The sequence below is a fragment of the Macrobrachium rosenbergii genome, chromosome 1 (assembly GCF_040412425.1).
Source record: "Macrobrachium rosenbergii isolate ZJJX-2024 chromosome 1, ASM4041242v1, whole genome shotgun sequence".
Taxonomy (NCBI): domain Eukaryota; kingdom Metazoa; phylum Arthropoda; class Malacostraca; order Decapoda; family Palaemonidae; genus Macrobrachium; species Macrobrachium rosenbergii.
The window spans coordinates 59,230,964-59,370,963 of record NC_089741.1 but is presented as its reverse complement, the minus strand read 5'-3'; the positions used below and the strand labels follow the sequence as shown (position 1 = coordinate 59,370,963).

The 140,000-nt window shown below is 40.5% G+C and overlaps 3 protein-coding genes and 2 long non-coding RNA genes across 11 annotated transcripts in view; 3 read left to right on the top strand and 2 right to left on the bottom strand.

The window, feature by feature from the left end:
• Positions 1 to 6,721, top strand: part of LOC136838890 (dipeptidase 1-like) — a 176,749-nt gene extending 170,028 nt beyond the window's left edge. Inside the window, exons 10-12 of the mRNA XM_067104584.1 lie at positions 2,460 to 2,535; positions 5,250 to 5,388; positions 6,403 to 6,721. Coding sequence (XP_066960685.1) covers positions 2,460 to 2,535; positions 5,250 to 5,388; positions 6,403 to 6,585 — 398 coding nt within the window. The 3' untranslated portion in view covers positions 6,586 to 6,721. The remainder of the gene's footprint in view (positions 1 to 2,459; positions 2,536 to 5,249; positions 5,389 to 6,402) is intronic.
• Positions 6,722 to 27,498: 20,777 nt separating this feature from the next.
• LOC136838897 (uncharacterized) lies at positions 27,499 to 65,438 on the bottom strand. Its single transcript, XR_010853162.1, has 2 exons — positions 65,072 to 65,438; positions 27,499 to 29,303 (listed from the first exon to the last, which is right to left on the bottom strand). It is a non-coding gene; the product is annotated as an uncharacterized lncRNA (long non-coding RNA).
• Positions 64,568 to 100,510, top strand: LOC136838866 (18S rRNA aminocarboxypropyltransferase). 6 transcript variants are annotated; one of them, XM_067104574.1, is made up of 7 exons: positions 64,568 to 64,714; positions 67,109 to 67,293; positions 78,204 to 78,325; positions 85,913 to 86,080; positions 86,330 to 86,543; positions 86,901 to 87,074; positions 99,416 to 100,510. In XM_067104574.1, the coding sequence occupies exons 2-7, from the start codon at positions 67,113 to 67,115 to the stop codon at positions 99,466 to 99,468; spliced, it is 912 nt and encodes a 303-aa protein (XP_066960675.1). In that variant the 5' UTR covers positions 64,568 to 64,714; positions 67,109 to 67,112; the 3' UTR covers positions 99,469 to 100,510. The 6 variants fall into 6 exon arrangements, with proteins under 6 accessions (XP_066960675.1, XP_066960647.1, XP_066960632.1 ...); XM_067104546.1 differs by lacking the exon at positions 64,568 to 64,714 and adding an exon at positions 65,361 to 65,492; XM_067104531.1 differs by lacking the exon at positions 64,568 to 64,714 and adding an exon at positions 65,476 to 65,579.
• Positions 100,511 to 107,670: 7,160 nt separating this feature from the next.
• The window catches only part of LOC136838858 (uncharacterized), a 64,769-nt gene continuing 32,439 nt past the window's right edge, over positions 107,671 to 140,000 (bottom strand). Inside the window, exon 3 of one of the 2 annotated variants that reach the window (XR_010853145.1) lies at positions 107,671 to 107,823. This is a non-coding gene — a long non-coding RNA (uncharacterized lncRNA). Of the gene's footprint in view, positions 107,824 to 131,620; positions 131,888 to 140,000 lie in introns of those variants that run through there. The other variant, XR_010853146.1, reaches the window with a different exon arrangement.
• The window catches only part of LOC136838855 (uncharacterized), a 78,976-nt gene continuing 67,989 nt past the window's right edge, over positions 129,014 to 140,000 (top strand). The window contains exon 1 of the mRNA XM_067104507.1: positions 129,014 to 129,374. The gene's annotated coding sequence lies outside the window, so the exon portion shown is untranslated. The remainder of the gene's footprint in view (positions 129,375 to 140,000) is intronic.

Below are 140,000 nucleotides of genomic sequence, written 5' to 3'. Positions count from 1 at the left end.
CCAATAAAATTTCAAACTTTAGCTCGATAAGTTATTTGGTAGAATGACTATTATAACGATTTGTATGTTCAAACATGCAAATTTTATTCTTAAAAAAAATCCGCAATACAATTGCCATGCATTTCAGTCAGTGTTGCAGCAGTTGTTCATTTCACCTACCCCCGACAGCCTCGTAGACAACATTTCATGCTGTTTCGAATATTACCCTACTCAATGTAATTTACATGCAAGAAATTGTAAATTTAACTTTTGTGACAGGATCGTCATATGGAATTATTTATGGACTGCCCAAAATACATAAAGAAGGAATTCCCCTAAGACCTGTCCTCTCCTCCATCAACACCTCTAGCTATAAACTCGCTAAATTCCTTGTTCCCATACTCCAACCTTTGACCAATAATAGGTACACACTAACTACCTCAGCCACCTTCAAAGACCAAGTTATCAGATAGGACCCAGATCTGTTCATGGCAGGTTTTGACGTAGAGTCCCTAGTTACGAACGTCCCAGTAGCAGAGACCATAGATATAATTTTAAACACGTTATTCCCCTCCACTCCCTCTTTAATCATTTTAACAAAACTCAATTCAAATTTGTTAGAATTGGCTGTACTGGACACTGCCTTTATATTTGACGTACCCTGTTCAGACAGATAGAGGATGGCGATGATGAGGTCCTCTGGGGGCCGACATTCCAACATCTTCATGAACTCACTGAGGAGCAAGCCATCGATAGTTGTCCCTCTGATTCTCCCCGCCTTCTTTACGAACGCTAGATTGACGTCACTTTCGCCTTTCTTCAAACATGGTCACCAAGTTGACGCTTTTTTAGAACACTTGAATAGCCAACACCAGAACATTAAATTTACTGTTGAGAAAGAAACCCAAAACTCGCTTCCCTTCCTGGACGTAAAAGTTACTAAAGACGAGATAAGTTTCCACACTGGCATTTATAGGAAGAATACTTTTACTGGCCAAGGTACTAATTTTTACAGCTCCTACTTTTTTAGTTTTAAGATGAATTCCGTGTCCACTCTCCTCCATAGAGCTTTTAATTTGACCTCCAGTTGGCCTGCTTTTCATGATGAGATTGTTTTCCTCACTAACAATTTTAAGAACAATTACTTCACACCATCCATCTTCCATAGATCCCTTAACAAACTGCTTAATTTGAAACTAAACCCCCCACCCATAGTTCTCAGTGCTCCTAAATTACGTCTATATGCTAGATTCCCTTATTTACCAGACAACAGATTCAGGAAAAAATGTATTAGTTTATTCAATAGACATTTACCTGCACTCAACCTAAAGCTAATCCCGAAGAACACTCGAGACATCCGGTCCCTCTTTCATTTCAAGGATAGAATCAGCCCCCTGTTTACCTCCGGTGTAATCTACAAATATACCTGTCCCAGATGTAATCTAGGCACATACATCGGATGTACCAGGAGGCTGCTAAAGATCCAAATCTCCCCTCACCAGGGGATTAGCTATAGAACAGGTAGTCGACTATCTAATCCCTAATCAGTCAGATGTGAGAAACCATAGCAAGCTTGCAAAACACACACAATGCCAAGAACTTTTATTGTGGGAAGAATTAATGAAGTATGGAAGAACTGGCCACCCTTGGATCTATAAGGATCAAAATTGACTGTCCCTACCCTCAATCAACAATCAGCATCACCAACCCTTAAACTGTTCATTTGCATAGTTTGCTCTTGTTGTTTTTAGCCTAAAGCCTGTGCTCCCTTCCCCTCCTGTTCTGCATTTCTTGTTAGTTTGCTTTACCTATCATTGTGAGTAGGTGTTTTGCGCTTCTTGCCCTGCTTTTGGTTTTTCCCCGTGTTCTGTTTTTTAACGGCCAATATGGTGTAAACAAGTATATAATGTGTATATACCTTTTATACGCAAATACTGTTTATTTTAATCGCTATTTCAGCCTGGAACATGCATCAAGCGATACGAAACGTCAGCATCTTAATAAATAAATAGAGAAAACGGAATGCCTTTCCATACTCCATTATGTCTACTGTCTGAGTGTCAAGTTCTCAGTTTTAGGTATATATATATATATATATATTATATTTGTATATATATATATATATATATATATATATATATATGTATATGTATATATATGTATATGTATATATATATATATATATATATATATATGTATATGTATATATATGTATATATATATATATATATATATATATATATATATATATATATATATATATATGCTTAAAATTTTAAATATGCTTAAAATTTTAACATGGCAGTAAATAAAAGTATCAAGCTGGACAGTAAAGACGTAATGATCCAGTAAGGAACGAGTTAGAGACAGGGAGAGGAGAGGACTCGTACAATATACTATATCAGATATCTAAAGTAAGACAAATCCAAAAGATATATCCAATATGTATTTATATATTCATTCTTTCATTTATTTTACAGATCATATCAACCATGTACGGACAATGGCAGGTGTCGACCATGTTGGTCTCGGAGCTGGGTATGATGGCATAAACAGGTAGGATATGAAAATAATAAAAGTGCTGAGGAATATAAGTGATAACAAATGTTAGCCCAGAAATAAAGACATAGCACAGAGGGGTGAACAAACTTATCAATCCAACGGGGTTTCATAGATTAAAGGGCTCCATCTTCATTTCATCACTGCTTTTTTTGGCAATTTTTCCATTGCTAGGTTTGGTGAGAAATGATTTCTGTTCAGTCTTGCACCGAGGGTTTAGTATTAAAGGAGTGACAGAGATAAAATTCACTTAGATGAATATTACGCTAGCAGTATTTAAGCAGACACAGTCTAACCTGAGTTAGGGTGCACCATCCTTACTGCTTTCAAATGATACCGGTAGTACTTAGGGGATACATCGTAACATGGCCTACCTGACCATATTCTGTAGGCGTTGCCCCTCCCACTAACCTTGCATACACTTAGCATACTGCTCAGCTAGATTGTAGTATGTTAGAATTATGTTTTTACTACAATTTTTATACCCTTTTAATGGGTTACTTTTGTAATTGTAATTTCACTCTTGAAAACATATGGTCTTAGTCTTTTCTTTGTGCTTTTTAAAAGGCTTTCAAGGTCTTCACACTGATGCTCTTGCTACTTCCTCTGCACCCCTTCCCATCACATCTGATAAATGTTTTTGAGATCTCTCCACTTTTCAGCTCCTGGACACTATATCTCTGCATTTTCTCCGTCTGTGACTCGATATAGCAATGCATCTGCAGCTACGATTCATATAATTTTTTATGATACATGTGTAACTAACTGTTCGTTGATTATTGGAGTCTAACAGATATCTTAAGTTTCTTTTGAAATTTACTCTTTCTTGGTTTCATTTTCCTCTTATAATCAGGGCTTAAACTAAAACAAATTGCCACATAACTATCTGGTACTTATCAAGGTGCTGTTATAGATGGGGATTAATGCTTAAACCAAGATAGGTATACATTTGTGATTTAACATCACTCCATATGTAAAGGCAAGTTACAGTATTCTGCGAAGGCAAAAAGACTGTTGGTGTTATTTTTATTGTGACTTACAGCTGCTTGTTAAGTTGAATCTTTCATACGAAAGTACAAAAAGTCAATGAGCTTCATTCATTCCCATATAAAGTACAGCGGGCTCAAGAAAGGAAATAATGTACATCATTATTCTTTTGAGATGGTTATCTTTGTTTATGATGACAAGTCCAAGTTATCTGATGGGTAGGCTTCCCTCTGGCTTGACTAATGACTTCATTTTCTTAAGTCTAAATCAGCGAATAAATAGCAGGTTTTGTTAATTTGTCTAAAGAAAATAACAAAAATATTGATGAGAATCCATTTTTACTGTGCCCAAGCATAATCTGGGCAGCCATCCCCACCTGGGCCTCTTCACGCAACGAGTATTCAGATTGTGTTTAGGAACAGGTTTAATAGGGGAAGTATATGGCAGTGTAAATTTAGGTGAAGAACAGGGTGTCACCATGAACAATTGTGTGACTGCGTAATATCACACCTCGACCTGGGTAAGTTTCCCGTGCAATGATTTGGATACTGTGTTCAAAGTTTAAGAGGTCATATTAATTTAGGTCTCTACAGTCTTTTGTGTATGCTTTCTTTTGCTGTTCTTTCTATTTGCTTTATGCAAAAGTATTTCACTGTAAATCTGTTTCCTCTCTTTCACAACTGAGCATTCTATTCCGTTGACGCTTTTTTGCCAAGTTATTACTAGCGTGCAGTGTATGAACATGTATACACTGAGAATTGAAAAAAAAGGCTTTGGAAAACATTGAAAACATAGCCCTAGTTTCATTTATTAGATAAACCAAGAAGAAATGTCATTGGCGTAAATGTGGGTGACTGCTACTGTCTGTATGCGAGTGCGGCTTGCACTTTTGCATTGCTTGATGATCAGTGTTGCCATAAAGCCAGCCTACAGCAGTTTCAATTTGTGCCTTCTTGCAAAAATGGACAGAATGAATATTGGCAGTTTGCTCTTTTGTTTAGTAAATTAAGATGACACATCACGTTCATAATTACATACGTCAGGGAATGGGTATAGAGGTATAGAGCCACTACTGAAGGCATGCCTTCCTTTTGGTGCTTTCTTATCAAACCAATTCCTTGTGGTTAAAATAACAGTGATAAAAATTTTGTGGCCAGGCTGATGAAAAGCACACTGTTAGGCAGCTAGCTTTCCAAACACTTGCCAAGACATCACTTCTCATATTCATTTTGTTGAAATCAACAATTGCCTGATTGTTTGGTTCAGCTTTAATTTCCTCAAGTCTACCACTTTCTTAGTATGACCACTTTAAAAACTCCTGCCCTCTTCTTCGTTTCTTTAAGCTTAGGACTACAACAGAACATTTGTTTGTTTATCTCATTTTGAACATTAGTTACTGATCCTAATGTTCTTCTTGCATTAAAAATTGAATTTTACTCTATATTTCGAAGCCATACTTGATGCTAGAGAGAGAGAGAGAGAGAGAATTTTCCATGGAAACTTGACTCTTGCATCTTTATGCTCTGGAGATAGAGGCTTGGCACAATAATTTGATTCAACTGGCAAGTTTTTAATATCAGTCTACTACTAGAGATATCTTTCTTGTCTTCATGCCATTTCTCTTAGTGATTCCTCCCTTAAATTGCCAAGTTCTGGAGAAATTACGAAAGTATTTAAATAAATTCTTTTTCCCTTGATATCACTACTTTTTCTGTTCCATCCAGCACTCCTAAAGGATTAGAGGACACGTCCCGTTATCCAGAACTCTTCGCTGAACTTTTAAAGGATCCTTCGTGGTCCATCCAGGACCTAAAGAAACTAGCAGGTCTGAATATCCTGAGGGCAATGGAAAAAGTTGAAGAGGTAAGATCAAAACAGTAGGTTTTTCATCTGGTGGACACACAAGACCTTGTGACTTCAGCCCTGAAAAGCTAGTCCCTCACTTGCTGACAGGTTAGATTCCAGCAACCAGATTGCAAGATGATTTTGCCAAAAGTTTAATTTAGTGTGGGATAATTTTTGCACCATATTCTACCATCAATTGATCCCATTTGTAAATTATATTTATACCTGTATAACCTTACCATATACTGTATAGGACAATACAGTTTACTTTAATCAATTACTTTAAACTTTACTTTCATCAAACAAGTACATACATCTCATTTTCTAGAAGCAATATATTTGAAACACTTTATAGCAGCTCACTTAAGAGATTTCTCTTGCCCACAGAATTTTATAATCTAATAATTAAGTGCTGATTCAGGAATTTAAATGCTTTCTTTCCACTGTACACTAGTATTGTTAAATACAATATGTACATATCATTTATCATGGTTTACATATCTTTTCTACAGAATTTTACAATTGCAGTGCCATTTCAGCTATCATTACAGCAAAACAAGTAAAAGAAAGGTTTAAAAACTGTCATGAACACTTCATTCATCATCATTGCTGGCAGCTGTGAGATTGTGTGAGAAATGAATCAGTGTATGAGTTGGCTGAGCTTTCATTCTTTATAGCACTAAACTTGTCCTGTATTTTTTTTTTTTTTTCGTCCTGTGTGCTGATAGTTAAAGTATGGGAGGAGCTATGTTGTTTTCAGCAGTAATTGTAAGTTCTGAGTAGCATTCATTCTGCCCATACTTCCTCCTTGGACTTTAGCTCTTTTAATTCTTGTCCTGCTCAAATTGTCTGTTGTCAAGCAAACGAAATCCTTCACACATGCCCAGAATGTCATTAATGCAACATGATAATCTAGTCAAATTACTCCAGTAATAATTTAAAATTCTCTACATGTGAGGAAAAGTTAGAACACAAAGCAGCAACAGTGCACAGTAGTGATAATAAGACCCTTCTAATACAAGCATTCTGCAGGTACGGGACAGCTTGCTCTTAGAACCACCAGCAGAGGACATCATCCCCATTCATGACATCGAAACTTTGTGGCCTTGTAGGTATAAGTTTGCAAATCTCAACAACAATGAAAACAAAGCTAGTTCATTCATTGATACTCCAACTTCTCACTCCTTCCAAGGAAACGAGGCCTTAAACTCTTAACATTAGAAATGGTTATCCTATTGTTTGTATACAAGATAATTACAGTTTTTATTTCCTGTCCTACTATATCTTTGTTATTAGCTAGATGATCAGTAAATTTTTCCTGACTTTTAAAGGTGTAAGGGCATAACTCATGGGAGTACGATGTTTTGTTCAAATTCCATATTTTTATGATTACAGTAATATGTGATTTTTTAATCTTGTAGACATATCTGACAGAAATAACGTTTTTATAACATAACCGATTTTTTATGCGAGCCTATTATAATTATTTTTATCCACAGCTCTGAATTCCTTGGACATATATCTTATATCTTGAAGACGAAACAGAAAAGCTAAAGGTGAGAATGCAAACCCTAGCTTTTATATGGATACACTTTAGCTGAAAGCTGGTTCAGCATTGAAGCTTGATAACAGTGCACTGTAGTTAACTTGTGGCAGGTACTGTAGTCAACTTTGTGGCAGGTGGGTCAACCACCCACTCACTTTTTCTCACCTGCATTTGCTTACACTTGTCTGCACTAAGCTCTTATGCTGAATATGGCTGTTATGGAAGCTGAATCTCCAAGTATTTTCTGGTTTGAATGGTTGCTGACTTGGCCTGTTTATTGACTCTCTTAACGACTGCTGAGAATGGAGATGTTTGAAACTTCTAGTGGTGAGAATGATCAGCACTAAGTGTCCAGGTCATGAATGTTTGTGTGTGAGGTTGTCCTCATTCTTACTGTGCTTTATGCAGAGGTCAGGAATGCATGCCATCTCTGAACTGCATAGTACCTCCTCACTTTTTTTTTTTTTTACATAGAACAAGGTTGAGGTAGCAGTGCAGAAACATAGGAATGATGCTAAGGACAATAATCTACTATTTAGTCTCCTTTAAAGTTCCATTAGGATCTATGAAGGAAACTGTAGCCAAGGCTTCAGGGACAGCTGTGACATCAACTAGGGTTTAAGAAAAGATCCAAGCTGTTCCAAATCCCTATCAGGTTCCCAGCATTCTCCTTCCTCAGGAAAGGGTCATTGTCTTCATGGCACTATCAGTTTTCCAATTAGGTACTGGTCTACAAGGGAGACAGGGAAGATGGGAGGACATTGAAATTGGCAGCTCTCCTCTTTCTATGCCACAAGTAGGGGGATGCCTGTCATGCCACTGGGCAATATGGCATTGACAGGGGCCAGAGCCCTGGGTCCTGTGTATCTTTCATCACAGATACAGGGTGTCCTTCAAGGACTCAATCCCTCCCCTTTCTCACAGACCAATCCTCTTTCCCTACCACTTTCCAAAATTTTCCAAGTCTCTTGCTGTCAGAAGAAGTGCAAACATTGCTGGGGAACCATTTTGGAAGTTGAAGATGACTATTTGCCAGGCTTTTATACAGTTCTCTTCCTGTGGAAAAGAACCTGCAAGTTGGAGACCAGTCTTTGACCTCTTGAAAGAGGTTTTATATCAAACTGTTTAAGATTGAAACCCTATTTTCTGTGCTGGCTTTTAATAGAGCAGGCAGCGATATGCACTGCTAGATTTGAATGATGTATGTTTCCATATACTCATCCATCATTACTCTTGGAAGTACCTGCACTTCATCTATGACAAGACAGCCAACCAGTTCAAGGCCCTGTGCTTCAGGCTGTTGATTGCTCCACAAGAGTTCATGTTAGTGTTAACTAAAGTGTGTATGGGACCTATTTGCACAGGATCTGTTAATGACATCTTGGTGAATGGCTGATCCTGGCATCTGAGAAACATTTGCCCTCTGGGTGGAGATCAGCTTCTCTCTCTTTGTTGTGATCTGGGGATTGTAATAAACTGTTCTTCTGCCCAAAGAGTAAAGTACTTGGGCATGATGATAGACACGGTCGGGGACAAGGGTCTAATCCCCACACTCTTGGATTATGAAGTTCATGGAGAAATCAGCAGTTTCAGAAACTACCACCTTGAATTTGGCAGATCCTTCTAAGTCGCCCGTTGTCACTGAAGAAACAAGTACCCCATTGGAAGGATCCAGCTGTACTTGCTTCACTGTTGCCTAAAGGAGCACTAGTTACCTGCCCTTGTTCCTACAATACTTTCTGTACTCTATAACTAGTGGTTGGATATCTGCTGAACTCTCCTCCCGACACACCCCCAACAAGGAGATACTTCTGCTCACTAATGCATTGAAGGAGGGATGGGGCACACACCACCTGAAGTTTCAAGTGTTTGTCTTGGGTGTGTAAACTATAGAGGATTCTCACCTGCATATCAACATTTTCAGAACAGGACACATCTGGCTCTGCAAGTATTTTAGGATAAGTTTGGTTACTTGGAGATTAATGAATGAATGACTAAATTTAAGCTGTAAAGCCAGGCTCTGGGGCACTTGTAGCCATTAAGCTTTTAAGACAGGAAACAGGAGTTAAGGAAGCAGGAGTTGGAGTGTTGGGTAGCGAGATAGACACGTCCAGAAATTAAATGAGATTAAAAACAACAATCTGAGGGTGAAACTGGTAGAAAACCACAGTTGCAAAAACAAGTAATAAGTGAGAGGTTGGACAGCAAGATGGAAGAAAGGAAGTGGGAATAGATATAGAGTAAAAGTTGGGTGCAGCTACAGGTTGAAGAGATGCTGCAAACACCTTTTAAGGACATTTCATACCGGATGTGATGCTAAGCGTGCTACCCTATGCTAAAGAACCATGCTGGCTATACCTGCTATGTGTGTGTTCACAGCGAAGGCTATGAACGTCTGCGAACAATTCATGCAAGTGTGTAAGTATCTATTGCTAACCTGTTCATGTTTACTGCTATATTTAAAGTTAATTTATATATTAATCTATATCATTTATATTCTTTGGAAATTTGCTTCTCCCATTTGAAAGTGCTCCTGTTTAAAAATAATAACAATGTGTGTAATAAAAATCCAGAATTATATAGTAAATATATTACTATATACAAAATAAACAAGATTTTTTGAACATTTTGGATGAGTGTTCTTATCAGTGCTAACATTAGCACTGATGAGGAACAGTTAGTGTATATAATTTAGATTTTTATTACACAGACTGTTTTTCACGAAACAGAATCTCTTTGCAATAATAATAATAATAATAATAACAATAATAATAATAATAATAATAATAATAATAATAATAAAACTAGACCATGCACTACTTGGAAATAAAATTTTACTTTTGAGTAAGTTTGCTGAGGTATACTTTATACCCCCATGTTAATATATTACTTACAGGATATTTAGATTTAAGCCATCAGGCAGGAACATGGGCTGTGAGACCCAAGTGCACATGTGCGAGACGAGCTACGTCCACAAAAATCGTGCACCCGGCAATCTTGGAAGCTATAAATGCTATGTACTTGAACATCGGCAGCATAGCTTCGTACGGTGCGAACGGACTCGGCTTAAAACAATGCCAGCAATTGGTGCCGCGCGCAGCATGGCTACCATAGCGTGGTACATTTAGCATCACATCCAGTGTGAAACAGCCTTTAGTAATACCCACAATTAGATGCACTGACAACACTACTCTCCTATGGGGACCACATGACTACAATGGCATACAGCAACAAACACGGGGACAGTCTCCCTCTTCATCTACAGGTTGGCATGGCAAGTGCACAAGTGGGCAGTTCACCATGCCATCAAGCTCTCACCCAGGTACATCATGAGTCACTGGAATGTACTGGTAGACAAGCTCAGTTGCAAAAGGCAGGTCATGGAGATGGAATGGTTCCTAACACCTGATAGCAGAAGGCTGTCTGAGGTTTGGGGAATCCTGTGATTGACCTATTCACCATGCAGCTATACAGGAAGCTCCTGGTGTGTTGCTCTCCATTGCCAGACCCCTGTACTGTGTTGGAATATGCCTTCCACCATCCCAGGGACAACCTCAACTGTGTGCTTGTCACTTCCAGTCTCAGGACGACTGGTGGGTCCTTGCTACTCACAGCTGGGGTGGTATCTCAATCTACAGGGTCCTCCCATCAAGGTGCTGTAAAAGCTTCCTTTGTGGGATACATTGCCTCATTAGTCATCTGTTGGGTGCAATTTGCAGCTGGGGACAATCTGGCAACTTGTGTGAGAGGCTTTCCCATAGCATTGTGCAGGAAATGTAAGGTACCATCAGGGAATCCACAGCAGATCTCTTACCAGGTAAAGTGGGCCATCTTCTGTTGTTAGCATCTTCAGTTAGAGCCACTCTTCTGCAGATTGCAGCTGCAAAGCAACTTTTGCAGAAACAAACCCATCTCTGTTTCTGCGGTAAAGGATTGCCGCTCAGCCCTTTCCCATGGTTTGTGGCTTACAGGCTTGGACCACTCTGCCTTGGTTGAGGTTCCCAAGTTCTTTGAGAAGCTTTGAAAAATCTCCTACATTGCAAACTCAGGCCTCTGAAGTGGGATGTGAATTGTACTACATAGCCTCACCCAGACACCATAGGATTCTCTGAGGGAGTCTGTGGTCAGGGTCATCACACTCAAGACTGTCTTTCTTACCTAATGCAGTACTTGGAGGGATGGGGACCCTTCTTATTCTCGTTTGTTCTTAAATTTATGGGTAACACTGTTAAGAGAGTCAAGACTTGTAGATTCCCTCCATTCAAAACTTTGTACTTGTGGTGCTGGAGCGTTCAGTGCAAATTTTGTGGTACTATCTGCGCATGAGCTAACCAAACATCAGGGTATATCCACAGCCTACTGCTGGGATGGTATAACTAGACTGCTGCTGGGGCTAAAGTCTGGCTGAAGATCTGCAGAATGGTTGCTAGGCTGAAACGCAGGGCAGAGAACTGGAATACCTTCCTTCTTAGATGAAGTGAAAGTATCTCTGGTGTGGTATGTACTGTATAAAATGTGAATGAAAGCAAACTATATTTCCACAGATACTAGAGACACCTTGTACATGGACTGCCTCAAACACTCCTGTTTCCATACTGAAGGAACCTGTTCAGCAGGCTGAAGTCAGCGATCAAGTGAATGATTGCTACACCACCTTGAACCTAGAACTGGAGTTCTGGATGAGGACTGATGTCCCTTTGTCTGTCAAAAGGGTGAACACTATCTTTAACAAATAATCCCCCTGTAACCAATCTTGTCATATGACTGGATGACAATGTAGCTGCTTATAAAACTAGAGCATCTTGAAATTGCCTTTGTTTAAAAGAACTTGCATGGTCCATAATCCAGCAAGGTAAAGGCATTAGGAATGGCCAGTGGATGATCACAACCTCTAGAAGTTCCCCCATCTATTGGTAAAGATGGCTTCAATTGCTGTTGTGGAGGGAGCCCAAAAGTTCTGGTGTTAAAGTTACAAGACTTTTCTGGCCCTTTCTCTGTTGCTAACACTTCTTGTTGGGGTTAAAGTCACTGAAGGATGAACAATTTGCAGACCAAGTCCATACTTTTGCAAAGGAAATTTCATCCTGCATCACTGAGCTACTTGCTCAAATGATGCAGGAAACTCAGAGAAGCACACAAAGTTCCAGGAATGATTTACACAAACTTTCTTTGGGGCGACTGGAAGAGCAGAAGACAAGGGCATCACAATTGTAAATGACTTCCTAGAGGATGTAACGAGCTACATAGTAGATGAGCTTAAAAAGGTCTTGGTTTTTTCTAAGGCATAGGCTCTCCCTTGGCGTGGGATGCTACTGTTCCTCTCCAGAACTGACGCTGACAAAGAGACAGCTCATGATTATCAAAGAAGACAACAGTCACAATTCCTGGAAAAAATATTCTTGCAATACTTTGTCTCTGGAGGGCCTGAATCTCTGCCTGCACTACCACATCATGTGGGAAGCCACTAAAGGACTGTCCAAAGTTACCAGAGCTGAATAGATGGATGTGTTTCAGTCTGTGGGGATGCAGCAGCATAAACAATTGGAACAGCAACTGGAAGAGGCTGTCCATCTGAACTGTATGTGTATATCAGGCAAAGTGACCACTGCTAAAACAGCTGGGAGTTCAGGAGCTGCACTGTTCAAGAACAGGAGAAACAGCAGCTGCAGTAAAGAAACTGAATGTCCAGGAACAGAGGAGTAGCTGTCTCCAGGGCTACAGGCACAAGAAATATGAGCTGACTATACAGAAGCAAGTGAAGCAGCTTCCTTTACAACAAGTGCAGCAGCAGTGAGAGGAATGGAATTAATCAACAAAGTATCAGAAAAGCAAATGGCCTTGCTGTAGCACCAGTCACTTGAAGAGAGATCAGGCTGACCAAAACAGCTGCTGTAGAATGACTAAGAATAGAAGGAATATTCAGCAATAGAAGCAATAAGCATCAATAGCAGGGCAGTCAAGAACAATTAGCAAATGGACATCCGAGACATCGCGAAAACAGGTCAGCAGCCAGTGTAACAACCAAAGGTAATCACACATGATGAGCAGTCTTTAGAGGGATAAAGGGCACCAACAGCACAGCAGGCAGTGATGGAGTAAGGTGACAAGCTCAGTAACTGCCAGATACCATCAGAACAGTGGACACAGGAAACAGCAGGCAATGCAGGAACAGATCTAGCAGCCACTGCTAGAACAAACACAGTTGGAACACTGTGTGTGTATCAGGCAAAGTGACCACTGCCAAAACAACCGGGGAGTTCAGGAGCTGCACTGTTCAAGAACAGGAGAAATAGCAGCTGCAGCAGTAAAGAAACGATGTCCTGGAACATATGAGTAGCTGTCTCCAGTGCTGCAGGCACAGTAAATATGAGCCGACTATACAGAAGCACGAGATGCAGCTTCCTTCAGAGCATCAGGAGGACAGGAACTGTATGTGTAAGAACAGTAGCAAAGTGACCACTGCCAGAACAACAATCAGGCTAGGAGCTGTATATGCAGGAACTGCCACTTCCAGTACAGCAGGAAATCCAGGAAGTGTAGATGCATGAACAGCATTAGGTGGAGGCTTGGTAAGAACAGCAGAAAGGGGAGGAATAGCAGACATCAATGCAGCAGCAACAGGAACAGTAGTATGAGTTAACTGATGCAATGGTAGCAGCAAGATAAGTCAGTCATCCTGCTGCTGAAATAGCAAGAGCAGCTTTATGCTGCTGAAATAGCAAGAGCAGCAGAAAAGCACAATCAACAAGGCTGGTCATCGGTGCAGCAATAACATTTGAAGTTGTTATACCAGTTATTAATGCTGTGGCAGGACTGCTCGCAGAAGGAGCAGGAGCAGCAGTTTCAGCGGATAAGGACATCAATTCACCAAGCACAGCAGTCAGAACAGGCACAGCCAGAGCTACCAATGGTAAGGCAATAGTTGAAGCAACAGGCAAGAATGAAAACAAAAGCAACAGGCAAGAATGAAAACAATCACAATACAGCAGGTGGCTGAAGAACAACAATAGATGAAGCAATTATTTGAGGATATCTTTAACACCAGACAATGCTTAAAATTTCTCCTTACGAGGAGCAACAATTATGCTTCTCTTTGGTACCCCTAAGATCCAGAAACTGGTAAACTGGAAGCAGCACTAACAACAGCAGCTGTTGAGCAGCAGGCAACAAAGTAGCAATACAGTCATTAATCATTAAGTATAGCAACTGAGTGGCCAGTACAAAGCAGGAATCCAGTCACAATGTAGAGCCGGTAGCATAGGTATGCAGAAAAGCAGAAGGGAGCTGTCCAACTACTTAGCAGGCAGGAAGGTGGATAGCTGAGCTGCTATATGGAGATGGTGGCAATTTTGAAAGGGCAGACAAATTGCTGGGCAGAGCAGCCGAGTGGCCATGGTTGAGATACATTGCTGGAAAACTGCTACCCCTTATCCTTTTTGGTTAACATTAGTTGCAGCACACCACCTCCTTGTCCAGTATGCACCTAATAAAAGACTTATAATTGGCCATCCATTCTTGGCAGCTGTCATAGGTAAAACTTTGAGAGTAGTGTTGCCTGTAGCATATACTGCTTAACAGGTGAGGGTCCATTTCCAATGATGCATAACAATACAGGAGGTACTTGGAAAGCCCTGTCAAGTTTATTTATATAAACTTCCAATAATCAAAGTGTAACACACAATTTTATATCAATATAAATAAAGTAAATAACTGAATTTGCACTAGCACAGTGAAAAAGCAGAGATCAGTAATACAGTACAGTGGAAATTAAACTAGTAAGGTGGAATACTCATAGAAGGTGACAAGTCAGCAACTGCTGTTTATTAATAGGTGTTTGGGGGTATGCAAAACAAAGATGCTAAAATCTCTTTTTCAAACCAGCATGGATATTTAGTTAATTACAGAATTATGCATTAACTCCAAAAGGCTAAATTCAGTGATTAATGCAATCTAATATGAAAGAATACTTACAAGAAGACAAAGATAAATTCTGTGAATGTGATTGTTAATATGTACATTATAATACACCTGTCAGGTAATATAACAAAGTTTGAATAAGGACAAGTCCTGAGAGTAATCTGATTGTTAATACACATCAATTACACCTTGCAGGTAATGTAATGAAGTTTGATTAGAGAAAGAAAATGATTAACTATTAAAATAAAAAAAATGTTAATACACATCAACTACACCTTTCAGGTAATGTAATGAAGTTTGATTAGAGAAAGAAAATTATTAACTATTAAAATAAAAAAAAAATTAAAAAGAGGACCATTCAAACTGATGAGGTAAGCTGGGGGAAATTTTGCCGTATCAACACAAGGTGTCAGTGCATGATCACTTGCCCTTAGCTATTCTGCTGCTTCTGTCTTCAAGACCTCTGAAGATACTTGTTTTGGGGAATTCAGTACTACAAATAAGGCTAATTATGATTGATGGGTTTGCCATATGATAAATTTGCATTACCTGTACATAAACAGCATTGTATAAATTCATTTTGTTCATCTTTGTGGATGTGCCTAATGTGCAAAATAACTATTTCAAATAAATTAAAAGAAATATTAGTGTCCTGTCAATTTTTATTACAATGACCCTTTCATAATAAGTAGAAATTAGCCCAACTTTCCCAAAGGTACAAAAAACAATGAAATATACTATCAACCACAGATGTGAAAGTCTAGATGGAAATTTTTTAATATTTTTTATTTTTTCCTACTTATACAAACCAGAGCCTTTTAATTATTCCCAGCAAAGCTGGAAATGGTTATTAAAGCATAGCAATATGATGGTTGATTGGTGGGACGTGTGGAGTGGCAGGATAACATCCAATCACCTTATGAAATGCAGCACATTTCCTTCAGCATAAGATACTATGCATGAAGTGTTGAGGTGAAATTATGATAAAAGGCTCAGGTTTCTATCTATGAAAAACAAATTATCTTGATAATCTGGCATTTCTTCATACCAGAACATGATCATCATTAATACGGGAGACTTACTCTCAAGATGGGAGGATTATCTCTTGGAACTGATTTCCACTGTTACATCTCCATCCAGAGACATTATTTTCCCTAGTCATAAGTAATGAACAGAGGAAAATATTCCTCCTGTAACATTTCATATAGCCTGGCACAGATAGCTCCTCAGCCAGAGTGAGTTTTATATGGAAAACTCACTCTAGGAAATTTCAGAAGGCTACTGTCCTTACCATACTAGATGGGAAGTACAAGTCAGTAAGCAGTTTTATCATCTGAGGAGGCCAACGTAAATATATAGGTCCAGAAGGCTCTGCTCAGTTCCCTTGATAGAGGGAGAGTGGAGGGACTCACTTTTTGAGCCAAAGCTCTTTGGATAGGAAGTAAGTTACATCACCCTTGTACCTTAAGATGTCCAAGGAATTGTGTGTGATATACCCTGCATAGAATGAGACGTAGGTAGTCATTTAATCCTTAAATCAATCAAATGTCTGTTAACAGCAGATTTTTCCGTGGACAAAATGTTCTTTAACTGTATTTCCTTAAGTGAGACATCCATTAACTAAAGTATGACTGTACTCAGAAGTAACATGCAAAGGAAACCTGGCAAACATGAATCCTCAATCCAATAAACAGGTTTTGGAAAATGTGAAGGCGAAGACCAGAAGGTAAAATTGACTTTCCCTACTAAGACCACAGCAATTGGAGAGCCTGGGGAAGTCTAACAAAGCAGGAAGATGAGGTATCATAAGCAATCTCAAGGGCCTCAGAGTCAACCCTACCTATGACAGATGTCCCATACACATGCGAGTGAGCACCACTCTCCTCCTTCAGAGAAGGGAGTAGGAAGATCAGCTGTGGAACCCATAGCCAAGGGTAAGTGATACAAGATTGCAGAGAACAAGGGTCACTCAGGATATAAATGGTAGGCAACACTGACTTGAGGTACTCCAGCCTCTCAAGTCATCATGCCCTAAGCAAAGTAGGAGCGGGAGGTGATGGACTAGCAGCATGTATAGGGGTCTTCCAGAGAATAAAACTGCAAATGCCCCTTATTTATCACTGTCAAAGGGTGTGTGCTGGGCTACTATCTCCACATGTAAACCTCTTGCAACGATGAAGGAAAAACAAGCAGAAGGAGACAAGAAAGTACGGCAGAAAGGAACTGGAGAGTTTTTGTGGTATAAAAGGGCGAGTATCCCCCCCCCCACAACAAAGGAAACTGGCAAAAACTTCTTGGCCTTCCAACGCTTCTTGTTGCATCACTTATACTGTAAAGGATACTCCCAGCTCTCTTTGCATGGAGAATCAGGGCTGAAAACCCTATCCCTGCTAAAAGAGCAAAAATGTTGAGGCTCCATAGTACAGTATAAGAATACACACCCTCACTCATGTCTTACACACTTTGTCCTTATGAGTAACTTGGTAGCACATTTATCCAATCATAGTCTAAATTAAAATACTAGAGAAAAAAACTTCACTGGCAATCAGATGCCTCACAGTATGTTTTAAGTTGAAAAGTTGTTAATCAGAGGAAACAAAATTAACTAGAAAAACATGGAAGCCTAGGCAAGGGGCCCTTTACTACCAAAAAACTCTTTTACCTTTATGTTCATGTTACCAGAATACCTCAAGAACTTGGGAAAATCTTAAAAATCCATCGGTCCAATGAGTGTGACCCATTCAAAGATGAGATGAAATTATTTCAATTGGCACTTTTGCTATAAAAACTCAATCGTCCAACAACAGGTGTAATCTGCTTTAATTTATTGCCCAAATTATTCTATAGTCTGCCATTTATTAAACATTATAAGTTTTAGAGATGTCCTCATTTTTCTTAATGGCTACACAATTATGGATCAAACAATTACAATATTTACACATGCTTCATGTAATTTGTTGATCAAAAAGTTTTGGAGGGTTTTTATAGAACTTCTTATTCTGAAAATTACAAATTTCTGTAGAGGCATGTTTTTAATAATCTAACCACTGACATTCCACAATTCTGTTGTGAAAATATAACAACCTGAACAGTAAATTTACAGTAATTTTATATTTTTCCTATGTATACAATCCAGAGCCATAAAGACAAATATCTCTTGGCATGAACTGGAATCGGTCATTGAACTTGGTAAAAAGGTAGTTAATTGGTGGTAGGTGGACAAGTGGAGGAAACTCCACTCACCTGCAGTCACAAGTTCCTTCAGCATCAAGGACTAAATGGAATGCTTGATGTGGGATTACGATAAAATGCTCTGCTTTGTATATCCAGGAAACATACAAATTACTTTGTAAAATTTATCTGTTCTTGCAGAAATACAAACCATTGTCTTATTTGTTCTTACAGAAATACAAACCATTGTCTTTGTGTCTTTAATGTAGGAGATTCACTCTTTAGGTGGCAGGCGCTCTCCCAGTTGACCGGCAAGTTGAATCTACCCCTGCAATAGTCATGTTTCTAGCCACAATAGTAAGCAGGGGAGTGTTGACACCTGTCACCACCTATTCAGTCTGGCATCAGGATAACAGAATGACGGCCCTGAGCCTGAGTGATATGTGTCCGAGATATTGTTCACGTAGGAAAACCTTGGAGGACCACGTGTGACCCTTTTGAGTGGTGGCACAAGCTAAGCAGCAGCTAAAATCTGACAAAACTGATGAGTGTTGAAAAGTGTCTCCCAGAGCTGCCCAAGGATCAGATAAAGATTAGTCAGACACAGGAACTAACCATTTTTATCTTGCCATCTGGAAATTGGGTTGATCATCAGTTTTCCCCATAGCAAAATAGCCTGTCTGTTACTCAAGGGTGTTGAGACCATTCTGTTCCTACCACCTCACCTGGCAGCTGCCTGGTCTGCCACTACGTTCCTCCTGCCTGTAATGTACCTGGCTGATGGCTCGATGGTATGGTGAATTGCCCACTTACGCATCTACCTTGCTAACTGAGAGGTGAAAAAATACTGTCCCTAACCCTCTCCTCACTGACATATACCAATAAGACCATGTTGTCACTCACAAACACTACTGAGTGACCTGTCACATGCTTTTTGAATGCTTACTGGGCTAGCAACATCTCTTGTATTTCTAAAATGATAGGCAAATACGGTTTGTCTTCTGATCACAGACCTGAAACATACATGCTGCTCAGGTATACACCCCCAACCCTTCTTTGAAGCATCCATGGATATATGCATCTCTGGAAGAGGCAGGTTCAAAGGAACTCCTGCAAAGGAAGGTCCTTTTGTACATCTACCAAACAAGTTCCTCTCTGATCTCCCCACTCAAGGGGGGAGGGAGGAGTGTCTGAGGGTGCCTACTGCCAAAATGCCTTACTGACAGTTTCTCTGAGGGAATGGTCATTTGTCAGTCCACTTACTTTATGAGTGCAACTGCAGAGAAGTAATCTCTGCATTCCATGGCACATAAAATTTCCTTGTATGTCGATGGCAAATGAAGGAGCTTACAGGCAGTCCTCGCTTATCGACAGCATAGGTTAATGGCGTTTTGGTTTTACAGCACTTGGCTAACGATGCCGTTGACCAGATTTTCAGTGATGGTATGCGATTTTCAGCATCGGTAAGTGGCAATGGGTTTACTGGCGTCGGTAAGTGGTTTATCAGCATTGATAAGCAGTTTATTGGCGCTTATGACATCGTAAGCCCCATTTATTACCATAATTATCGGCGATTTTTGGTTATCAGCGCTCTGCTGGGAATGGAACCCCCGAAGGGAACCTTATGGGCTGGCGATCAGACTATCCACCTGATCCAAAATACCACAAGCTAGCTGTGACCATGGCAATCTGATTAACAGCAAGATCAGGTTCTGATGGAGTTGCTTCCTCAAGATCACTACACTTACGAATGAGCACAAAGGTTGCTTGTTCCAACTGCGCCTGCAGGAGTTTTGAAGGAGAAGGACCCTCTGGTCCTATAAGATCACAAAATCGCAAGAAGAATTCTCTCCTAGGAGAGAAGATGACACATCAACCTGCCCCAGTAATCTGTCACGGGAATGTGGTGCATCTATTTCCAATCAATGAGCAATGGGCTGAGGATGAACAATACATGACATGGGGTTCCAACCTACTGCTAGAGGCTCAAGACCATGGACCTCCTTAGCAGATGCAGCAAAAATAGATGGTGATCCTACCAACTTAGCCATGGTTAAATGGTAAAAAAAACACAGCAAAAGACTGGCTTCTCATCTTTTGCTGAAAGAAGGCCATATCTTTCATAAGAAGGGTTAGAAAGTTGCAAAGCTTGTGCAAGTGTAGGAGTCTCACCTGAAGAGAGTTCAGCATGCGCACCTGATTCACTACTAGATGAGAGCATCTGGAAGTCACTCATCTTCTGGAACGTACACAGTAAGTAGTGTATACACGCAAGGAGCAGGGGAATGAAGGACCCAAAAAGATTTGTGGTGTTAAGGGGGGAAAATGCTTTTTAACCCCCCTCCTTTCGTTCCCCAAAACTTTTCCACACCAAAGAAGACCAACTTGCATATTCCTCACAGGGAAACTACAGGTCCTGCCTCTACAAAAGAGCAGTAATGGTGGGGATCTACATCAAAGGGAATGAAGTGCAACACTCTGGTCACATCCCTCACACCTCCATTGTTCACGCCTCTTAGGTAGATCCGTACCATCAGAAAAGTTCCCAAACATCCAAACTACAAAAATAAAAAGTTTCAATTACTCAATCACCAGGAGCACTGGAAAAGGCCCTAACTTAATGGCAGCCAGAGAAAAAGTGCTTGGAGACATGAGGGAAGTAGAGGTTTTCCCCAGTTAGCCCCCTACCACCAATTAACTACCTTGTTACCAAGTTCCCATGCCCATTCCCAGTTTGCAACTGCATAAAAAACAATTATTCATATTTCTGTAAGAACACACAAGCATCATTGGTTACATGTGGTGCTATTCTAATTCAGCCAAGGCAAAATATGAGAGAGTGAATATACGACTGAGGGGTACTCTTAATACCTGGAAGGACAAGATTTTGTTGCTAAATTCTAAACTGTTTAAAAATTTTTATGATAATAATGACTACAGTACCACTATACCAAAATATGCCCCACAAAGGCAATTGTTCATACTCTGAATATGAGCCAGATAAAGAATTTTGGAATGCCTTCAAAATAAAGTGGTTAGAATGTGCCTCTGAGTCCTTAACTTACATTATTAGTAAAATGTATTGGGGACATACACAAACACATGCAAAAAACAGTTTACATAATTTCTCATACCGAATCTTGCTCTGCTACCGTAAGAAACAAAAAACATTAAGCAATTATTGTCCATCCATTTACAAGTAAACAACTAAAAGCCTTCAACTGCAAATTCAGGATAATTTAAACTTCTCCTAGCTGTACAAACCTGAAGTTGTTTTTTATGAATATACTTTCTGCAAAAGCTGGTCCAATTGTGAAGCTTTGCTTAGGGGTAGGATTATGAAAAAAAATTTATACCTAGAAAAAATTAAAAATTATCCTTTATTTGCAATTGTTCCTAAAAGGATACATACAATCCTTTAGAAGGAGATTCACTCCTCAGGTGGGAGGCACTGTGTAAAGAACATGAATGGTAATGGTCTCACCAAATGGCAACATCATCTTCCCAGTTACAAATGTGAGCATGGGAGGGATGACTCCTCTAACCTCTTGTGCTGCACAGTATATGTGATGTTGAGGCTGATAGGACAGCCTTGCTCTAAGAAAAGAACAATCCATTTTTGACTGGAATACCAGCTCAGAAGGTAGCAATATTATTGCAATTAGACCCAGAGATAATTGTACTTTACTGCCCTCCCTCTTGTCAAAAGATAGATGGATGGGCCAGTGCATAAATGACTGGGGAGAGAGGCCAGTTGTTATTCAGATATCCAATCTTATGGCATATATGAACCTTGGGCAAGATGCTTTATGTTCAGAGGAGCTTGGGTTGCTACACATGTTACATGTTGAGCAGTCACCACAGATCTTGAGAAGGTGGCCAAGGACTTGTGGGCAACATCCCTGAGATAGGAGTTAAAGGTGATTGGCAATACCAAACACCAGCCCTCAGTACAGGTACCACTGACTAGTTCTTCTGGAACAACAGGGACAGGGTCATGGAAGGAAAGGAATACTGTATAGAGTTTAGGCCAAATGCCAAGCACTGGGACCTATGAGGTCATTCAGCACTGTAAAGGAAATTGAGAGTAGGTTGGTTTGAAAGGTGTAACAGGAGGAAAAACCTCACAGTTGCACTATGAAATAACAGTTATGAGAGAGTGGATAGTAAGAGGGAAGGAAGATAATATGAATGGAGGTACAGTAAAAGGTATGAAAGGGGTTGTAGCTTTACTAAAACCAAAATGAAATGAGCTTTCAGGTGGGGCTGTTTGGTCCTCTCCATGTGTGTTTAATCTCTACATACCTGCCAAATCTATAACAACAATGAGATAACACCATTTCTCCCATTACAGATATCAAATACAGTATCATCTTTTTCATTACGCAGAATTCTAAGTCAATTACATAGGTTCACGATTGATAAAGTTTTTTTTATGCAATAACAAGAAATGGATCAGATTTTCTATCAGTATGACATCTCATTTTGGTGCTGTTGCCAATATTTCAAACAGCTCCACATGTGTTTAAATCTGTGGATAAGCAGCTCAAGACTGTCGCCAGGGGCCACTTTCAGTGGTCACGGTATGTTTGGAGGCATTTCCCCTTTCTACAAATATCTTGATTTCTTAATATCATAGGTAAAGAATAAATTTGTAATTTGAGAAATGAACAACAAATATATCTCCTATTTCTATAGCATTAATTAACTACTTTTAATATCTAATTTTGTAATAATGATAAATGTACATCTACAAGTACTGACAAAATAGTTAAAATTAAGGTGGCCTTGTGCCAGCATGGGATCTTAGAGTGCCAATTCATTATACAAACAGCTTACCCCTGCAGTTACTTAGGTGTAAATACTGTATGATGTTTCTTGTCTAGACAAAAATGTTAAATATTTATAAATGGGCTGTACATAGAATGGTAAATCTTTGTAAAAAATACGAAAAATATGTTATCATGCATAGAATGTGGAGAAGAAACGGACTGAAGACAAATCCTAAGCAGGGCGGAATAGGAAGGAGATTAAAATACCTGGAAATGAAAAACAATAATCTTATAATTATAGCCTAAAGGTTTGTCTCAAAGACATTCCAAGGTCTGTCAAGTTGTTATTTTGTAAAATTAGCAACAGGGCAGATTTTTAAACGCCATGCCAGAGAGGTCTCTTCGTCGTGGCTCGGGTATAGGGGCCGAAGGGACGCTGCAAAGAACCTTTAGTAATGCCTAAAGTGCACCCGTGAGGTGCACTAACGGCAATACCCCCCTACGGAGAGAGAGAGAGACAGGGTAATGCTCTGACTTCATAGGCCCTTGCTCAGGAAAAGTTATCACCCTTACCCAGTGACTTGTATGACCGCTTGATGACCTCATAAAGTCAAAATGAAAGTGTCCTTGGAAACCTCTCTATTTGGCTCCTGGTACTGATGAACAGTTTTTGACCCTCAGGCCTCTAAGATGTAGAGCACTCTCCAAGTTAAGTTGTACCAAAAAACTCTCAAGGGGGCACAATAACATCGTCTTAGTCCTCACAAATGAATTAACTGAGAGAGAGAACTGAAAAGCTCTCAAATCTCATCAAGGACTGTTGAACCATTTTGCCACACATACTCAGGACACCTACTCACTCACAGCTTTAAGAATGACACTCCTGCCAGGAACTTTTGTAAGCGGATCATACAGTACCTGGATTAGACTATGGAGCATAAGAGTTACACCCCACTCTAGCGGGCTGATTTCGCAGGGTGGGCAAGGCTACTCAAAACTCCTCGAGAGCATGGAAACCTCAACTAAGGCAGAGAAGTTCATGCCCTTCAACAGGATCTCATGGAAACAGTCTGAGCGATAGAGCTCTTTCCCACAGAGACGTAGAAAAGCTTGTCTTGGAAGAGGTAGACTGAGCTACGCAATCTCCTGAAACCTGGGTTCAATAAGAAATACCTCTCATGGCACTGATAGATGAACTACTTAACCTGAAACATATCTGCTGTGTACTTACAGACAGTACTGTACCTGATACCTTGGGCACAGCCCTCTAAGATAAGCATCCCATTTAGAAGCTGCTGGATCACAGTCCTATGAGAAAACCCTCTCTCTTATAAAAGCTGCTGGATAAGTCTCCAATTGCGAAATGCATGCAACTCCAGTGAGGTGGTACATGATGAAGCAACTGGAGCAGTACTGACCAGGGGGTCTCTCTCTTGGCACCTCAATGAGAAGGGCAGGATCATCCTAAGACCTGATGGGACTAACAGTCAGGCTGAATGGGCAAAAGTGTAGGCACTGAGACTGCCCCAAAGGTGCTGAAGACATTTTCCAGCACAACCCATGAGCCCAGGATGCAAGAACAGAACACCAAGTTTCCTATTCAGCTTCAAGGCAAGCAGGCCAACCACCAGTGCTCTCTAACCTTGAAGAACCTCTCTGTCTCATGTGAGTATAAGGACCATTCTACTCACCCCCTGGCAGTGAGCTGGTCTGCCACTACATTTTGGTGGCCTAGGATGGATCTGTCTGACAGCTTGATAGCCCCCTTGCTTTTTTGACCTATCCCAACACAGCTACCTTGTTGCTCATCACTGCTACTGTGTGGCCCATCAACTGCTCCAGAATGCTTTTTAGTGCCAGGAATGTCATACCAATTTCCTGAACACCAATGTGCAGGCAAGAGTCAACTCTCATTCACCTACCTGCTATGAGTGAGCAGTTCAGACATGCGCCTCACCTCTCCTCTGACATACAAGAATAGAAGCATCTTCAGAGAAGAAGTGGGGGAGTTCAGAGGAACTCCCACAAGGAGGTTCATGTTGTCCAACCACCATGCAAGATCATCCTGCACCTTCTCACTGAGAGGCACAGATTGTTGGAAGATTCAAAGTAAGTGACCAGTACCACTCCCCACACCGCTGAAGCAACCTTAGATGGAAAACCCAGGAAGGATGATCTCCAAGGATCAAAGGTGTCTGAGAACAACCTCTCAGCTCTGCCCACCTCCCCACAAACAAGTGGTGTTTCATGTCACAACTGTAATTGTAATGAAACCTCCCAGAACTAATTGAGTAGAGTATCTGTAGGAAAGACCCCAGCCAGTAGTATGTTGAAAAGCATGCCCAGATACTTCACCAATCTTGATGTGAAGTTGTTTTACTTATCCAAATTTATCACAGTCCTAAGATCATGATGAAATGAGCAGTTGGCTCCAGTCCTGGAGCAACTGGGCCACAGAGGGCACCAAGATCAGCCAATCACTGAGGTACCATAAACAGATGCATCCCAAGCATATGGGCCCAAGTTAACACCAGGGTGACACATGAACATCAGTGGGGCTGCCGACAGCCCAAGCACAGAAACTTGAGATTGCCTTATTGTAGATGAAGTGGCGTTACGAGAGTCATGATGGAAGGGATTCTAGAACTACACATCCTTCAGATCTATCAGAAGCATGACAGTGCCCTCTCTGATAAAACATGGAACATGCAGTTTCCATCTAGAACAATCTGAATGACAACCTTGTTCACAGGAGCAATCACTGACTGGGCTCGAGCTGCCTACTAAATTTTACACTAGTAAAAGCCAACTGTAGAAGCTTTCAGAACAGTCATTTATGACCTCCAGTGCATCTCTCTCTAGCACTGTCCTCTACCAACAAGGAGATGCAAAACAAGATGGGAAGAATCAAGGTCAGTGCTCCTCTCCCAAGAAGACCAAGTTAGCAACAGGTCACAGGTAAGATAGCACATCAGGGATCGATCACAGTAAGCTCATGATCTGTCCACTCTACTCATTGTCAGCTATTCCTACTAATAGTCACACTGTTCCCACTAATAGTCAGAGGCTGCTGGCATTTCTCAAAGAGAGCAATGCCCATGAAAGGATTTTTTATCCTACTGCTGAGGGATGCCTTACAGGCCTTCTTCCTGTACTTATTCTGATCCAGGAAAGGATAAAGCACAGGTGTGCATGAGGAGGATGATGACAAGGAAGAGGACAATGATGTATGCTTGCACTTCTCTGACATCAACCTCTCACAAGCCTGCCGAGAATGAAGTTAAGATAGGCTTCCCTCAAGGTTCGGGAGTTTTCAAAGCAGCAACAGCAAAACAGCAGCAGTGTCTGTTGTGGCCAGGGCAGGTATAGAGCTATTTGCCATGGCTAAGTGCTTCAAAAAGGCAACAAGAGATGGATCACCTAATAACCTGAGAGAAGGCCAAAGTGTCTTTAAAATTCTTCCATCTCATCAGGATACCTCAGAGTAGTCAGCATGGCAGGAGCAAAAGTGAGATCAGAACAAGGGTTGATGGTCATAGCAGACACTGCTACCATACTGTCCACAACACTGTCTCTGGAGTGAGCAGGCTGGTCACAGTACAACCCAGCTGTACCCTCCATGGATTGAGCAATGGTGGGTTGTCTGGGTATCATCCCATGGGCAGAAGTAGGGGAAAAAGCAGAGAGGGGATCCTTGAAGGTGGGCTGGCAAGCCAAGATATGTGCTGCCCTTAGAGATGCTGACCAGGTCCTCTTGGAGTGCTTCGTCTTTGACCCACTTATTCCATTGTGCAGATGATCTAGAAACATGCTCAATGCAGTTCAGAGGTACAGTACACTCCTGATCCCTGAAATATGAACAAATAGAATGTGGATCAACGCTCATGAGTGAAAACGCCCCAAGGTAAGGAGAATAATGGCACAGCTTCCTGGATGTAACCCAAGGTGTGCTCAAGAGGACACAGTGCCAAGGAGGACCCCAGGTTGCTTCCCAAAGGACATTGCACTCTCAAATGAGTCCTATAACCTTGTGAAAGTGCCTTTCCAATTCTACCTGATGTAGTTCCATTGGCAAGGGACCCTCAAGCCCTACAAAATCCACAACAAGTTGAGGACCCTTCATCAAAGTCATGCCCTGAAAACCTAGAAAACCTAAACTGATCATATTTCCTTCCAAGAGAATCGGACACCATCATTCATGTCACTAGTGTAACAAATGTTGAAAAGAAGGCCAAATTCATTAACAACAGGAAGTCAGAAAAACTATTAAAAAAACATCATCTTAAACAAGTCCCATAGCTATGTACATCTTAACAGTAGGTTGGTAGAACAAAAATAAATCCCAACAATAGAGAAGCCAGTCAGTGGGTCCCACACCACCTCACTTATTTGCTGCTAGTTAACTAAAGCTTCAATGATCAGACTGCTTTTTCTGGACAAAGGTTTATATTCTTGTCAGAACAACCTACTAATCAAGTCTCTTAACTAAGAATCAAAATGTAGAAAATCATTACTTACACTTTTTGTCAATATTCTGTACTCTTAACGCATCACCAGTCCACCTTCACTAGCCACTGCCAACAAGGTTTTGGATAAGCTTGCTGTACTCAGTGAGCACAGCTACCAGCATGCCAATACTCATTCTCTTCATGCAGTAAACTAGAAGCACAATACAAAAATCATACTACAAAATCTTAAGGGTTATATCTATTAAAAAGGATGATCAGCATATTTTTATATTCATTTATACTATTCCCACACTCATGTCTGATCTTTGCATGAATTGTCATATTACAATTAGTCTGTAAAATTAAATACAGTTTTGGTAACAAAATGCAACAATTAAATGACAAAAGGTAAAAGCAAAAAAAAAATAATAAATAATAATAATAAAGTAATAATAATAATTGTAGCCACAGTGCCCTTCCAATCATGCAAAACCATTCATTCACAGGTTCTCAGACTGAAAGCTAAGTGTCACCATGCAACCATTACACATTATGGACAATTCTTTGTTTATTACAATACACTTTTCAAAGATACAATAAAACATATTACACCATTCCGAAGTATAAAATATCTTTCAGGCTTGCTAATGGGTTCAAAGAAGAGGTGAATCACATAAAGACAACAAACATTCTCTATTGAGCACAATGAAATTTGAGTTCAGTTTAATAATTCTTAACAAAACCGGACACTGGAAGACTAACAAGGAGCACATAGCTACTTTATGTATGGAGTAACTTCATCTACAGAGGGCAGTTGGAAAGGTTATTTTTGACATGTTTACGACCAATACATAGCTACTAATCTTCTAAAAAAAAATTGGGGCATGTTAATTAATTATTACTTTAGAGTTTGTATGATCTTGGAAATGAACTTCATTAATACAATACGGTACTACTCTTTTAAAGAACATGATCTCTACTAAATTTATAAAATATGCTGGAGTTCTACCTTCATGAGATAAATGCAACCAATCCACTTCTTTTACACACCAGCATGCATTGAAAAAATATTCCTCACAAAAACTACATAGCCTATATCAGTCACATAACTTCAATACAAAATTTATTTAAGTGACTTTATTGAGCACTGCAACCAGAGTACAAACATTCACTTTACACTGAAGTCTAACATATTTTACACAAATCTTCACTGCTATAACTTGTCTTTAATGACTAGCATGAACATAAAATTTACAAACTCTTTCAAAATACAAAGCAATTACACTTACATAAATCTAAATAACTGTACAAAGACTAACGCAAGATTATCAGGAGTGAGTGAGTTTCCACTACTGTACTCCTGTATTTGATACACAAAATGAATCTGGTCAAGTAATCATCATGAGAAGCAATGGTTAATTAATAGCACCAATTATGAAGAGTTATGTCATCCTTCTTTTCAAATGGTAAATCACTGTTCTCATCCAAATCAACCAATTCTATGATCTTGAATGACATCTGACCTTCAAAGTCTCCCAAGGGTAATGGTGTCTGCTGAACAAGTTTAGCATGTGATGCACTGAGATCAGTTGTCAAGGCTTTTACAGACATGTCACCACACATGATGGATGTTCCAGGCCAAGGGATGTAATCTAACTTAATGTCTGTTAGTGTAGGCATTTTCTCCTTGATTGTTTCAGTTACCTTTGGTAACTGACTTGATGAGTAAAAGTGAGGTACTCCTGTCAGGATTCCCTCTACACGAGCTTTGATGGGTTGTATTGAATGAACATTGTAGTATAAGGCATGCTGTTGTGAAGAGTTGGATGGCTTATACTGTATGGTTTTCAAACTTCCTAATGAACAGACAGATTCATTTACAAATGTAACCAATATCAACTTCTGAGTAATAAAATCTAAGCACTCAACATTTTCTTTACCAAAGACAGAAAGGATATCTGATGCCATGTTTACACGGCTCCGGAGACTGCGCATATATTCTACAGACAGTATCACACTTCTGTTAGCTATATCCTCATTCTCACTCACAATTTCTCTCAACTTTTCAACATTCATGTTCTGAAAAAGAAAAATTACAGTGTAAAAAGACTGAAATATACAAAATACCCATACGTTATGGAATGTATGAATAATTAATATTGTTAATCAATTGAAAAAAGTTTGAGATAGACAGAACTAATGTTAATAACAATTGTTAAAAAAAATTAACTATCTGAAGTTAATAAACCAGTACTGTACTGGAGTATAAAGTTTTCACAATAAAACTAATACTGCATCGCATTTTCGTTTGAACACCTGACACTGGAATTAGTCACCGACCAGCCCCGAACTATATCCCCTTTTACCCACAAAAGCGGGTAATAAACCATTAGCTACCAACACTGGTATCGCTGACAGTTAATTACCTACTTTGTGGGTAAAATTATGGGATATAGTTCGGGCTGGTCAGTGACCAGGGCTAATTCAGGTGTTCAGGGAGTGTACTGCAGTACAAGTTTTTTGTGAATAATGTATTACAAAATTATAAGCTTATGACAAATTAAAAAAAAATGGAAAATCTTAAAAGTGAAATATGTGTACAGACCACACTGCACATAATTTTCCATCTATTAACTTGATGGTTTAGTAATGATAATCTATTCATGAAAAGCAAATACTAGTATCAATGCCAATACAATGAAAGCTATTAACTCAATTGCAATACATTTTAGAAATGGAAAAATGCCTTTAATACTGGAAACAATTTATACTCTAAGGGTCTAATACCTTGGCTTGAAATTACAACTGTACAGTATCCACAAACCTCTTCATGTTTAGTACCTTTTCACTTCCATTTCATTATTATGAATCAATACTGCATTTAGCATATTAATTGAATATAAAGTACAAATTTTTTATAAATTTAACTGGTAATGAACATATAACATGTGGTTTTCTATGTTGTTTAATATAAACAGTTAGTCACCTGTAGACCGTTTGTACTTATCAATAAAGCTGTCAATTAGGGTAAAACAGTAATTACTATGACATTTTTATGATAAAATAGCTTTATATATACTTACCAAGTAATTACATAGCTTTGAGCTTTCAATCTACGGTAGTCTAAAAAATTATATTTCTGGATCGGGGTCCCGTGTCACCCGGTGAAATAGTCCATTCAGCACTTATTTCTAGGTAATTCCACGATAAAAAGCGAATGGGCCCGAGGGGGTAGCTCGTGAGGCTCCAACGCTAAACATCACTCGTGAATGAAGCCATGGATAAAAGGCGAATGGGCCTGAGTGGGTAGCTCAGAGGCCTAAACGCTAAACATCACTCCCGTAACAAAAATCACTCCGTAATGAAGCCATGATAAAAAGCGATGGGGCCTGAGGGGGAAGCTCAGAGCCTAAATGCTAAACAGCACTTCGTAGTAAAGGGTAAACAGAACAAACATAAAATTAATCAAACCCACTAAAGTTAGGGATCATTAATGGTAAAATATCCCAAATAAAAAGGGATACAAATAAAAAACACAAAACAAACATGCTGACCAAGACCAAGAGAGAGGTCTGGTGAGATGACGGAGAGGAGATCGAGATCGGGTTATAAATCCCTTTTAATTATTAAACTAAAGGAAAATATGAGCCTCAATTGCCTAAAAACAATAAAAACACTGGTACTCAAGTAACTGAAGAAGAACTTACAGGATGCCATAAAAATCCAAATAGAGCACAAATAAGGATCACAACGAAATTACGTGTGAACGAAAAACGTGCTAAAAATGGAATGCAGCTAGTGTTGCCTTGTATACAGTCCGCGAGTAGTGCATGAAGCTTGTATCGCACCTCTCTCTGGGACTTTTGACATTGGGAATCTCTATAGGATAAGGTTGTTTTTTGTAGTTCACCCTTTTCCATACACGACTCCATCTAGTGAGCTCAGCTTCTGGGGTGCAACTCCAGCATTTCATTTAGCTCTCTGGTATCTAGCAAACGGAATTACTGAAATAAGTATGAATGGACTATTTCACCGGGTGACACGGGCCTCTTCAGAAATAGATTTTTCCTTTGTCAAAAATCCTTTTTTAATGATAAAATAAAGTTTGTTCATACTTACCTGGCAGATATATATATAGCTGTTTTTCTGATAGTCCGACAGAATTTCAAACTTACGACACGTGCAGTGGGGAGATCATCAGGTGGTTAGTACCCATTCCCGCCGCTGGGAGGCGGGTATCAGGAACCATTCCCATTTTCTATTCAAGATTTTCTAGTGCCACTGTCTCCAGAGGGAGTGTGGGCGGGCACTATGAATATATATATATCTGCCAGGTAGTATGAACAAACTTTATTTTATCATTAAAAATCATTTTGTTCATGAGACTTACCTGTCAGATATATATAGTTGAATACTACCATTGGAGGTGGCACAAGACAGAATAGGATTTAGAAACACAATACATGTAGGTGATTGACACTTTGGTTCCTTTACCTGTTAGCATAGCTGACTTCTGTGGATTACTGTCACCCAAGTCCGCTTCTGCTTTACTAGAGTCTCCAGCAAGGTAGTGACCTATATAGCTGGTGAGTTCTAGATGATCTGTCAACGGGGGCGTGACCACTATGTGACTAGACCATATTGACCATACAATGAGGGTAAAACGAAGTAAAAACAACCACCTGACCAAGCCTAACTAAGTTAGGATAGCAAAAACTAAAGCCAAAGAGTGAAGTCGCCTCTGGCGGCCGACCCAACAATCATAAAAACACTTCCTAACCATTTTCTATAGGATAGGATGTGTGTCACCCCCTGCCCCAAGATTGAATCTGCGGAAACGTATGGTCCTAGCGAGCAGCAGTTCTCGTATGTTCTTCACATCTCTCAGGTAGTGTGAAGCGAACACAGAGTTACTTTCGCCAAAATGTGGCACCCAGAATCGTTACTGAGTGTCATATTCTTCTGAAAAGCCACTGAATTGCAACCGCCCTCACCTCGTGAGCATTGACTTTCAGAAGTTTAAAATCAGTGTCTTGACAGCATAAATGGGTTTCTCTAATAAATTGTTTCAGGAAGAACGCCAGTGCATTCTCTCGACTATAGGTAAGTCCGGTCTCTTCACTGAACACCATAGATTGTCCGAGGGGCCTCGACTTTCCCTTCGATTTTGTCCAAGTAGACCTTGAGAGCCTGACAGGGCACAGGACTCTCTCTGGCTCTTGACCCAGAATCTCAGCCATACCCTTAATTTCGAAGCTCCTGGGCCAAGGGTTAGACGGGTTCTTGTTTTTTGCTAAAAATGTAGGACTTAAAGTACAAACGGCGTTATGCCCTTTAAAGCCTATATGCTTACTGAAGGCTTGAAGTTTGCTAACCCTCTTCGCTGTCACTAGAGTGGTTAGGAAAATAGCCTTTCTGGTAATGTTCCTCAATGTCGCAGAATGGAGAGGCTCGAAAGGACTGACATCAGGAACCGTGAACACCACATCTATGTTCCAAGAAGGAGTCCTTGCTGAGGCACCTTCGTAGTTTGAAATGACTTTAATAGATCGTGAAGGTCTTTTGTTAGTCAGGTCCAGGTTTTCTATGCCTAAAACGGCTGATAGCATACTCCTATATCCCTTGATAGTCGGGACCACTATAGTGACTTCCCTCCTCCAGAAACAAGAGGAAGTCACTATCTGACTCACAGAGGTCGTGGGTGTAGAGGAAATGCCCTTTTCCTACACCATCTCCTGAACACGGTCCACTTCGGATTGGTACAATTGCTGGAAGAGAATCTTCTGGCTAAAGCAATAGCTCTGGCCAGTCGATCTTGAAAAAACTCCGCTCTGGCCAGCTTCTCGATAGTCTGAATGCAGTCAGACTCAGAGCGGGAGGTTTTGTGGTACCTCTCAAGTGAGGCTGTCTGAGAGATCGACTCTCATGGGCAGTGTTCTCGGAAGTCCACTAAGAAGGTCATGACTTCTGTGAACCACTCTCTCGAAGGCCAAAAGGGCGATCAAAGTCATAAACATCCATCCTCATCCAATCCCAGAGAAGAGCATCTACTGAAATAGGGCTCCTGGATCGAGTACAAGAGAGCAGTAAGAGGAAGCCTCTTCGCCTTGAAGTTTAAGAGATCCACCAAGGGACGCCCCTATAGCTCACAGTCCCTGACAAACCTCTTTGGCAGGTCCACTGGCCAGCAGTTGTAGTTGCCGACTTAGAAGATCCGCATGGACGTTTCTTCACACCTGCAACGAACTCGTGGAGGATCGTAATATTCCCATGCCTGGGCCTATAGCAGGATGTCTCACAAAGCGAACAGGACCGAGAGTGAGTTCCTCCCTGTTTCTTTAGAAATGCCAGGCTGGCGGTGTTGTCCGAGTTGATCTGGACTACTCGGTTTGTGACTGTCAAGCTAGAAGAAAAGTAGGCCAACTGAATCGCCCCCACCCTTTGAGATTTATGCCAGGGACACCTGTTCCTCTCCAGGTGCCCACACTTTTCCCCGCTAGTGCTGCTCCCCATCCTGATGGACGTTTGAAAACAACACAGGTCGGGCCCTGAAGGTTGAGAGAAACGCCTTCTGCCAACTTGAGGGGATTCTGCCACCACCTTAGATGATCCTTCACCTTTGGCGCAGATCTTCAGAGAAATCTCTTCCAGATCCTCCTTGTCCTGGCCAGTTCTCTGCAAGGAAGAACTGGGAGAGGTCTGAGATGCAGCCCCCAAGGAAACAAACTTCTCCAGCGATGAAATGGTCCCCAGCAGACTCATCCATTCCCTCACCGAGCATGTTTCTTTCCTAGAAAGGCTGAAACTTTGTCTACACTGCTGCTGTCTTTCCGTGATGGGAAAAGCTCGAAAGCCACTGAATCCATCTGAATCCCCAGATAAACGATGGACTGAGTCCGGCCAGATGGGACTTTTCGAAATTGCCAAGAAGTTCCAGGGACTTCAAACCCAGTCGTGAAAGTGAAGGTCCTCCAGACACCTTTGATTTGAAGAGGCTCGAAAATGAGCCAGTCGTCCAAATAAATGAGACCCTATCCTGCAAGGTGAAGCCACTGCCACAACCCTTTTTCATTAACACCGTGAAGACCATAGGGGAGTGTGCTTAGGCCCGGAAGCAGAGCCCTGAATTGGATATACCTGTCCCTGCAGGACAAACCAGGTACTTCCTTTGATAGAGGATGAATAGGGACATGGAAAGTAGGCGTCTTGGAGATTCAGAGAAACCATCCAGTCGTCTGGTCTTAAGGCTCCTATAACCGATTGGGACGCCTCCATTTTGAACTTCTTTGTGAACGAAATGGTTCAACCGCTGACGTCCAGGACTGGTCTCCATCCTCCTGACTGCTTCGGGACTAGGAACAACCTGTTGTAGAAGCTCGGAGATTGACAAATCTGAGACCTGTTCACAGCTCTTTTTTTCTAGCATTTGCTCCAGGAGGTCCAAAAGAATCTGTTGCTTCCTCCTGCTGGTAGGAGGGCGACAGATCCCTTGGGCTTCGGCACAACGGAGGTAAACATGAGGAAGGGGATCTTGTATCCATTTTCGATGACTCCCCGAGGGACCAGCTGTCCGTCCTTCGTCTCTCCAGGCTCTTGCAAAGGAAAGAAGCCTGGCCTCCTACAGGTGTCTGAGGTGAAAGAGTCACTTTCCCTAGGTTTGGAAGCGGCTCTAACTCTGGAGAGACCTCTTCTCGAGAGGACGATCTAGAAGAAGCTCCTCCACGAAAGGGCTTCTTCATCCTGGTGGCAAACTGAAGGGAAGAAGAAGAAGGAGCTTTTGACGCCTAGAAGAATCATTAGAGGTCTCGGAGTAGCCTTCTTAAAGTGGCGGCAGTATCCTTGAATCAAGGACTGGGGAAAAAGATGGTTGGACAAGGGGTGAACAGCAACTCTGCCTCTCTTGTGAAGGAGAGACAGACTTTAGCAGTGAAGTTGAAAACAAGGCCCTTCTTTAAAAAGCCCTGCACAGAAGTGGGCAGCCAGCTCTTTCGGAACCATCCCTAACTGCCTTGTCCATACAGTTAGACGATGAATAAGTCTCCCAGAGTAATGGAGTCCGAGCTCTCGGCCTGCAAGATCCAGGGACTCCCATGGGCACCAGTCCAAGAAATTGAAAACCTCCATTGTTCTGAAGAGACCTTTGAGATGGTGATCAGTTTCAGACAAGGTCCAGGAAACTAGCAGAGGCAGATGAGACCTCCTAGAGCGCCCACAAGGCTGGCGTAAGTCTCCTGGGAAGAGGAAGGAACTCTCTAACCAACATCCTCTCCCGTCTCATACCACATCCCAGCCTTCCCACTCAATCTTGACGGAAGCAGGGCTAAAGAGGTCTTGTACTGGGCCTTCCTGAGTCCATCCACATGTTGAACTTTCTCTTGAAAGGCCCCTCTTAGAGAGAGACGATGCGGTCATCTTCAAAACCTGAAGTCTTCTGTGATTTGATGAGGTTAACTGAGAAGGAGGAGGGAGAGGAGCAGAGGGTTGAAACTTGTCCCCAAACAAGTCCTTCAGCAGACAAGCTGGTTAAAAAACCTGGTAGTCGGAAGAAGCTGATGAAGTCAGAGGACTGACTCCTCAACTGCAGGTTCCGATGCACTTGACAGGTCTCCTTCTTCAACGGGAGCAACCGAAGAGTTTGGAGAAACTTTAGGGAGGTCTAAGCCCTTGCAGTCCAACAGCAGAAGGATGTGGACTTCTCAGAAGAAACAGAAGTCCGAGAGGCCCTGAAGAAAATCTCGGCAAGAACGTTTTGACGGAGCGCCCGACGAGCGCCCTGACGAGGCCGAGCAGCGGGCGGGAGCGCTTTGCCTAAAAGCATGAGGAGCGCCCCGCCGAGCAGCCCTGAGAAGCATCATGGTGAGAAAATGCAGAGCCAGAAGAGGGGCGCTGGCCAGCAGCATGGAGAGGCCAGAGAGGGAATTGGCGATCCCCGCTGAGACCAGTAAAGCGCAGGAGCCGACAAGCAGAGGACGGGTGAAGCATGAGAAGAAGACGACTTAAGGAGAAGGAGAAGGAGACGGCTTGATCTCTTTGATCAGGCAGTCAAGTCCTTCCGACGCCGACACATCAGCCCCCTTCTGGGCAATAAACGAAGACAACTGCCGCTGCATGTTCCAACAGAAGCTTCTTAGAAGGTGAAGTCTCCTTCTCAGGAGAAGAGACAATCCTTGTGAGAAGATTTAGGGGCTTAGGGGACGCTTCTTCCTTCCTCACAGGAAGAACAGCTCTCTCCCTGGAGCCACCAGGGCGCTTAAAACATCTCATCAGATGACGTCCTGGGTCTCTTCTGGTGGAAAGGCGTCAAAACTCTCCGAGAAGAGCGAAGAGCGCCACGAAAAGGACTGAAGCGCCCCCTTCTCTGAAGCTCCTTCTTGAGAGGACGAGAGTCCTTTCCGAGAGCCACCCCTGACGCGGGGAGTGAAGTCAGGACAAGAAGCAGTCCTGAGAATTCGTGGGCCGAGCACCCATCTCTTGCAGCCTGGGAAGCGTCAACAGGTCCCGCCGTAGGGACGCCAGATCGTGGGGGGGTCCGTAACTCCTCTTATGCTTTCGACTTTGCCCACTCCTGAGTCCTGGGAGTCCGACAGAGGTCCAGGCCTAGAGGCATTATGTGGTCCATCTGACGCCTCCACAACACTAGGGGCACAAACACTATCACTGCACTTCACAGCATTTTAAGAGAGATGTCATTTTAGCTTCTAGTTAACTAATGGAACTCATAATTACAGACAGGGCAACCCTTCCACAGACACAACTCGGGGGGCCCTGAGGGCAAAACCACAGGTTAGGAATAACAATGTCTACGGAGGTTATCAGGTGAAAAATACTACCTGACTCCTACCACTGATACATTCCTGAGGAAGACAGATCCTGTCACGCCTAACTTCCGCACATAGGAATCATAAGTCTTCCATCCAGCATCAGGCAAGTCTCACACTCCTTGCATCGATCATTAAACAAACAAACATGCCCCCTACACCTCAACAACAGAGTGAGGATCTACCAAACTGCAGCCTCACCTACAGTCCACACAACAAACACGGATAACTAGCAGAACTAGATTCAGACATCTTAATCCAAGTAAAACAAAGCAAAATCCACAACAGTCCAGAAAGCTATGCTCAGCCACAAGTCCAAGAATCAAAACCAAAGTCAAGACAATACTAAGTGATAAGCAAGTTTACGAAACTAAAGACGGGAGGTACTGTAAAACATGTTACAGTACCGGCGACAGAGAAAATCTGAATAGAAAATGGAATGGTTCCTGATACCCGCCTCCCAGCAGCGGAATGAGTACTAACCACCTGATCTCCCCATCGTGTGTCGTAAGTTTTGAAATTCTGTCGGACTATCGTAGAGAAATACAGCTATATATATCTGGCAGGTAAGCGTTAGCGAACAAATTCAAAATGTTGTAGACATAAACACCCCTAGTATTTGATTTGGTGTAAAATGTCAAATACTATCGGGACCGGAGGAACAACTTAGCAGTCCAAAGTTTCAATTTGTTTTACTGCAGTCCATATGAGGGGAGATTTAGGAGGGTTTGTGAGGTTGACAGTTCTTCTGGTTCTAATATAAAACTTATTTTATCATAAAAATGTCATTTTCATATAAGTATCCTTACCTGTGATTGCATGAGTAGAATGTTACTGTAACACATGGGTCTATGAACAGACTCTACACCAAACATTAAACATGTTAATGACTTTTTTTTAGAAATTTCTAGCATTGGAGACAACTTGTCACTCCTTACCTGCCATTCTGGATGTTGTAGTGGGGATGAGCAGCTATAGCACAAGTTCCTATATAAACGTGGTTGCAAAACAGCCTGGGAAACAAAACATGGAATTGTTGGTAGATGCTCTGCTAAGAGTCAAAGATCAGCATTAAACAGCAATGCTGTCACATGACACTCAATAAGAGATTTACCACCCAAATGCAGTTAGGTAAGTTCCTCATAGGACGGTGGGTAGTTTTCAGATTTTAGCACTTGTGGCCCCACGTTTTTTAATTAATAAATGAAGAATTAGAGGAATTTATTTTGTTGAAATTATTTTCGCTATCATGATTGCTTGATTGGGCAATATGCTGTCAGTACATTGAAAAACCACATTCTGAGAATTTTAGCCACGTAAAATAAACCCAATCCTTCGGGCCACCCTAGAGAGCTGTTAATCAGCTCAGTGGTCTGGTTAAACTAAGGTATACTTAATTTTCCTGGTGTTAACTACCTAAAAAATTTTAGAGGGCATAGGTACTGAGTAAACCATTTTACACACTCAACACCTTAATTCAAAATGTTTTGAGAATAGTAGAGGGACAGATTTGTTTGAAAGAGCTGCCGCGATATTGGCATGGACTGCAACTGTTCTTCCGTGAACCAGAGCTGAAAAGGACTGGAGGCCCAGGTGAACGGCCTTCAGCTCTTTTACGTTAATATGGAAGTTCTTCAGATCATCTGACCACATGCCCAACACTTCGTGAGATCCTAGAAGAGCCCACAACCCAGATCTGAGGCGTCGGAGTAGAAGTCTAGGTAGGGGCTCAATGGAAGAAGAGACTTTCCCTCCAGAAGCCTTTCTTTTTAAATTAGTTACCATTTTAGATCCTACTTCTTCTCCGATGTTTGGGGAAGATGAAGGAGTTCAGCCGAGTCTTCCTGCTCCAGTTTGTTTGAAAGAATTGCAGCGGCCTGCAAATGCCAACCTTTCCATATTTCTGAGACCTGTTCCACTGAGGCAAGAGTCTCCTTCAACACGTTGTCATCCATTGCACTCTGAGCAGGATTGCTAGAAACATCAACTTCCTCACTTGCTTGCAGACAGAGTAAGTCATTGGGGAAAGAGAAGCCCGAAAAGTCTGGGAGTCCAGAATCATTCCCAAATACAGAATCTTCTGAGTAAGGATCATTTGTGATATCTAGTCATTGATCAAAATTCAACTTTTTGCTCAGTTTTGAAGAGTTCTCGATTGGTCTTTTCGCGCAACTCTTTCCACCACCTGAGAAGCCAGGTGCCCAAGTACCTAACAGATTTATGCTCAGGGAGATGCAGCCATTTGCCCAAAGGAGTTAGAATCTGGCTAAAATTTAGATGGTTAACAATTTTTAAACTGGAGGACCCTTTGCATCTGGAAAGACAAATCGAAGAAACTCTAAAAACTGTTGATATGGGGACTGAAAGCCAGCTTATTTATGTCCAAGGCTGACCATCCAGTCCCCTTGTTGGATGGACGGCATGACCGAAAGTGATTTGTCTCCAAATGAAATTTCGTTTTTCAACAATCCTTTATCTAACACTCTTGTCTCCACCTTGGGCCTCCAGCCATCAATGTTTCTGGGAACCAATGAAGAGACAGCATAAAAACACTCCAAAGGTGATCCTTGACCATCCTGACAGCTCCTTTGCTTAGAAGAAAGTCGACCTTCTAGGGAAAGGGGCCCCAAACTTTCCCTGAATCTGTCACAGGTTACCTTGCCACAGAGTATGCTTGAGTGTTAAAGGGGCATCTTTGAAAGGCTTGACTGCACCCAAGGTTCCGCACCCCTGCAGCTCTTATTCTTAACCAAAAATGAAGAGAATCCTTTGATTCAACAAAGCTAAATACTAAAATAGGTCACTGCCTGGTTGTTGGTTTGAAGGAAGACTATAGACTGACTGTCGAGGAGGAAGTAAATTGGCAATGGTCTTAACATCCAACTGGTTTTTGCGGAGAAATCCTTCCAGGCACAGAAGCAGTAATGAATATGGGCCGCTTGACAGACTGGATATTAAAAGGTCGCTGGGGAAGACTTTTTTTAAAAGGCTGACAACATTTTATTGACATCTTTATTCCAAAAGTTATGGGGATTTGTCCATCAGGAGAGAGTTATGAGTGTTGACTTTGGGTCAAATTAACTGATTTTTATTTTGAAAGAGCACCACAACTTTCTTTTCTTGTAAGGGATGCATAACGAAAGATAGTGGATTCAGTTCAGTGAGCCATCTTCTCTCGCAGTTTTATTATGTTGACAAAAATGCCCAACCAATCTGCTGCAAATCTTCTGTGTTTGACAATCCTCAATCTTCCTGATAGTACATCAATGGTCCAGTTGAGGTTGTCTCAGAACATCTAAAACTTTAAAAATATTCCTGGTCATGGTAAACATAAGGCTTGAGATATTTTCAGCTGAGGAAAAATACCCATCCAACTACAAGGTTGCATTTTTTACCAGGCCAGAGATTTTTGCTCTGGGAGGAGGCAGAAACTCCCAGAGATGCAGCTTCACTGTGGCATAAAAGGGTAACCCTCTTCATGAAAGATTTGACAGGAAGTGCAAAGTTAGCCTTACCCTGTTCCAAACAAAGAGGCTAGGCCAGTTTCCACATCGGAGTGCCAACTAAAGAGATGAAAGAACCAACTTCATGGGAGTGATGTGGTCTGCCTGGAGTTTTTTTGACTTGAAAGTTGGAACAGGAGAAACTGGGGCAGCAGGAGGAAAACGGAAAATTATCCATTTTTTACTTGCTTTAGGATAGATTTACAAGAATAGTGGAGTCTTGTCCTGCATCCCTCCTGACATCTGTGCAGAAACAGGAAATGTAAATGTCAATCAGTATAAATTGATCAGACTATCATTTAGCCAACACCTGTTGGGGATGAGCTGAGTGAAGGAAAAGAAACTGCAAGAAGGCTGGGGCCAAGACTGGCCTTCTTGGACTTTGGTAGGCGGGGGAGCTGTCGTTTATCAGCATTATGTTTCGGAGAGGGTGTGAGGTATGAGGCAGCGCCTTTACACTCTTTCTAGGGCTGGAATCTTCCGAGTCTGATGACAGACAATGCGCACTTATAGAGATTCCTTTCCAGCGGTGCTTGGTCGCAGCCTGGGAACGTGCAACAGGACCTGAATGGTGGGATAGACTAATGGGCAAACCCCACTGGTCTCCCCTTTGACCTCCGGTATGTTTTATTAATGATGCAGGAACGGGAATCTTGACCTGTCATCTGGTTCAAGAAAACCGTGGACAGGCAGCAACCTCCTCATCACACTCACTCTGCACTGCACTAACACTCTTCGCATTGCACTTTTCAACAAAGGTCTTAAAGGAGGACCCCAACTCCATCACAGTGTTGGCCAAAAATTTGAACTTTTGGTTGAACCTAGATTTGAGAATGGCAATGTTGTCAAGATTGGAAGCATGGGAACCTGGAAAAGGAGTGCCTAGAATAGAGGTAGGAGGGATAAGGATAGGGGAGGCAACAGGAATTAAAGGTGAGAAAATGGCACTACCCTCTACAGTTTCTGCCATAAGAACTGGTTCTACGCTAGCCCTATTCTCGACTCTAGTGGCCACCTTCCTTTTCCTGTCGTTATCTAATTTGTCCAGATGGGACCACAAAACTTTCCATTTTTTATCATCCCAATCATGACATTCAATGCAAGTGTTGTCCTTATTACAATCTTGCCCCTGTTACACTTAATGTGTTTTTGGTATGGGGAATCATAAGTAAGATTTAGTGTTAGTCATACATCCCTTAGAGCAAAATCTATTACCTGAAGAGCAAGAATCAGACATATTTAAAAACCCCCTAAATTGACGTTAACGAAAGTTAACACAATAGCTATGGCTTGATGGTTACAACGAATACAGAGTACTTCACTAAGAAAACTTGGAAACATCCAAAAACCATGAAAAAGACTTCAGAAGGGACACCAATGTTGATCAGATAAAGAAAATGAAAACAGTTTCAGGGTTAAGCTGTTTCTCCCGGTCCCCGATAGTAGGCAGGGCATGTATCTACACCAAAATAAATGCTAACGCTACTGCGAATTTTGAATATTTAGTTTAATCATAGGTCACAAGAAAGCATGCAGCTATGTCAATATTAATGAAGTAAGTTGCTTATAAAAAATTTATATTATTTGTTTTGTTTACCAATATGTATGGAAATGCAACAATCAAAATTGTGTTGAAGTAAAACACCAAAACAAATGCTAAGAAAAAATGCTCTGTATTTGTAAATAAATTCATTGTGTGCCTGATTAATTTCACTATTAAACCTAATACAAGTATAGTAATAGAATTGGATATGTGCATTTCAATAAAAAAAATATTTCACCACAAGCACAATACATTTTATATTCAGTAGCAACAAACTAACCACTGTAAGGCCATAAAATAAAAAATAAGTTACAATACTCATTAACTATGACTATTTTTAGAAATCAAAATAAATGGAGCATTGCCCACTTCTCCCTTATTTTGGGCCCAGCTTATTAGATAATGAGTTTCAAAAACCATGTTTGGCACACAGCCACTGGCTGTTTGGTTATGGAAATACAGGAGGAAAATTCTTGATGAGTAAGGTAATTTACTGCTTAATGTACAGGGGATCAGGAATATTTGTAAATCCTAACTCAATCTTCATAGATTCCAACAGCAGCTCTGCTCATTTTCCTACTTAGATACTGTGCCCGCACTTGGGTTTCGGCATTTTTCACTGCTCTTGTAATGATGAATTATTATAGCCAATTAGTAAAAGTTACATGAGAAATTCATCTTTATTTTGGTTTCTGCCAAATCATACTGTTCCAAAAACTGTTTCCCCCTGCAATTCCTTATAAAATTTTGGTGTAGGGGTTACTAAACTATGGAAAACAAAAACAAAAATGGGAAATAAAGCGACAAATTTACTTCTCACTAAAAATATAAACCATTTGTTTTTCTGACTGCTCATCTTGTTTGACCATAACTCTTTGGACAAACGATTTGTTCAGGTTTTGTGTTTGCCATACCCGCAAATTCAATAGTTATGGGGGACCACAGTGGAAATGAGCAGTTTTGCTTGAGGAAAAACAAACGAGTTACGAGAATAACAAGCAATGGTGAAATATGCTCAATACACAAGGGTAACATGTTAAAATGCAAAATGATACACCATGATCTATCCTTACCTATTGCAACTCATCCTAGCTAACGGGGAGCAGGTAATCCCTTTTAGACCTGCCTCAGAACTGCCTGAACTTATAATTGTATTACATAAAAGGTATAGATCCTAACGGCATCCTACCTAACGGAGGGGCTTCACATGCCTGGAACACCCAAATGTACTTTACACTCATTATCCACCATAAGTTTTGACTACACTATATATTTTATCTGCAGTGTTTGAATGAATAAATAAGTGGTTCTTTCCATCAGAATATGAGAGTACAAGAGCCTTACACCATCCCCTTTCCATAAATTATAGTTGCTCAGTCTATGACACTTCCCAATTCAAGTACTTTTTACTTATTAAGAAATGATAAGACAAGTTGTTTGTATGTATAGGAGGTTATATTTCAAGCAAATTATCCATTTCAAAGCAGATATAAAAAATTGTAGACTTATGACAGTTAATTTTCAGGCTAACTTTCCATTACTACCTATCAGTTTTCATAACTGTTAGTTGGTAAAACTTAATAAAGTCAATGATATCCCTAAAATTCTTGAAGTATTTTTCATTTATTTTTGTATCATTATAACCAAGGAGTGGTCCAGAGGAGGATATATGGGGTGCAAAATAAATTTTTTTTAGTGTAATTTGTATATCTCCTAGGTCTACAAACCAGAGCCTTTTATATAGGAGTATTTCCTCAGCATGAGCTGGAGCAGTCACTGAATTGGCTCCTCTGGACACAAAACACACCTTAGTTATAATGATTAAAAAATAAGTGAAAAATGCTTCAAGACTTTAGGGGTATCATTGACTACAAAAAATGCTTCAAGAACTTTAGGGGTATCATTGACTACTAACTTTTACCAGTTATCATTCATGAAAACTGACAGGTAGTTACAAAGACCTAGCCTGAAAATGAAGAATGGTTAATAAGTCTTCAATTTTTTATAGGGGTCTCTGGGGGAATAACCCTCACTTGCTTTACATCACCATTCACTTTTCTTTGGGCTGCAGGGTCAAAGTGTGGTAGATGAGATGAGTTTAAGTTATAAAAGGTTCTGGTTTGTACTACAGTATAACTAGGAATAATGAAAATTGTTTTGATGGAAACAAGCGTTATAAAGATTTATATCATTGCAGTGATAGTGCTAATTTTGATACAGACGGGGGCTTTTATTATAAAATTCAACAGAGAATGCCCAAAGCCTCTCTTTAAATTCTGGGTGTCATAATTGGTATTACTCATACTTTGATGATATCTCCAGATTTATATACTGTAAACTGAACTTAGGTTGAAGGTGATTGTTTATCTATACTGTGGAGTTTTCTGACAACAGAATACACATCATTGAGAGTGTTTTTCTTAATGATTTGCTGTGACAGAAACGTTACTACATTTTTTTTTAATAAGTGCTGAAAAGAGAATATAACTGAAAAGGCAAGGAAATTATTACATACTAGATTAAAGAAAAATTTACTACTTTTTTTATTACTGTATTAGGTAAAGACATTTTGGCTAAGGAGAAAAATTGATTGTACTGTACTTCATTGTATTACTTACATTAAGATACTTAGGTTAAGAAAGATATGATTGTACTTTATTGGATTTTCCTTGATGGCCATAAAATTTACATAAAAGAGAAGGAAATGGTAATATAATTTTTGCTATAAATATATTTAGACTTAAGCTAGCTGATTGGTTATGTAGGTTGGTAGTCACAAAAGTTTACTGTGCATGAGTTTTTAAATAAAGTAGTTGTAAAAGGCTTGTGTTTTTATTGTTATCCTTTCACATCCTACTGTTTGCAAAAACAATCCTATTAATTACATGTGCCTCACTGGCAGTAACAGCTCCGCTAATCTACAATGCAGTCCCACTGCTGAAAAAGGTGGGGAACTTCCAAGAATCCCGGATGGATACTTGAAAGGATGTATCCTTCATATCTATCAAAAACATAAAGTTGCCCCAACTGATGAACTTAGGCACCAATCATGCTATTTCCATCTTGGAATGACTCAGCAGCACAAAGTCATTCAACAAGGAGAGATCGATCACCATCCTCCAACCCCCAGTTGCCTTCTTCATCGGGGAAGAAGTAACAAAAAACTGAAAACTGGTGTGCCTTGACTTTTATGGCATCCTCCACTGACAGAACCAGAGACTTTGGTGAACCCTGAGGATATGGCTGGAACACAATTGGTGCCTGAGATGGAACACAACTGGTGTCTGTGAGAGGTCCTTAAATGCAACCCTGTATCCACCCCAAATAAATGATACCACCCAGGGCTCCATAACCTCACTCTGTCAGATTACCCAATATTGAGACAAGCAACCTCCAGTAATGGCAGTGGAAGAAGGGGACTGCCATCCTCAGTGATCCCCTCCCTTCCTCCCCTTTCCTCTCTTCCTAACAGCACCGGGGGGGGGGAGAATGAAAGGGCTGAAAAGACTTTTCTCCTTTCTCTGAGGAAGAAGATTGGTCTCCTCATCTTGGTTTGGGAGGAGTAGGCTTCCTAACAACTCCAGATGTCAAAAGCTTAACTACACCTCTGATTCAGCTACTGGCGCCTTCGCCCCCAAACCAAGTTTGAAAGACTGCAAGGCTGATAAGAGAATCTCAAAAATCTGACCCCAGTTAATCCACAGCCCCTGCACTACTCTGTTCCTTAGTGAGAGGTTACTATCATGAGAAACTTGACAAGAAGGGAGATGCAACCATATTTTTTCTTCTCAAAACCAGGTTTGCCAGATGTTGGGACTTTACTGCACAAGGGAAAGTTAACACTTCATCTCCTGACACCAACAACCTCCTAAAGATTCCTCTCTTGTCAGGAGATGAGACACTTTTCATCAAAAAAGTCTGCCAACACACTGAACCAATGGAAACATACTCCACTGCAGTCACCTTTGCAGAAGAGGAGGAGGCACCTTTCTGACAAAGCCTCTCTGCGGGAGATTGTTCGATAGTCTACAGACTGACAAGTCCAGGATCAAAGCAGTAGCTTCTGCACCTTCTGGTGCATAAGTACTTCCTGTGATGTATGAGCAGTGAGGGGAGGAGCTTGCTCAATCCGATGGTTGCAAGAGAGCTCCCTTAACCCACAAGCAAACTGACTGATGGTCCAACTTCATGAGTGCATCCTAAGGTGTTTTTTTGAAAACCCATGAGATTGCTGTGCTTCACAAAAAGAGTAACATTTTCAAAAAATACTGTATCAGATGCAACATACAGTTGGCCCTCAACTTATGTACGACTAAGTTCCATGAACTTTAAAACCTGCATCTGATAAATATTCAAAGCTACAGTAAATTTCAGAACATAAAATTTCAATTTGCCATGTGTGTCACACACACCAAGAATGCTAAGAGTGTGTAAAAAAATTTCAACTAAAAACAAAAACTACGACTTAAAACTGGAAGTATAACAATTCTTACAACTCTTGTACAAATGCCCCATTTACAATGTTCTGAAACTGTAACTATGAATATCATTATCAAATATTACTTTAAATAAAATTATTATCATTACTTTGGATACAGTCATTGTTATACTGTAGTACAGGCAGCCCCTCGTTATTGGCGGGGGTTCTGTTCCAATGGCTTGACAATAAAAAATTAGTGATTTTAGACATTTTCTCATCTAACCAAATAACCGAGTGTCGGCGCCTCTGTTAGGTATGTATTGGCACCAATACCAGATTGTCGGTGCCAATAAGTGGAAATCAGTGCATATTGGCGTCAAAAATCATTGATTTTCATCGCTAGACAAGCACTGAAAAACTGGATCACCAATAACTGGGGACTGCCTGTATATCATAAATTAAGCCATCTATATAAGAGAACTAAATCTACACACATTTTGATATGGGGGTCCTGGAACCAGTATTCCATATCAATACCGAGGGGACTGTATTCTTCCAAGATTTTGGGAAGAAGTTCAGAGAGATAGGTCTAACAGGGAAGATGTCAGGCTCTAGAAAAATGAAGTTTTCATAATATTAAAACTAATATTGTAATACTTACCTGAACACCTGAATTAGCCCTGGTCACCTACCAGCCCGAACTACATCCCCATAGCTTACCCACCAAGTGGGTAATAAACTGTCAGCGTACTAACGCCACAGCAAAATCTAGTCAAATGAGTTACCTGGAAGTAATGCGAAGCGAACACTGAATTACTTCGCCAGAAGGTGGTACCCAGAAGATCGTTAAGGGACATGTTCTTCTGAAAGCCACCGGTCGCAATGCGCCACTTCATGATCCTTGACTTTCTGAAGTCTCATGTCGCTGTCTTGGCAGGTAGAATGAGCCTCAGATTGTGCTTTAAAAAGAATGCTAGAGCATTCCTGGACATTGTAAGTCAGGTCTTCTAACCCAACACTACAGATTGTCCGATGGACTGACTTCTTTCGCCCTGGCTATAGAATTTGAGAGCCCTGACAGGGCACAGGACTTCTGACTCTGCCTAAGAATCTCTGTCAAACCCTTGATCTCAAAAGTCTTGGGCTGGTGGGTTTGAAGGATTTTCATTTCTTGGTGAGGAACATAGACTTAGGAGCATACGGCATTGGGCCCTCAAAGCCACGTGTTTGCTGATGGCTTGAACTTCACTAACTTCCTCTTCGCCATTCCCCAGAGTAGTTAGGAAAATAGCCTTTGTCACGTGTTCTTGAGGGATGTCAAGACAGAGGCTCAAAAGTATTTGACATTAGAAACTTCAGGACTACATCCAGGTTCCAGGAGGCGCCCTGGGTTGAGGAACCTGATAGTCTCAAAGGATCTCAAGAGATCGTGAAGATCCTTGTTGTCGGCCAAATCTACGCTCTATGTCTGAAGACTGACAGCATACTTCTATAGCCTTTAATTGTTGAGACTGCCAGCTTTTCCTTTCAGAGATGAAGCAGGAAGTCTGCTATTTATGGCACAGAGGTCGTGGTCGAGAAATCTTGTTGTTCCTGCACCATTTCCGAAATTGGCCCACTTAGATTGATAGACTACATTTGATGAGGGTCTCCTGGCACTGGCGATAGCCTTTACATTGCCACTCTCTGAAAACCCTCGGCCTTGCCAACTCGTGATAGTCTGAATGCAGTTAGATTCAGAGCGGGAGGTTTTTGTGGTATCTTCGAAATGGGGCTGCCTGAGAGATCTACCTCAGGGAAGCGCCCTGAAGTTCACCAGGAAGGCCATGACCCTGTGAACCAATCCGCTGCTGGCCAAAAAGGGAGCACAGTGTCATCCCCGTTCCTTCCGACGCTGAGAACTTCCTGATTACCTCTCCCAGAATCTTGAAGGGAGGAAAGGCGAGAGATCTAGACCTTTCCAGTCCCAGAGGAGGGCATCTACTGCTACTGCTCCTGGATCTAGAACAGGAGAGCAGTATAGAGGGAGCCTCTTTGTTCTGGATGTCGAGAGAGGTCCACTAAGGACGCCCCCATAACCTCCACAGCTCCTGACACACCTCCTCGTGAAGGGTCCACTGGTCGGTAGAAGTTGACGCTGCCGATTGAGAAGGTCCGCATGATATTCTCCACGCCTGCAAAACGAACTCGTAAGGATCGTGGATTCCCCGCATGGGTCCAAAGCAGGATTTCCTTCGCCAGGTGAATAGGAACGGGAGCGAGTTCCTCCGTTTCTTGAGTAAGCCAGGCTGTGGTGTTGTCGGGAATTTACTTGAACCACTCGCCTGACACTCGCGGCTCGAAGAATTGAAGGCCAGCAGGATCGCCCCAATTCCTTGAGATTGATGTGCCAGGACACCTGTTCCCCTCTCCAGGTGCCTGACACTTCTTCCTCCTAGTGTTGCCCTCATCCTCCCTGACGCGCCGGAAAACAACACTAGGTCGGGGCTGAAGGCGAGAGAAACCCTTCTGCCAACCTCGAGGGGTCGAGCCACCACCTCAGGTGATTCTTGACAATGGAGAGATCTTCAAGGTCCTCCAGATCCTCCTGTCCATCCAGTTTTCCGCCAGGAAAACTGAGCGGCCTGAGATGAAGTCCTCCCAGGGAAACAAACTTCTCCAGCAAGGAAATGGTCCCCAGCAAACTCATCCATTCCCTCACTGAGCATGTTTCCCCCAGAAAGGACGAGACTTTTCTGGCTAATGCTGCTGGCGTTCCTGGGATGGAAAAGCTTTAAAAGCCACTGAAACCATCTGAATCCCCAGATAGACGATGGACCGCGCCGGATCAGATGGGACTTTTTCTTCGCTCACTAGAAGTCCCAGGGACTTCGTCAATTCCAAAGTCAAATTCAGGTCCTCCAGACACTTTGACTGAGAAGAGGCTCGGATGAGCCAATCGTCCAGGTAAAGCGACACGCGAATACACGCCAAGTGAAGCCATCTCGCCACATTTCATGATAACCGTGAAGATCATGGGGAGCTGTGCTTAGTTGAAGCAAAGAGCTCTGAATTGAAAGACTCGTCCCCCCAGTACAAAACCCCAGTACTTTCCTTGACTGTGGATGTATGGGAACGTGAAAGTGCGTTCTGGTAAGTCCAGAGACCATCCAATCTCCTGGTCTTAACGCCTCCGAGAACAGACTGGGACGTTTCCATCTTGAACTTTTCCTTCACTATGAAGCAGTTCAGTCTGCTTACGCCTAGGACTGGTCTTCCATCCTCCCACTGTTTCTGGAACTAAGAACAGTCGGTTGTAGAATCCCAGGGAGTCCAGCTCCAGGACTTGCTCCACGGCTCTTTTTCGAGCATTTGCTCCAAAAAGGTCAAACAGGATCTGCTGCTTCTCTGATGGCAGGAGGGCTACAGATCCCTGGGCGACATGCACAGGGGGTGCAGCGAGTCGAGAAAGGGGATCTTGTATCCTTTCTCGAGAACTCCTAGGGACTCAGGTGTCCGCCCCTTCGCCTCCAGGCTCCGCAAATGAAAGAAGCCTGGCTCCACAGGTGTCTGGAGGCTCTGAAAGTCACTTTTTGCCCCTAGGTTTTGATGGGGCTGTGCCTCTGGAAAACTCTTCCTTGTGGAGACGATCTCGAGGAAGAAGCTCCTCCACGAAAGGGCTTCTTCTTCTTGGAGGTCGGACCACGACGATGAGAAGGGACTGCAATGCCTAGACGAGGGCCAAGAGGGTCTTGCGTGGCCTTCTCCTTTAGGGGACTAGCGGCGAGGTCCTTGATTAAAGACTGGGGAAGAGATGGCTCACAAAGGGGCTAACACACCCTGCCCTCTGCGACGGAGAAACTGACTTAGACGAAATTAGCAGTACAAGGCCCTTCTTCAAGAGGCCCGCAGATAAAAGTGGGAAGCCAGTTCCTTCTGAGCCATCCCTGACGGCCTTGTCCATGCAGTTCAAAACGCTGGACAGCTCCCCAGGCTGATCGTAGGTCGGGGCTTCTAAGCTTGAGGTCCAAAGCTCCCAAACACCAGTCCAAGAAATTAAAAACTCCATGGTGCGGAGGAGTCCTTCAGATGATGGTCTGTCTCCCGACATCGCCCAAGACACCTTAGCTGCAGACAGAGGGACCTTCTGGGAGCGTCGACTAGGCTAGCGAAATCTCCCTGAGACGAAGAAGGAACCTTGAGCCGACGTCCTCTCTCCTGTCTCATACCACATACCTGCCTTGCCGCTAAGCTTGACGGAGGCAGGCAAAAGAAGTCTTGCCTTGGTCTTCCTTTCCTCCATCCAGGTGTTAACCTTCTTGAAGGCCTTCGAGCAAGAGATGAAGTCATTTTAACAAACCCCGGCGCCTCTCGCCTTGGACGGCTAACTGCGAAGGAGGAGAGAGAGGAGCCGAGGGTTTGAACTTGTCCCCAACAAGTCCTTAAGAAGACCAGTCAACACCTGGTAGTCGGAAGACGAGGAAGCAGAAGGTTGCTCAATGTCTGCAGGCTCCGACTTGCCAGAGACTTCTCCTCTTCAATGGGGAGAAACCAGAGAGTCACCCAAAACCTTAGGAGAATCAAGGCCTTGGGGTCCAATACGGAGGAGGGATCTTCTTCCCGGCAGGCTCTGATTGCTCTGGAGCGTCCCGACAAGCAACCAAAGAGGCGCCCTGGCGAGCGCCCTGACGAGGCCCATCCTGGCATCCAGCCGAGCGCCCGCCGAAAGGCCCTGCATGGAAGCGAGAGGAGCGCCCTGGACGAGCAGCCACCGAGGCGCCCTGGATAGCTGGCGGCGTCACGTTGCAGACGAACGTTACGATGGTGAACCAGCAGCCATGGAGGACGTTGGCGAGGGAAGCAGGTGATTTGAGACGTAAGAAAAGGGCGCAGGAGAGGGGGACTTTCTGACTCTCTTGATAGGCAGCTTCAATCCTTGCATCGACGACGCGGTTCTGCTTCTTTCCTCTGCAAGAAGAGCAGCCAACTGACGCTGCATATCCAGCAAAATCTTCTGGAGGGAGAGGTCCCTTGTCGGGGGAAGAGCTGATCCTGTGAGAAGACGAGGCGAGGGGACGCCTTCTTCCTCCTCACGGGAGCTAAAACAGCCTCTCCCTGGAGCGACTGGGGCGCTACAAACGCCCTCCTCTGACGACGTCCTGGTTCTCTGTGGTGGGAAAGCGCCAAAACACTCAAGACGGGGTGCTCCACCCCTTTACGAGGGGAGTGACGCCGAGGACGAAGCAGTCCTTAAGGATACATGCTGGAGCACGATCCTGGCAGCCTGGGAAGCGACAACAGGTCCCGCCGAAGGGACGCCAGATCGGTGGGAAGCCCCCGTAACCCTCTTACGGCTTTCGACATGCCTTCTCCCTGAGTCCTGGGAGTCTGACAGTGGTCCAGGCCTAGAAGCATTATGGGGCTGACTCAGACGCCTCCACAACACTAGGGAACACTACACTTCACTGCACTTTGAAGGACGCCACTTTAGATTCCAGAGCACGGATGGTGTCTCATAATCTCCGCCAGGGCCAAACCTTCCGCAGACACAACCTCAGGCCCGAAGGCAAAACCACAGGGGGATAGGTGAAACTATGTCTACATTTGGGTTATCAGGAGAGGAATTAGTACCCTGACTCATAAACACTCCTGGAGGAAGACCTCCTGAGCCTGTCACGCTCCAACTTACGAACATAGGAATCATACATCTTCCAGCTCGCATCAGACAAAGACTCACACCTTGCAGCGATCATTGATCAAGCATACATGCCCCCTACACCTCATGCAAACAGAGTGAGGGTCTACCAAGTTTCGGGTAGCCCCACCCACACTCACTCACACAACATACCCCTAAAGCTAGCAGAACTAGTTCCAGACATATTCAAAGAGCAATCAATAGCAAAATCAAAACAGTCCACAAAAGCATATGCCAATCCACAATCCAAAGTCCAAAACCAAAAAGTCAAAGAGAATACTTCTAATGGGAAAAACAATGAGTTAACGAAATCCAGAGACGGAGGTACTGAAAACAAATGTTGACAGTACAAATGTTGACAGACAAAGACTCACACTCCTTGCAGCGATCATTGATCAAGCATACATGCCCCCTACACCTCATGCAAACAGAGTGAGGGTCACTGAAGCTTTGCAGCCCCACCTTACACTCACTCACACAACATACCCTAAAGCTAGCAGAACTAGTTCCAGACATATTCAAAGAGCAATCAATAGCAAAATCAAAAACAGTCCACAAAAGCATATGCCAATCCACAATCCAAAGTCCAAAACCAAAAGTCAAAGAGAATACTTAAGTGGAAACAATGAGTTAACGAAACTAGAGACGGAGGTACTGAAAATAAATGTTGACAGTACCGCGACAGAGAAAAATTGAATAGAAAATGGAATGGTTCCTGATACCGCCTCCCAGCGGCGGAATGGGCATTAACTACCTGGCCACACTGCGTGGTGCCTCGAGTTTTTGAAATTCTGTCGGATTCGGAGAATACAGCTATATATATATGACAGGTAAGTCTCATGAACAAAACTTAATTTACCCTGGATAAACTGGGTGACCAGAGTCGCTTGATTTTGATCCGCCCACAGGAGAAGATCTCTTGCTGCCTGGCAGAGAGAGAAGGAATGAGTGCTGCCTTGTTTCTGGATATATGCTAAGGCCGTGGTATTGTATGCATAAACTACCACTATCTTGTTGCGGACCCTGGTCGAGAAACACTGAAGGCCTAGATGAACCGCTTTCAGTTCTCTGACATTTATATGTAGAATTTGTTGCTCTGGGGTCCACGTGCCGGATACTTCTTGATACCCAAGTAGAGCTTCCCAGCCTAAGTCCGAAGTACCTGAGTAAAAGTCTAGGTCGGGGCTCAGAGGTTGAAGAGACTTCCCTTCTGATAGTCTTTCTTCGGACAGCCACCATTGCAGATCTGCTTTGATCTCCGGGGTGATCATAAACACATAAGTGTCCGGCTGTGTTTTCCTGTTCCAGTTGGCCTTTAGAAAGAATTGGAGAACTCTCATATGCAGTCTGCTAGTATGACAAACATCTCTATGGATGCCAACATCCTCAGCAGGATCATCCATTGTTGAGCTGAGCAAGACAAAAGGGCTAGAAACCTGTGGACTGTCTGCAGGCAGCTGGAAATCCTCTTGGGATACAGAAAAGCCCAAAAAAGTAAGAGTTGAGAGTCATTCCCAAATAGAGGATCTCTTGGGATGGGGTCAACTGAGACTTCTGTAAATTGTTAAGAAGGCCCAGTTCTTTGGAAAGAAGCAAAACCTTGTGCAAGTCTTTCATGCACTTTTCCTTGTATGGGGATCAAAGTAACCAGTTGTCCAGATACTATCAAGTGGAGCCTTCCGAGAGGAGAGAGGAGCGAAGACTTGAGTGAACACTTGAGGGGCCGTTGAAAGGCCGAAGCAAAGGGCCCAAAACTTATAAACTTTGTCCTGAAAGACGAACCTTAGATACTTCCTGGAGTCTGGACGGATTGGGATGTGAAAGTATGCGTCCTGCATGTTTAATGTTATCATCCAGTCACCTTGGTGAATGGATGAAAGGACCTGAATGGTTCGTCTCCATCTTGAATTTTGTCTTCTGGACAAAATGACTGAGGGCACTTACATCTAGGACTGGTCTCCAGCCCCCCGACATTTTCAGAACCACAAAGAGATGGTTGTAAAAACCCCGTGTTGGTGTTCTTGACTTCCTCTATGGCCTTCTTTTGGGAAGAGAGGAAACTTCCTCCAAAAGGGCTGAATGTCTCCCTGAGCCTCTCAAGTAAGCCGACAATGCAATGGGAGAAGTGACTAATGGTGGGCTCTCCAGGAATGGGGTGGTGTAGCCCTCCTACAGAACCTTGGTGATCCATGGCTCTGCTCCTCTGATCAGCCACTTTTCCCAAAACTGCAGGAGTCTGGCTCCTACCAGTGCATAAAGGACTTCGTTTTCACTTTTTGGGGACTGTCTTGGCTGAGCCCTTCTTAATGGACCTGGCTGTGAAATCCACATTGGAACAAGTCCTAAACTGAGATTTGGGTCTACCTCCACGAAAAGGCTGCTGCTGGAGGCCACTTGGAGGATTGAGCCAACAGATCTTGTGTGGACTTCTTCTGAAGTCGACACAATTTCCTTAACGGTGTCCTGCGGAAAGAGGTGATATTTGTCCAGAGGTGAAAATAACAGGTCCTATTTCTGTGTCTGTGTGACTCCCTTAGTAGTACAGGAGTGCCAGAGCCCTCTCTTCTTAAGCACTCCCAAGGTGAAGAGAGTGGAAAGCTCTAAAGAGCCATCCCTAATGGCCTTGTCTGCACAGGACAAGGCTCCCAGCCAGTCCAAGGCAGTCTCCTGAAAAATCCTGGAAGTCCTCAGTCTTCTTAGCCAGTGCTCCCACTGTCTAGCTGACAAAGTTAAAACTTCAAAAACTTTGACAAGATCCTTAACAAGGTGATCTACAGTAGTTCTGCTGACAAAAACATTATCTTCGTCGACGAGAACGCAAAATGTCGTGAAGAGTTGATGAGGCCAGACAAGTCTCCATGGGAGGAGGCGGCGACTCCCAAAGAGGGAGCTTCGCCGGTGATGTACATTAAATACCTCCTATGAATTATGCAAGAGGGAGGGAAGGTGAACAATGCTTTCCCTTACTCCCTTTTAGCTAAAAGCCAATCTCCCATCTCCTTGACGGACTTCTTGGGGAGTACAGTAGTCCTGTCGTCCAGCTAACTCCTCATCAAAAAGTCAAGGTGGGCGAGACCAGTGCAGCTGGGGCAAAAAAGGAAGGGAAGTTCACTAACAGATACTGCAGCAGAGCTGCATAGGAAGGAGGAGGAGCAGGTTCTTGATCGACTTCTTCCTATTCTGAGAAAACCGGGGACAGGACAGCATCATGGGAAGTCTTGGCAACAAGGGGAAGCTTTCTTCAACAAGCTCATGATTTCAGCTGACTGTCACTTAATCGGAGCCAATGACGGTTCATCTTGATCTGATGGTGATAGAGACTGTGGTCTCTGAGCAGACTGAAGAGAAACACATCTGGGAGCAGGTACTAGGTGCTCAGAGGCAGGTGCTGGTAGTTGGCTCCGGGCACTCGGGAGCTGGCGCCGGGCACTCGGAAGCTGGCGCCAGGCACTTGGAAGTTGGTGCCAGGAGCTTGGAAAGTGGCGCTGTGCACTCAGGAAGATGAATCAAACGTCTGGTCGCTGATTTTGGGCGCCTATGAGTGGGCACTTGGAAGCTAGGAGAGGGCACTCAGGAGAGAAGGCCTCTGAACTGTACCATAAAGACAAATGCTGAACAGGGGTAGGGACAGAAGTGTCCATCACATAACTGGAAGAAGGCTGTGGACTAGTGCTGGCCTTCCTATACTGCTTAACTGGAAGAGGATCTGAACAGCGACCTACATCGTCTGAAGGGCGCTTAAATGGTCTTGAAGAATCTAGGTACTATATTGCTTCCGGCTCCTCCTGTCCGTGCCAGAATCATCGGAACTGGAAGACAACTGATGCACCTCCAAAGAGACACCTTTCCAACAGCTGTCTGTTGACACCTGGGATCGTACAACAGGCTTAACTGAAGGGGCGACTACCTGTGGGCAAACCCCCTCAGCCTCCCTTGGACTTCCGGTATGTCTTCTCTCAGGTTCAGGGGAGTATGACAGGGACCTTCGCCTAGGGGACCCGGCGGGATGGGTGGCCACCTCCTCCACTTGCACTACACTGTCACTCATTACTTTTTTAGCGAACACTTTATCCATAATCACTTTCAGTGACTCTCCCAATTCTGCCACTGTACTAACTACAAGACCTATCTTCTAATCAATCCTAGACTCGAGACTGACAAGTGGTATTAGGGTAGGAAGCAAGGGAGCCAGGCACGGGAGTAGGTGGATGAATAGTAGGAGGGCCAATAGTAGGAAAAAAAGCAAGAATAGGAGTAGAAGGACAAGCAGGACTAGCTACTAAACTAGGTTTAGGAGTAGTTTCTAGGCTAAGTGACCATCTCTCGGCTCTAGAAGCCGCTTTCCTCTTCCTATCCCTCTCTAATCTTTCTAAGTTTGATTTAAGCACTTTTCACTGCTTCTCTTCCCAAGAAGAACATTCATCACAAGTTTACTGCATACTGAATGAGGAGGATCATAACAAGATTTTGTTAACCCAGTTTTACACCCTTCACTGCAATAGTGAAAACTAGAAGTGCTAGAATCAGACATAATTCTGTAAAAAACTAGGTAACTATCCAAAAAAAGCTAATAAGCTAACAAAAACTTGTTGGCTACTGAAAGAAAGCAATTGTACATCACCAAACGACAACTGAAAACCAAGAAAAAGCTGCTGCAACAGCGCCGATGTGTACGACGAGCCGGCAGAAACAAAATTGAGCTCACAAGCCAGGTTGTTTCCAAGGGTGCTCCGATAGTGGGTGAGGCTTGTCACACAAAAACAATAGAAGCCCTACCGCAAATTTTTAAAAGGCTGCCACACAAGTAGAAACATTAGCTATGTAATTACTTGGTAAGTTACCTATATGAAATGACAAATTTTAAATAAATTTGTATTTTTCATAACTAACAAACCTGAGGACTCAATGTAACGGGGATTTCTCTAATGCCTTGCTGGAGTCTGGTTATTAATAACACAAGGTTTTGGTGGCAACGGGAGATAGCCAATGGGAAGGAGGTGACATACCAGTTTTCTTCCAGCCCAAGTAACTGTATAAGGGGTGGCTTCAGGAATGTTTAGGTTTGTTAGTTATGAAAAATTAAAATTGATTTAAAATTGTCATTTGTTTATATACAGAACAAACCTTTGGTCTTAACATAAGGGGAGACTTACTTTTGGGGGAAGGATAAGTAAGATTCAGAACCAACTGGTGGTTCAGTTCACCAGGGCTCACTTCCTGTCCAGTTGTTAGGGCATAGGAAGGAGTCGCCTACTACCTCTGATCTGTTAAATGAAAGGTTACCAAACAGCCAGACATCCAAGCTAAGAGACAATAGGAACTCCGTCTACATTGTGTCTTGGAAAAGGGAAAAGAGCCTCTAATTGTTAGAGACAACAAAACTCACATTAGCTACCAACCTTGTTCTGTTGCCAGTTCCTCTCTCCTCTCAAAGAGAGGAAGGGACTTGCTACTACTAAGGAATTTGTATTGTGTAGGAACAATCAAATATGCTATATAGAATGGATGCTTACTCACCTGCATCTAACCAGTTCCAGCAAATGATGGTTCACTTTTCTCCGCTGCCTGCCAGCAGAGGAGAAAAAGAAAGAGAAAGGCAGAGGACCAGTCATCCCATTCACTCTCACTTTCATAACCAACATCTTAGAGGTAAGATACAAACTCTCCTGCTAGGGGTACTGGATGATTTACACAACTTGTTGAGAAGCCACCACCGGACCCAAAGAAAAAGTGTCCAAGGACCCATGGGCAACGTCCCGCAGACAGAAATATGTGAAGGTAGTTTGGCGAAGCCAAGTACCAGCCTTCAATACCCTATGAACTGACAAGTCCTTTTTGAAGGCGATGGAGGGGCCAAGGCCTCTAACATCATGGGCTTTTGTATGTATTGTACTGGCCTCCATAACTGAAGAGATACTGTATGCTTGTCTAATCACCTACTTCTTTCTTGTTCCAGCTTGTGCTGACAAAAAGCCTTCGGAACTCAGATCTGAGATGTCAAGTTCTTTTTAGACAGCTACGCAGTACCCTTACAGGACACAAATGTAATATGTCTGGGTTGTTACCAACAAAATCTCCAAGGGAGGGGGTCAAGAAACACTTGAAACTTGTCATCGTGAACTGAGGGATTTTGAGTTTTAGCTATAAATTCCATGGCAAGTTCGAAGGCCACTGACCCCCAACCCCTCGTGAGTCTAACATTAAAAGTCTGTGAAGTTCACCTACTCTCTTTGATGAAGCCAAGGCCAGTAGGAAGACTGTTTTGAGGGTTAAATTTCTATCTGATGAACCCCGTAAGGGTTCATATGGAGCACAAGTGAGACTGCTAAGTACCAGGGTCAAATTCCAATTAGGAGACTTAAGATCTCTCTGGGAACAAGACTGTTCAAAACTTTTGAGAATAAGAGAGATTTCCCATGATGAGGAAAGGCCTACACCTCTCATATGAAAAACTAATCTAAGAGTGGCTCTATAGCCTTTGATGGCTGACACAGAAAGTAACTTCTCCCTATGTAAAAATATGAGCAAGTCCACTGCTGTACTTGAACAGAAGTTCCAACTGGAGAGACATCCCGCTGACGACACCAATCACAGTAGATGGCCCTTTTTCCCTGGTACACAGCTGTAGATGGTCTTCTGAGATAACCAGACATCTCTGTAGCTGCTCTGCGAGAAACGCCTCTTGCTTGCAGGAGATACTGGAGTCTCCAGCTGTGAAGAGATAGGTACCCTACCGACTGGTGGAACCTCTTGATGTGTGGTTGGCAAAGGAGGCTGTGCCAGGGGGTCATCTCCCTCGGCGCCTTGGTCAGCAAAGCTAGAAGATCTGGGGTACCATTCTGCGTGTGGCCATAAGGAAGCCACTAGAGTCATCGTGAGATTCTGAGAAGTCATTACTGTACTCTGTTGATGACTTGGTGGATCAGGCAAAAGGGGGGAAAGGTGTAAACATCCAGGTTGTCCTATGGGTGTTGCAAGGTGTCTTCTGCTGCGGCCCATGGAACTGGGATGACCAAACAAGACACCTTTAGTTTTTTGTTGTATTTGGTCGCAAAGAGATCTAACGTTGGCTTTCCCCACAGATGGCATAGCCTTTCCGCTACTTCCCGATGGAGAGACCACTCTGTCCCCAGCAATTGACAACGGCGACTCACTCAGCTTGTCTGCCACAAAGTTCCTCTTGCCTGGAATGTATCTGGCTGAGAGATCCACTGAGTGAGTCACTGCCCACTAGTGTAACTGTACTGTCAATTCATGAAGATGACGGAACACTAGCCCCCGTTTCTTGACACGCCACCACCGTGGTGTTGTTGGACATGAGGACCACGGGAGTGCCCCATCACCCTTTCCTGAAGGGCTAGGAAGGCTGCTTTTAGCTCCAGGATGTTGACATGAAGCTTTCTGTCTTAGTGATCCCACACTCCTGAAGTTAGTAGATCTTCCAAGTGTGCTCTCCAACCCTTGTTCGAGGCATCTGAAAACAGAAGAAACTCTCAAGGGGGAGAGAGAAGGGGCATTCCTATGGCCAGGTTCCTGTCGTCCAACCACATGCTGGTTCCTGTTTCGCTTCCTTCGAAAGAGAACTGGGAAAAGGGGAGAACCCTTGGAAGAGGATCTAAACTCTTTGTAGATCGAAGGTGGACACGTCAGCGAGGGACCAGCTTTTCCAGGAACAACAGGTTACCGAGAATGATCTGCCACTGACATGGTTGTTTTTGCCTAGAGAGAAAGGACTGCACGACAGTCCTGAACTTGTCGATGTGCTGGTCTGATGGGAAGACCCTCGCTGTTGTCGTGTCTATAGGCATACCCAGGAAAAGCATCTTTTGGCTGGGCGTGAGATTTGACTGCCAAATTTATCACTATGCCTAAGCTATGACAAAATTGGAGAAGATGGTCCCTGTCTCTGATTAACTTTACCCAAGAACTTCCTAGAACCAGCCAGCTGTTGAAGTATCTCAGGATTTGTATCCCTTGAGAATGAGCCCAGGTTGAGATAAGGGTGAACACTCTTTTGAATACCTGTGGGGCAGTTGAAAGGCCGATACATAGCACCTTGAATTGGTAAACTACACTACCTATCCTAGCCTGAAGCGAAAGAACTTCTGAGACGATTGATGGATTGGAATCTGGAAGTGTGCACCCTTCAGGTTTATCGTAAGCATGAAGTCGTTCTTCTTGATGGCTGCTAAACCTGTGTGAGGAGTTTCCCTCTTGGACTGAGTCTTTCTCATGAAAAGATTGAGAGTACACAGGTCTATGACCAGTCTCCAATAGTCCAAAGCTCTCGGGACCAGAAAGACATGACTGTAGAAGCCTGGGGATTGATCCTTCTCAACCTACACGACTCCTTTCTCCATTTTCTTCACTTCCTCTTAGAGAGCTAGACACTTTGGGCCTTGCGCATATGCCATTTGGTCAAGTGGACACTCGGAACTTGAAGGGGAGTAGATATACCACCCATAGAATATCTACTACCCAGGTTTCCGCTCTGTATTGCTGCCAAGTTGCCCAATGGCCCGCCAGGCACCACCCCTGCCTCTTCCTCCTCTCCCGGGTCTGGAAGAACGGGGCTGAAAGGGCCCCTACTGTGGAGTTTTCTTAATGGGAGACAGCGAAGGTTGGCTGCCCCTACGAGGGCCTATTGTGCTTTGGGGTCTTTTAGGTGAAGTGTACGAAGTAGTTTGAGTCTGGGTCTAGGTATGTTAGCCTGAGAATATCCAGATGTTTTAGAGATAGCTTGGTGCACAAGACGGTCATTGTTGTCCGCTCTCTGTCTGTCGACTGCCACATCCACTTTGTCTTTGGAGAGGGCAGAATCTCTCTTTTTCTTAGTAACCAATTGGCCCCCGTATTAGCTGTTAAATGACCCAAGTAAGAAATAGTCTTTCCGCCAAACTGCAACAGTTTAATGAATGTGGCACCCTCCTTACTTTTGCTTACAGATGTGGAAGAGATTTTGCCCACTGCTGTTGACCACAAGTCAAGCCATGAAAATGTCTGAAACGCTGTAGAAGCGGTATTCTCCAAAGTAGCCAACTCTTGGTGTGTGAAGGAGGTGCCCTCCACCTTAAACTGCTCTATAGATAGGTCTAGATCTGGATGAACCAAGTCCAGATCCACCTGTTTAGGTTGTAGGCCTATTGCAGCCTTAGAGGTAACGTACAAATGTTTATGCTGTGGGAGTGATGGACGGAGCAACTTAGAAGACCACTAGACCTAAGTGAATTGTCCTGTCTGGAGACAACAGAATTCACCTGGCAGAGAATGAAGTCAGCATGATTTGAGCATGGCAACCCCAAAGATGCCTTTGTTTCTTTCTTTAGCCCAAGCAGGGCTTCTAGACCCGAAGTAGAATCTGAAGTGGTAGCCACAGTCTCTTCAGCTAAGTCATTATACCCATGGATGAGTTCAACGACTTCTGCACAGGTTGTCACAAATTCTTGATTATCTGCATCGAGGCGGAGAGGACCTTCTACTTCTGTGCCATGGGGTTCACAATCCAGCCTGTTACCCGAATTGGAGGCAACAGGAATGTCTTTATCAATTACTGGAGCATGAGCTTGTTCAGGGCCTAAGACCTTCTTGGGGGTGAAATGTTCTTCAGAATGTGAAGGAATCCTGTCTTGATCACAATCCCATCCATGAGAACAGAAGCAAGCACTATGATGAGGAGCTAGAAGCCATGATCGGATACGTGGTTGTGCAGGAGTCCCGTTACGTGAAGAACGGTCAAGGCCGTGTATTTAAAACGCAGATTGCAGTCCCATCCAGGAGAACAGAAACAAGATATACACAACAAGGAGATGACGGTTGTGGAAAAATGCCTGACCGTGTAGGGCTCCCATTATGTGTATAACAGTCATGGCTTCGTGATTGAGAGTGAGGACTAGATCATCTATGAGAACGGTCCCGATGCTGAGGACATTCCCTCAATATAGACTTCTTAATGGGAGCCTTATCATCCTTCTTCATGGCCTTGGGCAGAATGGGTAGAAGACGATGTGATCACTGAGACCTCTTGCACAGAAGTCTGATATATAGATCTGTGGTTCTTAGAGGAGACTTCCCTTGATATGTGTGCTGCCGCACGGGAGTCAGGAACTGGACCTTGTTCGTCAGCTAAAGCAGAGGAAACACACTTGTGTGCCTTGATAGATGCAGACGTGTGAAACAGCAACAGGTTCAACACAGACAAGGCCTGCGAAACTTCTTGCATGGAGGAGTAATGAAGTCCCTCTTCTTCCAATGTCTGAGAGGGATGAAATGAACAGGCAACGAGGAAGAGGAGGAAGCAGAGGGGGAGGAGGAGGAGGAGGAGGAGGATGGAGATCTACGACGTCTCTTCTTCGATTTCAGCAACTCTGGTATGGCCGTATTTCTTTAGAAAATCGCCTTCGACTCTATCAAAGAGGGTATGAATGAAATGTACAAGGTCCAGAAATGGAAGTCGATGGAAGTGACACAGTGATGACAGTACGGTGTACAGTGCAGGGAGAGCAGCCGTGGTAACTCGGGATGACTTCACAGAATCTGTAGCTCTGGGAACTGTCATGATGGAAGACACAGGGGTACAGGAAGACATGAAGTGGGATAGAACGCCACCAAAGGTTGGTAGCCCTGATAGGCCTAAAGATGCCAAACACTCAGAAAGCTTCTGCACATTCATGTCTGAAAAGGCTGTACAAGGGGAAGCTACCTACTCCCTCACTGGGGGTCCCTCTCCCCTGAAATAATGGGGGCAGCGACATCAAAAATAAGATCTCCTGAACCCCTCCCTGAATCAACTAAAGGAGAAGCCATGGAAGAATGAGGAGGAGTAAAAATCTTCCTACGATGATGCAATGAGAGATTTTGGCAATGAAGAGGCAGAACAAGAAAGAATAGATCGACTGCCACCACTGCAGGAGGAAAGCCTCCCCAAGATGCAGCAACCTTTTTCCTCTTATATCTTCCCTTCTTACCAAAATTTTTCCATTGCTCAGGAGACCAATCACGATACTGTACTCGGAACAGGGATTATTTACACTAAAATCGTCAGATCTGCATCTGCTGTAAGTGGTATGTGGCTCTGTCTCCCGGGAGGCCAAAAATTGAGAGCATGGGTTCTTACCAATGCCTGGCCATCTTCTCTGAGGCCTGGATTGCTTAGATGAGTCATGGGTTTGCATTTTCTAGGAATGCAAGCAAAACACAGCTAACACAATGTTACACAGAAACACACAAACAAAAACAGAATGAAAAACCACAACACCAAAGTGTAAATTGGGCAGGAAGAGCTAAAATCAGGATTCTCGGCAAGAAAGGCAACGCTGTCTTGCTAGGAGGGCAGTTAAGAGAAAACTGATACATCACAGCAATCACTGGGGGAAGCCAGGTCGGGCTCCGCCCACCTCCTTCCCCATTGGCTATCTCCTGTTGCCACCAAAACCTTGTGCTATTAATAACCGGACTCCAGCAAGGCACTAGAGAAATCCCCCTCACATTAAGACCAAAGGTTTGTTCTGCATATGAAGAAATTTAGTTTACATTAATTTAATGAGTAAATATAGTACTTATTAACCTGTCCTTCAAACTTCATTAGGAAAAAACTCTGCAACCATTATCAATTTGTGCTGCTGTCCGAGTCAGCCTGGGTGAATAAATTTAATTGTCAAACCTTAACCAAACAAGTGGTTTGCTAAAAAATGGTCAACACACAAGCACTGAAATAAAGTAAAAAAATTAATTTGTCATACCACAGCCAACTCTTGGGGTTTGCCCAGAGTCATGGTCAGAAACATAAACCCCAAAAAGAAAAGAGGTCAGAAACTAATCTGTTATACAATAATCAAATTCCTTTTAAAAAGATACAGACAGCCTACTGCTGAAAAGCCACATGGGAAGCTATCAGCTTAGTGCAAACAAATCTGTGGGCAGGAAAGTGAGTGCAAGTTCGCTTGCCTCAAACTGCTTAATTTCTATCCAAGCAAATAGGTTTACTCTAAAAGTCAGAAATGTTTATTTTCAATTGCAAAGACAACTAGTATTTGGCATTGGCTAGCCCTGCTGAGAACATGTTTCACTCTGCCAACCAAAGCCTAGATATAACAAAATTGCAACTGATAGGCTACTAGGCTAGCTATCATTTACTAGCCTAGACCTAATGCATGAACAATTAATGTATGACATTAATTTTTTGCCAACTCCAAATTAGGCCTAAATAACATCAGTGACTAAATGATGATTTTGGCAGACTTTATGAATATGCAGGACATATTAAAAACAAAATTATGCACTAAACAAAACTAGGGTATCTCAAATAGGCCTATTTTAACTAGGCTATATTAGTACCAATATTTCAGAGGTGGTAGAACAAACAATCTGTCATAAGTTGTTTAAACAAACTTCGAGAGAAGCTGGCTTACAGCAGGTTAGTGGAGGATTCTCCCACTTCCCTGCCTGCCACCAATTAACCACCTTGCTGGGCCCTATCATTCTTCAACAACTGTTCCCAACTCGCACTGAGGAACACACCTACATAAAAGCAATGGTTTGTATTTCCACAAGAACAACTTGGTTTTGTAAGACAAAAAAAAATATTGTAATGCCCACACTAAATATTGGACCTGAAAACCACTAGGCCTTAGTTATTCGTTAAACATGGTATGAACTCTACAATTATATATTTTTCAAAACAAACCGATTTAATTTCCAACTGTCGTGTTAATGACATGAATGCTCAGTTAATGAAAATAATGACTGTAACACTAACGGGACAGAGGAAAGTGAAGTACTGTAGTCAAGTTGTTCGGTTTAATTTTGTTACACATGGAGGCTAATGCCCCATCATCCTCCATTGATCAATATCCCATTGTCATTCTCTAGGCAAATCGCTTATATAACTTACTTATGAGCAATGTAATAGTGGGCCTCCTAAATTTGCCGGTAGTAGCCGCTAACCTTCGACTTTTGTTTGTGTTTACGAATTACGATAACCTGAAATGAAACGACGCCTTGACAAGCAGTTTCCATTGAGAGTAAACACAACCAAGTTTTAACAGCGGGTTCTATTAGTAGTATGTGGACACCAATCTTCCTACCGAATCAAAATGAATGTATTACTGTTCTAAGTCCATTATTTCTAACCATTGCCACTTTAAAGAATCTACTGCCACAATAAAAGGAAAGAACTTTCTCACAAGCTAGATTGTTTCTGCTCTGTTATTTGGTCACTTTTAAACAACTTTATTCGTGATAATGTTTGACAGGTCAACATAAGATGCGTTCTTTACAAACAACCAGTTGTTTACATGGAGCGTTTATTTCATGTACGTTTAACTAGTTTACTTCGTAATCTTGTGTAATAAGACCTCATCTAATTTCTTGTTGTACTGATAAGCTGTTATTTGTAAACGGTGAATATTTATAGTCAATACCTGTTCTCTTTAAATCAGTAATTTACTAATTGGAGCACCTGAATTAAACCTAGAGAGGCAGGTCAGTTTGGCTACAGGGTCAAGCATGAGGGAACTTAGCCCCCAAAGGGAATTCTGCTGGAATTCTTTTGTCGGTTGCGGCAAATTTCTATGGGTATGAACCTAAGCTAGGCTATATTTAAGTCGAATCAGCCTTATTCAGTAACTGTAGATTTGGCCAATTTCTTACCAAACAGGCTCAGAGCCATAGAGGCTATTTTTTTGGTAACCTGATTGGTTTCGATGATTATTTTTTAGTCAAAAAATCTATGAGGAAGTATGAACCGTGATGTATTTGTACAATTTTGGGAGGGGGCAAAAAATGAGTGAACTAGATTGATAAAATTAATATTCAAATAAAAATATAGGCAGTTGAGCAAATATATAGCCCACATGTATACAGTACCTGGTTATTGATAACAACCCCCCCTCAAAATATAAAGCATGATGGGGCAAGGACATTCATAGAATTAAAAGTATATAGCCTACCTAACCTAATCTACCCTAGGATGGTGGGTCATACTTGCCCATGATGGAGATTTCATTGAGAAAACAACCAGAACAGGTATATATGTGGAGATTGTGTTGCGTTGCAGGTATGCCAAATTATCTATGGCAGATTTATGTCATAACAAAAACAGTAACAAGTTACTTAAAGAAAATTTTGTTTCCATACTACATTCTTCAGCCTGTTTTTGGACCTCTATGCTTCATTTTTTCATTACACATCGGTCAGTACTTTGATATATTCATAGAGATGTTGGATTATGCATTTGTAAGCAGGGGTGTCATTTCAGATTTTTACTGGGGAGAGGGGGGGGCGGCGAAGGTGGTTTGGCGAGCAAAGCGAGCCTAATCACTTGGGTTTTTTTTTATTTTGAGCTATTTTATGTGCTTTTTGAAGCACATAAAATAGATAGATAGACAGACAGATATAACTTAATATGATTACACATTTGAATTTCGGTAGGAATAATGGAAAACCAGCTGCTGTTACTTCTTGGGACTTGGTGGGGTGGGGGTAAGGGCAAAGTTGAGGCTTGGGGGCAACTTGAGTCTTGGGGGCAGTTGTCCCCAGCAGCCCCTAAATGATGCCCTGTTTGTAAGATTAAGAATATTTTGTCAGTCTTGGTCTGAATAATGAAGGTGAATAGAGGGAATTCATTGTTTTCATAAAAGTAAAATTTCATCACGTGATTTGGTCTAGCTGTGTAACCTGTATAAAAAGATATCCTAAGTGGCAACTGTGAACTAAGTCTGACCTAAAAGTATTTGCCTATATGTTTTACACCATTCATAAAAAAGGGATTCTGAAGGGCTTAATGCCTGTGTATATGGTGTTTTATTTCCTTTTATGCAGATGTCTGCTGACATTTCCAAAAATACACAATGGCCCAAACTGATTTCTGTACTCAAGTGATACACAGTAATCATTTACATTTATGTTCCTAAAGTTCTTTCATTTCCAGTAAGATGAGTACCATGAGTTATGCAAAGCGAGGTGGAAGAAGAAATGCAAAGAATATCAAAGGAAAAAGAGGTCAAGGCTCTAAACAAGACAGCAGGCGGGATAGGTTTGAAAGGGATCCAAATTCAAGTGTAGCGTCAGGCGTGGATATCGAGGAAGAAGCTCTTCATAGATTAACTCTTAAAGGTGTTGTATCAGTTTGTTAGTTTTTCTTCCTTTTAACAAATTTTTCTGCTTAGTGTGGTACTGTACTTTTGTCTTTTCAGAATGAGAATTAAAGTAATAAAACCTTTCCTGGGAGTAGCGTCCAAATGGCTGTGCAGCTAAACTAGAGTCCATGAGGTGCTACTTTTTTTTCTATTTAGGTTTGATTGCAAGTTTTAAGCATACTAATGTGAACTTTAATTTTGACTGAGAATTGAAAATACTATACAACCACTTTATCATGTCACTACAGAAGGCAGAACTGTATAGCACATGTAAAAAGTAGTTGCTCTTACAGAAATATAAACCATCACCTTTTATAGAGGAGTATCTTTCAGTGCAAAATAGAGTGGTCATTGAAGTTGGTAACTATGTCGTTGACTGGTGGAAACGAGGGGTGTGTGGGGGAATGCCCCTCACATGCCTTATATTGCCATTCATTTTTTCTTTGGCTGGTGGAGAGAACAGAGGTGCTTTGCTCTTTTTATTTCTGAATGAGTGGCCTGCTACCCTTTGTTGCTTTGCCTTGCATTCTCTGGATTGTGTATTTATCTTTTCTTGTTTTTCCACTAATATGGAGAGAAAACATGATCAGTGCCACTGCAAGGGATTCTGCCATCCTTGTGGGCACTTCATGTCTCCTGCAATGGTAGACCTTCATAGGTATTGTTCATTATGTGGGTAGAAGGTTTGCATCGGTTGTTTTGTTCGCAATGAGTGTGCTGACTGCTCTTCTCCATAATGGGAGAAGTTTGGCAGGCGGAGGAAGAAAGATGAGAAGCAGTTGCAGTATATCCCCGATGACACCTTTGAATCCTTCCAGCTTTGTTTCCCTGCCTTCTTCTATTTCTGTCCCTCTACATATTAGAGCTACCCCTTCTTTGAGGGATAGCATTTGAGTCAATAAGAAGTCTGCCTATGCCCCCTCCTCTGAGGATAAGGTAGCTGATGACAGAGTTTCTCCTTCAGCAACTGCTTCATTCTCATGTTCATCTGATGTGAAATTTCAGGTACAGGTAGTCCACGGGTTATGGCTGTCTTGACCTATGGTATTCCGTACTTATGGTACTTTTTCAAATATATAGTGAACTCTCTCAGATTCGCTGGAGATGCTCCCACACACCCCGCGAATAGGTCAAATCTGCAAATGCTTAAAACCCTCTAAAAATACTTAGAACTGCCCATTTTGATAGCTTAAACCAAGAAAAACCCTGTAAAAATGCTTATACCTGAGTATTTTAATAGTTTTATCACAAAAAGTGCATTTATTCATGAAAATTATATGAAAATACAGTAATTAGTGAATATTCTCAGTGAAAAATACTGGGCGAATGGGCAAAATTTCCCTGAAAATGGCTAGATATGTTCCACAGAGAAACCCACACGCGTGAGTCCGCAACCATGAGAACGTGAATACGGGGTTTTACTGTATTCATAAAAAATTGGGCGCTGTAACGGACCCGTAACTGGGAGTACGGCGCTGTAAGCCTGGATTACGGCACTTATAGTGCCGTAACTCGCCAGTGTTTGAGGTGAGAAAACCAGTTTAGGGAGCTGTAGCCACCGGTAGGGTTCATTATATGGAGGGGAGAAAACCACTTTATTACCTGGGCAAAGCTTACAAACCTGTTTCCTTCCCCAGGCTTACATAAGTCTCTCTCTCTCTCTCTCTCTCTCTCTCTCTCTCTCTCTCTCTCTCATTTTTATAAATTTTTCTTACAATGTACCGGTTCCAGCAATTTCCGACTTACAGCATGCCACTGGAACGGAACCCCACCATAACCCAGGAAGACATGTCTCTGGAGTACATACCTGTGAACGAATTGGCGTCTGCTTAACATCCCTTATAAATAGCCTTTTACAGCATTTCTAGACAACCTGATGAAGGAGAAGAAGGAACAGTCACCTGAGACTTCTCTCCTGTTATGTCTGTAGGTGCCCCAGCCTCATCTGCCACAAAGAAGAGGGATCCTCCTTTTATGGTAGTGCTTCCAGTGGCAGATCCTTTGGTTGGTGCTTCACTGTCTTCGATTCCGGCCTCGACTTTCCCTTCAGTTTGGAAGACAAATCCAGCCTGCAAGAAGAAAGGGAGGAAACAATCTTGTCGTTCTTCCTCTTCATCTCTTTCTTGAGCATCATTGAGCTCGTCTTCACTTTCCTGTTCATTCCCAAACTTTTCCATCACACAGGTGGAAAAAGAAGGGGAATTCTATGGCCTTGCATAAGTAGTCCAGGTGGACTCCTCACACACACACACTCATCCTTCTCTAAGGAGAGTGAGGCTTCGAGATCTCTGGCATGTTATCACTGTGCCTCTGGAATGGCTGGTGCCTCCACGCTTTCCTACTTAGACAAGAGACCTTCTCCCACCTCATCTTCCCATGAGCTCTCAGGCTCACACCTAGTTTAGTCTGTGCATCTTGCTTGCTCTGTGCATGCATGGTCTGAGGACCATGTGTGAATAGTAGTTCAGGATAACCCCCATCCTTGTGTTTCTGAGGAGACACACAGGGAAGGCAAGTCTCCTGACCATGCATGTCCTAGAAACACGGTAGGTTCTCCCTCCCGCACCTCTTCAAGTGTGCACAGAGGAGAACCAGCATCACTGTCTTGACCTTAAGGGGTCATTCAAACCCTCCTCGGGGACAAGAGCAGTCACATCTAAACCTTTGGTTGCATCTAAGCCTTCTATGTCTGGGGTCAAAAAGATGCCTGCTCTTCCAAAACCCAGACAGGTAGCCCAGCCTTCTTCCGCTAAGAAGGCTTGGAAGTCTTCCCAACCTTTCCTCGGTGGTGATCCCCTTTTTCTGCTGCTACAAGTATGGGGTTGCCTGTCTCACTATTAGGCAAAGTAGCAGGAACAGAGAATAGAGTTTTGGATAGCACTGGTTCTTCAGGACTTACAGGTTCTATTCAAAGACATTCATTCTCCCCTGTCAAACACTTCAATATTGCTCCAACCTTACCCTGCAGAGACACACAGGTCTGTGGTCCTGTCAGCAGAGGTGGAAGCTATGATGGAGAAACGTGCCATTGAAGTTGTGGAACTCCATTCTCCTGGGTTTTACAATTATTATCTCCTTGGTTGAGAAGTCAGCTAGAGGATAGAGACCAGTGATCGACCTTTTTCTATTAAACAAATGTATGCTACAGACTTGCTTTAAGATGGAAACAATGCGTTTGGTGTTGGAGTAAATCAGTGAGGGTAACTTCTTACTTTTGTTAGACCTGAAGAATGCTTACTGCTGTGTATGAACCTTGTGATTGGGAGAGATGCCCACCAATTTTGGTAGCAACAAGATATATAACCATTAAAGCCAATGGTTTCCCAGCTGTATTATTAACCCTCTACCTCGGGCCACCACGTAATAATTGGCGACGAGAATTTAGTACCCGAAGGCAGAGGAAAATGGTATGGTAGCCGTGTTTTTGGGTTTTGATGGTCTGTTCATCTTCTGGAGTGCCGAGTAGCCATCACTTAGCCAATGCCGACTGGTCAAGAAGGGCATCTTGGCAATGTAACAAATAAATTGTTTGCAGTGGCTAATGTTTTTTTATTTAATAATTTGGGAGTGTATTGTCATTTTGTAGCCTATTATGGTAGCAGTATGCTTAAGCTACTGTGTTTTTGTTTGCCCTTTTGATTTGTCATGTGGCCTACACTAGGTTATGCTGTGTTTGCGTAGGCTATGGCGGTTTTGTTACATTAAGGTAATTAGGCCTTGTTGCTTACAGATCTTTGTATTATGTCACTGGCTGTATCCTGCAATATGTTTATTAAATAATTCAGGAACCTGCAGTAATGGTTTGTTTAAGTCAAATTAATTACCTTTGATTTATATGTAATACTAAGTCTGGTACTGAAGTGTAGTGGATATGGCTACCTCTAAAATTTCTTTTGTATTGTGGTTGAGTTTACTGGAAGCAAATTTTGCTTCTATGTCTATAACTGACAGTGTTAAAAAGGAAAATGTTCTTTTGATGTCTGTTGGTATTTAAGTGTTTGCAGTTCTAGGTAATTTATGTGCACCAGTTTTGCCACACTAAAACAAATGCACAGTTGTTAGTTTTGCTTAAGGCACATAATGATATTAAACCTAGCTACCACAGAAGTTTACTTGCTTTCCAGCAAAGAAGGAAAAAAGGAGGAGAGTCTTTGAAAGATTTGTATGCTGACCTGAAATATTTGGCAAAAGATTGTGAATTTGGTACACAGTTTGATGCTTGAGTAAGAGACCAGTTGTTTATGGCTTTAGAGCATGAAGTTTATTTTGCTAATTTGGTTGCTGAAAACTTAGATTTAAAGTCCCATGACCCCTACTTAGGTTTTTGAAAGGGTTTTGAACTTAAGAGAAAGCTTTTGTTTCTGAAAAGTCACTCCCTTTACAACAGGTGAAGTAATTTTTTAAGAAATGTTTCTTGTAAACATTGTGGATACCCTCATGATACTGTAGTGTGAAATGCCATGTTAAAGATATGGTATGCAATCAGTGTCAGAAAAAGGGACATTTAAAACAAGTTTGTATAGCTGTTGTAAGTAGTAGTAAAAGTGATGTACAGAAAAATGGTCATAAATCTGTAGTACATAAAAAGAGGAAAATTTTGAAGCAATTGATGATGCAACTGTTTTGAGTGACAGTGAAGATAAACTTTTACCAGTTACCACTGTTCATGCTGTAAGAGATGAAATTAAGGTGACAATTAGGGACCAAATCATTCCTATTGAGGTTGATTCTGGTGCTGCAGTTAGCACTATAAGTGAAAATTGGGCCCACACCTTAGGTTTACCTATTGAAGATTGTAAGAAACATTTGAAGGCATATGCTAATGTTAACATAAATGTGTTAGGTAAGGTTTCTGTAGATGTTGCTTAAAATGATCATAATGTCAAGTCATATTTTTTATGTTCTTGAAAACAAGAACTCAAATCTTTGTGGTAAAGATTTGATGGGTAAAATTGGTATTTACTTGATGGGCATAGTTAATTCAGCTAAAGTAAATAAGATTGACAGAAATGTTCAGGATTTGTTTGATAACTATGAGGTGGACCCTAAGAAACCAATTGTAGGTTCGGTTGCCAAAATTCATGTGAAAGGTGATTCAGTACCTAAGTTTAGAAAGCACAGAACTGTTCCTTTTCATTATAAGTCTATGGTTGAAGATGCTTTGCTGATTTGGGTTGATGATGATATAATTCAGTCTGTCAGTTCAACTTAATGGGCAGCTCTTATTGTTACTGTCATGAAATCTGATAACTCTGTTTGTATTTGTGGTGATTTCAAGGAGTTGAATCAATGCCTAGATTGTGATCAGTATCTGTTACCAAAGGCTGATGAATTATTACCAGAGATTGGTAAAGGGAAAGTATTTTCCACTATTGATTTAAAAAATGCTTGCTTACAAATACCAGTGGATGAAGAGAGCCAGAAGTACTTGGTAATTAATACCCATAAGGGTTTGTTTAAGTTTAAAAGTTTACTTTTTGGCCTTTCTTCTTCCCCTGCTATTTTTCAAAGGTTTATTGCTGGTTTGTTATCAGGTGTTGATGGTGTTGGTGCATATTTAGATGATATAATTATCAGTGGAGAAACTGAAGAGGAACATGACCTGAGATTTAGTAAAGTCTTAGATATTTTGCAAGAGCATAATATTCAGATTAATAAGAAAAAGTCTGCTGTCAAGGTATCTTCATTAGAATATTTGGGTTATCATATTTCTGGTGAAGGTGTCAGACCTTCTGCTAAAAATGTTCAAGCTATATTGGATGCTCCATCTCCCACTTTTGTTACAGAAGTTCAGTCATTTCTTGGTATGGTTACGTGTTACTGTAAGTTTATCCAGAATTTCTCCAGTAAGTGTGCTCCCTTGTATGACCTGTTGAAAAAGAATGCAAATTTCAAATGTGAAGTAAAATTGAACAAACTGCTTTTGAAACTGTGAAAAAAGATTTGGCTGAAAGTCCATTGTTATGTAATTATGATGGAGAAAGTTCATTGATTGTGGAAGTTTATGCTTCACCCTTTGGAGTTGGTGGTGTTTTGTTACAAAAAGTTGAAGGGAAAGAGGTTCCTGTATATTTTGTGAGTAAAAAACTAACATCAGCAGAAGGGAACTATGCTCAGATAGATCAAGAAGGCCTTGCATTAGTTTTTGTTTTAAATAGATTTAGATATTTCTTACTTGGTAGGAAGTTTGGAGCTAGGACTGACCACAAACCATTTCTTGGCTTATTTGGTAAAGGATGTCAAATTCCACACTAAGCCAATGCACGTATTCAGCGTTGGGCTTTACTGTTATCTCAGTATGAGTTGGACCTTGTCTATAAGGCAGACAGGGAGAATGTTGTGGCAGATGCACTTAGTAGGTTGCCTATCAAGGATGGTACTGAGTTTCATACCCCTGTTGAATATGTTAAGTTGGTAGAAGCAGTAGATTTTGATGATATTTCTTTTGAGGTTATACAGAAATGTACTAGGAGGGATGAAGTTTTAAATCAAATCATTCAGAGTATTAAGTTTGGTTGGTCTAAAGGGGATTCAAGATTGTCTGAGTATGACTGCGTGAAAACTGATCTTAGTTTATATGATGATGTAGTACTGTATAGAAACAGAATTATCATACCCACACTATTGAGGTGTAAAGTGTTGGATCACTTACATAGTGGTCATAATGGTATAAATGTCATGAAAGCAGAAGCTAGGAATTGGGTTTGGTGGCCTAAGATTGATCAAGATATTGCAGAGGTTACAGAGAGTTGTCATATTTGCTACACTAATTACCAACCAAATCAAGCTCCTGTTCTTTCTTGGCCATCACCTGGTAAAGCGTGGTCTAGATTACACACAGATTATGCTGGACCTGTGGATAATAAGTATTTTCTTCTGATTATAGATGCATTTTCTAAGTTTATGGTTGTCCACATTACTTCCTCAACGACATCAAATGTTACTGTTGAGTTGCTTAGGAAAACCTTTTCTAATTTTGGTATTCCATATTTTGTTTTTGAAGAGATTAAGGCTTTTTATAAGAAAAATGGTATAGGTCTCATAACTCGTGCACCATTTAACCCTTCATCAAATGGATTAGCTGAGCGAGCTATGAGGACTTTTAAAGGCGGCTTTGTAGACTCTTGTACAATTATAGAAAAAGTTCACATTCTAGTACTGGAAAGTTACCTGCTGAACTATTGTTTGGTCGTTCCTTTAAAACAACCACTGAATCAGTTAAAATCCATTCTAAGAGAAATAGAGATTTTGAAGTTTTGTCAAAGAAATTGTTCTCAGGAAACTCTTAAGTATAATGTTGGAGATGCAGTGTTTGCAAAAAATTTTAGAAAAGGAGAGCCCTGGGTTGAAGGAATAATTTCAGAAGTTTTAGGAGTAAGAAATTATCTTGTGCAAGTTCATAATTTTGGAAAAATGTTATGGAAGAGACACCATGACCAATTAATGCCTAGATCTACTAGTAACCTTGTTAATCCAACTAAGGATTCTTTCTCATGTTTCTTCTAGTAGTATAGATGAATCTTGTAATGATAATCTACCTGCAGTCTCTGAAGGCTGTGTAGAATCTTCTGATAATGGTGTACCATTTACTGTTCAAAAGAATGAGAGGGATGAATCATGTGTACTCCATACTCCAGTTGTAAGGAGATCAAGCAAAGTTGTTAAACCCCTGGACAGATTGAAATTGTGAAGATTTATTTTTTTGTTTATGATGGGTTTTTTCTTGATGCTTATTGTTTAGTTTTATGTCTTATCTTGGGGGAAGGAACTATTGTGTATTAGCCTTGTGTAGGGTATTGCGTGTGTTGAAGTTCTGCTTGTCTCTGGTGCATTGTGGGTTGTTGTGATTGGGAGAGAAGCCAACCAATTTTGGTAGCAGCAAGATGTAGCAAGATATACAACCATTAAAGCCAACGGTTACCCAGCTGTATTATTAACCCCCTACCTCAGGCCCACTACCTAATACTTACTTTCAAGTACTTATTCATCAGGACTTTCATAAGTATTTCCACATTTTCTGCAATGCAACCTTATGCCAGTTCAAGGTGTACTTTGGACTGGTGGTGGCTCTTCAGGTGTTTACCCAGGTATTTGCTTGCTATGATACCTGGATAACTGGTTAGTCTTGGTGTCATTTGCTTCTTCAGGACATAGATCACCCTCTTGCCTTTTGCCACAAGGTGGGGATCATGGTCAACTGAGAGAAGTCTGATCACCTTCCCAAGCAGCAGGCAAAGTATCTGGGCATGATCATAGACTCAGCAACTGTAAGAGCTTTCCCATCAGACTTTCACAAGAGAGTCTGATTGGTTATGGTGCAGTTCCTGTTATGGCAAGAACAACCAGCCTGGTTTTGGTATGTGGTCCTGGGTTATCTGCCATTGCTGAAGAAGCTCCTGCCTCATGAGCACTTAAGTAGCAGCTGAAGCTCCACTGGATCACTCATTGAGATCTTTCTCAACTTGTGCCCCTGAGTTGAAAGGTCAGGGAGGCTCCAGCATGGTGGCTGGACAACAGAAACCTCTTACAGGGGGTTCATCTGAGCTCCCCTCTTTCAGGAATGCTTCAGTGCTCAGATGCATTGAAAGATGGTTAGGGGTGCACACCTGAGATGATAGTTCGTTTCAGGCGACTGGTTGAAGGAAACACCTTACCTCATATGAACATTTTAGTGGTGCAGGCAGTGTGATTAGCATTGCAAGCATGGTAGAGAAGGACACTCAGTGGTGTTAATGAGTGACAACACAACCATAGTGGCCTATGTCAACAAGTGGGGTCATTGTCTCAGACCATGTGCCAGTTGGCACTGAAGGTGCTACAGTTGAGTAGTTTACCAAGCTTTGAGTTGTCAGCCAGATACATATTAGGCAGGAGGAACATTCTGGCAGATCAGTCAGCTCTATGGTCAGGTGGTGGGAATGGTGTTATCCCTACATTCTCATGTAGTGGAGTGGGTGATCGAGTTTTAGGGGGGCCCACATGTTTGATATTTTTGCAACCAGGGTGAGCAGAAAATTTCCTGTCTTCCATTCACCAGTCCCAGATCCTTGGGCAATAATGGATGACACTTTGAAATACCTCTGAGACAACCTGAATGTGTATGCATCCCCTCCTTTCAGCCGTTTATGCAAGGTGATTAATATTTATCACATAACTGATTTAAATTTTGTTCTGTAAACTAACCACTATTGGAGAAATTTCACATTGCATTTTGTCTTAAAATTTTTCCTAAAATAATTTGCTTTTCTGTTTTTGAAACAAAGTTCTTACATCAGCAGCATTGCTGTTCATTATAGTAGCAGTTTCTGAACTGAAAATTAAAACTGTAACCAATCATTAAACATTTCTTTGCTCATAAAGAAACAGTAGTGGTGAAAACAAAAGAGTACAGTATCAGTAAAGAAAACAATGGCAAAGAGATAAGTGGGTGAAGAAAAATTGTGGGAAAGAAACACTGGTTAAAAAACTAGTTGAGAACAGTAGTTACACTCTAACAATAAAATAGCAGGTTAATAGGAGGCAGTATGTCATGTGTTACAAAAAAATCATAGAAATGGAAAGGTGACAAAATATATCAATATATTTCATAACCAAACTGACTGAAAATAAACACAACTTTACATTTGTTTGTTGTAATAAAAATATCCTATATGCTTGTTCTCAGTAGGCTAGAAAAAGACAGTGATAAAAAGGTTAAAGATGAACCAGCTGGTTTTAGAAAAGGCAGAAGTGGCACAGATCAAATATTTTTGTTGAGATATAATCTGAATGCTTTTGTTGATTAGAAGGTCTATGTTATGGAGGGTTTTGTGACACTGGCATTCCCTTAAATGTGTAAAGCTCATGGAGATTATCCGTGAACAAGTAGACGCAAAGTTAATGTTGATGGGGTCTTGTCAAATAAATTTTAAGTAAATAATGGTGCACTCAAGGAAATGTTATTTTACCTTTGATGTTTGCCCTTCTCATAGATTTTCTAATGAAAGAAGCAGTTACAGATGGAAGAGAAGGTTTAGACTGGCATAATGACTGAAAGCTGACATACTTCAAATTTGTAGGTGATGATGTTTTAATCAACAGAACACCACAAGATCTATGTGCTTACTTAAGAGGCTGCATCATATATCTACAAAGGGGGAACTCAACATAAATCACAGTAAAACATAGGTAATGAGCAAAGAGTGTGCACTGAGGAATGAGAGATTGTTTCTTTCAAAATATAGAAACAATGATATCCTATACAGGTTCTCTTTAGTTGAAATTTAGTGAAAAACTAAAAAAGGCAAGTCAAGCAATGGGCAGGCTGAACAAGATTTGGAAATCAAATATAGGCTGAAATTGTTTACGAAAGTAAGGTTATACATAAGTCTAGTATGGTGTACAGTATCGCTATATGGACATGAATCTTGGTATGACAATGAAACTGTATCTACAGTGTACTGTATCGTCAATTTGAGCAGATAAGCTAATGATAAAATGGAGATGAAGATGGCATGGACTTATCCCTTACACAACTTCTGGGCAAACAGCATGGGATAAGGTCAGCTGAGCTCCTGTGGGCAGCAGAGGAGTTGGAAGACCCAGACAACCTTGTTTCAAAACTGTGAGAAGGGAAGCTGGAGTCAAGAAGAGATTTGTGGAAGATAAAGTACAGGAAAAGTGTAAGTTGCAGAATTTCACAGAGGTCCTTTGTGTCACGCAGCATTGGAGGCAGTGATAATGAATAATCCATCCTTTTTTGAGGGCATTTTTATAATAAAATTCTACAGGACTTGCATTTAAAAGATGGTGAAGTGCAATTAAGCAAGGTATTTCAGTATGTATGTATTGTGCAGTCTTTGACTACATTTACTTTTGAATTATATAGTACATTATTTTTTATTACAGATAAGAAGGACAGCAGTAGAACAACTGCAGAATCAATTGGGTCTGATGAAGAGGCAGTAGAAAATGAAGAGTCTGGGAATAGCACATCTGGTAACGAAGATGATGAACCTCCAAAGTCTGATGTAAGTCTGTGCAGTCTATTTCATGTCAACAATTTATGTGCACAGTGCATGGTAGTATTTCCATCAGAATATTGGAGCAGAATAAATACAGGCAGTCTCCGGGTTACGCTGGGGGTTCCGTTCCAATGCCTTGCTGTAACCCAGAAAACAGCATACCCTGGAACATTGCAAGAAAATGTACACAAATGAGAAATAAAGTGATGAAAGCTTTACCTTTAATCCTCTGGGTTAATGTACAGTATTTAACTTGCATTCTGATGTGTTGTGCATCCAAAATCCTCCAATTTTAAACATCTAACTTACCTGGTAGTTATATATATAGCTTAAGTCCCTGACATCACGCAGAATTTCAAAACTCGGTAATCGCCGATTGGTAGTCAGGTGATCCACCTGTGCGCCTCTACCCAGGTACCGGGAACCATCTCCAACTATTCCTCAGATCTTCCCTGCCGCCGTGCTTTGTAACATTGTTGGAATTTTCGTGAGTCTGTGTTTTTCGCAACTTATTTTGGTGAAGTACACTTTGGCTTTGGCTTTCGCTCGTTTTTTGGATTTGCTTTTAGAATGACCCTTTTAGATAGAAGAGCCAAGAGTACTATGTCTCGCTCTTCTAAGGATAGCCAGGGAATAGCTAATCTTTGCCCCTTTAACTACCCTATTTGATCCTTCTCCGTAGTGGTAGCTCTGAACACCCTACAAAAACAGGTAAAGACCAACACTTAAAGATTTGATGGCGGCCATTCAGGCCCTGGGCCAACAGGTAAAATCCCTCACAGATGACAGGGATAATATGTGGTCGACAACAGAGAGATCTAAAAAGTACAAGTGTTAGTGCTGTTAGTGCAAGTGCAGTGGAGGGTGCAACCGCCGACCTGTCGTGCTCCTAGCCCTAGACCTCTTCCCAAGCGCTCCCAACCCCTGGAGAAGGAAAGTCGACAGGCTAAGGGAGGCGAGAGGTTTTAGCTCCCGAGCCGTCGTCGCCCTCGAGCTGCTCCTGTTGACGCTCTCAGGACGCCACCGCCAGGAAAGGTGAGGTAATGTTGTACTCTTCGTTATCGGACGACGCAGTCCCCAGACGGGCTGGCGCCATGCGCCGGAGTTGAGACCTCTCAAGAGGAAGCTACCCCTATTGAGGGACGCCATGATGAGGGACTTCTCAGGCTCCAGGTTGCAGCCACTGGAGCAGCCCGGAGCTTTCCCTCTAGCTCTGAGGGTAGCTCTCCTGCTAAGAGCAAACGAGACAGTCCTGTTCAGTCAGACGCCAGGCAGCAAGAGTGTGGTGGACGCATTGCCGCCTTTCCATGCCCTCCTCCTCCTTCTCGGGATTGGTACTGCCTGCTGGAACCTCACCACAATCCATTCTAGACATGAGAGGAAGTAATTCACGAAGTTGAGGCTTCCCCAGCCTGTCACCAGCAGCAGGAAGCCCCGCAGATAGCTTTACTGCAAGATATGCAGCAGACTTTGTCTTCTGGTGCGCGGGCAACCAGGCAGAGAAGAAGGATGGCAGACGTCCAGCTAGCTTCGAGACGTCCAGATGTTCAAGACGCTGAACGTAGTGAAAATGAAACTCTAGACGCGGGATGCACTGGTGTCAAGCGCCTAGGAGTGAAACACCATGACGGCAAGCGCCAGGAACTGGACGCCAAGACGGCTGCCGCCAAGGCATTGGGCGTCGGGACGCCAGGGCGCCAAGATGTTGGAAGCCAAGACGGGAGGGTAGCTCAGACGCGAGGATGCACTGGCGCTGCCGCCTCAGCATTAGAGCACCAAAACGTCAAGCTTCAGGAGTTTAGACGCCAGGACGCAGAGGTAACTCTGGATGCGGGATGCACTGGCGTCAAACGTCCAGAAACAGAACACCACAAGCGTCAAACAGTAGGACATCAAGGGAATGGACGCCAGGACGTCAAGCGTCGAGAGGCTGGACGCCAGGATGATATAGCTGAACGCTCTGACAGCTCGGATACGGCACCCAGTAAGCGAGACGTAGCCACTTCGGTAACAGCCAAACAGTCGGATGAGGTGGACGACGATCTCCCTCCTTCTCCAGACATTCATTTAGACGAAGTTACCGACGAAGAGAAACACGAAGAGAAACACCCCTCGTCGGACTTAAAGAAACTGATGTCAGTGTTTACGGAACTTTTTCCTGAGAACTTTGTGCCAGCTGCCCCTCGATCTCCTCCTTCTCAATTTACTTTAGGAAGACTTCGAAGAAGGCAGTGTTTACGAAAATGATTATGTCTCGCTCTTCCAAACGGGCATTGAAGACCATGCAGGATTGATGGCCACTAAGAAGGATCAAGGCGAACTGTTCTCTTTCCCCGGCCAGACTAGCGTCCAGATAGAATTTTGGGTACGAGACTGGAGAAGCTCTTGGCCTGGGAGTTCCTGCCTCATCCCAGGGGGACTTCTCTAGTCTCGTGAGACGCCCACGCCACAGAGCCATGGGAAAGGCGAAAGTGTTTTGGTCTCCATCGAGATGGACCACCTCCTCAAGGGCATCTTCAGGGCCTTTGAGGTCTTTAACTTTCTGGACTGGACCCTGGGAGCCTTGGGGAGGAAGACGGAAGACTTTAAGAACACTGGCACAGAGGAGCTTATTCACCTCATGTCCTGTATGGATAAGGCAATCAGAGATGGTGCCAAACGAACTAGCGGCTCTTTTTTCAGCAGGCATCTTGGAAGAAAAGAGCCCATCTGATCTTTTCTGTCTAATGGGTCACACACCCATTCAGAAGTCGAACTTTTTATGCTCCGCTATCTTCACATCTGTTCCCGCAGGAAATAGTTAAAGACATTACTTCGGCCTTAGCACAAAAGGCCACACAAGATCTAATAACGAAGACAGCGAGGAAAGTGCTTCCAGCGAGCAGCGAGCTCCGTCACGCAGAAGCATAAAGGAGAAGCTCCTGTGACTCAGCCCTTTTGTGGAAAATCCAACAGTAGAGGAAATACGAGACCCGCTGGTAAAAGAACAACAAAGAGAGGCTCCAGGCAAGGAAGAGCCAGAGTCTGAAGTGAAGCACCTTCAGACAGCGGTAGGAGCCAGACTGACCAACTCCTGGCAAGTGTGGGAGAAAAGAGGAGCGACCTATGGTCCATTCAGTTACTCAAAGAAGGGTACTTTGGATCCTTTTCTGAGGAGACCCCCAGTAGCAGCAAGACCAATAGACCTTTCAGCCAAATACAACAACAGAACCAAGGCAGAGGCTCTACAACAACAGGTGTCTATGATGTTGCAAAAGGAGGCCATAGAGAGGGTTCAAGATCTGGAATCCCCAGGATTCTACAATCGGTTATTCCTGGTCCCCAAAAGCTCGGGGGGTTGGAGACCGGTGCTAGACGTGAGTGCACTCAACGTTTTTGTGCAGAAAACAAAGTTCACAATGGAAACGACAAAATCGGTTCTAGCAGCAGTCAGACAGCACGACTGGATGGTCTCACTGGACCTCCAGGATGCGTACTTTCACATCCCCATACACCCGAGCTCCAAGAAATATCTGAGGTTCGTCCACAGGGGAAAGGTATTCCAGTGTCGGGCTCTCTGTTTCAGCCTAAGCACTGCTCCACAGATTTTCACAAGGCTGATGACCAATGTAGCAGGTTTTCTTCACACGAGGCATCAGAATCTCCTTTGTTTTAGACGACTGGCTCCTCAGAGCTCCTTCACACACGCTGCCTGGAGGATCTTCAGACCACGATACAGTTATCGGAGGAATTAGGGTCTGCTGATAAACAGAGAGAAATCTCAGCTGATCCCATCCCAAGAGGTTCTGTACCTTGGGATGAAGATTCAGAGTCAGATTTTCGGGCTTTTCCGTCTGTAGCAAGGACGGAACAAGCCTTAGAAAACTTCAGGACTTTCTAAAGAGACAGATATGCTCGCCGGGCGAGGGAATGGATGAGGTCTGGCTGAGGACCCTTTCTCATAGAACAGTTGTCTCCATGGGAAGGCTTAATCCATGCCCGTTACAGTTCTACTTCAAATCAGAACTGGGACAAGGAAATAGAACTGAGACCAAGTGCATCCCACTGAACCTATAAGGCCGTATTTAGAGTGGTGGAACGCACTCCCTGCCAAGCCCAGGAGGCCTTTCACATCAGAGGAACTCAGACTCAGTGGCGTCTCACGCCAATGGACTCAGGATGGGGAGCAAACACTAGGGAAGGAAGAAGTCTCTGGCCTTGACCAGAGAGCAGAAGTGGCACATCAACCAGAAGGAACTAACTGCAATCCTTCTTAGCTCTCAGGAGTTCGAACACATAGTGGAGAATACAGAGGCAGGTCAACGCCGACACAACACGACAGCGTTGGCCTACATCAGCAAAACAAGCACTTCACCCAGGTCTCTATACGAGACAGCAAGAGAACTTCTTCTCTGGGCAAAGGAGAAGAATGTCAAAACTAGTAACCCGCTTTATCCAAGGGAGAAATGTGAGGCTGACATTCTGAGCAGGAAAATCAAGTCCCTCAACAGAATGGACGCCATCAGGACGCGTCTGCAGAAGCATGTGGCGACTTTGGGGACGTCCGTGGCATGGATCTCTTTCGCCCAGCCAAAACGTAAGAGGCTGGAAACTTACTGCTCTCCCGCACTCAGATCCCGAGGCGACATACACAGATCTGCCTGATGGATGAGTCCAACTTGGACATGCATGCATTTCCCTTCAAGATAATACACAGGGTACTGCAAAAAAATTTGTGTCACACGAGGGGACTAGAATGACCCTTGTGGCCCTTACTGGCTGACAAGAGATTGGTTCAGAGGTACTGGAATGGATGGTGGACAGCCTGAGGAGCCTACCTCAGAGAGTAGATCTACTCAAACAACCCCACTTGAAAGATATCACCAAAACCTCCAAGCTTACAAGCAACTGCTCTTCAGACTATCAAAAACTCACAAGAGCTAGAGGTTTTTCGAAGGAGGCAGCTGGCGCTATCGCAGCGGGCAAGGAGGTCATCCACCATTAAGGTATACCAATCCAAGTGGAGGTATTTAGAGGATGGTATGCAAGAACAACCATGTGTCCTCTTCCAGTACCTCTGTAACCCAAATAGTGGACTTCCTACAGCACTTTAAGAGGAAGCTTAATTTTTCTACCCTACCATTAAGGGGTATAGGACATGCTGGCAGCAGTTTTAGACACAGAAACTTGGACCTGTCAGACAATAAGGATCTCCAGACTCACTCAGATCCTTCGAAACTTCCTGCAAGGAGAGAGTAGAGAATCACCAGCATGGAACCTAGACGTGGTCCTGAGGTTCCTCATGGGGGATTAGGTTCGAACCCTTACAGAGAGCATCTTTAAAGGACCTCACCATGAAAAATCTTTTCTGGTCAGTCGGCCACAGCGAAAAAGAGTTAGTGAGATACATGCCTTCAGCAAGAATATAGGCTTTAGACAAGGCAAGGCAATCTGCTCACTGCAACTAGGATTCCTTGCAAAAAAATGAACGCCCATCACAGCCCTGGCCCAGAGCGCTGAGATTCCGGACCCAACGGACATCACAGGGGGGAGGAGAGAGAGTCCTATGCCCGGTAAGAGCTCTAAGGCACTACCTGGATAGGACAAAGGACTTAAGAGGAAATTCAGAAGGGCTTTGGTGCTCAGTCAAAAGCCCTCTGTGCAGATGTCGAAAATGCTCTGTCTTATTTTATCAGACAGTTGATATAAGAAGCACATATGGAATGTGGAAGAGATGGACCACAAGATTCTGAAAGTGAAGATGCACAGGTCAGGGGAGTAAATAACCTCTGTAGCATTTAAACAGAAACAGGTCCCTGCAGAGTATCTTGACACGACCTTCTGGAGAAGCAAGTCAGTATTTTGCCTCCTCACTATCTAAAACAAGTCCAAACATAATACGAAGACTGCTATACGCTGGGTCCGTTTATAGCATCTAATTCAGTAGGGAGAGGGGAATACCCTACAATCCCATAAACCAATACCTCTTTTCCTTACCTTGAATTGAGAATTTTATGGTTGTTTTTGAAGGCTGACGAGTCTTCCGCAATCATTGGGAGGGGGTCATTTGTTCCTGGTAGCCCGAACAAGGGGGTATTGAGAGGAGGTCTAGTCGCATAGAGGTTATACACGGTTGACAGCTCCCAGAGATTTTCAGCCCTGGTGGGATCGCTGGATCTCTTAAGGAATGCAGACATATGAGGCAGGAAAACATTGAAGTCAGCTTCCTTAACAGGTAGGAACCTAGAGTTGTTGTTTGGCAACTTTAATTATATTAATTCCAACTATGTTAGCTGTCTCTGACCCTCCACCAAGGTGTCAATCAGCTATATATATAACTACCAGGTAAGTTATTAGATGTTTAAAAATTATATTTTCATAATAAAATAAATTTTGGAACATACTTACCTAGTAGTTATATATACTCAAATTCCCACCCTCCCCCTCTAGAGACTAGGGGCATGGAAGATCCGAGGAATAGTTGGAATGGTTCCAGGTACCTGGGTAGAGGGCACAGTGTGATGCCTGACTACCAATCGCGATTGCTGCGTAGTTTTTTAAATTCTGCCGTGACGTCAGGGACTTAAGCTATATATATAACTACCAGGTAAGTATGTTCAAAAATTTATTTTATTATGAAAATATCATATTTTGACTTTATATTGTCACTATATGTAATTTTACTGTTCTATTGCAGCGTAAGATAATGACATAACCTCAGAACATCTGCTGTAACCCGGAAACGATTTTTTACAAATATATTTCAGAAACGATGTAAACTTGGAGCGACATAAGCTGAGTCTGACGCAACCCGGGGACTGCCTGTACTGTATTCCTAAAATAATGTTAAATTAATTAATGGTGTACTGTATATGTGATGGCAAGGAGACAAACATTGACTCTTAAAATACTGCTAATTTTAGGTGTTAAGACAAACTACAGTACCATATACATTTTATATAGAAATATCTCTTTATCATTATCATCTTAATCATTAACATTTTTTCATTAATTTTTTCCTAACCGAGTTACAGTAGACATGAAACGAGTTCTATGTAATGTTTTCTGTCTTGTGCTATCTTTCCTGAATTTCCATAATTCCATAATTTTCTGGACATTCCTCCTTATCTTTGTCTTGCTACTATACTTCTCATAGTATAGCATTTTTCTACTCCACAAATACTGGTGAATAATACCCTTTACTCTATAACAACCTGTTGAAAATCATTGTACATTAAACCATCTTGTGTTTGTGCAGTATTATACTCTTAACTAGTAAATGTTTTTGTAGGAAGCACATGACTTTTACTGTTGATTACCATAGAAGTTTCACAATAAGTATAAGTACCTTTGACAGTATAATATAATGATAAAAAAATACTCTGCTATGTTATCATTAAAACCTTCAAATTCTGTTTTTTGTTACAAGTTTTAAATTTGTATTTATAATCCAGTAATATCCCATACTTTTGGACACTAACACAAATCCAAAAAGATTTATAAACACACACTACCAAATTCAGGATCAATAGTGCAGTTCTTAGAGACCAGGTTTCTTAGTGCTGCTCAGTATGAAATGTCTTTGCCGTATGATAACTGCACTTTGTCTATCAGGGAGAAAAACGTATAACTTCCGTTGCATATCCTGTGGCAATGTGGGATTTGAAGCACTGTGACCCAAAAAGATGTTCTGGCAGAAAATTAGCTCGACTTGGTTTGGTGTCAAATCTCACTTTGGGTCAGAGATTTAATGGGTTGGTACTCACTCCAGTTGGGAAAAAGGTACGTGAGTGTTTAAAAACGTTTTCTCAGACACGGTATCTGTTTAAGTGTGTATAGGTGTATTGCAATGCATGAGCGTAAAACTGCAAATTATATTCAACTTGTACCATAGATTTTATGAGCTTGAATTGAACTACAAGAGTTTGAAGTAAAAATTGAAAATTTAACAGTGAATATATCTAAACTAGAAATAAAGGTTAAAATACTTTCATATCCATGAACCTTACAGTGGTAATTTTTTTCTGATAGTGTGTTTCACCAGAAGATGCAAGTATATTGTTATCCCATGGAATTGCAGTAGTAGACTGCTCATGGGCTAAACTTGAAGAGACTCCTTTCAATCGCATGAAAGCAGCACATCCAAGACTACTTCCATACCTAGTTGCCTGTAATCCTGTTAACTATGGTCGTCCGTGTAAGCTGTCATGTGTGGAAGCCTATGCAGCAACAATGTATATATGTGGTGAGATGATTTGTACTTTTGTTTGCTCTCTTAAGTTAAATTTCTCTCTGACATTCTGTGGAGGTCATATACTTGAAATAATTTATGTAAAAATATTGAGACAAAATTTTTTCATTTTTGTTTTGTAATAAGATTATTGTCAAAGGATCACTGAGGTAAGAGGTACAAAATGCTACTATGTACAGTGTAAATGTATAGTACAGTATACAGTGCATATATTTTTATTTCTATAGGTATAAGACCTAACCTCTATTAAACTTCAGTTCTTTATATACTGGTACTACTTCACTTTGAATTAGTTCTTACAATTTTATGATGAGTTGCTTAACTAGTTATTGTGAAATTTGCTATTTTCAGGAGAAAAAGCTGCTGCTATGTTATACTTGAGCAAATTTAAATGGGGCAAGACATTTATAAATGTGAATAAAGAAATTTTAGATAAATATTCTGCATGCACAAATAGTACAGCTGTTGTTGAGGAGCAAAACAAATATCTACAGGAATTACAAGAGGAATCCAGGAAGAAGAAAGGTGAGTTTTGAATTGGTAATTTATGTCACTTTGTTATAAATAGCCTTGAAACTGGAGGAGCTCACATATCACGTAAAGAATTTGAGGTGGTTGTTTTTGGTTTTTGGACAGTATTTTAAATATACAGTATTGAAATTTTATTTACTGTAGCACAGACTCCTCATGAGATGTGAAATGGAAAACAAATGAAATTTACTCTCCTGTTGTTCCTTTCTTGTTGAATTACACACACACACACACACACACACACACACACACACACACACACACTCTCTCTCTCTCTCTCTCTCTCTCTCTCTCTGTTGTGTATTCATTAATCAAGACTTGTACACTATTTTACTACTGACTATTGAGAAAAAGTGTCCACTAGTGGCTCCATGTAAAGTCAGGGCTTCTGCAACTCCAGTATTACTGCAAAGGATTGTTCATCTGTCATGAAAGTCAAGCAATGTTTTAAAGTCACTGTACAGTAATTGTATCTGGATCTTCTCAAACTCTGCAAAGAATGCCAAGTTTTTTATTTTTTAATTCATATACAGTGACATTCATTCAGGTTAAGGCATAGGTTACTGTTTTACTGGCAGTCCTGAAGGACATACTGTACATGAAAGTGTATTTTTTATAATAACTTACTGAGGTAACTTGTAACTTGACAACACTCTGTCATCCTGATACCTGAAGGTTTGAATGTTTGTTGCTGACATAATCCATAAGGTAAACCATCCCTCTTGTAGTTTAGTATTAGTTTATTAAATTACTCTGATGATACATAACTCTTACTCACATCATTCTCATTTAGATCTGGTCATTAAGCCATTATTTAAGGCCCTTGAGTCCAGACATTTGCTCAAGTTCTTTTGGTAACTGTAGATGCAGAGTAATTAGCTACATCCAGGGCTATGCTAACAATAAATAGGGGTAGAGACTTGTTCAGATTAATTTTATTTTTGCCAATGACTTAGTTAATCATTTTCATAAGAATAAAGTTACTAACTTGGCTGTTGGAGGCTGTATACTGGATATCAGATACTGTACAGATTTTTAAGTAATCAGCAACAGAGATATGTCAGTGCTGTTTTTAGTAAGCCTAGCCTTATATTGTCAGCTCTTCGTTGGGTGAGTTGGTAGAGCTGTGGACTGGCACTCGCCAGGACCGGGTTCGAGTCCCCGGCCGGCTGATGAAGAGTTAGAGGAATTTATTTCTGGTGATAGAAATTCATTTTTTGCTATAATGTGGTTCGGATTCCACAATAAGCTGTAGGTCCCGTTGCTAAGTAACCAATTGGTTCTTAGCCATGCAAAATAAGTCTGATCCTTCAGGCCAGCCCTAGGAGAGCTGTTAACCAGCTCAGTGGTCTGGTAAAACTATGGGACACTTAATTTAGCCTTATATTGTCTGTTATTCCTTTGAGGAGTTTTTGGACCTTTGGTATTCTGTCTTTTCTAGTAACATGATTGTCTAAAAATGATGTGGTATAATATGCATACATTGCAACTTTTTTACGATATTTATTCCCCAAGTACAAAATGAAGTTGTTATTGGCCTTTACAGAGATTTAAAACAGATCAGGAAATGGTGTAGTCAGCAGGTTCTGATACTGAATGCCAGAGTACAAAGGATTCATGGATTAGCCAATCTTGAACCATTTTTCCACTATGTGATCTTTTTGCATAGGTAATTCTAAGCTTAATGATTCTAAATATTTGATAATGTTTACTGTTGTCTTTGACTCCAATCTTGTTTTATAGCACTGTACTTAGAAAATATATAATTTCATATAAGTAACTTAGCAAGTAATTACATAGCTCTATAGTTTCTACTCGCATGGCAGCCTTTTTTTTAGAAATTGCGGTAGCCCTTCAATTGTTTTGTGTAGGTGACTAGCCCCGCCCACTATCGGGAACACTGGGAACAGCTTAGCAGATAATCTCAATTTGTTTCTGCTGGCTCTCGACTAAACATCAGTTCTTAGCTGCAGCTTTTTTTCATTGGTTTTTGGTTGTATTTACTAGATTTTGGCGAAGCATTGCTGCTTTATTTTGAGTAACCTTCAAGCTTTCATCAGCTTATTAGCTTTTAGGATCAGCATTCAAAATTTTTTACTTATTATGTCTGATTCTAATTCCTTAAAGTTTTTGCTACTGCAGTGAAGGTTGTAAAACTAGACTGACTAAATCTTGCTATGAATTCACATACAATTTACAGCAATTGTAGGGTCAGGAGTGTAGTAAGGAGAAAACTTGTGATGAAGGTAATGACTGGGACAAGAAAAAGTCAAAGTACTTAGATCTCACCTAGACAAGTTGGAAAGGGCTAGAAAGAGGAAAGCGGCCTCTAGAGCCAAGAGACAAACGTCACTTAGCCTAGAAACCACTCCTAAACCTAGGTTAGCCAGTTTTGCTGTTCATTCTACTACTATTCCCTCTTTTTCTCCTGTTACTAGCCCTCCTACTATTAATCCACCTACTTCCATGCCTGGTTCCCTTGCTTCTGACCCTAACACCACTGCCAATCTCAAAGCTAGGTTTGACAAGAAAATTAACCTTGTAGTTAATACAGTGGTGGAGTTAGGAGTGTCACTGCAAGTGTTAATGAGCAAAGTGTACAGCAAACCCCCCGTATTCACGATTCGCAGACTCACGTATTCACGGATTTCTCTTTGGAACGTATCTGCCTGTTATTCACGGAAAATTTGTCCATTTGCGGTATTTTTCACTGAGAAATATTCTTTAAATACTTTATTGTCATCTCATTTTCATGAGTAAATGCACTTTTTGTGATAAAACTATTAAAATACTCAAGTAATGCTCAAGTTATGATAATTCACCTTACGATAATTCGATTTTGCAATGGGGTAAGGAATTAGTACCGATGCGACAATGTTATTTATAAAATATTTTTAAATTTCGCGCAGGCACAGCAGCAGCGTAATCAGGCAGTGAGAGAGACCAAATTACGATAGACAACTTTTCCTCCATCTCTTTATCCCATCTTCGAGTTAAAAAAGTAAAAGATAATAATAAAAGTATTGTTAGTAACCTTATACTCTTGCATAAATGCGTACAGCCATAAACAACCGAACAAGAAACTGTTGTTTTGCTTATAACCAAATCGGATAACAACAGCTGTTTACCTAGTATTTCAACCATCGTACGGTAATAAACAATTACTGTAGGTTATGGCACAAATGACGTTAAGAAGAATAGGACTTATATATTTTTACATTATACCCTTATTCGGTATGGGTAAAAGATCGTCAAGGAAATATACTGCTAAATTTAAGCTGCAAGTTGTACCTGAAGCTGAGAAAACAATGCTCAAGCCGCTAATGACTATACTATAAATTATCACACATCGGCAACATGGATGAAACTTGATCATAATTAAAATGGGAGAGAAAGTATTTTAATCAAAACTACTGGGCATGAAAGAGCACATTACTACTATTTTTATGCCGATAAACGATAAATACCTAAAGCTCGTATTATGATGAAATCAAGTGAAGATAGCAAACGGAATCTTGAATTTTTTTTTACACAAAACAAACGCCCCCAAACGGCCATCATCATCTATTAGCGAAAATATCAGATAAATTAATTTCACAACGAGATGTATTTTAGTTATATTTCGCCTTAAAAACACTTTGTGTAATGAAAAATAATCTTGCCCCTTATAAATAAAGTATCAAGACTCTAGAGATTCATTTATGCTAACTAGAAGCAAGAAAAGTGCTCAGAATTGAGTTAAATGCGGCGAAATAAACACCGTGTAAACATTTCCAAACCAAAACATTGATCGCTATGATCACAATTTATAATACAAAAGCAATATAAGAATATATACAATATTATTGGATACAGTGAATTAAGGCATAACATTTTAAAAGATCCATGGAAAAGATGCATATTCGTTATGTTGATGTTTTTATAATACGATATGTGAATATAGAGTATAATGTAGGCTACGCTACCTTGTATGCATACAATATACCATAGTGTAGGCTAAGCTAATTCTTGTTTGTTATTCAGTTTCTCTTTGTATTGAATTATCATAAGTCACTTTGCATGAACCTCCAGAATTAGCTGATATTAATAATTATACTGTGTATGTAGAGTATATTTTATAGTGTAGGCTAGGCTACCATATATGTATACATGGTACCAAATACCCTAGTGTAGACTAGGGTATGTTTGAGATACGTTTTGGTATTTCTTATGTTTTTTCCAACAAACGATGGTTTTTTTGGGAACCTAACCCCATCGTAAGTAGGATAATAACTATATAAGCATTTTTAGTTTGTTTTGTGTGTGTTTGAACTATCAAAATAGGCAGTCCTAAGTGTTTTTAGAAGGGTTCTAAGTATTCGCTGGTTTTAGCTATTCGCGGAGGTGGTGTGGTATGCATCCCGCATGAATACTGGGGTGTTTACGGTATGGAGCAGTGTGTTGCCACACGCACGATAATTATCGTATATGTACGATAAACGGCCTGGGTGCGATGTACGATAGCATTTTCCATTATCGTGACGGTTTGTACGATAATTCTAGGTGTTGAAAAGTATATAATTACAAATGTAAGTGATCGTGAACTCCTCCATGGGTTCTTCCAAAGTTTACCGAGTTCAACAAATTTTCCCAGTCAGATAAAGTAGTAATAACAGTTCTCCATGATAAAGTGTCCATGCAGTTCAGAGACCTTCTCTCATTTATGGACAGGACCTATGTAATGAAAACTGATCTAAATACTGTAAATCCTGAAAGACATGACAGGCATCTTAGTGACAGCCAAATGTACCTAGGAGTTAAAGTTATGCAGGGATTAAAAAACCCCTCCATATAGGAAGGAAAACAAAGCTCAACAGCAGGAGTTTTTTCAGAGGTGTAGAAGTTTCCTTGTAGTGGCATGCACACAAATAAAGAAGAGGTATAATTTCAATGATGGTGTCCTGTCAAAAAATGCTCTCTCATCAGAATTCAGAGAAAGAATCCCTTCCTTATTCCCTCTTGCATCTGAGCTTCCTCTGATTGTACCCCAGATGACCACTCACTACTTCAAAAGCTGGATGATCAATGGAGAATGTTTCCCATATTGCAACATGAACTTAAACATCTCGTTAATGGTCACATGATAAGTTCTGGGGAGAAGTGTCCCAAAAGAGTCTAGTTTTTTCAGACCTAGCCAATTTTGCTCTAACTGTTTCTGTTTGCCGCAGACTCTAATGCTGAATGCGAACGAAAGTGCTCAGTAAAGTTAACCTTTTTAAAACCAAACAAAGAAACAGACTGAAAACAAGGGCAGTTAATTGGGCTCTTCTCTCTGCTAGTTGCATCATAGTTTCAGGAGGGCCATGTGTTCATTTTACTCCTGCAAATGATATGTTTTCCAGAATAAATAACCATGCACAGTTATTCCAGAACATCAGAGAACATGAATTTGATTTGGAAGAAGATTCTTAAAGATATACTTTACAATTATTATTGTTATTAATTTCTTTATCATGGGATAAGTATCAGTACCAGTCATGTTTAATTATATATATTTATTTGAAATTACTACTCAGTGATGCTGTTTTGATTTTCGATGTTTTGGGGTGTTTAAAGATATGTATGAGTAGGCCTATCAACTCACATATCTTCGTGTTAATTCGTTATCAGTTTAGTTTACATTATGGAAAGAAGTGACGTTCTAAGTTGTATACTTTTTTTTACCACAGTGTTAATACAATATAGTAATAATTTGTTCATAACAATTGTTCATAACATTAACTAATTATTCATATTTCCATTTTTTTCGTTTTTGTAGAGAGAAATGTTTCATTTGTATTTTTTTCTTAATTATGTAAATTGCAAGATATTATTGACTACAAAGAAATCATACATATATTCATTATTTTGTCATTATAAAAAATGTGTTAATTATCAGAAACGTGTAAGATAATAATTACGATAAAATCTACAATTTTGTACGATATTTTTACTGAAAAACCCATAATTTTGAGGAGCCAGTACGATAATTCCAATCCGAGAGTGTGGCAACACTGGTATGGAGAAAAAGTGACAAGTGACAGTGTTGTGCAAGTGGAGGAGGTGGCTACACGTCCCGCCGGTTCTCCTAGATGAAGGTCACTATCCTGCTCCCTTGAACCTGGGAGAAGACATACTGGAAGTCCAAGGGAGGCCAGTCGGGTTTGCCCACGGGTAGTTGCCCCCTCAGTCGAGCCTGTTGCACATTCCCAGTCGTCAACAGACAGCCGCTGGAAAGGTGTTTCGTTGGATGTTCACCAGTTGTCATATAGTTCCAACGATTGCAGCGCAGACAGGAAGCGCCGTAAATGCTTTCTAGATTCATCATGTCCGCTGGAGAGACATGCACATGATGTGGGTTGCCGTTCTCTGCTGCCTGTTAAGCGTTATAAGAAGACTTGCCTCAGCCCACAGCCTTCCTGCAGTTACACTGTGGACCCCTCTGTCTGCCTAGGTCCAGCATCCATTTTCCACATGGTGTCCGGAGGCCTTCTCTCCTGAGCGTCCAGCTGTTGAGTGCCCGTACTTGGGCCCCCAAGTGTCCAACACACCCGCTCAGGCGCCAATCGTCTTCATCCAAATACCTGGCTCCTTTAGAGCACTCGGCGCCACCTCCCGAGTGCCCGGCACCAGCTCCCAGCTTCTAAGCCAAGTGGCTGGTGCCAGCTCCTGAGCTCCCAACGCCGGTTCCTGAGCGCCCAGCACCAACTCTTCAGTACCAGTCTCCAGCTTCTGAACGCCAAGCGCCCACTTCCAGACATGGGTCTCCTTCTTTGGATCAAGACAAGCCATCATTGGCTCCCATCAAACAACATTTGGCTGAGATAATGAGCTTACTGAAGAAAGCCCCTGTCTCCAAGACTGCTCATAATACAACCCTGTCTCTGTTCTCCCCAGGAGAGAGGAGTTTGATCAAGAACCTGCTCCTCCTTCGGCCTATGCAGCTCTTCTTCAGTATCTGCTGGTGAACTTCTCTACCTTTTTCGCCCCAGCTGCACCAGTCTCGCCTGCCTCAACCCTTTTAATGAAGAGTCATCCAGATGACAGAACTATGCTCCCCAAGATGGTGCTTTCTTCGTCTTCCAAGACGGCTCTTAAAGGAATTGAGGATTGGCTTTCTGCTACGAGTGAGCAGGGCAAAGTGTCCTTCGCCTTCCCTCCCTCGCGCTAAGTCCGTAGGAGATATCTTTCCTGTCACTGGGGAAGCTCCTTCTATGGGAGTTACGGCCTCCTCCCAAGGGGACTTTTTCTCTCCCATCGACTCTTCCCGACATTCTGCATTCTCATTGGAGAAGATAATGTTTTCGTCAGCAGAACTAGACTACTTTGTTAAGGACCACTTCAAGGTGTTAAAAGATATTAATTTCTTGGGCGGGACAGTTGGAGCTCTAGCCAAGAAGATCGAAGACTTCAGGGACTTAGCAGGAGACACTGCCTCAGACTGGCTGGGAGTCCTGTCCTGTGCGCACAAGGCCATCAATGATGGTTCTCTTGAGCTTGCTGCTCCTTTCTCTGGGTGTTTTACAGAAAGAACTTTGGTTCTCATTTACCACTAAAGGAGTCACTCAGACCCAGAAATCGGCCCTTTGTTTTCATCGTTGGATCCTCATCACTTTTTCCCTTAGGGCTTAGTGAGGAAAATTGCTTCGGACCTCCAAAAGAAGTCTACCCAGGATTTACTGTCGCAGTCTTCCAAATGCCCCAAGGATTCGTCTGCTTTGGCTTCCAGCCGTTTCATGGAAGTAAGCCCAGGTCACAGCCTAGGACCCGCTCCAGTGTCCACTTCTCAGCCAGATCCATCAAAAAGAGCTCATCCAAGTCTTTCCCCAAGAAATGAGAAGGAAGTCTTTCAGGTGCCAATGGAAGCCAGACTTCTCAAGTTTTGGGAGAAGTGGATGATCAGAGGTGCAGAACTGGGCATTATCAAGGTTCAGAAGGGAGAACTATGCTATTCCATTCTTGAACAGTCCCCCTTTGGTCACTTCTCCCATCGCACTGACAGCCTACTCCAGAACCTCGGAGAAGCATTCAGCCCTTTTGGAGGAGGTCTCCTCCCTCATTCAGAAGAGGGCCATAGAAGAGGTCGAGGACATAAACACAGAGGGCTTCTACAACCGTCTTTTTGTGGTCCCCAAAACATTGGGAGGTTGGAGACCAGTACTCAGTGTAAGTGCCCTCAATCTTTTTTGTCCGGAAGACAAAGTTTAAGATGGAAATGAACCATTCAGTCCTGTCATCCATTCACCAGGGCGATTGGATGGTAACCTTGGATATGAAGGAAGCATACTTACCTATCCCCATCCATCCGGACTCCAGGAAGCATCCAAGATTCGTCTTCCAGGACAAAGTTTTCCTGTTTCGGGCTCTTTGCTTCGGCCTTTCTACGGCACCTCAGGTGTTCACCCGAGTCCTCGCTCCTCTAGCAAAATGGCTCCATTTAATTGATATAAACATCAGTCTATATCTGGATGACTGGCTTCTTTGATCCCCTACGAAGAAATGCACGAAGAACTTGAACAAGATTCTTCTCCTCACTCAGGAACTGGGCATTCTAATCAACCTCCAGAAGTCCCAGTTGACCCTGACGCAAAAGATCCTCTATTTGGGGATGACTCTCAACTCTCTGACTTTTCAGGCTTTTCCATCTTCTAAAAGAATCACCAGCTGCCTTCAGACGGTCCACAATTTTCTAGCCCTCTCATCTTGCTCAGCCCCTTAGTGGATGAGCCTGCTGGGGACTCTAGCATCCATCAAGATGTATGTAAAGCTGGGCAGACTTCATAGAGTTCTTCATTTCTTCCTCAAGGCCAGCTGGGACAGGAAAACACAGCCGGACACCTGTGTGTTTCCCATAACACAGGAGATCAAATCGGACCTGCAATGATGGCTGTCTGAAGAAAGACTTTCGGAGGGAAAGTCCCTTCATCCTCTGAGCCCCGACCTAGACTTCTACTCAGATGCCTCGGATCTAGGTAGGGGAGCCCTCCTGGGGAAACCAGGAAGTTTCTGGGATGTGGTACCCAGAAGAACAGAGCCTTCACATAAATGCCATAGAGCAGAAAGCGATTCACTTAAGACTTCAGTTTTTCTCAACAATAGTCTGCAACCAGACAGTGGTAGTTCATGCAAACAATACCACGGCCGTAACATACGTCTGAAAGCAAGGTGGCATTCATTCTTTTTTTCTCTGCCAGGCAGCAAAAGATCTCCTGTGGGCAGATCAAAATCAAGTGACTCTGGCCACTTGATGCATTCAGAGCAAACTAAATGTTTTGGCAGATGAGCTGAGCCTTCGGAAGCAGGTCCTTCCCACCGAGTGAACCTTGGATCCCCTGGAGATTATGGGGCAGGCCAACAGTAGACCTGCTTGCCATCTCAAGGAACCATCGCCTTCCTCTCTTTTGCTCTCCAGTCCCGGACCCTCTGGCATGGGCAACAGACGCCATGCTGCAAGATTGATCCGATCTGGATCTTTATGCCTTTCCACCATTCAACTTGGTCAGGGAGGTGTTGAACAAATTTCGATCTCATCACAACGTAACTGTGACCCTGATAGCCCCATTCTAGCCCCTGAAAGAGTGGTTCCCAGACCTTCTACAGTTGTCGGTGGACTTTCCAAGGCTCCTTCCCCAAAAATCATGCTTACTGAAACGACCTCACTTCAAGAGATACCACTAAGGGTTGTCCGCTCTTGCTCTGACAGGCTTCAGACTGTCTACAAACTTGTCAGGACAAAAGGGTTTTCAGGAGGAGCTGCAGAGGTTATTGCTAGATGCAGGTGCCAATCTTCTAGCTGCATATACCAGGCCAAGTGGACAGTTTTCTGATGGTGGTGTCTCAGACACAAAGTCTGTTCTTCTGAGACATCTATGACAAAAATTGTGGAGTTCCTCCTTTACTGAGGAGCTCCAGGAATTTGCTGTCCTCCACCATTAAGGGGTATCGAGCTATGCTTAGCTCGGTTTGTAAGCATAGGGGCCTGGATCTTTCGTCTAGCTCAGATCTTAACGACCTCATCAAGTCCTTTGATACGTCCAAGCAGAAGAAGAACGACCTGGTCTCTTGGAACCTGGACATAGTGTTGAAGTGGCTGATAGGTCCCTCCTTTGAACTCCGTTCCACTTCTCTGAGGAATGTCACCCGTAAGACTCTTCCTCATGGCTTTGGCTACTGCTAAGGGCATTAGTGAGATCCAGGCCATCAATAAAAGGGTAGGATTTTCCCGAGGAGACGCAGTTTGCTTCTTGACCCTAGGTTTTTTTTACCCGTCCGAGCCCTGGCCCCATTCTTTTACCATTAAGAATTTAATGGACATCCTTGGCTCTGAGGGAGAAGAGAGAGTTCTTTGTCCTGTTAGAGCCCCTGAGGTATTACCTGAGCAGGACTGAGAGATCTGAGGGCCTTCCAGTAAACTCTGGTGTTTGGTTAAGAACTCGTCTTGTCCTTTATCTAAGAACACATTGTCGTTCTTTCTGAGGGACGTAATTAATTTCTGAGGCACACTCTCGGATTCAGGAGGACATTTTGCCTACTTTCAAACTGAAAGCTCATGATGTCAGAGCAGCAGTCTCTACCTCTTTTTGCTTTCAGGCATATGTCCCTCACTTCCATTCTTCAGTCAACCCAATGGAAGTGCAAATTTATCTTCGCATCTCATTATTTGAAGGAAGTTGAAACAGTGTTTGAAAATTGCAGTACCTTGGGGCCATTATCAGTGGCTGGCATGATATTGGGTGAGGATTCATAGGAAGCACTCTTTTTCTCCTACTATCTTTTTGCCTTGGTGTAGGGTTTCGAGTTTTGGGGAGCCTCGGGTTACAATGTACTTGGAGTACCCACCAGTCTTAGTAGATGGGTTGTGGTCTTTTCAGTGTAGTTGACAGCGTCGTCTGGTTGTTTTTAATGTCGGTACTTCACCCACGGCAAGGGCACTTGTATATGCTTTGCTAGCAATCAGGCCTATCCTCTGCTACAAGGCTCCCACTTAAGTAGAGACAACCCATGGCTCAACTGCCTTGCCACTACAGGTTAAGATGAGCTATTACCAGAGGCAGTATTCTCCTGCAGTAGCCCTCTTACCAGGTAAGGAAATGACAAGCATTGTGTCAGTGCTGGCAAAATTTCTATTTCAAATTCATTACCATACTTTAATGTTTTGGAGTTGAATATGTCCATGTATCCCACTACCATTCAATGTGGGATTCAGCTGTGTAATTACTTGGTAAGTTGCTTATATGAAAATGATATTTTCATAATAAAATTAAGTGTCATATATATTTACCAAGTAATTATAGAATCAGAGCCTGCCCTCCTCCCCTCTCATGGACATAAGGGCACAAACAAATTGAGATTGTCTGCTAAGTCATTCCTAGTGTTCCCCCAATAGTGGATGGGTCTAGTCACCTACACAGCTACTGCAACTTTAAAAAAAAAAAAAAAAGGCTGCCGCACAAGTAGAAACTATAGAGCTATGTAATTAATTGGTAAGAATATATGAAACTTAATTTGATTTTGAAAATATCATTTTAATACTGCTAGGTATTACAGCAAAATGCTGTAGGTCTTTTGTTCTCTCATTACTGTACTAGAATTTTTTCCAGTCTGACTCATATTATCTGTTCGTGATCATACCTTTTAATCAAGATTTTCTCAAGAATGATAATCATGATCTCTTCCATCAACAGAAAATATTGTAGTATGTTTGGAAGTCTTCGATAACTTTGTTTTCAACATGAAATGTCCATTTGCGGCTTTAGTACTTTTGTCAAAAGAACTTGTGTGTTCTCCTGTGCAGAGCACCAACACCCACATTTGGTTGAGGTGTTACTTTGTAATGCTGTCCAGAGCCTGAGGTTCTGTTAAATTGTGGAATGGTCTTTCTGAGAATGTTAACGATTATGTTGCTCATGACTTTAAGAGGCTATAATGCTACTTTAAATCAACATAAACCATTGGCTTAGTTCTAACTTGTACAGGTATTGCTGTTAGTAAATTTATTTTGATTTTTCCTGTATTTCCTCTTTCTTTACTTAGTCTTTCTGTTTGGTGGGAATTTATATTGTAGATGACCTAATATTTATGTCTCATGTGAATGTTTGCTCATGGTAAATAATATTAATACATAATCAGAAGTTGGACATCATTTTGAATGTGTTTACTCATGGTTAGATTATATATACTAAATAAACATTATTGTTTAATACATGGTTATATTTTGAGGTTTTGCGCCAAATGTTATTATCTGCAGCTATGTACTCATTTAGTTTTACTAGAAAAAAAAGTTTTCAAGTATTGTCAGAGTTTTTTTTTCTTTCCAGATGAAATAGATCTTCCGCCATCAGAGTCAGAATCTGAAGAAAGTGAAGACTGATGGTAATAATTTTAAGTAAAATGTTAGGGTGAATTCTTTTTTTATTTATTTTTTTTTTTACATTCATCCACTTTCTCAAGAAATAAGCATGTACCCTTTGAACAGTGATGCCATTCATCCTCTAACCATATTATTGAAAACACCATTAGTATTTTGCAAAAAAAAAAAAAAACCCTTGGATATTTTTTTACGTAAATAGCATTTGAGAGAATATTTCAGACTAGGAATTTAAAATTGAGCCTTGTATATTTTGTGGTCTTTGCTTTTCAGTTTGTAATAACCAAAGCCTTAATGCTCTTAAAAGTAGAATTTTAAATTTTCATTAGGTTCATATACAGTATATACGGTAACTATAATAGCAATACCGTATATATGAACCTAATGAAATCTATAATAGCAATACCTAAAAGAGTTCAGAGGTCTGGTTAAACAAATCATTTATAACTATAACTATAATAGCAATAATAGTGTTATTTGAATAAGGTTTGTGCTTTTAGAGATATCTGATCAGAACTGAGAAACCCCTGAAAACATGAACATCATATGTTAAGTGATTTGTTTTATTAAGTATGCCATTTCCTTTTTTTGTGTGTAACTTTCAGGGCCCGTATTAAGTGTGTTTTTGCTTAAGATCTGGATAGTTGAGGTTCTTTTTTGTTAATTTTAGACTTTTTCAGTAAATATAAATGTTGAAATACGCTGGGAAGACTAATGATTTCTAGAGTGGACATAACAATTTTTGTGTGCCTTAAACCTACTTTTCCCTTACCAGTCTGCATGGTATCGAAGTAAAATACCATGAAAATATTCTGCATTTTGTTTATATTTGTTGAGAATGTAATGTAGATTTTCCAGGTTTATATGTTTTTGATATATAATAAATACTTTTTTACTTGGATAATACTTGCAAATATAATTTCTCAGATATCAAAATTTGTTCAAGTATGCTATCACAATGTAAAAGTGTACTATAGTACTATATAGTACACCGTACAAACCAGTCCTCGAGTTATTTTCCTACACAAAATAAAATTAACATGATTTTTATCCTTCCTTAGCCTCCTAGATAAAAAGAATTTAAACCCCTTGTCTTTTACTGGTATAGAAAGAGGGAATGTGATTGAGTTTGGGGTAGACTGTAAAAATTCTTAAAGTGCTTTAATTTGTTTTGCATTCTGCCAATAACTCTAATGTTCTGAGAGACATAAAAGTTATAAAAACCTAAAATATTGAATATTTTAATCATCAAGGATTTACTAAATCCTGTGTAACACTCCAGTTCGCCTAATGGTTTTTTAAAACAATAACTTGTAAAATAAATAAAATCAATTTATACCCAATGTAACCAAGGGAGTTACTAATGAAAGATAAAGCACCAAAAGCATTGTATTAAAGAAATAAGTTGGTAAATTAAAACAATATTCATTAATGAACAATACACCTCAAATGGAGGGCAGTCAAGGAAATGATGTATACAGACCTGGGCGTATGACCAAGTGATGAGTTAAGTGTAAATTGAGTACTCTATCTTCCTTGCCACATACATTCACCACCCCCTGTCAGCTTTTTTCAAATTCTGCAGTATACTCCCCAGGGTAAAATCCATTACATAATGCTCCCAAAAGTCTTACAGCCTCCTTTATCACATTTACTTTTATACAGAAGAACAGTTTGCCATTAGTGCACCTCAAGCAGCACACTATAGGCATTACTTAAAGTTCTCTGCAGCAGTCCTTCAGCCCCTATCTGCAACCCCTTTCATTCCTTTTACTGTGCCTCCATTCATATTCTTTCTTCCATCTTACTTTCTACCCTCTTCTAACTATTGTTTCATACTTTTAAACCTCTTACTCTCAATTTTCCTTTTAGCAAAGAATGACCTCATAGGTCCATTGCTTGGCCTTCAGTCTAAATTGTATATTCTATCTACCTTCTATCTGAACCTTCCCTTCATCCAGACATAACTTGTAAACCAAGGTCAGCCCTTAATCACACTATTCTCACCATACTGCAACATCTCGCTTGTAATCCCATCAACTCTGTAATCACTTACCTACCATCCTTACATCCTCAACAGTCAACTCCACGGTCATTATTGCTCTTACACTAATCCTTTCTGCTCATTCACCATTCATCTTGGCATCTCATCTATCTCCCACAGTCAGCAAATCTTTAAAATGTTCACGTCACGGGTCCAGGACTCCACTCACTTCAGAGAGATATCTTCAACTGTATCTTTTATGGTGATTATTCTTTCTCTCTCCATGTATTTGCCTGTAAACAACTTTTTATTCTCCTCAGAGCTCTCATTAACCGTCTCCTTTTTGACTATCACATCAATCACACAAACATACACATATATTTTTCAACATTAAGCCATTTCTACTAGCAGGGGTCGATCCAAGAAATGACAATAATCACTCCTAAACTGCTGAATTGTGGATGAACCCATCTGCAGAGCACTTCCACACCAACAGCCACTTCATTCAACTGCACAGTTGGCCCACCAGCAGTGTGTCAAGACCATACACACACTGTACCATTTGCCTCTACATTATACACACTCACTCACTCCACATGTTAGGGGCTTTTCCTTCAGTACACAGTTGGTGTAGTATGACGGGAACAGATTTGGAGGTCATTAAATGAAACTCTGACTTTCCTTAACCTATTCATTACTTTAACCTACAGAATGGAAACTTAACCTAACCTTAACCTATAGTTCATCAAAACTTATCCTAACTTTAGTCTTACTACTATAGTTCCCCCCCCCCACCACCTATCAGAAGAACCTTAACCTAAATAATTACCTTAATATTACAGTGGTTGAGACCTTCAGACAGAACCTTACCCCAATTTATTATCCTTAATACTGCTACTACCATCAAAACTTTTCTAAACTTCAGTCTTAATCTACAATCCTCCCACAACTATCAGAAGAACCCCTATACTACAGTTTTCCTCCAACTATGTCTTTGAGACTTCTCCAGATTGGAAGTCAGCTTGCTCAACATCAACGAGTATTATTTCGTCGATTGGGAGTTAGCTTGCTCAACATCAACCAGTATTATTTTGCCGATATCCTTCCTCCTATTGGAGAGGTCAACAACTAGTTTTGTTTTCTTTCCAACTGCTGTTGAACTTTCTTTGCTGCAAGTGTGCCGAGATCGGCACCTATTAGGATTTAGCATCTTATATGGAGGAACGGGGAGAAGGGCAGCCTGACCGAGTGTTTTTGTTTCTACAATCTGGCAGCTTTGCGTTCTCTCCCTATGTTCCTTATCACTTCCTCTATTTTCAACTGCTCTTCTAATTGTCTCTTTTCTTTGATTTCTTTCTTTTTATCAGGTAGGTGAAGGGGAGCTCCTCACTCTACTCTAACCCACTCAAGCAAACCAAGTAAAAAAAGAAAAGGATCAATAATCAAATACAGTGAAACCCCCGTATTCGCGGGGGATGCGTCCCACATTCCCCCTGCGAATAGGTCAAATCCGCGAATGCTTAAAACCCTTCTAAAAACACTTAGAACTGCCCATTTTGATAGCTTAAACCAAGAGAAACCCTGTAAAAATTCTTATACCTGAATATTTTAATAGTTTTATCACAAAAAGTGCATTTCTTCATGAAAATTATATGAAAATACAGTAATTAGTGAATATTTTTCAGTGAAAAATACCGCGAATGGGCGAATTTTCCGCAAATGATGGCTAGATATGTTCCACAGAGAAACCCGCGAATGCGCAAGTCCGCGAACCATGAGAACGTAAATATCGGGGGTTTACTGTACTGTAATCATACACTAACAAACACCCAAAAATTAAGTATAAAAAAACAAAAAAGCACAATTGGTTCCAAAAACACAAGCCTCTTCTCACAAACCCAATTTTCCAAACTACCACCACACCCAAATGTGAAAGCCCCTCCTTATCAATACCTCTTTCACACCATCTATCCATCCCTTTCTAGATCTCTCTCTCTCTTCCCTCACAACACTTTCAAACTGTACAGTTGACTTTAGACTTGTTTACCAACTATCATCATTATCATAGCCTATACTTCATTTCAACGACGTTAACATCACTCAAGGAAAATAAGCTTTTCTCCCCTGCCTTAATATCACTCAATTCAGAACACATAAAATAGATACATACATGCATACATACCTTGTTTGGAAAATGAATAAGCTGCCATTTATTCTATTTAATAATGGTTATATATAAAGACAGTTGCATAATATCGTAAGAAAATATCACATTGCCAAATATATTTCAAAGATTTCCGTTCATCAGTTACTTGAGAATTATGTACATACACTTTTTTTTAAGTGTAACTCTGAATGGAAAATGTTATTTCCATCCAAAAAACTTAAAATTCAGAAATAAGGGAAAAAGAAATATTTTTTATCTATTGAGAATAACCCCAATCCACTCGGAGGAAAAAATTGGTTTCTATGAAAGTGACAGTAGTGTACATATCATTAACAAGACTTTTCTTAATATGAAATTTTCTCTCCAAGCCAATTAGGATCTGCATATCATACTTCACATTTACCTCATTTTTGAGCGACAAATTTCATCAGTCATTATATTTCCATATGTCCAAACCATCTCAAAACACCGATCCATCCATTCACCTACAATAATCCTTTTACCAATCCTTATTTTTCACCCTTTCAATTTATCCTGTGCCACAAATATTATGTCAACAATTGATCTCTACAGCTTCCAACTCCATTCTTTCATTTTCAGTCAACATGCAACTTTCACTTCCTCAGAGTAGGGACCATTCAACAAGTATTTCAACCATTCCAGCCTTGGTTTTCTTAGACACTCTGTCTTCCTAATCTTTTGCATACATCCTGGTGCCTTTCTCACTTCATGGGCTCTGTGACTGTGACTCCCCTCTTTTCTCATCCTGTCATCATCCACACTCTATAATCCAAAATACCAATATTTCTACTGCTTCCACTCCCTCACTGCATATACTAAATTCACTGCATCATCTTCCTGGTTCCAATTAATTATCATAACCTTACTGTTGTCCACATTTATTTTCAACTTTCACTTTGCAAATCCTTTCAAACTTTTATTAATCTCTGCAGTTTCTCTTCACTGTCCAAAATCAGTACTGCATTGTCTCCAAATATCAACCGCTCCACACACTATTAGTAACTCATCTTATCCCACAACTCTGCACTTACGTCTACTTCCTCTCCCTGGCTTCTCACAACACTCCATCCATACAGATATTACACAGCCAAGGAGACAACACACCCCTGTCTCAGCCCCATTTTTACACCAAACCAGTCACTCTCAACCCTTCAAAGTCATGCTTCAATCATATCACAAAACCTTGATCAATCATCAATTTACCCTTTGCAACATACATCCACACTGCTTCTATATCAATTCTATCGTAAGTTTTCCTAGGTCATTCTTGCCACATGTAGGTTCTCCTTTTTATTTTTAAATTTCTCCCATAACTGCTTCATTACAGACACTTGATCCATGCATTCTCTTCCCTATCTAAACTCACACTGTTCTTCCCCTATCAGACTTGAGAACAAGATCGTACTAAATCAGCGAGCAATCAAGATAGATAAGAACTGACTTTAGCTCATATGTACACAGACCAGTCTAATTCAGGCAGATTTTTTGGAATGAAAATAAACATATCCTCGTGTAATTATATCATGTTTTCAATGTTTTTGTGTTATCAGGTGAAATGTACAGAACTTGTTGTTGTGACCACAATCATGCATTGCAATGATCACAATGAACCACCAGGAAATAGTTCCATCTTTTCACCTGTGCAACCATTTTCATCACATTTTTATTACATTCCTACCTTCCCTACATTTAAACCCATCCTACTTCTCGTACGAATAGACGGCTCGTTCAACTATGATTGCCCAAGATATGCACAGAACTTACTTGCCTCAGCAGGTTCAGATGGTTGTGTCATTGCCCTCCTTCAAATCCAACAACATCACAATAAGGCACCTACCATATGTGCCAGGAAAGGCTCATTGGAGGCCATAGTTGCTTTGGGTTATTCAGTCCCCTCCTTTATGTATAGCCACCTCCAGCAGCAAGGTATATCTTCCACAAGGCAGTAGAGGCAAGTATATATATATATTTCTGGGTCGACCTGTGTCAGCCAGTGAAATTGGTTCCAATTAGCACATTTCTAGGAAGCGTAATAGCTCACCCCCGGTATATACCGACATCTGTATGAGATGTTCAAACTGGAGGTAGTAACTCCAGCATCCTATATAGCTTTTTTCTCTGGTATATATAGCAGTCTTAAACCTAGAAATGTGCTAATTGGAACCAATTTCACTGGGTGACACAAGTCTTTCCTCAGAAATAGATTTTTCCTTTGTCAAAATCCCTTATATATATATATATATATATATATATATATATATATATATATATATATATATATATATATATATACACACATATATAATATATATATACACAATATATATATATATATATATATATATATATATATATATATATATATATATATATATCACACATTATCATGGGTGAAATATAAGGTCCTGACCGGTTTCAACTTTACTTCTAAGCCATTGACGAAGGACTGATACAGAGTATAAGAAGTCACAAATATAAATACTACAGGAACAGTACTGACGAACATACACAATCATTAGAGACTACATATCCACCCACCGGCCAGTGTCAAGGTAGGAGTGGCCTTCAAAACTCATTTGGCTAAAAATCACAATATACTTTCAGGGGACAATACTGATAAACATACCTTAGGCGACCTCAGATCCACATCTGACAGGTGTCAGGGAGGTGGAGTTTGGAAACGCATTAGCACTACTGCTCCTGTACTGTTTACAAATATGATAATCCTATATTCATACATTTCTACTGCCTGCCTTAAAATTTAAACAATTTAGAAATTTCTTTTGATATTAAAGGATCAAGTTTTGGTATGGCAATGGAAATGGGAAACCCTCTATCCCCAGTGTGAAGTACCTTATATATGGAATTTTTTGAAAAGAAAATATTAAGCAACATACTCCCACGCAGTGTAACATGGTTTAGGTATGTTGATGACATAATTTGTGTATGGCCAGGGAACCAAGATGTAAATAACTTTTTTGCCAAGTTGAATCAATTAATACCATCAATTAAATTTACTATGGAAATGGAAAATGATGGCTGCTTGCCCTTAACACAGGTGTACTCATACGAAGAAATAGTAGTGGTTTCAATATAGTGTGTATGAAAACCCACTCAATATTCTTCCTATGTTCATTTCTATTTTTGGACAAGCAATAAAGTTTAAAAAAATTAGTGTTTTCATCTATGTTTAAAACGTACGGGTATGTAGCCTGAATTTATTTGATGGGAAATAGATGAATTAGGAATGCAGGCAAGTAGTTGATATATCTGTAGTGTATTAAACAGTGCACTTGAAATGGCAAAAAAGGCTATATCAAGCCAAAGGAACCTTACAACACTTAAAAAAATTTGTTTGCCACCTTATAATAATAATATGAAAGATATCCTCTATCTTCTTAAGAATTTTGGTATTAATGTCGCATTTAAGAACAATAAAACAATGAAAATGTACTTACCAAGAACTCCTGACAATACTAAAGGGTGTGTATATAATTCATACTAAGTCTTGAGACAACTTTTATATTGGCCAAACTGAGGAAAGCACTGGAAAAAAGGAATTTAACAACATAAAATGTGTGAATATGTACAAGGGAACAGTGGTATTTTTGTACATGTTAGTGAAGAACAATCATGCTATCAACTGGGATGGGGCAAAAGGATTGTATATTCTAATAATGCACTGGAAGGAATATCATTTAGTCTAAAGCTATAAAAAATTTCAGCCATAATATGAATATAAGCCAAGGGATGTATAAACTTGATCCTTTAATATCAAAAGAAATTTGTAAACTGTTTAAATTTTAAGGCAGGCAGTAGATATGTATGAATATAGGATTATCATATTTATAAACACAGTACAGGAGCAGTAGTGCTAATGTGTTTCCAAACTCCACCTCCCTGACACCTGTCAGGTGTGGATCTGAGGTCGCCTAAGGTATGTTTATCAGTATTGTCCCCTGAGAGTATATTGTGATTTTTAGCCAAATGAGTTTTGAAGGCCACTCCTACCTTGACACTGGCCAGTGGGTGGATACGTAGTCTCTAATGGTTGTGTATGTTCGTCAGTACTGTTCCTGTAGTATATATATTTGTGACTTCTTATATTCTGTATCTATCCTTCATCAATGGCTTGGAAATAAAGTCGAAACCGGTCAGGACCTACACCCCGTCTCTTATTTTTCACCTGTGGTAATGTGTGATAAATCAGTCACATAAAAAAGTGATAATAATCATACATATATATACATATACATATATACATTATATATATATATACATACACACACACACACACACACATATATATATATATATATAGGCAGTCCCCGGTTTACGACGGGGGTTCTGTTCCTACGCTGCGTCGTAAGCCGAAAAATTGTCGAAAATCGTCAAAAATCCTAAGAAAACCTTACTTTTAATGCTTTGGGTGTACTGAAAATGATGTAAACTGCATGTTTATTGAGTTTTAAAAAAAAAAATTCAAATTTTGATTGTCCTGTCCGCTTTAGTAGCCATACTTCTTCCATCGGATCGGCGTTGCAAGCGCTCATAACTTAAAAACATGTGTCGAACCCGGAAACAATTTCGATGAATATATTTGAAAACGTCATAACCTCGAATGTAAATGAGGACTCCCATATATACATACAGTATATATATATATATATATATATATATATATATATATATATATATATATATATATATATATATATATATATATATATATATATATATATATATATATATATATATATATATATATATTATATATATATATAAATATATATATATATATATATATATATATATATATATATATATATATATATATATATATATATATATATGTATATATATATATATATATATATTGTGAGTCAAAGAGACAAACTGCACTGACTCAATTTATTTACCTGGAGTGTACATAGTAGCATGCAGACAGAAACTAAGTGCCCAACCTTCGATTTGTGACCCGTAGGCTTAGTGAGAGCAATTTGTGTTTGTTAACAGTCACTCAAATAGCAATAAGAGACATAATGTACATACAGTGATAAAATATATATTGGCAAAAAGGCCAGAAATTCTACACACAAATATATACATAAGATTCTCGCGGTGTTGACAGATGCGATACATGATCGTAATTGATGGGAAAGGAAGAGACGTTTGACGTCTTTATAATATAATTATATATATATACAGTAAACCCCCGTATTCGTGTTCTCACGATTCGCGGACTCTCGTATTCGCGGATTTCTCTGTGGAACATATCTACCCATTATTCGTGGAAAATTCACCCATTCACGGCATTTTTCACTGAGAAATATTCACTAATTACCGTATTCTCATATCACTTTCATGACTAAATGCACTTTGTATAAAACTGTTAAATTGTGTATAAGCATTTTTAGAGGGCTTTTCTTGTGTTTAGCCTCAAAATAGGCAGTTCTAAAGTGTTTATACAGGGTTTAAGTATTTTGTGGATTTTAGCTATTTATGAGTGCAGTACACACATCCCTCATGCGAACACGTGGGGGGTTTACTGTATAATTTGCATGATTATAATCACTTTGGTGTGATTCATTTATCACACACAATACAGGTAAAAAATTTTTTTTACTTGTGGTAATGTGTGATATAATCATATATACAATATATATAATTACTGTATATATATAATACATACATATATATATATATTATAAATATTTACTGTTCGACTTCTCTTTCTTGCCTCTTAGTAGAAGAGAATTAATTCTCTAGTTAAAGCTTGGAAGAATATAGATTTCTTGCATGAGAAAAGGCGAGTGGGAAGCAGTGTTTTCAAATTAAATTCGCCATCGGGTGAGACTTTTAGTTTAGTCATAAAGGGATAAAGTTTTGCTAGGCCAGACCTTAGTTATAATGTTCTTAAAACCCAATTTCCTCTAACCTATGTACTGGTGAGACTATTGTTATTTCAGATCAGACCCTTGGTAGGAGGAGTTTTCAAGCAAACAGCAAGAAGCTGCCCTGGCGTCAGGAGACTCTACACTCAGCTGCCATTAAGCTGGGACGTGTCCGTGTTCTCCTTCAAGTACTCATTTGTTTTCCCTCCTTTGTTCAAAACGAAGGAGAAAATTGTTATTCCAACAGGCCAAGGAATCTATGTAAATCTGATTACCGCGGAGCTAACCTAAATTTAGGTCTGATAAGACAATTACTCCCAAGTTCTCTTTCCTTCGATTGAAACTCCATTTTCTTCAATTTTTTCTCTTAAAATCACTGACTAAGAAATCATAGTAAAATGTATCCCATTTATGAAGTCATCTATTTAAGTACAATTATTGTTGCCTAGTGAAGTCACATAACTTATCCTCCATGGTGTTAAAAGTATTACAGTATTCTTGACATAAGAATCATCCCCTTGTGATTAAGTAATGACAAGTGAAAGTTTTCTGTAATGCAAAGATTGTTATCTGGATATGTTTTTTTTTCCGTAATTGTGTACACTTTGGGCCTGCACAAAATCCTCTTCCTTGGAGAAGATTCTGCATCAACAGTACCAAGAAGTCTCAATTCAACCTTGCAGTAAATGCCTGATAAAGCGTCTGAGAGGCACGTAAATCTGCTGCGTTCATTTCTAGGTAGCATTGAGGCTTGTCCTAAGTAGGAATAATATTCTGAGCTGCTGTTAGCTCCTGAAAATAATCCATTTAATTTTACTGTATTTTTGTTGAAACTAAGTGTTCCAGTAAGTTTGCCGAATTCATTCATGTGGTTATGAATAAACATCTATTCTTTGTTAACTAGTGTTAACTGGCGACCTGATCCATTCAACATCTGTCCTTTAGAGTTAATTTTAGCCTTAATTGACAGAATTACGTGGATCTTCCGTAAAAAGCAAGGCAATATAAATCCAATTAACTAACCATTGAACTCATTAGCCGAATGACCCATGTAATAATATATATGCAGTATATATGCATACAATATTATATATATATATATATATATATATATATATATATATATATATATATATATATATATATATATATATAAATGGGAAAACATGTTAAAACCAAGATATATATATATATATATATATATATATATATATATATATATATATATATATATATATAATATATATATAATATATAATATCTATATAATATATATATTTATTTATAGAATATAGAGTATATATATATATATATATATATATATATATATATATATATATATATATATATATATATATATATATATATATATATATATATTAATTTATGAACCACTTTTGGTTCTAGGGTTCTAATACACAAAATTACTCATGTGGGACTGGAAGCTGGCTGAGGACCAGGGGACAAACCAGAGGAGGGTAAAATTAATGCCAAAAATACTTTAGCCACCCTATTACATTCAAATTTGCATGTTACAACTGAGTCCAGGCTTTAGGTGGCAAAGAGACAATAAATGATCATTAACAAGTAACATTTAAGCACAAACAAAATGACTATTAAATAATTTACAGTAGTCAAACAGAAAATAAAACATTTATAAATACAAAGTAATGCTTAACAGCAGCTATAAAAATCAAGAACATCAAATTCAAAATACATGTAACAACAAATTTCCAGAGTCATACATGCTCCTACACAGTGGTTCCCAAAGTGGGCAGTACCGCCCCTTGGGGCGGTGGTTGATTCGGGGCGGTGAGGCAAAGGGGGGTGGTTGGGGGCGACAAGTGGCATTAAGAGCATTTAATTTTTAAGCAATGGAGCAAAAAAAAAAAAAGAAAAAACAGACTTAAAATTACCGAACGTGGGGATCTCGACTTCTTAGTGAGTTCAGCCTGATGTGGAGAAACCGAGGTCCCCGCGCCTAAGCACACCCATCCCATTAACAGTAATTGTGAAGCAACCAAGTTTACTAAATTGGTATTGTTGTGTAAAATACATCTTCGAGTTTATTGTTGCTTAATTTGAAGCAAACCGTCCCCGCCTCAAAAAAATAATAATACCGCGTGTGTGTATCAGTATGGAGGCGCTAGGGAATCATCTGGAAGCCAAGGCGCCAGCCTGAAAAGTTTAAACTCTGTTTCTACACCAATGAATAATAATGAAATAGACAATCAACATGTTTAATGAAATAAACTCAAGATAGGCAGCAAAACAATAATGGTGATATCACCAAGCAGCATAAAACAAAAGCAAATTCAAGAATTGTCGAGGCAGTCTTTTACCGCCAACCAGGATAACCATAGACGTAATCTGTGATTCATGGAACACAAGCAATTAGCTGTCAAACAGGAACGCATCCTCAGCACAGATGGACTCTCGCCGACTGCCGAGACAGTCTTTCCGTCGCAATATCCTCCGCTGCTACTCAGTCAAATCACACACGTAGAGGACCTCATCTTCCCGCCGAAGTAAACAGGTTCATAACCCTGCTACCAAACAGTGACTCCCCCACTGCTCTATCAAAACATGCTGCTGCTGCTTTCTTGGCTGAGTGTCACCAAGAAACCAATCTGTCTGCCACCCAAAATCCCGACTGCACTGTCACTCACACCGTGACAGACTAAAACTCCAATCTGACGAAGACACTGGAGGAAGGAGAAACAGGAAATTACCTTAACAACATCATTCCCAGAAAGAAACGACCGAACCTGACAATATATATATGTGTGTATATATATATATATATATATAATATATATATATATATATATATATATATATATATATATAAAAAACGATCTGGAAGAAATGAAACACAGTTGTAAATACTGACCAGGTTGGATTTATTGCCAAGTCATCTTCAGAGGACTGGGACAAAGTGGTATAGATTCAACATATATAAAGCTATGAGAAGTGCATACAGACATGCAGATGTCTGGAAACCAAGTGACTGCACCTGATAAATGTTGCCTCCCATTTTTCATCTCTCTTCCTGAAGATTCAGACTTCTTGCACATTTATTTTAAATTCATGGATTAAGTTTGTAAGTCTAGACTGATGTTTCATTTTTCTCTGAGAAACTTTCTTTAAAGAAAAACTGGACTCAACAATTTTTCTTTCCAGTGCTTTATTAGAATAAACTCTTTTTTGCTCCTACCCAGTTGAGGGCATGTAACATGTACAAAAATTCCACTGTTCACCTGTGCATTTCTTACACCTCCTTTATGCTGTTCTATTCTTCTTTCCAGTTTGACCAATCTAAATGTTATGACAAAACTCACATGAAATGAGTCATACACATCCTTTAGTATTGCTGGGCAAGTTCTTTATATGTACATGTTTAACTGTTTCACTGCTCTTAAATGCTACATTAACTCCAAAATTCTTAAGTAGATACTGAATATCTTTGAAATTATCACATAGCATTATAAGTTTATTTTTTGTTATCATAAAATGTCTTTTTTGCCACTTTCATGCACTGTCTAGTAGAGGGTAAGGATATTTCAGTTTCTTGCCTACATTCCTAATCATGTCTTTCATCATTAATGTACTCGGCTACATATAAATTATGATTTTAAAAACGTGGATGTGAAAACTGACTTCTTAACTTACTGCACTTGAAAGAAACATCACTGAGTCTAGTTTCACGAAAGAAAGTTTATCTAAGAACATGAACATCAGTCAAGGCATGTATAAACTTGATCCATTAATTTCGAAAGAAATATGTAAGGAGTTTAAACTTTCAGGCAGGTAGGTGAGGGATCGAAAAAAGGGAAGTGGGGATCCCTCAAGACAATGGGATTTGCAACAGTTGACCTGTCACTAATGAGCGTAGGACTGCGCCCACAAACACCTGTTCCAACCGTCTGTATGTTCATATGTACTGTCTTGCTAGCATATATATGCTGAAATTGTCTCACTTTTTATCAGTCCACTGAAGATGGCTCAGCAATAAAGCTGATGCCACTCAGGATTTCAACTGTTTTTCATTTCTTCCCTGTAGTGTTTGATATATAAAAATCATGTGTCAAGAGTAATTATAATTATAAACAATATATATATATATATATATATATATATATATATATATATATATATATATATATATATATATATATATATATAATAACAAGTGATTTATACACACACTTTATAGCAGGAAAAAATGAAACACTGGATGTATATCCTGACTAGTTTCGACTTTCTTGTAACTGATATATATATATATATATATATATATATATATATATATATATATATATATATATATATATATATATATACAGTATATATTACAGTACATGTATGTGTTTTATGTTTATATGAAAGCAGCAATACCTGTGTTACTGCTTAAAAATCAATTGAAATCCAGATCTGTTACCACGGTTGTTTGCAATCCATCGGAATTAGTCGGCATAGTATCAAGACGAGTTGTGACAGTCTGTTTGTTTGTCTGTCTCAAAATCTCTATACAAAACAAGGTACACTAGACTAATTAATTTCTCTATTTAAATCATTTTTCATATTGTGTTTAGAATCACAAACTCACTGCAACGTTAAAATATGGACATCTTTTACCTAAAGTAGTCAATGGTTTGGAACTAAGGTATTGAACAATCACACGTGCAATAGCAATGATGTTGATCACCACGAGCATGATATAAATCTTTCCCAACTCTTATCAATTCAGGTATTATCAAATCGTTCTTATATTCCATATTTGCATTTCATTTATTTATTATATATATATATATATATATATATATATATATATATATATATATATATATATATATATGTTACGCTGTCTGTGGGTACTACTATGTGAACATTAGGCAGAAACTGCCTAATGTTCACATTGGGTAAGCAATTACACAATGTTTACAAACTGTCGATATTGGGCAAAAAAATGCCTGATGTTCACATTACGCAGCTCAATTTTGCCTGATGAATAAGACTTGAACTAAACTGCCTAATGTTCACATTGTGCACATTGTTAAAGATTATGTCAACCATATTACATATTAAGGTCGATTTAGAGACAGTTTTAGAAATTGTAATTTATTAGAATAAACAAACAAAATCAATAAAAGATCAATAAAAGTTCGAGTCCCGAGTCCAGCCAGGTGACAGCTCGAGTTGCATTTAAGTCTCTTTCTTACGCAGCTGCATCGTCCTGATATATCATCGACTCTGTACATTGGCCTTAGTGTATCCTTGTCCACCAGTGGCCTTTGCTGTTACTGTTCTAATGATAGGCAGACTTAGGAACCTCTTCCACACTTTAGCCAGGGGCTGTTCAGATCGCACTAGGTCAGCAGCTGCTCAATTTGGTCCTAGAATTCCCTCCCGGCCTTTGTGCCTAGCCCATCTTCTTCCCTTAAGGACGACCACAAACGTATATCTGGGTTCTGTTGGACCACGACTCATCGGGACCCTCAGCGTAGCACACCGACCAATGGACAATGGCCCAAGCAGGTGTTTGCCTCGTCTCTGTTTGTCATCCGTGCTGCTGCATTAGATTGTCCCTGATCAGCCAGCACGGATCTTTTGGAGCTATTGTTTCTTCTGTCTGTGCCTGTGCCTCTGCTTCTGCCTCGCTTACCCTGTCCACAACGACTCTTAATGATAGAAACCCAAAGCTTCGAACACTCTTTGAATTAACACTTCAGCGACCGTGGTTCTTCAGTCTGTCTACATCAGGCAAAATACCATTGCCTAATCTGAAAGTCTTGCTTAAAGTGAACATTATTCAAGTAATTTGCCTATTGTAAACATTGTGCAAAAATGCTTGCCTAATGTGAACACTGAGAAGTCAGGAATAAAGACTTTTTTTGCCTAAGGTTATCACATTAGGCAATTATCCACATTAATATATAACTATATATATATATATATATATATATATATATATATATAGTATATCTGATATATATATCTTTGTGTGTGTTCTGGTATGTGTATATGTATATATATATATATATATATATATATATATATATATATATATATATATATATATATATAAGAGTTTGCTAAGAAATGAGCAATACTTTAGAAAGGTTACAGTAAACAAAGCAACCACAGAGCAAACCAATAAAATGGGTTTTCCCATTCTTTTCAGTTCTTATTTTCATTGCATTCCTCAACAAGCCTCTCTCAGATTTCATGAATGTTATTTACCTCGCACAGCATTCTAACTGATAAATCTGTGCTACTGCACAACGTCCTACAGACCAAACATTACACTTATGATCAGCACCCAAACACCTCTTCACTCAAGCCTGGACCAGAACTGTATAGTGACTGCAGATAACTTACCAGGTAGACCTATGAGCTTCCCAAAACTTAACATCCCTAGCTCACCAGGCCAGTAAGGTCGTACTGACACTGAAATCTATGAAGAATGAGAGCAGGGACCTTGAACTTGGGATCACCATACTGTGAAGTCCATGAAAAAGCAACTGACTTACCACAATCCTGTCTTTATTCATTTCTCCTACCTAACACTTTCTAATTAGTATACACTCTTCACAAACCTATCATTGTCCATACTTACCACATGACCAAACCATCTCTGATACATCCTTACGCCTATATCAACCTTTTACCACTTATATTTATCTCCGCATTTCTTACCCTTTAAAATTATTATGCCATATGTACTCAGTACAAAGAGTATACACAACAGCGTCAATCTTTTTTCTTATATTTCAATTCCAACATCCACACACTTCACCACTAATGAAAGTTAGCTCAATGGTCTCTTCTTGCACTCCACAGTCTTTGTTGGGTGAGTCGGTAGAGCTGCGGACTGTCACTCGATGGGCCGGAGTTCGATTCCCCAGCCTGCTGATGAAGAGTTAGAGGAGTTTATTTCTGGTGATAGAAATTCATTTCCCACTATAATGCGGTTCGGATTCCACAATAAGCTGTATGGTCCCGCTGTAAGTAACCAATTGGTTCTTAGCCCATAAAATAAAAGTCAACCTTCCGGGCCAGCCCCAGGAGAGCTGTTAATCAGCTCAGTGGTCGACCAAAACCAAGGTATACTGACCTTAACTTGCACTCCACCCTTGGTTTCACAGATACTCCAGCGTCTCCTCTCAGTCTTCTGCACTTACACCCCTGCTACTTTCCCTGATTCATCTCTCTGTGACTTATCTCTTCTCTCATCCATTGCATCCAATCAACTGCTTCTGTCAGTCCACCATTCATTCGCTGTTCCTTCTTCACGATCCATGACCCTGACCTTTGATGTCATAATGCCAGAGAACTTTAAAATCGTCCTGTTTCCAAATATTCTTATAACATTACGCTTCCTCATATCACTTGTTCTAAGTTTAAATGCACAAGTACACACAATATATATATATATATATATATATATATATATATATATATATATATATATATATAGATCTATATATGACATATATATATATTATTACTATATATATATATATATATATATATAATATATATGTAATGTGTAAATTAATATTATGCCTCACAGCCTAAGCAGTGAAATAGATAACTAGTAGTTGGTTGTATTTTGCTTATTGTGGTTGGATTATAGAGATGAGGCTGGCAATTTCTTACCTTCTGGATCCACCTCCTTTAGGGTATAAATGAAGAAACTCTTACTTTCCTAGCAGGACTCTACTTAACCTCTTTGAGGATATTACATATGATTGAATATATATATATATATATATATATATATATATATATATATATATATATATATATATATAGTATATATATATATATATATATATATATATATATATATATATATATATATCAGAATGAAGAGGTAAAGTACAGTATGTCTCTCACAGTATCAAGTTTATTGTGCCAATGTTTCACATCACATGATGCATCCTCAAGGCTGGAAAATTACAGACCATAAATACTTAAAACATCACTTATACAACGGGAAAAAACTTAAAAAATGTTTTAACATTTACAAATACAAAAATTAAAACCAGAACTTGAAAGGAACACCTACCAAAGTCAGAACTAAAAAGTGACTAAAAAGACAAGGAGGAAATTAACATACGAAAGATACCTATAGCGAATGTGGACAGTAAACAAACAGGCAATTGTCCTTGAGTTGTGTGAACGACGATTGGGTGTTTAAATGTTGGTCATAATAGTTTTTATAAAAAGCGACTCCAACACCATCAACTCGTCGTCCTTACAGGTAGATCCAACAATTTTAAAATCATTTGTTGGGTGGGTCTGATTCCCCTGTGATTCTTATATACATACATGCATATATAATATATATATTATTATAATGTAATAATATATATAACCATTCTACAAATATGATATGTGTCTGTGAAAATTCTGATGTTTTGCTTGCAGATTCGTCATTTGTTGTGAGATATGATAATATGATCTTAAAATGTTTTTTTCTTACAGATAAGTTGTGTATCATGTGATTCTGAAATATGTTTTGATATGTTTTTTTTTTTATTTGTTTAATATATTGTGCAGTATATTAAAATGAATACTGTGTTCATGCCAAGTAGAGAGAAAGGTGAAGATTCTTATTACTTAGCCACATCCTGTACTGACATAAGTGTTTGGAGGAAGTTGCGTTCGGAGAGGCCACTTTGCTTATCTTTGATGAGTTCACAGTTATCGGCCAAATGCTTGTTACACATTTATTCTGTGTGCCTATTCTGAAGTTATTATCTTTATCTGTGTCTATTATATTTTCCATAATCTGAGTAGAAGGGATGAGGAATTGAGAGAGGTGAAGTTGACACGTTGACAGCCAACCCAGGATTTGGTGCAAAATACTTCTTTCTGTTTGCCCAGGCGTTTTGAGTGGGAGGAAAATGTCCATCATACAGATAAGAGCTCTGGCATATTTTCTTCTGAGCCTTAGAATTCTCTGTGTGTATTCTTTGTGTGTTCTGTAGAAGAGGAATAAGGTGTCCTGTGTATGCCCTATGTGTATCCTTTGAGTATTCTGGGAGGGCTTAAAGATAAAAGAGGAGTACTGAATGAAAAACAGTTAGTTAGGCAAAATGGGTTACTGGCATAAGGTTCTCTCTCTCTCTCTCGCTGCTCGTAATAGGGTATATATATAAAGTTGGTTATCCTCCCTATACAAAAGCATAAGTTTTGTCAAATTCACTCACGAAGTGTATACATTTTGTAAGAATGATATTGGTATTTTACAAGCATTGTGAAAAGTGTATAATGGTGTACCACTTGTAAAAGGTAATGTGATATTTACTGGTTTTATATTATGTTAAGAGTTAAAGTGATGTTCTAGGTAAAAGAGAATTATTATTTTGATAAGAGGTGGATAATATCTCTTATAGTGAGTTCTAATATGTCTTGCTGCTAATTGCACTTTACTAAGTGCATATAATTGTGACCTGGCAGTGTTGTCTTTGAGAAAGTCTTAGAAAGATGCGAGTTTCTTTTTTTAAATGAAGGTAATCTTTTGAAAGATTGATATAATCTTTAAACATATTTTGTCTTAGTGAAATTTCTGTTGGTATATTTCCATTTTTTGCATACTGCATTCTTATATGTCTGTGTTATCATATTACTCTAAATTTATAATCAGTGTTTTCCAAAGTTTTGTGTTGGTGATTGCTTAGCATTCTGTCAGTGCATACTTATTATTGAGATTTCAGTGAGTACCTGTACTGACTCCCATTTATTGATGTTTTAGTGAACACTTGTGTTGGGTTTAATTAATCAGGTATATGTTTAAAACTTGAGTGAAAGTTAATGGTTTGAATCTTACTTAACCAAATTGCTTTCTTGATAAATTAAAGTTTTGTGAATTAATCTTGATTAAGAAATACTTAAATCTTCACTGCTGTCAAGTAATAGTAAGTCTTTTTTTGAGATTGTGAACTGCTATAACTTTTGAACTTAGAAATAAATTCTGTTTAAAGTTTTAAAAGCACAGTGTTTCATTTTGACCACCAGTGACTAGAGAAATTAATGAATGTGTACAAGGTGAGTGATATATCTGTCTAGTTCTCCTTTATCAAAGTGAAATAGAACCAGAGAAACCATTATAGTGTTTGTCGAAGTGATGCCCATTTTTCCACTAGTCTGTTTTACTAACACATTAGTTGTTACCTCACCCATAACTTGATAAAGTTGTTGATTTTTTCAAGTGATACAAATTTTATGGGATCACTGTACCTTTAGAGTATTCAGTCTTAATATTTTTGTTATGAGGTTTCAAGTGTCTGGCTGAAGTTAGTAACTTTTTGGTCTTATTATTTGTGTAATAACAGGTACTTGATCACTTTTAGACAATAATATATATATATATATATATATATATATATATATATATATATATATATATATATATATATACAATATATATACAGTATATGTATATATATATATATATATATATATATATATATATATATATATATATATATATATATATATATATATATATATATTATACCCATTACACTCTTTCAGGCTACTAATTACTTCGTTTAAGAGCACGTTCTTCAAACAATTTATTAATTACGTTCATCTAAGAGCCCATTATGCTCTTCGAACCTACTAGTTACCATCATCTAAGAGCCATTCTTTGAGCAATCTGTTAATTACGTTCACCTAAAAAACCATTAAGCTCTTCAAGAAAGAGAGGCTAAGGAAGAGCAAGAAAGGCACGAAAGAGAAGTCAAGGGAGAGCGAGACAGGCAAGACAGACTGGCTAAGGAGGAGAAAGATCGCGCCCACGAACTCGCCATGGCCGCCTAGGGGTCTGCAGCCCTGCAACCACACCTCCACCATCTTCTATCACTGCAGCCAGCTCCATGATGCCAAAATGGAATGACTCAGAGCCCGAGGCCTGGCCTGACTAAGTGGAAGAGGTCCTCAGGAATTTCAAGCTCTAGCCCACAGAAATCTCTATGTTCCTGTCGAAACATCTAGAGGGAAAGGGCCGAACTGTGTTCCACTCCATCCTGTTAACAGACCATGGAAATCTTACGGAGGTCCAGAAGGCCATCATTAAGGCCTACGAGTTCACGCCCGAAAGATGGAGACAACGTTGGAGAGGACATCCAAAGGAGGCAGGTCAAACATGGGCCGACTGGGCATGCCATAAGTCCCGAGCTCTCAAGCAGTGGCTAGAATCCTGCAACACTACCACTGTGGAGGATATAATGGAAACTTTCCAGCTCAAGGACTTCCTACACTACGCCCCTCCAGCCCTCGCTACCTACCCTTGCGATACGAACCCTCTGACGCCAGATGAGTGCTGGCGTTTGGCAGACCACTGGGACACTCACCATCCTACAGCCAGTTTCTGGAGCTGTAGCATTTGGCCCTCTTTCCCTACCTCTGGTCAGCCTCCGCCCAAGAATGGGCACCCTCACAAGAAGCCCGTGTGCGGCTATTGTAAAAAACCCGGGTACTCCACGGAACAGTGCCACTTGAAGGCTGAGAATCAGCCAGACACTCCCGCTAAGTCCCCCAATGAGATTATGCCAAACCGAGCCACATCTGGCTCTGGAATGAACAACAAAGGGCATACCTCCTCCAATGGGACAGTGCCATGCAGAGATTACAGCAAGAATTATTGCACCGCTTGTCAGGTCCAAGGACACTTTGCTCTATGGGCAAAGTGCCCTAGTAAAACAAAACCAACTGCCATTGCTTTGGCAGTGACAACTCCAAAAACCTTAGGCCCTTCAGCCAAAGATTCTATATCTGTGGCACCTCCCAGAGGTAGCTACCCGTCCGCTAGGTCACAGCATTTGATGACACTCATAAGAAAAGATAAGGTCCCCTATGGGGCCACCATTGACATACGCAACTTATTACAATGAAGGGTATCAATCGAATGAAGATGATTCTCCCCACCATCAAGATATGGGTCACAAGACCTCAAAGATCAAAAATCTGCACTCTCGCAGTAGCTACTTGCCTTCCTGGAGGCTATGACCTCCTCCTGGGACAGGACTTCTGGTCCCCTGCTAAGTTATCTCTCCACAACTAAATCACAAACCAAGAGTCCTCAAGGACCTGCCTTAAACCCACTGCCAGTGCCACTTGAGTGCCCTGAGCAGTGCCAGGCTCCGACTGTCGAGCCCCTGACAAATCACATTCCAGTGCCAAGGCGCACCCTGAATCTTCCTCCAAGGGATCCCAGTCTGGGTCGCCTGTCCCCTTCTGGACTGGCACCATTACCATTGCCAGTGCGAGAGCCAATCCACAACATACTCGGGTCCCCCACGGATTCCTCTGACCACAGTGGAAGCTCACCCAAAGGTGCGGCCTTGCAACCCATGCCTGAGCTGGTCATGGTGACCTGCAAGCCTCTCATGCTCACCATGACCTCTTCTTTTCCTTCCCAGTCCTCTGCAGAGAAAACCATGAATAAGGATTCTGTCATGTTACAACTGCCCGATGAATTGAAGGAACTGTGAAGACTAGTAGTTGAGCTGGTAGTGAATGCCCCTACTTCGGCTATCAAAGAAGCAAGAACAGGTAGCTCTTCCACGTCTCCCTCGGACTTGGTTCCACCGATTCCCCTACCAAGGAGGTCCACCGAAGAAAGGTCACAGGCACAGATAAATCCAGATATCCCAATAAGAGCTGTTGAGCTCTCCTTGCACTAGTGCCCTCTGGCAAGGTGCCTCACCTTTATCTTACGAAGAGCTTTGGCACCTCTGCACAGAGGAGGATGCCGGGTTTCTTGCCGTTTATTCTTCTCACAACTGTGTGACTTAACTTCTTGTAAGGTTTCCTTCTACCAATCTGATTATTTCTCTCTCTCTTTCCAATCTTCTTGCTTAATACTTTCCTGGCAATCTTGCCCCTTCATGAACCCTTTGTATAAGCCTACAAATGGCTCCTCATCTTAATTTGCTTCCCACTCTGCCAACGCAGCATGCAATCGCCAGATTTTTTTTTTATACCGTGTCCTTTGACTTCCTATTTAATGCCTACAACAGCATGGTAACTTTTAAATTGAATATAACAGAGCCATTTGGCCTAACCACATAAGTGTCACTCCTGGCACAGCGCCATTACCAATGCCATCGGTAGTTGCTCCTGCCAGAGGGGTCATGTCCTCTGGTTGCCTTTTGTTGCCCTATGGAGCTAAAGAATGAACCTAGCCAGCCTTCATACGCTAAGAAATGTATTTCTGGTATATTATTCATAACTTTCACTTACTCTCACATCTGTCATTTATTTTACTTGTGACTTGCAATGCTCATGTACTTTACATACTTGATTGTCCTTCACTGTACTTAGCTTCATACCGCAAGGCACTCGTGTTCTTAGTGCCACATCTGGCACTGTGCCGACGCATACAAGTATCGTGGCATCACCTAATCTAACCCCATGAATACTTTGTTGTAATGCCTCCTCAAGGCACCCCAACAACATGACTTTGGACTGTCAAAGTAACCTTATTAATTAAGTGCATGTCTAACCTGAACCTGCCGTAAAAATCCTATTATTGTTCTCCGTGTTGCTACCTAGATAACTCTCTACTTCCGTTTTGTGGTAACATTACATTTCAGAAAAATAATTAATTCTGTAAGTAAATCAAAGCAAAGTACATCTTCCTGATTTTTACATGCGACGTTACGTAGTTACGTTACACTGCAAGTTAAATTCCTATATCTTTTATGTTATTACATTAAAGTAGATGCTAGCAAATTCGATAAAGGTCTATGAATTGAAATATTGAATTCAGAACCTTTTTGAATTTGCTATAATGCTGCTTTAATGTAATAAATACGAGAGATAATGAATTTAACTTGCCTTTAAATTTTAACTACATAGATCACATGTAAAAAATCAGGGAGATGTAATTTCTACTTTGATTTAATGTAGAATTAATTATTTTTCCGAAGTGTTGTGTTGCACAAAAGGGAAGTAGATATCAGTTTATTCAGTTAGATTCACTTAGATTGTTGACATTTCCACCCCAATTCAAGGTGCAATTGTCAACTTTGCAGGGGAACTGTTAAGTGGGAAACCACTTCCTAAGCAAACCCAAACCTCAAACTGCCTTGCGTCCATTAACGTAATTTTCGTAGTGATACCTAACTGAGGAAGGGTGTAAGGGAAAGCATTGAGTGACATACTGGCTGAGTGTTGTCTAGTTTATTGGTGGTTCCTTACTGAATGAATGTACAGAATCTTTGAAGTTGTTACTGGCTGCGTTTCCAAAGTAGTTTCACACAGACAAGGCAAAACAGTGATTATGTTTGAACATCTGTGCTTGTCATCAGACAACAGATGGCGATCGTGAGAGACATAATAATGTACAATGATAAAACATATATCAATGGAAAGGCTTGTAAATTTCCGCATATGGACATTTGTATTGAAATTCAAGACAGATTAATGAATACAATGGTAGCATAAGATATGTGTGAAGTGGCGAGAGATTGTTTGTGATCTTCACAACAGAAACATACATAGCTTGGAAACAGAAGATTCAGTGAAATCCCAGTACACATCGTGGAATGTTTGCATGGCAATGTAAGTAGTGGTGATTGTGTGTAAGATATGAATCTGAGACAACAATGGTTGGGAGAGAAATAAAGCAGGAATATTGTAATGCAGAAGCGACCCTTCGAGCAACTTCCTCACTGACACGTGGGAGGGCGAGGGAGAAAGGGATGCTTTGTCGTCTTGTTTTGTCCAATAGATGATTCACACACACGTGCGCCCGTAGGACTGCCATGCGGTCCCTTACAATACTGCCCCCCCCCGCCACAAAGCAAGGCCCCGATGTGGAAATCGTCTTGCTGACAATTCGAATGGGTGCGAAGGGCTTGGGCTTTGGGCGGGCAGGAGGCTGAAGGGCGGCGCCAGCCAGCAGGAACTCGAGGAGGATGGCAGCAGGTTGAAGGATGACGTTGGCTGGTCCTTCGTTGGTCAGGTCATCCGGTACGAGTTCGGGGGCAGCGCAGGCTGCCTGAGGAGGCGCCCAGGTTCCTGTGGTGGGGGTGAGTCATCTTGGGAGGGTTGACATCTACTGAAGGTCTGGAACAGCAGGAAGCTGAGTCGGGGAGGGGGTTGGTGTTCATGGCACGTGGGTCATCATCAAGGGTCAGACGCCTACCATCGGTTCCTGGCCACCCGGAGGTCACCAGTTTAAGGAAAGTATTGAGGCATATCGGCTGAGCGCTGTCTGCTTTATTGCGGTTCCTTTACCTGAATGAATGTACTGAATCTTCGAAGTTGTTACGGCTAATTTTTGAGCCACAAAGCAGTTTCTAATACAAACAAGAGCAAAACAGATTATGTCTCAAACATCTGTGTTTGTCAACAGACAAACAGATGGTGATTATGAGAGACATAATAAACGTGCATAATGATAAACATATATCAATGGAAAGGCTAGAAATTCTGCACTACGAATATTTTGCATGAGATTCGAGACAGATTAATGAATACAATGCAGTAGCATAATATATGTGAAATGCGAGACGTTTAGCATCTTCACAAACAGAAACATACATACAGTTTGATACACAGAAGATTCAGTGGAACATTATGAGTAAATGATGGAATGGTGCATGGCAATGCAAGTAATGAGTGATTATGCATGAATCAGAGACAGCAATGGTTAGAGAGAAATAGACAGGAATATTGTATAGTAGAAGTTGCGTTCCTTCGAGCGATCCCTGCTGACGTGCGGGAGGGAGAGGGAGAGTGGGATGCTTTGTCGTCTTGTTTTGTCCGATGGATGATTCACACACACACGTGCGCCCGTAGGACCGCCGTATGGTCCCTTACAAGGGTATGAGAAACTCAGGCCCTACGTAAATTTCTCTCCATGCTCTGCTTTTTGGTGCACCTGTTTATCTTTCCTAAAGACCTGGTGACTGCTTGAATTACCTCTTTTCAGATAGAAGGGGAATGGAGACGAAGCCTGCCGAAAATCTGCCATAACGGTTGAGTCCCCCCAAAAAACTGGCAAACATGGGTTGCTAGAAGTCACCAGGATTTGGAAGATTCCAACATAGAAAACGAGGTGACTGAACTGCCATCTTGTGATCCCAGTGACCTCTGGAAGGAGCAACAAAATAAGCCCCTGAGGTCATATAAGGCAAGAAAAAGTGGTTGTCAGCCTCAGAAACCTGCCAGTAGCAGACCGACACACATCCCCTTGCATGTTCCTTATTGAGCTGACCCCTCCACGTGGTCACCTTTTGACCACCCAGTTGCATTACCTATGCATTCCCATTAAACTCATCCCTCCCTTATTGGTGAAATTGACGAGGCCCCTCCATCGCTCCGTTATAAGCTAATGTCCTGATTCGAGGTTCTTTCAACAGTCACATATCTTTAATCTTCCACTGCACTCTCATTTTCTTTTCTGAGGAGCGAGTTATCACAAAGACCTGACTCACTCACCCCAGTGTGAATTTTAGTGCAAGCATATCGTACTAGAATCAAGTTATCTTGGCACCCCCTGTGCAACCCTCGATTCACCTGAAATCGTTATAATTATCCTTGTGTAACCGCTGGCATTATCAAATTGCAGACAATATTTCGGCTGCGTAAACATCGACTTGTCTTGTGCTTCTTGCAGTGGAGAGAGTACTGCAATCAATTCTTCAGTATCCCATTCAAGAGGATTAATCACAGACTCTTCAATAATTGAACCAGTGATAGCATAACTAACCACATGGCAGCCCCCTTTGTATCTGCCCATCATTCCCCAGTCTTCTGATTGATGTGTTCAATTGTAAATATATTCCATTTAAAGTAAACCTAAGTGTTTATCTGCAACAGCCCCTTGTTGAAATACGACCTCCAGCCCAAATGTTTTTCTCTTTAGTTTCCTACCTGACCTAGAAATTGCAGCCAGAATCTCAAGGTGTATTAGTAAGCTCCCCTGTTCATGAGATAGACCCCGGATTGGACCCCTGAACAAGAAACACAATAAGTAGGCCAGGTGGGAACCTAAAAACATATAAAAGTATATATGTATGTACAGTATGTATACATAAATATAATTGTAATAGCCATAATGCCCTCTTAACTTCTCGAATTCTTCACACTTTTTTGGATACGCCTGTCCTCGCACTTTTTTGGACATGCTTGTCACTACAAGGCCTTAAGATCCAAGTGAAAGAAATTGAAGTTGTTGTGATGTCCGGTAGCGGGAAACAAGCCTGTGTCACCATAATCACAAGGAGGCCACGTTACTGACCTGACCACAAGAAGGGTAAAAGTCTATTGCCTCTCATACATACATATACCTGTCGTTTCCAGATAAATTTATTAGAGCAGGAATAGACCCATCCTCACCATCGTAGCCAAATGGGCAATCGTTTTTATTGCTTTTTAGGCTGATATATGTAGAATCTACTGGTCACCTTTTACCAGATACATATGTAATTGTAAGAGCCCCAATGCCTTCCTTCTCGTGGTCAGGTTGGCACTATCAAAGATCACAACAACTTCAATTTCTTGCACTTGGATCTTATGGCTTTGTAGTGACAAGCGTATCCAAAAAAGCACGAAGAATTCGAGAAGTTAAGAGGGCATTGTGGCTATTACAATTACATTTATATCTGGTAAAAAGTGACCAGTAGATTCTACATATGCATTCAGGCTAAAAAGCAATAAAAACAATTGCCCACTTGGCTCCAATGGTGAAGATGGGTCTATTCCTACTCTAATGAATATATCTGAAAGTGGCAGGTATATGTATGTATGTGAGGCAATAGACTTTTATCCTTCTCATGGTCAGGTCGGCAACGTGACCTCCTTGTGATTATTATAATTAATAAATAGTATACCTTGGTTTCACTAGACCACTGGCTGATTAACAGCCTCTTAGCTAAAGCTGGCCCGAAGGATTAAACTTATTTACGTTATTAAGAACCGGTGGTTACCTAGCAATGGGGCCTACAGCTTATTGTGGAATCCGAACCACATTATACAGAGTAATGAATTTCTATCACCAGAAATAAATTCCTCTAATTCTTCATTGGCCAGTCGGAGAATCAAACGCGGGCCTAGGAGAGTGCTAGCCGAGTACGATATCAACCCATCCAATGAGAAACTGATTATGGTGACACAGGTTCGTTTCCCGCTACTGGACATCACAACAACTAATTTCCTGACTGGATCTTAAGGCTTTGTAGTGACAAGCGTATCCAAAAAAGCGCAAAGAGGTGAAAGTTAAGGACATTGTGGCTTATTACAATTACATTATGTATCTAAAGTGACCAGTAGTTCTCTACATGTATATACATATATATATATATATATATATATATATATATATATATATATATATATATATATATATAGTGTATATATATATGTATATATACTTGTATGTGTATTTCTTTCATTCTAATATCTAAAGTGACGTCTTCTCGACTTCCCCCACAAAAAGAAGGTTTCAGCCCTTCTTGAAAGGGTCCGACGGGATGAAAAAATTATCCATTTCTTCATATATATATATATATATATATATATATATAATTATTATATATATATATATATATATATATATATATATATATATATATATATATATATATATATATATATATATATATATATAATATGAATGAATTTTTTATCACATCACCGTGATTCATATACAAACATTAAGCCACAAACGTCCTTTAATATCGAATTCGCTCTCCCTCGGAAATAATATATTTTCATATGTTACCCGAAGGAATTTTTATGAATGAATTTTTATCACATCATCGCGATTCATATACAAGCATTGTTACAAACGTCCTTTAATATCAATTTGCTCTGCCTCCAGAAATAATATATTTTCATATATATTTATCCGAAGGGAATTATTTAATTGATAATTATCAACTAAAAATTCCCTTCGGCAACATATATGAAAATATATTATTTCCGAGGTAGAGCGAATTGGATATTAAAGGACGTTTGTAGCTTAATACTTATATATACATATATCTTTTGACCTACGCCTTTTTCAGCTTAGAGAGAGTAACGCCAGAAAGGCAGAGCCTTCAGTTTCTCAGAGAGTACTAATTCACTGCTGGGTCCACTAACTCAGTCCAATAAGTAAGAGTACTTTTTCCGGCGTCAGCAGCCGAAGCTATTATGACCTCATTCATGGCTTTATATAAAGCAATCAATTAACGTTCATGAATAACTGAAGCACATGTAGTTTTGATGTCACATTATCTATGTTTGCAGTAATAACCTAGTTTAGATTCCTTGAGAAAAAGGAAGCGAAAATCAACGGTCACTGTCATTGCCAATGACCAACATCCTGCCAAGACTTGAAAAAGAAAGCAATCCTGTCTTGATGCATATGGAGGGGGGTATAGATATAATAGAGGGAGGTCTGGTGAAGGGAAGGGGGTGGAAATATTACAGGGTGCGGGTTGCCTGCTGCCGTCTGTGAAATTCTGTCGAATAAGAAACTACTGACCGAGTGGCGAACTCGCTCCACCCTTTTTGGGGCAGTTAGTTACTCTCGAGAGTCCGTGCAGGAGTCTTGATGCGGTCGCTGTCGTTTGTTGAATGTGTGTGCGAGCCTGTGCAGAGGATGGCTTAATGCCAGAAGTCCTGGAATCGTTGGAGTAAAGAGATAACTGTTTTGAGCGATCTTTGCACTGAGCATCGTGAACGAACCTCGTGTTTTGGTCCTCACATTCACATTTTCTTGATACAGTTTGTGAATAGTTCTTGCCTCTTGCAGAGGGAATTTGGCCATTGCGGAAAAACAAGGTGAAATACTGATCAACGAACCCAGGACGACAGAAAGATCTTGAAGGTGAGTTTAGTGGTACAAATTTTTATATTTTCTTTCTTTGGAAGAAAAGTGAGCCAATTAGGGCCTCTGAGCAAGAAATGAAGCCTTCTCAAATAGGTAAACAATAAGAGTAAAATTAGAAAAAAAGTTATGAATACTGAGGGCTTAGTACATAGATTTTTCACCACAAACCCATCTGACGACGAGGTTTTTGGGATATTGTGGTAATACGCTTGTTCCCAGCTGAGGTCCATGTAAATTTTTTTTTTTATAAAGCAGCATGTCTGATTTCTATTAAAAGCGTACTCTAAGAAAATAAATAAAAATCAATAATAGTACTGAGCTATACGTATTCTGTTGTGAAAAACAACTTAAGGTTTGGCACAGGAAAATACATGTGAATTATTGGTCATAGACACCAGATGCATGAAAATACAACAGACATCAGTGAACTCTCATACCTTCAGTTTTTTTTATATTTATCAATCTGATTTCCTCCAAAATCCTGGGGAATATTTGCACCTATCAGCAATAGCTTTAGTTAGTTTTCTCGGCTCTCTATAATGATGTGGAGATTTACGAACGAGAATTTGGTTGATAACCGCCGTCATAAAAGACGATTTTTCACATTAGACAGAAGTTCTGTTTCGAAAGTAACATGTAAATTGTGACACTGCCTCTGAAAGAAAGACAGATTATATATTTGTGCTTGATTTCATATGCTAATCTGTGTGGGTGTGTTTACCTATCGATAAAAAGAAAAAGTCCTTTGCGTCTAGTTTACATTGTTTCCATCTAAAAAACAAAGAACATAAAAGCAGCTTACAGTTGACATGTCTTTGCAATTGTCAAATGCACAAGTGGATGTAGCAAAGCCATAAAGTGCCAACCTCATTATAATTCACAAACTTCGCAAGAATAGCCCGTTAAATTGATTACCTTTGAGAGATAAAAGTATGGAAGGAAATTTTTATTACCATTAATACCTTGAAAGGAAACAAATGTGTAAGCCTCGTCGAACTAAACTTAAAAGAACAACCGTATGGATTTATCAGCCAAGTGGCCGTAGAGTTTGTGCGATTTCCTGAATCTTCAACATCCGACGTGTTGAGGAGAGCACCCAGAAGGCAATTCTGCCAAAAAAAAAAAAAAAAACAGCCCTGTCCCGGAATTAAAGCATTTAATACTAAATTTACCCTTTAATTTTCGAAATACCAATCATTTTGAAAAGAAGGCTTCCTGAATGATTCAGAAAATGCTAAGTGGGCAGGATATGCCCTATTTTGAAAGAAAAGAACAACGTTAATTAATTACCAGCATCTCCAGCTACTAACACAGCAATGTATACTATCTGAAAGAGGCTTCAAAGGAACGACATTGTTTAAAATCATCAGAAAGACACACACACACACACACACAAAAGAAAAGAAAAGAAAAGAAAACAGAAGGGAGAATGTACCAGGTGATTTCGGAATACGTTTTCGGAACTGAGGGCAGCTACGTAACAATCATTTAGTTCAGCTACATAAAATGACAAGAGAAAAAAATCACATTTTTTCTTATCAAGGATGAGTTACTCATATTTTTTTATAGCTTAACTTCCCTCCCGCCCCATCCCAACCCGTCTAACGAAATTATAACCTCTCTAATCAAATCTATATATAAGCAAATTGTGTAAAATCTGCAATAATTTTTTTTTTTTTTTTGAGGGAGACCCTACTGAAGTAAAACCTCGACTTTGCATGTTGCTTTTCATATCAAGAAAGATCTTTGGTTTTCTCTAGGTGAAGAAATAAAAAATGACGTCATCTCTCAACAACACCGCTACTCTCATCCTTTTCCTAGAGTGCCGCCATTACTCCATGTTATGCGGAAAAACCCCACCAGGAGAGCCTTTAATTCTCATTACCCAATAGCAATACTTTAATAATTCTGTTATACATGGGACAACCACAATTTCGTCTTGCCAGACAAGAAATGGCGTCCTCTCTTTGTTGTCCGAGAAAAAGCCCAGTTTCTCATTTATTCGAAGAAAAGCTACATTACTCCTTGCCAGACAAAAAAAAAAATATATATAATATATATATATATATATAAAAAAAAAAAATATATATATATATATATATATATATATATATATATATATATATATATAGATATACCCTCCTTTATCCAAGCCTTGTATCAAATTGTTACCTAAAGGAAAACACCGACTCTTTCTATTATGAAAGCTATTTCTACCTTGGAAAAACACTACCTACCCTCTTTATTCTAGAAGACAACGCTGATTTTCTTTATCCTGAAAAACTACTCTTTTATTGTTGGAAAAGTTGCAAAAACTTGTCAAAGGCATCTTGGAAAAATTCCTCACCGAGGATTTTTCTGGAGGCCACGGTAATGTTGCCCTTCCTGGCTGGACACCAAAAGGAACAGTACAGTCCAGCCCCCAGAGAGTTTACGACGGTGGCGCATTTGTGCAATTAGGGACGGAAAAGCAGTGTCATCTTCGCAGTGTAACCTTCCACAAATAACAGCTGTTGGTAATGAAGGAATAGCAGTTGTAATTAAAGTATCAATTAGGAAATGGCGTGTGTAAATACTCGGTGGAAAACAGGATGTGTCAGTGATCAAAAAAGGCATCTGCGACACACGGGTGAATAATAACGTATTAAGTAGTTGTAAAAAAACGTGAAAATAAGAGGTGAAAAATATCCAGTTAAATATGAAATAAGTAGGAAATGACAGCCGTAGGTAATCACGAAAAGACATACATAACTGTGAGGTGGAAACAGCAGATTAAGTAAGATCTAGAAGCCCTAGGTTAGAAATAGTAGCTACTGTATAGGTGGAAAATAACATCAGGCAATATAGGAAATAGCACGTGTAATGAGATGGAAAATAACAGGAAGCACGAAACAGTGGCTGTAAGCAGGAAAGAGCAACAGTAGGTTTGAGATAAGGAAAAGATAAAACTCATAACTAAGTAGGAAATAGTAACTGCAACTAAGAAACAATGACTGCAAGAGGTCGAAAATAGCAACATGAAGCTGGAAACGAAGTCCTTAATTAGAAATAACGTTCTGGGAAGGAAACAGATACTCTAGACGGGACACAGCACACATGAGAAAGAATGAAATTGCAAGTGCATACAGGAAATGCAACTCCGGAAAGAAAACAATTATTACACTATTTAAGCAAGAAATAACCTATTAATTCTGAAAATAACAACCACAACCGCTGCCACGACTGGGGGTTTTAATATCACGTCGTGGCTACCTACTTGTCAATAGTGAGGCTGATTTCTTAACGGCAGGTGGCCAGGGTACGATATTGAAACCTCCAGACTCGTTGACCGCAGTCAGCAGCATGAAGTAGTATGCATGTATGTACATACCAACAAACATGACTGAAACTACAACTGTGGACGTCTGTAAGAAATGACAGATCCATAAGCTTCCGTTCTTCTTGGTGTCATCATTGATGTTGTCATGACAAAGCTGTTTATTTTTATTCACACTGCATTTATTTCCAGTGTCACACCTTCGATTAAAAACCATGGGTTATACTGTAGAGATATTCACATTAACTGAACAGTGGTTATTTTTTTCCCCAAATATGTTAAACCATGTGTGAGAGCAACGGACATCCGCTATTTAATCATTTAAATAGCGTGGCTCCTTACAGCCAGGTAATTGCAATCACCACGTGTTTTCCAGTTCACGCGTCACTAGCCCATAGGCAGAAGGCGGCCTGCCAGTGAGGGAAGCATCGCTACCAGCTGGTGCAGACGCTGTGCATACAATGACGGCGCACCTCTTGCAGTTTATAACTGCGGTCACAGTCCTTTGCAGAAGAGATGGGAAGCTCATTTACGTCATAGTTAATGTATTGCCTCTGTTACTGTTGTTTTTCTTATGCTGAGCTGCCCCTATGCCTGCGGGAGCCTCTGATTCTACGTATGAGAACCCCTAAATATTATGTTCACGTTACTGTTTGCTGTGCAAAGTGCTTATCACGGCAAAGGCTTTCTCTGTTTCGGGTGGACGTCCTCCTTTGAGTTCACAGGGGTCAGAGTGGCATTGTGTTTACTTTTGTGTTTACTTCCATCGGACGTAGCATAAACAAAATAGCTTATCGACCATTCCTCTATTGTCTGTATAAAAGCAAGAAATCACTGAATTTTATCTACGTCATTTTAAATAAACTTAAGGTTTACTTGCTTATCAATTTTGTTATTATTTTTTTTTATCAACCCCGAAAGTTGAGGATCCTAAACGGTAGCTAGACTTCGGAAATCCGTGTTACGATTGCAGGATGTTATACAAAGAGAAAACTGAGCAGTCAGTTCTGTACCACATGCAGTTAATAAAGTAAAACAAAACAGAATAGTACGTTATCCATAACAAAAACGTGAAACTATATATAAACAAACTGATCTCGCCACCTGAACCTGCATGTAATTTGCAAATAGAGCAACTCAGGCATAAAAACAAAGACGCCGAATTAGCTCCAGGGAAAACTGTGACGCAACAAAGACAAAAACTGAAGAAAAAGGCAAAAGAAACAAATACGTGAGAGCGTGGGCGTAAAGGAAGGGGCCGAACTCCAGAGGGACTGGTTGCGGGCGAGGAAGAAGGATGGTAAAACGTAGGACTCTGCGGGACTCTCAGAAGTACAATGACACTGACTACCAAGGACAGACTTCCTGCACGGCCGTCGCTCTTTCCGTTGGAAAATAAACAAAACATTTCTATTCGATTAAGTTATCTGTGAGGTGATGGTGGTGCGTAATTGACTTTGATTTGGTTTTCGTTATTGGGTTTTGCTCTTCTGAATACGTTATGGTATACAAAAATAATTATGTATACACACACATTGTGTGAGATATATATATATATATATATATATATATATAAAATATATATATATATATACATATATATGTGCATATATATATAGAGAGAGAGAGAGAGAGAGAGAGAGAGAGAGAGAGAGAGAGAGAGAGCATGGGTCTTGTAGTTTTGTGATCGAGAATTATGTTTCGCATTCGCAAGGCCCGTGGTTCGATCCTGCCTGCCCGTTCCAGTCCACCTGGCTGTGAATGGGTACCAGCGACAGCTGGGATGATCAAGAAGGGGCATGGGGCTTACATGATCTCAAATGCCCTATCCAGAACTGGAAGCCTCACGCCGTCTGGCGCCACTTTCCCAAAGGAGTAAGGTTTTTAAAAAATCACAAGATTGAATTGAATATAGAATTTAGGCCAAAGGCCAAGCACTGGGACCTATGAGGTCATTCAGCGCTTAAACGGAAATTAACAGTAAAAGGTTTGAATAGTGTAACAAAAGGAAAACCTCGCAGTTGCGCTATGAATCATTTGTCAAGAGAGGGTGGAAAGTAAGATGGAAGAAAGAGAACATGAAAGGAGGTACAGTAAAAGGAACGAAATGGGTTGCAGCTAGGGGCCGAAGGCACGCCGCAAAGAACCTTAAGTAATGCCTACAGTGCACAGCATGAGGTGCACTGACGGCACTATCCCCCTACGGGGCAAAGCTCCAACTCTTTCTTTTCGTTTCGCAATCCCGCCCACCTTTCCTTTTTAACATTTCCCACCTGGCAAAATGAGAACTCAGGAAGGCATGAGCGAAATGTCTCGGCGACGGATCATCGCCAAATTAAAATCGGTCACAGGTAACTGCTCGGTGCTCAGCTGAGCAGAAGAAAGACTTCAGACGATTCCGTTTGATGGAATCGGATTCTTCTTTATGAAGAGGCTGAATGTCATGTGACTTGGTATTCTCTCTCGATGTACGTGCTTATGATCAGGTCGTGTAAGCGTATTCATGTCTGTGTGTTTGCGAATGAATATGTCATCTGTCTACTTATATATATATATATATATATATATATATATATATATATATATATATATATATATATATATATATATGTATGTATATATATATATATATATATATATATATATATATATATATATATATATATATATATATATATATATATATATATAAATTCTTACTAGTCACTTTTTTTACCAGATACGATGCATGTACAGTATGTATGTATGTTATAAACTTTCTCGAAACAGGAAGAGAAACATTGAGGTCAACAGACGTATATTAGAATTCCCATCTTAGTATCTTCGTTTAATCGCTGCTATCTTTTACATATCTCTCGTATTAAACGGAATCCTTTCATGGCAATCCAGTTATTTTCCTTCTTTCCAGGTCGACAGTCACTACCGGTATAGTCAAACTCTCTAACAAGGCTTTTTTTTAGCATTTTGCCGCAACAACTTGCACTACGAAAGGGCAATGATTTTTCCTAAGTTGCTACTACATTGAAGTTGGATATAGAAGTTACGTCACAGGAGCCCGACCAAGCTTAGCAGTTTTTTACGCCTAATATTGGTGCTAAAGATCCCACTAGATACTGGATATTAAGTCCAGAATATGTAAGCATATAAAAAATGCCACCTAATATTTACAATTCAAATACTGACTATTTGGGGGAAATTCTGAAGGCAATCTTCAAAAAGACGTAAAAAACTTTGTCTGTGTGGTGCAAAATCTGGAGGCAATATGAAGAGGCCACCAAATAATTAGCTACCTGATGCAAAATCTGGAGGTAATAAACAGAATAAAGCCACTCAACAGTCACTTTCTGGTAAAAATTCCGAAAGCAGCATCCAAAAAGATTCTGTCAAGGTCTTACGGCAACGAGTAAAATGCATACAAGAAAACACGCTAGCGGAACACCGCCCGTAAATCGCCAGATTTTCTCTGTCCACTTCGCAAAGCCAGTTAGACAGACTCCTCTCTGTTTCCTACGGGACGCAGATAGTTATCCGCGCTGCTCTGAGGACCTCTCTCAGTTGATAATCGACGTCAGGTCTTGCATTAAATTTGAATTTATTGCTTACGTCTCCGGTGTTTTCAGCACGTTTCCTAACGGTCTTGCTGACACTCGACTGCCCGCTAAGATTGCATCGCGGCCGTTATTAAAATACGCAACAGCGAGTGTGCTAACGGCGGGTACATTCATCTGCGCTGACGTCTTCTTCACTCTCTCAAGAAGATCGCTATCACGGTAGTGTCATCCTTTACGTCTAAGCGCAAATCATTTATGTGCAATAAATGTACAGAACTTATAGTTCAATAACTATTATTATTATTTATCCTTTACCCTTAAGTTGTTTCTCCTTGATACATCTATTATTATTATTATTATTATTATTATTATTATTATTATTAACACTCGCGTTGATGACGCAAACCTCGTCTTATGATTGTCATTCGGTGTATACCGACCTTCTTTGTCTCTACAAAGGAAATCCTTCATTGCATATGCAAAATTCTTTTACCTCAACATGAGGAAATCCTGCTTCGCCACATTAACCCCTCGTATGGCGGACTGTTGGCAGAACCAAAGGTTCTTTGCTGTTTTCATCCCTCCCCAGATTCATCGCTTTCTGTCTTATTTTTTCTTCCGTTCCCTTTCGTCTCTTCCCATTTATAGTTGTCCAACTTCTTTAACTTCAGGTGCCTCTATTGTCATCTTTCTGTTAATAGTCCAAGATACTGATTCTGTGGTAAAGCCAAGTCTCTTACAATTATTATCATTATAATCATTATTGTATCGTTTTCTTTCACTTTCACAGATATTAGGAAAATGAAACAATAATAGGATAACAATTATGATGATGATAATTATGATGATTCGCCACGTAAACATCTTCGCCATACTTAGTAGTATATAATGACTTTTCGGTAACGTCTTAACAAATAATAATAATAATAATATGGATAGCGTTATAATAAAATCGATAACAGACAAATAACAAAATCCATAATCGCCATAATAACGTTTTTTACGATCGTCTAAAAATCTTCCTACGCCCCATGTGAAACTCCACGTCTACGCTTTTTTTTTTTTTTTTTAGAAAACAATGAAATATACTGATTATTCATGAATACTGATTGTATGCTTCTGCTCTCTCCCTCTTTTTCTTTGTAAGTGATCCCTGACATATTCAGCGTAGCCAAGATATTCCTGTCTTACACTTACCCGATACATATGCAAATTTCTCTCTCTCTCTCTCTCTCTCTCTCTCTCTCTCATCCTGAAGGAGAGTTATAGTTCCTCTTTGGACGGGCTGGTATCGTTCACGGCTAGCACTCTGCTGGGCCCGCGTTCGATTCTCCGACCGGCCAATGAAGAATTAGAGAAATTTACTTCTGGAGATAGAAATTCATTTCTCGTTATAATATGTTCGGATTCCACAATAACCTGTAGGTCCCGTTGCTAGGAACCAATTGGTTCTTAGCCACGTTAAATAAATCCAATCCTTTGGGCCAGCCCTAGGAGAGCTGTTAATCACCTCAGTGGTCTGGTTAAACTGAGGTATACTTAACTTTAACTTAAGGAGAGTTATTAGAATTGTGAGTGCGAGGAAAAATATGAGATTGTGAGGCGTGGGGTGGGGAGGGGGAATGAAATCGTAAGACTGAGGGGAAAAGTAAATAAGTCAATTAGAGTGAGGGTAAATAAGACTGTGAGAAGACAACTATAGCAGAAATAGAATTTTTAAGCTTGCTTGACACACAAAATAAGTACGCATCTTTACTGTTATTATGATGGTCAGGGTCCATACCAAGTGCTTGTCTGATGGTCAGCATTGAAGCCAGGACCAGAAGATATGTATTACAGTTAAGGTCAATACCAGTAATGAAGCCAGGACCAGAAAAGATCTGTATTATAGTTAAGGTCAATACCAGCATTGAAGTTAGGACCAGAAGATCTGTATTATAGTTAAGGTCAATACCAACATTGAAGTCAGGACTAGAACGGATCTGCATTATAGTTAAGGTCAATAAAAGCATTGAAGTCAGGACCAGAATGGATCCGTATTATAGTTAAGGTCAATACCAGCATCGAAGTCACGACCAGAAAGGATCTGTATTATAGTTAAGGTCACTACCAGCATTGAAGTCAGGATCAGAAAAGATCTGTATTATAGTTAAGGTCACTACCAACATTGAAGTCAGGATCAGAAAAGATCTGTATTATAGTTAAGGTCAATACCAGCAATGAAGCCATGACCAGAAAAGATCTGTATTATAGTTAAGGTCAATAAAACCACTGAAGTCAGGACCAGAAAGAATCTTAAAGGTAAAGAAGCTAAGTCAATAAAGCATTGAAGTCAGGACCAGAAAAGATCTGTATTATAGTTAAGGTCAATACCAGCATTGAAGTCAGGACCAGAAAGGATCTGCATTATAGTTAAGGTCAATACCAACATTGAAGTCAGTACCAGAAATGATCTGTATTATAGTTAAGGTCAATACAAGCAATGAAGTCAGGACCAGAAAAGATCTGTATTATAGTTAAGGTCAATAAAAGCATTGAAGTCAGGACCAGAAAGGATCTGTATTATAGTTAAGGTCAATACCAGCATTGAAGTTAGGACCAGAAAGGATCTGTATTATAGTTAAGGTCAATACCAGCGATGAAGTCAGGACCAAGGTCAATAAAAGCACTGAAGTCAGGACCAGAAAGGATCTGTATTACAGTTAAGGTCAATACCAGCATTGAAGTCAGGACCAGAAAAGATCTGTATTATAGTCAAGGTCAACAAAAGCATTGAAGTCAGGACCAGAAAGGATCTGCATTATAGTTAAGGTCAATAAAAGCATTGAAGTCAGGACCAGAAAGAATCTGCATTATAGTTAAGGTCATTACCAGCATTGAAGTCAGGACCAGAAAAGATCTGTATTATAGTTAAGGTCAATATCAGCACTGAAGTCAGGACCAGAAAGGATCTGTATTATAGTGAAGGTCAATAAAACCACTGGTCAGGACCAGAAAGAATCTGTGTTATAATTAAGGTCAATAAAAGCATTGAAGTCAGGACCAGAAAAGATCTGTATTATAGTTAAGGTCAATACCAGCATTGAAGTCAGGACCAGAAAGGATCTGTATTATAGTTAAGGTCAATACCAACATTAGTTGGTAACAGAAATGATCTGTATTATAGTTAAGGTCACTTACAAGCAATGAAGTCAGGACCAGAAAAGATCTGTATTATAGTTAAGGTCAATAAAAGCATTGAAGTCAGGACCAGAAAGGATCTGTATTATAGTTAAGGTCAATACCAGCATTGAAGTTAGGACCAGAAAAGATCTGTATTATACAGTAGTTAAGGTCAATACCAGTAATGAAGTCAGGACCAGAAAAGATCTGTATTATACTTAAGGTCAATAAAAGCACTGAAGTCAGGACCAGAAAGGATCTGTATTACAGTTAAGGTCAATACCAGCATTGAAGTTAGGAACAGAAAGATCTCTATTATAGTTAAGGTCAATACCAGCGATGAAGTCAGGACCAGAAAAGATCTGTATTATAGTTAAATAATAAAAGTATTGAAGTTGTGACCAGAAAGGATCTGTATTACAGTTATGTCAATACCAGCATTGGAAGTCAGACCAGAAAAGATCTGTATTATAGTCAAGGTCAATTAAAGCACTCAGTCAGGACCAGAAAGGATCTGTATTATAGTTAAGGTCAATAAAAGCATTGAAGTCAGGACCAGAAAGGATCTGCATTATAGTTAAGGTCATTACCAGC

What these genes read in the sequence shown, in the direction of transcription:
- LOC136838866 (XM_067104574.1), top strand. Translation starts at nt 67,113, where the DNA reads ATGAGTACCATGAGTTATGCAAAGCGAGGTGGAAGAAGAAATGCAAAG. An exon ending in AGCAACAATGTATATATGTG is followed by an intron (nt 86,544 to 86,900) that starts GTGAGATGATTT and finishes TGCTATTTTCAG; the next exon opens with GAGAAAAAGCTGCTGCTATG. An exon ending in GGAATCCAGGAAGAAGAAAG is followed by an intron (nt 87,075 to 99,415) that starts GTGAGTTTTGAA and finishes TTTTCTTTCCAG; the next exon opens with ATGAAATAGATCTTCCGCCA.